This window comes from Amblyomma maculatum, chromosome 2 (assembly GCF_055883805.1).
Source record: "Amblyomma maculatum isolate TAMU_Amacu chromosome 2, ASM5588380v1, whole genome shotgun sequence".
NCBI lineage: Eukaryota > Metazoa > Arthropoda > Arachnida > Ixodida > Ixodidae > Amblyomma > Amblyomma maculatum.
In genome coordinates this window covers 129,283,933-129,424,739 of record NC_139345.1, presented here as the reverse complement: position 1 = coordinate 129,424,739, position 140,807 = coordinate 129,283,933, and the positions used below count along the sequence as shown (strand labels likewise).

Here is a 140,807-nt window from a genome sequence, read left to right as displayed (position 1 = left end):
AAAACAATCAATTCGGCCGCGTTTCCACCTGTTGATGACGAAGAGTTGTGGAACCTTATTCAGACGCTACCAGATAGCAAACCACCAGGATACGATAGGATTAGGTTGCGTGATTTGCGGAGCAATTACTCCATACTTAAAGAAGTACTTTTACATATACTCAATGGTTGTTTTAATACAGGAGACATACCGCCAGGTCTTAAGATCTCAGTTTTAAGACCAATTTACAAGTCGGGAAAAAAGTCGGATCCAACCAACTACAGACCGATTGCCATACTGCCGGTCATTAGCATCCTGATGGAAAAAATTGTCCACCAATATATGACATCTTTTTGTGAAAAGTATTCATGTTTGAGTACTACACAGTATGGTTTTCGTCGTAATATTGGTACGGTTGAGCTTCTCGAAGATTGCTGCGATTTTATCAATGGTAATTTGGATGAGAATTTATGTGTTTTTGGGTTATTTATGGATTTATCGAAAGCATTCGATACCGTAGAACACTCTGTTTTGTTAAAAAAATTGGAAAGTGTTGGATTCCGTGGTCCATATCAAAAATATTTTGCAAGCTATCTGTCTAATCGTAAACAAGTAGTAAAAATTAATGAATCATTTAGTACCTTTTCTGATATTCAGTACGGCGTACCACAAGGTTCTGTTTTGGGGCCCTTCTTGTTTAATATTTATGTAAACGATATGGTTGACTTAAAATTAAATGCAAGGTTATTTCAGTATGCTGATGATACGGCATTAGTAATATCCCATGAATCAAGCCCACAGGCACTGAAACTACTTCAGTACGATGTCAAAAAAATAGTAGATTGGTTTTCTGGAAATCAAATATACATAAACAAAAAGAAAACTGCGTTGATATGTTTCCGAAATCCGCACAAGAATGTTGATCTTTCCGCGTCGATTCTTTTGCATGGTAGTGACTGTGCCAATTGTGACTGTTCGCTGCTGCCCTACTCGAACAGTGTTAAATATCTCGGCCTGTATCTTGATTCTAATATGTGTTGGTCGTCTCAAATTGACCACTTATTAAAGCGAATGCGTTCCCTTTCTGTGCAGCTGTATCGTATAAAATACACTGCACCTGTAAAGTTGCGTCAGACTGTGTATATATCTTTGGGAGAATCTATGCTTAGATACGGCATTTCTGTCTATGGATCATGTGCGCCCTGTAAGATTAGGAAGGTTGATAAGTTGTTGTGCAGAATCTCCACTAATTTGCTGTATGGAACTGCTTATGAGAAGGCTGACTACAACACCAGGATGGTTGAAGCAGGTGTTAGTCCCCTGCATGACTTGTACGTGCAAGTGGTAATTCTAAGAAATTACTTTTCAAACCAGTTCAAACAACCAGATAAAAAACCAGAGTCCCTTAGGCACATAGCGCGTTACAAGGTACCAAGGGTTTATACCAATTATGGCAAAAAGACACGACAGTTTTATATTCCTTACTATTTCAACAAACTACCAGCACATGTGTTGGGTTGCGATTCTATGAAGGCTACTAAATCTGCACTGAAAGCGTGGATTGCAGGTCGCGAAGAAAGCTATCAAGCTTCTCTGTAATTTATGTTCGTTTTTTTTTCCTTCTTTTTTTTGCCGATTTCATTACGTTTATTGACTACAGGTTTCAGTGTCTTTTAGCTATTGATTGTACTGAGAAAACTATATATGCATTGTACCAGTTTTTGTTTGTTTCTCTTTTTTGACTGACTGTGTACTATCAGCGTTTTTATATTGAATGCATACCGCTGTGACTGCCGTTGCCCGCCCACAAGCGCTTGCGTTTCTGCGGGCACCCGCTATTTTTTTGCATGTATATTTCTCGCAATAAAGTTCATGTATGTATGTATGTATGTATGTATGTATGTATGTATGTATGTATGTATGTATGTATGTATGTATGTATGTATGTATGTATGTATGTATGTATGTATGTATGTATGTATGTATGTATGTATGTATGTATGTATGTATGTATGTATGTATGTATGTATGTATGTATGTATGTATGTATGTATGTATGTATGTATGTATGTATGTATGTATGTATGTATGTATGTATGTATGTATGTATGTATGTATGTATGTATGTATGTATGTATGTATGTATGTATGTATGTATGTATGTATGTATGTATGTATGTATGTATGTATGTATGTATGTATGTATGTATGTATGTATGTATGTATGTATGTATGTATGTATGTATGTATGTATGTATGTATTTACTCATGGGCGACGCATACTTCTTGCTTCCTTCAGACTGGATTCAGGCGGCAGCAGCTCAGAAGGAGGAATTCCTACTGGGAAGGCGACGCATGCCCCTTTAATGGTGGGGTCTTCCTGGTTTTCATAGCGACGGGCTTTCAGACTTCTCAAACTGCTGTCATCCATCACCGGCCGTGCGGAGTAGCTCCGCTTTTATAGCTGCCGTTGTCTCGCACTGACCAGGATTTTACTGTGCTTTCCCTATAAACGCTTTCCTGAGCCGGGACGCTCACACGCACCGTTTGACCTTGTAGCCTAACGATAGAGGGCTTGGCGAGCGGTTAGCTGCGCTTACAATGCCTTGTTTTCTTATGGTTTCTTGACGGTTCTCCACTTTGACTGGGAGGAAGCACGGGAGCCCAAGGTCGCTCTTTATTCCCTGCATTGACAGGGAGGGCGAAGTTTTCGACATAGGCGCGCCTTTCTGCTTTAGCTGGTTTGCTGCAAGTGAAGGGCACGACCTATAATTATTCAATGAATTCAAAACGCAGCATTATACACGAAATAAATATTTTGCCGACCGCAGTGCCCTCCTTCGTAATAGCTGAGCGTTTCTCATAAACGCGGCTCTATTGAGTTTAATGCATATTGTGTTTTATGTTCCTCATTTTTTATTATGAAATGAAAAAGAAGTGCAATATTTCAACCTATCTTGTGCCATATCTCCACAAAAAAAAAATATATTGACATTCCAGGGAGTTTTCAAATGTGGATAACTACCAGTTTTGCACCTTAGGAAGTGGGTCCAAATTTAGTTTCTACACGAATACAAATGGTTGGCCTAGTTAATTTTACACTTTCGCCTGTTCCTTTTTAATTCCATCGTCCTTGATTGTTTTAAAGTTTTTATGTACCCGTTGCTGTGGAAGACGGTGTTCGTTGTGGTACTACCAGGCCAGCCAACTTAGATAAAAGCTGATGAGGTGGCAGAAAAAGTGACCGAGAGCACATTAAGTATGCATATTGCAGCTACGTATTCTACGTCTTGCCTGCAGGTTTACTCAGTGGGGTTACGTTTAGGCTGTCTGCGTGGTGTGCACGGAGAGTTAATGCGACATTTCAATAGAAGCTCATAAGGTTCAGGCTTGTTGCTTGCAGTGGGAGCCTGAGCAAAAGCGCTGCGAGGGTACGCGCGTACACATTGAGCGTTTTTTGAGAGGAGCCCGTCGCCACATGCGGCGCCAATTCACGGCCACTTCAAATTGTGGTGCACCAACATCGCGTGTAGCCACTGAAATAAAACAGAGATGTTCATACAGCTCTCAGCCGCTGGTTGTTCGTAACAAGTAGAGAGCACCGTTGCGGGAAAGCGCGGACTAACCGTTTCCGTTCTCGATTACGACACACAGCAGGAGCGACGAGCGGTTTGCACCGTTCACATCGACGAAGTTTTGCAAAATGGCGCGGGATTAGCAATGGAAGCGCGTAAGCCTTTGACGGAGTTGCTACATGGTTGACAATCGCTCGAAACTATAGCGTGAGCATGGCAACCACTGCTCGGAACGCACTCGTTCCCAACCACATGCAACAACTTGTCACCAGAAGGGATGAGAAGAAAGTTTCCGTAACAGGATGGGCGTCAATGACGAAAGCGTCATTATTATCCAGAGTAATACGGTCGTCACCGGTATAGCAGCCATCGGCGGAACTGATTTTCTGAAAGTAAAGGTGTTCTTCATCTAAGCTCAATAATCAACTGCCGCAAATTCGTTTTCGCAATCCCCGCCTTCACCCGTGGATGAATTAAGAATCCCACGCACAAGTTTATACAAGTAGGCTCTGAAAGGAATATAGAAGTAAAAAGCCATGTCCTCAAAATCAAAAGCATCAATAAATCCAATATTTTAGAAAGAATAAGTGCATTGAATTTTTAAAGTTCAGTTAAGCATGGCTTGACAGGGTGAGCGACTAGCTGCACAGCCGGGCTAAGCGATGTCTTCGCTGCGGCGGCTGTTTCCCGCTTGCCTTCGTATATGTTCGTACTCAGCTACGGTCCTCCTAGTATAACCTTCGCTTGAGACGAAAGTTGCACGGCAGAAGTAAAGGCTCAAAACTCAAGCCAGGAAAAACAATTTTCTCTGAAATAAAGGCCAACTGCGTGTTGATGAGGCCTGTTCTATGCAATGTGCGCGACAAAATAATTTTAGCTTGGTCTGGCATGCTGTTTTAAACTATAGGTGAACGTTTCGCGCTCATAATGATGTATACATCTCATGTAATTTGTCCAGTTAAGAGTGGTGCCCTAGCTTGTCGGCTCTTTTAGTGCTTCGTATTTATTTTTGGAGGCTTTAAATTTCATAATGAATCAACATCAACATGCTCTTCAAGTACCCTGAAGTTAATTTTCACAAAAATGGCACCGCAATTGCTCTCTTATTTATCGTTAAATGCTTAAAATCCCAGTGATAATAGGTGATATCTAAATGGGAGGCTGCGCTGTCACATTTCAGGCACCATTTCGTGAAGTTATGAAAAAGTATAGATCATTTGAAGAAAACTTCTCTATGACAGAAAAAAAGGCGTTCGCCTAAGTGATCTATCATACCGCGCAGAGTATTATAATTTAACATCGGCTTTATGTTACGGGTTGTATTTAAACCTTTGCGGACAGTAATGCGATGGCTTGCCACTTCAGCTTGAGAAAACTGGATACAATGCTTCCCTGTTTTGTGATTGCGCTCTTTCTCCTTTACTTTTTATTCTGATGTTATTCTTTTTCATTTAGAATGCTGTCTTGTTGTAAGTTTCTTTTTTTTAAGGATCAAAATCATTTTTTTTTCAATGCGCAATGATTGAATACAAATATTTTGGTAAATGCAGGAGGAGGTCTCTAAGCCAATGGCTGTACAGGGGACCTCCTGTTATAAGCATGCAAAACAAATATAATGACATACAAATTGCAGTGGGCGAAAGCTGGAACTGTTATGTAATATAAATGTAGAATACGCAGGAATACAGGATAGCCTAAATATAAACAGAACATAATTTGGGAATGTGTTATACAAATGCAAAACAGAGGAAAACCATTGAATGTGTGATAAGTAATTCTTATCAATGAAAAAAATTATTTAGCGCAATAGCAGAAAAGTACGAAAACTACGCTTGAAAGCATATATGTTAGATGTTTGCTTTATACTGAATGGTAATGAATTCCATAAAAATGAGGCAGGGAAACTAACTGCGAATTTAGCGTAGTTAGTTCTTGGTTATGGTAGAAAAATTGTTTTGGCATCAAAACCGAGTGAAACCACGTTGCGGGACCTGGGTACGGCTTTTTTTTTTATTGAAATGGGAAGTGATCTATTCAGGAATTTAAATATGAGGATGCCAATAGAATAATAAAGCTTGAATGAAACTCTAAGGTTGTTACGAGCTTGCAGTAAGGGAGCAGCACATCACAAATGGCTATTAGATGTAATTATGCGTATGGCTTGATTTTTTATGGTTTGTAGCGGTGCTATGTGTGTTCTGTATGTGTTTCCCCAAGAAGAAATACAATAGTTAATACGAGTATGAATGAAAGCAAAGTGGAGTGAAAAGAGCGTTTGTAAATTGTTTCGCATCTTGACGACCACCCTTATGCCGTATGCTGTTTTTCTTAGAAGAAAATATATATGCCTGTTAAATTTTAAGTGACAATGAAGATATGCAAAGAAACCTCGTATGATCAGTCACAAGGAGTATGTTAGAGTAGAGGGAAATATGTAGAGATGGAGATGCAGGAATAGTCTTATGAGGAGATGAGATGACAAAGCCAGATTTAATTTGTAAGCATGTTATTTCGACACTAGATTGCTAAGGTTGCTGCATGGGTATTCAATTTATGTGTTAAATAATTATACAGTGTGAGATGGTAGTATAGTAGTATCATCGGCGTATAATATAAATTCTGAAGATTTAAGGCACGATGGCAGATCACTAAGGTATAATGAAAAAGAAGTGGTGTAAGGATGGAAGCTTGGGGAACGCCAACATTGGTGGTCTTCAATGTAGAGTGAGCATAAGGGTTGCAAACGTCTTGAATTCGCCTAAATTTGGCGAGCGCAGCTTTGTCAAGCGCTGTTTTCAGTATCTCTCTTTTTGACGACAGCGGCCACTACCATAACTTGTTGACAACCGACTTTTACCATAGCAGCTGGTGCCACAAAGCTTTGAAAGTACAAAATATTGGAAGATGTCGTTTGGCATTACAGACTTGAAGGAACGCAACGGCACATGACCTAAGTGAACAGATATATTGACAGAAATGGACACAACACTGCACTGAAAACGTTATCACCTAAAAAGAGAGAAAATGAAAAAGTAGAAATGTATACAATTTAGCGATGGTGGAAGAAATGTTTCCCGAACGCAGTAGCCAGAATTTTAAGCTTGCAGGAAGTCAATGAAAACAATGACAAAGAAAGGGACCCCCTTGTACATAACGAAGTTTTAAAGCAAGAACTAACGGTTGGGGGTCAGTTTGTTTTGCGTGGTGAACGTGAAGCGCCATGCTGTGTCCGTTTCTACTCTTCCTTCTGCTCTGTGTTTAGGCCGTGTGCCGTCGTACTGCATCACGTCCATGGCGTAAAAAATGCACGGCCTTGATCTGAGATCATACACCTTTGAACTGCATCCAAGTGGTAATGTAGAACCTGTTCACACATAAAAGTATGCATCAACTGTCTCAGCCGTCACAGCGTACCCTCAAGAAGACTAAGGGCTCGAAATGGTCTCTTGATCAAAGTGGTTTCCTTAATGATGCATATTTGTATTTTGTACGCACCATCACTGGTCGCCTTTACTTCGTTGCCGTTGTCAGATCCATATTGCACACTAGGTCCAACAGCATGATCCCATATTGTCATAGGCACCAGTACAGTGTAGTCTTTGCCGGTATACGGAGAGTACTGGATGTAAGCATGCAGAGCCAGAATCAGACATGCACCAGTTAAAAGCCTAATCCGCAGCCTCGATCCTTTCAGACATCGCACGAACCTGGTAAGGTGCCCTGCGAAAAAGAGAGAGCACATGAGAGCATAACATGGGTAGTGTCGATCGCAAGAACGCGGGGCCTTTGAGGAATAGTGAGTTGAACCACACGAACCAGTCTTAATAATGTTTCTGTGATACCTAGTCAGGTAACCAAAATCTTGCATGGCGAAATTCCTCCGAGCATGCTGATTCTGCAACACATTTTGTAAGCTTAATTATCCAACGGTATCTGCACAGGAATTTCTCTACTCTAAGCTGTTTCGCTATAAAAGTTCTTCTGTTCACAATTATCATTACAATCATTCAGATAATCATTACAATTATCTGACATCAGAGAAAAGTCTGCTAAGGTCCCGGAAACTGCCTGACCGCATTCACCTGCAGAATTTTTTTGCTGATTCACTTACCCCGCATCTAGTGCAGGATGAGGTTATGTTGTCGGCCAATATGCGTGCGTAAACCGCAGGTTTGAGGAAGGAATTGGTCAGTAGTTTCTTCTAGACGATTTCATGTCGTCTTGTTAGTTAATTGTCTAGTGATGGCTATACTCTCCTATAGAGTTTGAAGTGTCATGTAATTGCCCTTAGTGGGCTGATGTCCATACGAGCTCTATCTTGTTCTTGTGTATCTGTGTATACGAGTTCGTGTGTATCTGTGTATATCGTAGCGCGAACATTCTTGAAAATGGTAAACCAACTAGCCCCAATTGCTGCTTTGATTGAGTTCTATCTCTCTGCCCAGTGTGATCTGCGAGGATTTTTCTGGCAGTAGTTGACAATGCAACGAGTACAAGGCAGCGAACACTTATCGGATCAGTTCCACGCACTACACACAGCTTCGTCCTCTTTGTCCTCGGTTCAGAGGCTCGCGGCAATAGGCTGCCAAGTGAGAAGTTATGTATCCAGTTTTTGAATCGCTGACAATTATGTTCGCGTCTGTTGTAGCGATGTCAAGCGAGCGCGGCTTCTTCCACTTGGTCAGAGTAGCAGTCTTTGACCGTAACGGCTGATATATATTTGCCACAGTTACTGGACTGCTTAATTACCCAGATGACAAAGGCACCTTAAGCCATATTGTAATCCGAGGCGTGCGTCTGTGTACACCACCACGTCGTGATTGAGGTATTTTCTGCTCAGGGCCCTAGCCCTAGATTTCATCCTGCCTTCACGAAAGGAAGGATGCATGTTTTTTTTTAAAGGTTTGTGGATAATGCTGTCGCTAAATCCTCTTGGTAGTAGGCAGGGCTGGTTGGCTAGTGGTTGGGCATTGATTCTCATGCGGCGGTTGAGAATTTTTCTGCTGCCTTTAGAGTTGTGGCTAGCCTTTGTAACTGTACTGCCTTATATGTTGTGATCAGCTACTCGACAGTGTTGTGTATCCCGAGTGAGAGAAGAGTCTTTGTTGAGCTATTTCTGTGTAGATCAGCGCAGCCTTTAGGTCTTGGGATGAGTCTAATTTCTCTTTGCAGATTAAATGAGTTAGACATAGGGGCTGAGTATGCGAATTTGCTCAGTACAAAGGCGTGAATAAGACAACAGTTGTGAACTTCTTTCATTCCTCTCTTTCTAGCCGTTACACAGTGCATCAGTCTAGTGATATTTGCCACAGTCATTCTCATCCTGTTGATAGTGAAGATGCGCATCCTATTGCTCTGGATGTAGAGCCCGAGTACTCTAATAGTATCGGCTGTAGGTATGGGTAGCCTGTGCAGGACGACTGTTACGTCTCCTTTGTCTTGCACTTTTCTTCTCACTGTTATTATTTCAGATCTAGATTGTATGCATTTAAGACGAATCTGGTTAGCGCATGGTCGGACTATGATCACTACTTTTTGCCGCGTTTTCTCTATGTGAGCATCCACGTTTCTACAGGTACAAAGCGACGAGATAGCGTTGCTCGCGTCGCGTGCATTTCGCTCGCCATACGCATTCTTTCCGTGTGCATTCCGCTCGCTATAGTCTTTGGAGTACAGCGACAGCGGGGTAACAAAGGAGCAGATGCGCCCTGTTTCTCGCGAATAGCAGCTGCTGCTCGATCGGAGCTGAATAATAACTCGATGACGCCGATGTAGTGAGTATTGGCTTTGTGTTGCTGTACGCTGATACCATGCGTGTCATTGCCTCAGAAGGATGCGAAGATTAAACATCCACAACTTACGAGCGCAAGGCCACTCGTGATTACTGTGCTTTGATGCTCTCTCAGCTCAACCGCATTCCTGTGATGACAGGAATCGGAACCACATAAGTGGATTGTTGCAACTCCACCTAAGCTGTCGCTTCGGTGAGTCGCGTTGAATCTTAGCGCATCGACAGTACCGAGAAGACGAACACTTTAAGCGGAATCTCGGCAAGGGAAAGCAATACAGCTTTTAAACGAACAGAAATTTGCCTGAAGCACTAGTAAGACTAACTCCAGACTTACCGCTTCTGCATCTTCCTAATAACCACGGCATCCTGCGCGCGAAACAGGCCGTGTGTGTTTGCTGCTTACCCGACGGCCACCGACACTGCCCAGGGCGGATTTCCGTTACCCGTAAACCGCGGTGAAGGCCGCAGCTCAATCCGCGTGCTACAAATCTGTCAGAAGCGTCTATCGCTAGAAATAATGACCGAGCCATCTGCACAATATATTTATTTGCGATTCGCATGCGCGCCTGCTCTAACTTTGGGACTGGAAGCACAGCAAGGAAGTAGACTGTAGGTGTTCTAGGCATTCGATCGCTTCTTTCTAAATAAAAAAACTACGGGTGCGTATTCGATGCATACACAGCACTTCCAGACAAAGGGAAACATGGCACCAGTGACAGCACGAACGCAGAAACACTATTGCTTCGCTGTAAATCTGCGCGTTTGAACGCACACAGTGCATATTGTACACGGTGGAGTTATAGTCCCATCGAACGAACGATTGTTAAAGAACAAGTTAAACTCAAACGAGATGGCAGGATGGGTGACCCCTGGATGGTGATGATGGTCGGACAGAAGGATCTACAGGCAGTTGGACGAAAAGCGCGAGGCTCTTTCGTCCGCTTGCCCGGCGACACGTTGGTGTTGGAGACAGACTTCGTGATGATCAAGCCAAGTAAAGGGCAGTTAAAAGAAAGGCAGACCAAGAGACGCCCCAGAATTGGCGCTTTCTCATCTTTTTCCCTACAAAACCTCCTCTTAAAGGCCTTTGCAAGGGTTTTTGGCACACCCTACACAACACTCACATCAAGCTTCTTACAGCCAATCAATGGATTTTAGTTTAACATAAATGGGTCACTGGCGCTCCGGTGCCGACAGCATTGTTTTGCTTACAAGCACCGCACGCTTTCTCTGAAGCCGTTGAAGGGCAACTCCGGCGATTTTTCGACCGTAGTGAGTTAGTGGTTGATTTATATTTGCTGTATACTTGGCCAATTCACAGTATATGACATCATTCCTTTATAAAATGCGAGTAATAACTATAAATGAGAAAAGAAACTTCAATCAAAATTGAAACTTTCCTGCGGGTCCCGAAGTGCAATGCTTGGCTTGATGTCACATGATAACGACTATGCGTGCAGGCAAGCCGAACGCGCGTTGCCATGCTGTCGAGGTGTGCGAACGTCATTCACTGTAACTGCAGCATGTGGAACCTCTTATTTGGTTTCGTGAAGTAGTCCTTGATGGCACCGGGCAGTCACAGCCAGGACTCGCCGTTCAGTTGCAGGAAAAAAAAAACAACGACGAGGAGTACCGGGCACGCATAACCAATGAGGGCAGAACAAGCGAGCGATATTGAATGCGACGAAATTACGGCTGCTGAAGCATTCACTAAAATTATTAAGCTATCTTGAATTTAATTGTTGCATTTCTTGTAACCAACCTGTTGATCACGACAATCGATTACGAAGTTGAGCGGCTATGCCGGCGTTTGTTTGTGGAAGAGCACGGTACGGAAGGAAAGGGCGCGTCCGCGGGTGGGAAATGCGAACGAGATGTGCAGTTTAGCTGCATACAGTTGGAAGGCTAAATAAAATTTCAAGATCAACACGTCAAATGGGCAGTCTGCAGTGTACCATCCGATGACGATTTTGTATTTTGTATAACTTTCGATTATCGCCCGACGGGCCAGTATACGTCACGTGGTGGTGACAAGGTCGATGACACAAACGAAGAGTCGGTGATTGGACTGAAAAAACTCTATTGGGCTGACTTGTGCCCGCAAAAGAACTAACAACTCGGCGACGCCGAATGCAACAAACGTGCTCATCAATCGTCGAACAAAGAATGCCCGTCGCACTCGTCAACGCTCAATTTAAGGGCTGCTCAGAACAATCTAGACAACGTCGCAAACTGTTAGTAGCACAACCTGGAATATTGTAGAAACATACGCGAGTGATCGGATTCTTCGAGCCAGATCTCGGCGCATCGTTCGCGACAAAGAAAATAACGCCTCGTATCGCGACAACGAGCATGAACAAACACGGGATACAGAATTGATAAGTGCGCCAGAATAACAATGATAAAGCCGCATGCCAGCGGCTGTCGAACAGGAACAAACATATATTTAAACAGTTCGCGGCAATACTACTTCATTCCCTCGTCTTCGCGTGCATAATGGCTTTGCTCGACGCACTGTTAAGCGGTACGTCGAAAAATGCCCGAGCTTACCGCATCAGGAAACTACACGACTGATTCGCAACGCTTGCTGCCCAGGATGTTGCTAGCGTACCGCAATGGTGCTGCCCGCGAGAGCCCGGACGACGGCGGTCTGGCCGTGCGCTATATACGTTCTAGTCGTCGCTATGGCCAAATGGTTTCACCTTGAAGCTGCGGCGGACGGCGCTTTCGGATTAAGCCTTATAGTAAATGGTCTATTTGTGGAGCAGTTTTACTGCAAATCTATTTATATATAAAAAAATGTCATTTCAGCGACAGCAGAAATGACTTGATTAGATTAGAAATGAATTTATTAGCAGTGGAGCTAGAGTACGAGATTGAATATGAGCTCCACCACGCTGGCAGATGATATGAGGCTGCGATAAAAAATTTGCTTGTGTCGTAATCACTCGTACCAGAAACTCGCTGCAGATCGGCCATACTCAGTATTTAAGGGTTATTTTTTGACATTGCTTCATCTAACCGCGTATTAACCAAGAGAACAACCAATTTTAGTGTGCCTTTCTGACAGTGGCGCAAAAAATCCGACGTGTCGGCATCGACGGACTGCGACAAGCAGGCGGCAAGGCTCTTTAGGTTGCGTCGTGTGCGGGAAGATCGTCGGCACAAGATCCGATTCAAGCTATCTCCTGGTACTTTCAAGGCCTTACTCTTCCATCAGAAGCATCTCGTGTTGCTAACTGTCCCGTTTAAAGTGTGCTGAGTACACATGCGTTCTCACAATCTGGAAAGCTGAATCGCATAATAGAATTTGTCGCGAAGCTCTTTGTTCATGGGAAATCGGCTGTATATAAGTGATTTTTTTTTTAATAACTCCTGCGTCCAACAACACAGCACTAGCTATCATGCACCCATTGCTGCAAAGAATGTATTTAGTGCGAGCTGAAACCACAAGACAGTGATTCCACGATTGATGATGTTTTAAAGCAAGCTGTTGATCGTGTCTGCTTTGTGCCAGGATATTTTCGAGTAGCAGCGCCGTCTCCCTGGCCTTGTACCGCTTAAGATCTTACAGGGGACCCACACCGAACAATCCCGCGAGTCCCGGGGCGTTATCTTTAAAATTACATAGCGAGAAAGCTAATGCGTCCTCAACTGTGGTGTTTGAATACGTAATCGTGACATGCAGTTTCTTTATATATGTGAGCGTCAAAAATTGCCGGAGTTGCCTTTTAGGCATTTCTGCAACGGCTGCAGCTCCTCCGACCGACACAAAAAAACACTTTAATAAACAATATCAGCACGTAGCAGGGACCGCATGTGCAGTGGAAATCGCGGTCCCCACTCCCTCTCTATTTCCGGGTCATTTTGCGCGCGGCGCATCTTTGAACGGCCACCAGGCACGCCTCTTCTCAGCACTCGAAGGGCTCGCTCGGCCGGCTAACAGTCGTCGACTAAGTCGCGCACACCAACACACAACATTCGAGCGATGGTCTTTCTGTCACCGCGGGGTGTTCCATCGGACGCACACAACAGAGTAGGACCGAACAGGGGGAGGGAGGAAGATATTACCCGTGCGGCTTGCGAGCCGTCGGCACCGTGGGTCGCTTACACGCCCCAACCAGAGCACCTGCTACTTCCCGTCTACAACTTCCGTCTACACCGTCTACAACAGGTGTGTTTAAAACTACAATAACTGAGTGAAAAAGACTGGTTCTAAGCGGAGAATAATGCATGACCGACAAATAAAAAACCCCGCACGCCGATAAATCGATGAATTAATAAAAAAAACGGCGACACTTAGCACGCTGTCTACCATAGGAAGCAAATGACAGACAATGCAAACAGCCCAAGTGCTAAGTAAGATTGATGCCGATGGGATGTCTGTAGAGGTGATCTTGCTCGTGCCTCCAGAACGCAGCATCCGCAGCGTTCTGACGCTCCGCAGGCGGCATGTGAATCGACTCAAGAGAGCAGCCTCACTCCGCGTTGTCTGGAAAAAAGCGTTAACGCTCACACACTTTTGCGGTCTTCTGGGAAGCGGCGGGGCCGTCGCCGCAATCCGCTTCCCATGTCTGCCGGTGTTTGTTGCACCCACATGTTTTCGCGACCAAGTTTTCGTTTACGCGAGCTCGTGATCATTGCAGGTGCAGGCCCGTTCACTTCTAGCTATAACAAGGTCCCTGCTTTCAAATCGTCATTGCGTTCGACCCGGCCGCGCAATAAAGCTAAGTGGCAGGCCATGTGAAGCAGCACGTCCAGCTCCCTCTTTGCTGGCATCATTTTGCATCGATATGCGTCTGCGTGCGACACAATGTTGCTTTGAAAGCAGCGACCGTGTTTTAGCTAGAAGTGGATGACCCTGCACATTCCAGGGTCTCATTGCTCATACGTATGGTAAATAAGTTCGTAACTTAAATTACCTTCTGAAAGCTGCTGCTGTTGGCCAGGAATAAAAAAAAAATCCTAGGAATTTAATAGATGTTAGTAAGAGTAGCAAATAAAATGCGAAAAGTAGGGCCCCTTGTCATAGGTGAAGCTAATGCCGCCCGCCTGCCGACGCTCGAGAACGGGTGCTTATATAGTTTGCAGTCAGTTTTGTTTCCGTGTATTCGCGTTCGTTATTTTGTAACTCCAATATATCCCAGCTCCCGCAGCCTGATTATGGTGTCGAAAACCGACGTGACCTGCATAGGTGAAGCGAGTGCTTTTAGAAGCCGGGGCTGGAGCACTTCAGTTCTGCCACCATAATCGCCCCATTATCAGCATCGCATGATCGCACTGCAGTGGCAAAACATGGCAGCAAACACCGAAGAAAGCCAACAAATCTATCGTAAACCAGTTGAGCTTTCTTACGTCTGGCAGAGACAGGCGGACTCTGTAATTTAGACTTTTGCCAAGCACCCACTGTTTCACACGGTGCTGATGTTTTTCTCCGCAACGTAGCGTAGGTCACCAACATTCAAGCTAGTGTGTTATTTACGTGTTTATCAGTACATTATTTTGCAGTTTCTGGCGCACTGAACCTAATGTAGTTTACGTCACGTAGAGCGAGTTATAAGTGTTTTTGCATGTAATTGCTTGGCGAAACAGCTCTTCCAGATCCTAAGAAAACTGACACTATTTTTTGTCTAGGCAACAGCAAGGTAAGCCACAGCTTCGAAAGCGGCCAAATGTCGGAATATAGGCTACAAAGAGTGAAAGAAAACGAATGTTTGCACTATTTTTAACGTCACAGGCAGGACCTGCACAAACACCACGTCGAAGCTCACGAATTCAGTAAGTATCAATGGTTGTCAGTATTCTGTACCTATCCTCTCAGCGTCCTTTTAACCGCGGAGGTTAACGGAAAGATGGAAGATGAAGGCAAACATATACGATGATTCCCATGTCGCCACCCTGGTGTCTACATACGGCACTGCCGCTCAAACAACGTAATCGTCAAGTGCCTTCACTTCCCACTGGTTTCATGGAAAACAGTACTCCGTTTGACCCCCTTAAATACGCCCGACATGTTTGAGGCAGAAATAAGATGCCCTTGAATGAGATGTGTCTTTTCATCAATATTTGTCATTCTATTACACCACTGTCCTCCTCCGAAATTTTTTGCGCATCATGCCTCTTCTAATATTTATTTGATGTGCTTCCGATAAGGCATAGTGAGAAATTGAGATTCCCTGGGAGCAAGAGATAAGAGTGTATTTGTCATGGTCAGAAATTCGGGAACGTTCCCTATAAAATGGTTATCCGTTGTCTGCTTGCGATGGATTGCCTCACTGAAGCCGTCGTTGGACACGTCCACAAAAAGTGTCTCACATTCCACAGTTCTAGAAAAGTAACGAAGTGTGGGCACTTGTTAGTCACTGGAAAACGTTCTTCACGCAACCGATGATGCACAGGAGTCAGTAGCTTAGAGCTGATCTTGCCTTAATCCTGCACACGGATCGGATACCACCTCTTCCCGTACGCGACTACGAAAGAGACGGTACAAACAGGGATGATTTATACCCGTGTCGCACGAGCAAGCAAAACCTCTTTTACCTAAGCGGTCTTTTAGTGAGTTGAAAGACTTTTATTCAAAAGGATTTGCATAGCAGACACACGGCGCTAGCGATTTCTTTTTAGCGTTTCCTTCGGAGGATGCTATCGAAAGCACGCGCCACATCTTGAAACAAAACCACTCAGAATAAACCCAATAAACCGATGTATCAAAACATATAAATCAAATACGTGTGTTATTACAAGTTGTATATAGTAAATGTAGCTACAGTATGTTCACAAGCGGCAAATAAAAAAAAAGAAATGTCGCACATCCGCATCGGCGGTTAGCGTCATCACGTGACATCTTCAAACTGCACACGAGAGTGCTGTACAAAAAGTGCATTATTGCGCCTAGCATAGTTAATCTTCTACGAAGCATAAATATCTTTTTATATGTAAACGTGGCACAAAAATAAACTGCTTCTTTTTTCCTGTACTAGATGATAATCTGGTGTCCACTGGTGTGGAGGCTATGCCTTTCCAGCCGTAAAAGAGTTCGGCGATCTCCGGTTTTGGAAAAGACCGCTTCTGGAAAGCCGATTGAACTTTGTCGTGTGTCTGCGTATGAAACTCCTTTTGAGGAGGTGTCTTTTTATTCAAATGCCTTTAAAGTTCCCGTGTGTCAGGGGTATTAGACCACGTGCTCCCTTGTGCAAGGCTTTTTATCTGAAACATAGAACCGAAACGAATCTGGGGAGCAGTTGCGAATTCTTTTGTGTGTAAAATAATGCAATTACGGCGACGTGAATATTACGCGGATTGTGAACATGGCCAGGGATTCGTTGCATACGCATAGCACAGGGGTAGATTTTGCTGGGCCGTTTAATATATTGCATAATTTACAATGCGCTTGGTTCAACATTATGCTGTTTAATCATTTAAATGCAGACCCAAGTAGAAGGGAAGCAAATGTGCTTTACAGGTTCCCATAGAATAATTCAGAGCGCTAGACAGATGGCTGCTTGGTGGCGGAGCGGAATGAATACGGCCATGGTCTTCGCGATCACAAGCTTCAAATCAAGAAAGGTGCGAGGGTGCGGTAGGGAACAATCGAGATTCATCTATGGAACGATGTAATTACACATCGATTTAACTTACAGGTATCTATCTCTCTGCTTGGGACCATGCCGTTTCGTGCTCGAAAGCTCAGTCTTTTTTTCGCCGAGATGTTTTGTCCGCCGCAACTTTTCTGATCATCATCAACGCACAATTGTTTAGTGCGTCTTTTCGGCCCACCTTAATAGACATTTCGGTTCGCATTTCCTCCCTGCAAGCCATGAGACAACGAAGCGATCAGGATTTAGGTCTCATTCTCGCCGACGGCAGCCAGGTGGGCTGTTTTCTAATGACTAGTCACGAAGGAGAAGAAAAGATATTTGCTCTGGTGCATTACCCGTCTACCCTATGAAGACAAAAACACGTTTCATAGCCGGCAGAATCGAATGGAAATCTATGTTTGCGGGTACCTACTTTTATTCGTTTCCTCTTGCTTTCGCTGCATCTTTCACTGCAGGCATATCTGTGAACTCGGCTTGCACAGTGGAATTGAGAAGAAACAATTTTTCTTATTATATGTATTAGTGATTCTCTCGAAATAATGCTGAAAGTTCGCATATTGACCGATCTTCTGAAGTGCTGTTTTCTGCCTTCCAATATTTCTTCAACTGGCACACATCTAATAGTTTGCAATGCTTTGGTTTTGAGGGCGTTTTCTTCCAGGTATTAAAATGCGACAGAGCGTGTCTAATGCACTCAGGTGTGTGCCATGCCGCTGTGTTGTATTTGAAATAGGAGTCATGTATCAACTGGTCCTCTCCTTAAGCTTATTGATTAAACATCCCTAATATATATAGCTCACGAGCGTAGATCATTGAACAAATTACTTCTTCATAGCGGCACAGAACATGTTGACAGAGAAGTGAGTGGTTACATGCACAAGCAAGGCAATAACTTTCTGTACCATTTTAGTGAAGCCAGTAGTTTGGTATTCTAGAAAGCTAACAACGAAGTAACTTCAGATATTTAAAAATACTGTAAGAATGGGGGGTGAAGCGATGGCGGGGAATCGTCGGAAGGGGAAAGGCTCGCGACCTCAGCTGTAAGGGGGCAGCGGGAAAGTGCATCGGCATCGTGATGTTTGCGGCCAGAGCGGTAAAAAACGCGGACATCATATTCCTGAAGGCGAAGAGCCCATCTTGCCAGTCTGCCGGACGGGTCTTTCAGTGAGGAAAGACAGCAAAGCGCATGGTGGTCCGTCACTACGTCAAAAGGGCGACCATAGAGGTAAGGGCGGAATTTAGTAAGAGCCCAAATAATCGCTAAGCATTCTTTTTCAGTGACAGAGTAATTGGATTCAGCCTTCGTGAGTGTACGGCTAGCATAGGCGACCACGTATTCAGTACAACCTGCTTTGCGCTGAGCGAGCACAGCACCAAGACCAATACCACTGGCGTCTGTGTGGACCTCAGTAGGCGCTGTGGGGTCGAAGTGACGTAAGACAGGCGGTGCCGTGAGGATGTGTCGTAAAGCATTGAAGGCATTGTCACACGCTGGTGACCACGACGAAAGGTCGGAACTGCCGGACAGAAGTTCTGTCAAGGGAGCAGCAATGGAAGCAAAATTCCTGGTAAGGCAGCGTCTGGTAAGGCATCGGGCAGAGTCGAGAACCCCACTTCAGCTCGAGCACAATCGATAATAGCAGCATGACGCGACAGGAAATCCCAGCCAAAAATTACAGCGTGTGAGCAACTTGGCAGCACGACGAACTCAATCGTATAAAGGGAATTCTGGATGACTACACGAGCGGTGCACGCTGCTAAAGGCTTGATATGCTGAGCGCTGGCCGTTCGCAACGAAAGTCCCGCAATTGGCGTCTTCACTTTCTTTAAAGTGCGACATAGTTTTGCGTCCATTACCGAAATCGCAGCACCAGTGTCAATTAGGGCCATGACAGCAACACCCTCGACGAAAACTTCAATTAGGTTTGTCGGCGACAGATGAGGACTTGGGAAGTTCGACTGGGTCGCAGTTCTCGCCTCAGGAACTGCGGCCTCTAGTTTTCCTCATGTGAAGCGTTCTGTCGACGTCGCATCGGAGAGATAGAGCGGCCTCGCGGCGACTGTGAACGGCGGTCGGACATGGCTGAGCGGTCTGGGGAGAACTGAGGGCGGGCTGGAGGCTCAGTAGGCGCGGAATACTGAGGCGTCGGAGACCGGTATGCAGAACCATGAGTAGGTGGTGCCGACACCGGGAGACGGTTGCGGCAATAACGAGAAATGTGTCCAGCAAGCCCGCAAGTGTAACAAATTGGCCGGTTATCCGCCGTGCGCCAGATTACGTGGTCTTGGAGCCGGTCGCATAAACTGCGCAGGTTCTCGCGCAGGCGCAGGAGGCGGCTGAACGTAGGCTGGTGGCGGTGGAGCATATGTGGGTGGCGGTCGGGCCGCAACAGCCGCATATGTTAACGGCGCTGTAACAGGCATGGGTTGCATGGGTTGAGGGGCTGGAGGAAGAGATTCAGCTACCTGTTCTTGAATAATGTGGCGCGAACTGGGAGCTAGGTGTGAGGAAGGTTCTTGATGGCAGGATATAAGGGAGAGCTGTCGAGCAACTTCTTCCCGAATGAAGGTCTTAATTTGTGGCAGGAGCGCAGAATGTTCGCCTGCATCTGTCAGGCCAGCAAGGGACTCAGAGTGCATGGTGTTCGCGCGAGTTATGGCCTTTTGTTTCCGCAGTTCATCATAACTTTGACATAGTGTGACCACTTCCGCGACGGTGCGGATATCACGAGCCGACAGCATCTGCAAGGCATCGTCATCGATGCCTTGCAGAATGTGCTTGATCTTCTCGGCCTCTGACATGTGTGGGTTAACGCGCTTGCACAAGTCGACGACGTCCTCGATATAGCTCGTGAAATTTTCGCCAATTTGCTGAGACCACGTACGCAAGCGCTGTTCAGCGCGGAGTTTCCTCACAGTTGGTCGGCCGAAAACTGCAGAGAAGCTGGCTTTAAACGCGGACCATGATGGAATGTCCGCTTCATGGTTTCGAAACCATAGGTTTGCTACGCCGGTGAGATAGAAAATGACGTTGCTTAGCTTTGTTTCCGCGTCCCATTTGTTGTAAACGCTCACTCGTTCATAGGATGTGAGCCAGTCCTCGACATCGTGGTCGTCAGTGCCGCTGAAGATGGCGGGGTCTCGCTGGCGGAGGGAGCCGGGACAGATGGTGGCCGAGCCAACTTGTACGGCTTGGTGGTTGACGTCCTCAGGCATCGCAGGAGGTGGTAATGTACGGCTGCGAAGTTCCAGGGCGAGAGGATAGATCTTGACCGGCAGCTCCACCAAATGTAAGAATGGGGGGTTTATTCAGCAGATCAACAGGACTTGATCAGCAGGGCTGAGCAGATCAGCGGCGAATACAGCGGCAGCGAACACAGTCAGCTCCAGCACGCGCAGCGATCACGATGCCACTGACTGGCATGATCATTGTGCACTTCTTCCTCTTCACAGTACTCTCTCTTTGTGCCTCTTGTGACGTACTCATTGCTTATATGCCCCGTCGCGGTGTGTCCAAGTATGCGGGTTCGAATTCCGGCCGCGGCGGTTGCTTTTCGCCTCCAGCGAAAAGCAAGGCGTCCGTGCTATGCTCGATGTCAGTGCACGTTAAACTGTAGGTGGTCGAAATTTCTGGAGCCCTCCACTACGGCGTCTATTAAAGCTCGAGTCACTTCGGGACCTCTACGCCCATAAACCAGCCAATCATTGCTTATGTATTTTCTATAGAATGCCCTACAAGTCAATTCCTGATCAAGAATATGCCTTCAACTTATGGTCGCATTGTTGGAAATGCACGATTATCGACTTTATTTCCTTATTGAATTTCGCGGATTTGTTTTTCTATGTATTTATTATTTGAATGGTAAGGGCTGTCGCGTACTTTTGAGCGGTGATTCGAATATGCTTTTGTTTGCAAACCAGCGCCCTATTGCATCCTTATTTGCCTCCTGCTGTGCTGTTTCACCAAAAAGAATATTTGCACTTCGTTGTTGTAAAGGTGATTAGCAATGAACCCAAGAATGCCTAGAAATTTTCCGGTATCGTTGAGTTACTTCACGGTGTTGAGCGTGCGGTGACAAGTGTGTTTCAGGGGACGTCCTTAGAGTCGGCGAGAGTCACAGGCATCGAGTAAGGCAGGGACAGCACTCTTGTTCCGCATCTTACGAAAGAACGAACATGGTTGCATTTTTTATACCCGGGACGAGAAAGACGAGAGCAACTTTATAGCTCCAATAGTATTTAGAGCTATCGCTGTTGTGTCCTCATTTCAGGACTCCCGCGGGCCTTGCAGCCCGGCTTGCGCCCGTTCAACTAGCCAAAACTGGTCTACGGAGTCCCTGCTGGACATCGCATCCTCCCACTGCTCCGGCGTGGCGTTGGGGAGTGTTGGCTCTGCATCAAATTTCTGGCAGGCCCATGTTGTGTGATAAAGTGCGGGCTTAATTCCCTCCGCAGCACGGACATATGTCTCTGTATATGATCGGTTGTATCTTGTCGTATATCGAAAGACCTGGATAAGGTTTTGTTTGTAACGGCCGCCATCAGACCGACTGCTCCCCGTTCAGCATCTTGGGAAGCGGGGGATACCGGCTTCTGGTGCCCCAAAATAGCGACAAGCAATGTGAAAGGAAAGCCATTGAGCATGTACCGTCTGTCAAATATGTAGAAATCAGGGGGTCTGGTTCTGAGCCACTTCATGTGGCTTGTAATGAATTTTCAGTGTTCCGAATCTCTTGACAGATTTTTCGCCCTGCCCTCTTCAATGGGAAGGACCACCACTAATGCCAAATAAGTGCCACTACCCGGCTCGAAAGCAGGCCCTCTGGGCTTTACACTTTTGACAAAGGCTGTACATACTAAAATAGTTGCTAATGTTAACTTCTACGACACGACAACAAACCGCAGGAGTAATTGTTTTCAAGTTCGACTCGCGCTTCAGCCGAAGTTACTGAAACGGAGTCGTTAACAGCATATTTTATGAAAAGGAGGACGTGAGCAGACCTTGTCTGCATAGGCAACGCTGTGCCTAGGTGGTATTAGTAAATGACGCTGCGCGCGTCAGAAGCTAGTCATCATTTCGCTCGGTCAAAAGCTATGCTTCATTGAACGGTGCGCGGATTTCGCAGTCTGCTTTCGCATAGCACTGACAGTTCCTTTACATCACAGTTTTGCAGTTCCACTGCTTCTTTTTTTTACGCTAGTCTAGGTTCACTATATAGGGAAGGAGGCTCGCTGGTTAGGGAGGAAACACATGCGCAGACAATGGTTGTACCCGTTCTTTATAGCGCTCCGCCAGTACGCGGCCTCATCTCCAGCGCTCCGAATTATTCTGCGAGCAACTGCAGCTTCTACAATGGGATGCTGTTGATATACCTGCATTTCTGTTCTTTCTTCTACATTATAGAGCTGCATTTTCAGCAAGAGAGTTACTTTGTGTTTTGGTACTGGTATTCTACTGTTGCAAGCCAGGTGAAGGTTCGCTTCATTTTCCTTTAAATGACGCCGTTGTGCTATTATTAAGCAGGCTACGAGACCACAGTCTATGAAAAAAAAAATAGAAGAGTTCAACGCTGCTGAACCGAATATTGAGCGAAAGCAATAGCTGCGGGTGACCGAGCATTCTTCTAATTCTTCTTCTTCTTCTTCCCCAGCCCACATATAAAGCCCCGCTTTAACCAAGCCGTATTCGATTGGTAAAACGTTTATTTGGGGCCTGCAGAAGAACGCACGCTCGCGCGCGCGCGTTGCGGACGGGGCCTACGTCGTCCTCTGGGCACCGGCCGCGTGGCCTGGGTCCCCGCTCGCCGTGGCCGGCTCGCTGGTTCCCTGCAGGGCCAGCGCCTTGATGACCTGCTGGACGGCCCAGAGTTGTTCCTCTTGATTGTCGCTCCCTGCGGCTGCTTCCAGTCGCGGCGGGATCCTCCCAGACTTAGCTTCTTCCTGGTGCTTGTTGCAATTCCACAGAATGTGTGCGAAGCCGGCCGTCTCCATTCGGCAGACTCTGCATTTGTCTGTCGGGTGCGTCTCGGAATACATTCTTTGCATCAGCGACGGGCTGGTTAGTGAGCCCGTCTGTAGCTGTCTGGATAAAACGGCTTGCTCTCGACTAAGCCCCGAGCAAGGGGGTGGAAGAGGTCTGCGAGCTAGGCGGAACGCCTTGGTTATGTCGCTGTAGTCGGTCATTCGGTCCTTGGTGCTGAACCACAGCGGCCAGTCGACCGAGGCGCGGTCCGTTAGAGCGCACGCCTCGGCGTGTGCCGTCTCGTTGTGGTTGGCGTTGCGGTCTGACGCCTCGCCCGCGTGCGCCGGGAACCGCTTGGTCCTCACTTGTCTGCTGCCATCGTCGTTTTTGGTTGCCTGCAGTATGCGCACCGCTTCCTTCGCTATCCTGCCTTTGGCGTAATTTCTCACCGCCTGCCTCGAGTCGCATAGCACTGTGTGGCAGTCGCGTTCGGCGATGGCCAGGGCGATGGCCACCTCCTCCGCTTGCTCTGCCTTGGTGCATCTCGTGCTGGCGGTCGTGCGAACGTTGCCGGTCGCGTCGACGACGACCGTCGTGAACCCGTGTATCTTGGCATACTCAGCCGCGTCAACGTAGCGTGCGTGTGTGTCGGCCGCGTGCTGGTCTATCAGCGCCTTGGCTCTCGCTGCTCTCCTCCCTTTGTTATACTCCGGGTGCATGTTCTTCGGTACCGAGTCCATTCTGATGTTGCACCTGATCTCATCGGGGACGGGGAGCTGCGTCTACTCCCTGCCTTGATATCCAATTGCCAAGTTGTCCAGGATTTTCCGGCCGGCCTTGGTCGTAGACAGTCTTTCGAGTTGTGCTCCAAGCTGTATGAATGTACCTTAGTGGCCTAGAGGGGTAACGAAATGCCAAGGTCCTGGAAGGTTGATTCTAGCATAAGCGTTCTATGTGAAACGAGAGACCCTAGTTGGCAGCTCCTGCCAGCTTGGGGTCGCCTTCGGGGGTCGTCTAAAGGTCAAAGGTCAATGATGGGTACTGCCGTTCCACGCTGAAGGCTCAAACTGCGAGGAGTATTGCTTTCGCATTAAAAGATAGTGAAGCTGAAGACCGTGATTGTGCATTTGTCGCGTTATCGCGTCAGCGGCGGTGGAAGTGGTGGCGCTGGAATCAAGTATTCTCGAACTAGTTGCTGAGTGCAACCTCGAACAGAATTGATAACTCTTTGCAATAAATAAGGAAATGTTTTCGGGGCTGCAAAGCTCCCACGCACAGTAATGTAGACGTATAAATACAAACACTAAAACACTTGGTGTACAGTAGGCTCGCCCGTTTCTGGCAACGCTGCGATATAGCCTCTTGAAGTCTACTAGGGTTGCCGTGTCACGCGGAGTCTCCTACCGACTATGTTGTCTGTAATAGTTCACAGTAATAAGAACACGCCGTACATTTGCCGCCACCTCCAGCTCTATGCCAAATAGGTCTTGCGAAGGTTCGCATTCGTCCGGTCAAAGGTCGTCGGCCCAGCAAGTCGTCGGCTCGAACGAGGTAGAGAAGAATCCGTGGTGATCGTTGCAGAAGTTGACATGCGATTTACACCAAGGTAATGGTAGCATTTTACATTTTCTAATGGGATGTTATTAAGCATATACAGGACACTTGCTACATTAGGGCGAGATACGCTTATTTATTTGCATTTTTAATGTTTAATTGCATGAACCGTTTACTGCACCATTCGCTAGTAATAAGGTCATTATAAATTTGAAGAACATCGGAATTATCAGTAAATATACGGTTCGAGGTGCAGTCATCAGCAAATAGGGAAATTTGTAAACAGACACAGAAAGCAAGTTACTCATGTAAATCAAGAATAAGAGGGGTCCCAGAACCGAGCCTTGCGGAACGCCGGACTGGACTGGGACCGAAGGTGAGTTTGTCTGTTACTGTTTTGTCTTCTTCGTCTACTGCTTAAGAATGAACTGAGCTTGGAAACGCTCTAACATCTGCTCAGAACAGGAGGTTTTGTACAAGAAATGTTAGTGAATAGAAGCGAGGAACAAATGCTCCGCGCTCGCGTGCCATTTTGTTTCGAAAACCGGAATATAATATCTTTCAGGAGGGTTTGATTCGAGTGTGAGATTCTTGTAGAAAAGCATAAAATTTCTTTTGTTTCCATTCTGGTACATTCTTTTCCCTCGCATGCCGTCGCATGCACTTTATTCCATTGAGTCTCACAAGGTTCTCAACATTAATGCCGTTGCTATTACGCAAACAGTCATTTGTAATCACTATGTCGGCATTAGTATCGGTGAATGCTTCCAGTATGTAAACATGTCTTGATGTTGTGCTGATGCCTCTGCTGCCCGCCTCCTTCCTCGTGTAGAAAATGAAATAATGCAGTACCAACATTTTAACGCGGTAGCGTTAAGGAGCTCGTGTCGCAGAAAAGCCGGTGTCGTCGGCGTCGTTGGCAGTGAGCGATAAATTCCGGCATGCACTTCATAAATAAAAAGCAACTCCCAAGATGGGCTGGGTGGGAATTGAACCAGGGTCTCCGGAGTGTGAGACGGAGACGCTACCACTCAGCCACGATTTCAATGCTTGAAAGCGGTACAAAAGCGCTTCTAGTGAATGCGGTGTTGCCTTAGAAACGTGCCGTAGAACGTTATACTGCGGTGTATATCGGTAATTATGAGCATGTTACTTGCAGAAGTCGCAGTTACACGAGTAGCGAAGTACGTTTCCGCTACATTTCTTCTGCGCTCTGCGCACATGCAGAGCCATCTTGCGGCAAACACAGAAGAACCCCTCTTCGCAATGTGCGGCGCTGCCCCGACCCGTGGCGCGCCACTCGCCCCTGACGTTTCGCCGTGCTCCCTCACGGGTTGTAGAATCAAGCGTCTTTCCTTTCTTTAGATCACTATCTTCGCTCACCCGCTTCTCTCCTTCGGGACTCAAGAGCATACCGAGCGAATGAGTGGGCGGTGCGAACGAGGTGCAATAACGCTATCGCGTTCCACTCTTGAAGGCGAAGCTTAAGCGTCCTCCAAATTTTGACTGCGTGGATGCTACTGGCGAGCCCGGCAGCGATAATGCTTGTACTCATTACTTGTACTTTTCCTGCTTCCTCTCTTTCAAGCGATGACCTGAAATACGGCTGGAATTATTGGACATGTTTTAAACTCTCGATCATCATGGCTGAGAACCTAGAAGTTCGGAGAATCATTCTAATATTCATTTCACTGGTCCTAAAGTGGTTTAGCACTACGCCAGTTAATTACGCATCAGGTTTTAGAGCACAGCTCTTAAGCGCCCCTTCGATGGTTGAGGAGCGGCGCTGTCGACACCGGTGTAGCTGAGCAAAAGAGCGCCACAAGAAAGTGTCTCCTTGCCTAACACCTTTCTTTATGGGAATTTTGTTACTTTCTTTATGCAAAACTATGGTTGCTGTGCACCCTCCATATATATCTTCCAGCACTTTCATGTACGGCTCGTCTACTCTACACCCTGATGTCGCAATGCGTGTATGGCCGCCGAGGTTTCTACTGAGTCAAATGCTTTTTCGTAATCAATGGATGCTATGTATAAGAACTGGTTATATTCCGAGCATTTTTCTATCACCTGGTTGATGGTATGGATATGATCGATAGTAGAGTATCCGATCTGAAAGCCTGCTTGATATTGTGCTTGTTTTCAGACTAAAGGTGCCCCGATTCTATTAGCGATTACTTTGGTAAATACCTTATACGTCCCAGACAGTAAGCTAATTCGTCTGTAATTTTTCAAGTACTTAGCGTCCCCTTTCTTATGAGTTAGGATAATGTTTGCGTTCTTCCATGGTTCCGGTATCATCGATGACACCAGGCACTGCGTAAACAGGGTGGCCAGTTTTTCCAGCACGACATCGCCGCCGTACTTCAACAAAGCTATAGTTACCTGATCCCCTCCAGCTGCTTTTCCACTTTTTATAGTTTTTATAATGCTTTCTTAACTTCGTCCTTCGTCACTGGTGGAACGTCTGACTGTTTTTCTCTACCGCCAATCTCGTTACAGTCCTGACTTCGTTGGCTGCTGTAGAGATATGTATAGAACTCCTCGGCTACTTTTACTATCTTGTCCATATCCGTGATGACATTCCCTGCCTTGTCTCTTAGCGCATACATCTGATTTTGCCTATTCCCCATTTCTTCTTCATCGCTATAAGGTTTCCCCAGTTCTTTACAGCATGGCAATTTTCTCCATGTTATACTTCCTAATATCGGCCACTTTGCGCTTATTGATTAGCTTCGATATCTCTGACAATTCTTTCTATCTGGTCTGCTGGATTGGAAACTTTCATGCTTTGGCGTTTCTTAATCAAATCCTTCGTGTCCTTAGACAGCTTACCGGTACCCTCTCTAACTATCCTACCGCCTACTTCTACAGCGCACTCAGTAATGATATCCGTGAAATTATTGTTCATTGCTTCTAGGCTAATGTCGTCATCCTCGGTTAGAGCTAAATATCCCTTCTGTAGCGAGATCTTGAACTCTTCTGCCCCACCCCTCACCGGAAATTCGTTGATGAACTTCTTTGTTACGAATCTGTTTTGTTCCCTTTTAAGATTTAGACTAATTCGAGACCTGACCACTCTGGGGTCACTGCATCGCACCTTCCCGATTACCTCTACGTCCTGCACAACGGCGGGTTTAGAACACATTATGAAGTCAATTTCATTCTTAATCTCCGTTAGTGCGTTTCCACTTCCGGTTCTTCCGTTTGCTGAAGAAGGTGTTCATGATTCTTAAGTTTTTTCGCCCTGCACACTCAACTAGTAACTCCCCCCTGCTATTCCTAGAAGAAATGCCATAATCACCCACTGTCTGATCTCCTGCCTACGTTTTCCCTACCTTGGCATTGAAGTCGGCCATTAGTACAGTATACTGCGTCTTTCCTTTCCGCATTGCCAATTTTACATCTTTATAGAAGTTTTCGACTGCCAGGTTATCATAACTACATGTAGGAGCGTAGGCCTGTACAACCTTCAGTTTATACCTCTTATTAAGCTTAATTACGAGGCCTGCCACCCTCTCAATAATGCAATAGGTTTCATCTATATTACCAGCTATATACTTATTGGCAAGGAAACCTACCCCTCGTTCTCGCTTCTCCGGTAAACCTCGATACCACAGTAATGCCCATCCTTCAGTACAGTATATGCCTCATTTGGCCTCCTAACCTCACTAAGCCCCATGACTTCCTATTTCAAACCCTCTAGTTCTTCTAACAGCACTGCTAAACTAGCTTCACTAGCTAGTGTTCTAGCGTTAAAAGTTGCCAGGGTCAGTTTCCAACAGCGGCCTTTCCAGCGGAGCCAGAGATTCTTAGCACCCCCAGCTGCGTCACAAGTCTGACCGCCGTTGGTGAATGAGGGCCGGTGTTCTGTAGGACTAATCATAGCAGGTTGTGGCCAATTGCAGTACCAGGGTGGCTGATTCCTGTTCTGGTGAGCGAGAGCGTTGCCGGAGGTGTTCACCGGTATCATAGGCCTAGGCAAGGCCTAGGCCTCGATAGGCCTAGGCAAGGCCGCCGCTCCCCACGGCTCCAAAATTCTGGAGCTCCCAAATCCGGCGAAAACCCGGCAGCAGGCGGCAGGAACCCGCCCGGAAGTCCGCAGGAGTAACGCTTATCTGCGTTTGATAGGTCGGATCCGAGAGCGCGGCCCGGTGGTGACGGGCGCAGGCAATGGCCGCCGGTGTTGGCCATGAACTAAGATCGGCCGTCGAAAAAACCCGGTTAAAACCGGATCCGGACCCCGCAGGTCGCCCGCGGTGGTCGCGAGGATAACCCTGAGCGAAGGACGTAGCTCAGGAGGTGCCCAGAACCTAAAAAAAAGGCCTGGAATAGGCCCTGGAAGCCCGGCGAAAGAAGAAATTCTTGTCACTTATCAATTAACTGATGAATGAGAGAAATGAAACAATTGAAAAAGAAAAATTGAAAAGATCCACATAACATACAAGCAGATGCTATGACGCATATAAACACATCAGACGATCCACCCCCTTCCCCTCTTCCCCCAGATCCGTTCCTGTCCCACGTTTCCGATTCGCAAGTTCTGCGCCACCGAACACGCGCTCTCATTCCTCCGTGTTCGCACCCTCTCCCCCGTAGTCTTACTCGGCAGGAGGAGGTGACAGTGCGCCGGATCCGGGCAGGGGCGGCTCTGACCCCATCTGTTCGACATCGATGGCGGGAAAAAGACCTACCAGTGACTGACAGGTGCCCTCATTGTGACACTCCACCTGACGTCTGCGATGTGCGCCACTTGTTGTGGACGTGTCCATCAACAACGCACATCAGGCAACGGATACTCATGAAGGTGGGCCTGCGGTGGAATCGAGATAGTGATTATGAGAAATGGACAATGGACAATCGCTATACTGCCAACCTTCTCGAATTCATAAGCACAACTGGACTGCACTCCTTCTTTTAACTTTCTATCTCCTGCATCCCATTCCCCCTTTCTCAACTTATGCCTTGTGGCAAACTCTTCGAAAAAAAAAAAAGAAGGGGTTTAAAGGTGTCAGAATGCTCAGAATGAAATGAAAATTAAATCCGCGATGATGCCAATTATGATAATATAAAGGGCGTAATTGATCGATTACCTATTTGAAATAATTGAAAAAAGGACAACTGCGTACAAAGGTGTGAGACTGCTTCGAATGGAAAACCAATGTTTGCTGACGCTATACCGGTCCACAAAAAAAGTAAAAGAATTAAATAGATAAAATAGAAAGATGTGAAAAGAAAAAAAAATCAAATCACACATTAAAAAATAAAAAAAGAAAAACGTCGTTTATCTGGTTTGAAAGCTGTTGCGTATTGCATCATATCCTTACGACGGAGCTTAGGTGTCTTCATAAATAAAAAAAGACAAAAATGCAACTTTGAGAAAATATATTAAGAAATACTATTTTACAGCTGCAAAGTATTGTACAAATGATGATTTAACTTTTAAATAAACTATCAACTTGCCACAATTGAAACAGTTGAAAGGCCTTTCTTGCAATCATTGGTACGTATATATTGTTACGGGATAGGACGACACTCAGGAGATCGACGCATACAGGGTAAGATCACACTCAGGAGAGAGTCACTATTTCTCTTTCATCTTCCAACCACGTGCTCGCGCCGTGCGCTACACCACGCTTCCTTCTCTTCCGTGCCGTTACAATATAAACAATATGAATAAAATATACACAAAATGTCGTTCTTGAGCTAATTAGATTCATCGTAAACAATGCTAATGACGCCACAAAGACGCAACTGCGAGGGATATTTTTTTTTTACTATAAATGCAGGTATGTAAACTAGTGCAGCTGCCTCCAGTGATCAGGAGGTAGCTGCATTCAATCGTTTATCTATACGTGGCAGGTGAAAAAAAAAAAAAAATCTCGGACAGTTGTGTCTTTGTGACATAATTACTGATTTTAATAGCGAATCTAATTAGCTAAATAAAGGCTTTGGATTTATCAGTGATTCGTCTGCCTTTTTACATACAGAAGAGGGAGGGTAGTTTAGCTTGTTACCTCCCAATTTAAGGTGAAATACGCGTCGAAAAGTAGCACTTTGTCTTCTTACATTTTCCCCCTTATCTTTACTCTGTTTAGACGCGTATATTACTTCTCTCTCTGTCTGCTAATAAAGCACCGCTGTTAATATTCAGCTTTTTGTCTCGCATCTATATGGCTGCTTGCGTCGCCTGTGTGGTGGAAGAACCGATATAGAGAGCGCCCACATAGAGGTAGATGTCATCGTATCAAAAGGTTGATCCTCTATATAGCTCACGACATCCTTAGCTTTAGTATCACCTAGGATGCTTTTTAATTCGCAGTCATTATGCGTGTCCTTAAGTGTTAAGCCTCCCTGCGAACTGTGGCTGGTGGCAGGTTGCAGGCGGAGAGGTCGGAATACCCCTCGCCAATTCTAGAGGAGAGAATGTAGAGGCTGTATTTAGAATGACTTAGCGAAAATGAATAAAAGAAACGATTGTGAATAGAATCGGAGTAAAAACTGAAATAAAATAGTTTGGTGTGTGAAATATAATGAACTTGAAATTGAATAGAAGCAAAAGTGGAACTCAGTGGCGAGGGAAAAAGGCGAGGGGACACTTAAGCTACGCCTCTGAGGATATGATGCGAAGGAGTTAGTGTCTCAAAGAGCGGCTACCATTGAAAAATTCTCGTCTGCGTACATGTACTTTGGTGCCCTTCGATACTTCATTTGTGGCTATATACCCCATAATACAGGCGTAACCTGCCGCATTATGTGAAGTACAGTCGACATGGATATCAATCGCTGCTTTAAACAAAGAAAATACCCGGGTTGACATATCCAGTAGATACAGTCACGTCTTATGGTTTGGTGGCGCAACTCAATCCACCCATCAAATAGTGTCCGGCATGCCACCTGCCAACACGTAGGGCTTGACGTTTCTTCCAGTGCGTCGACACTGATATGGCCGACAACGCCAACACGGAATTTGTGGGGAACGAGGCCTCCAAAGCTATTGTGTTAATAAATGCTAGCGAATTTCCTCCATACGTATTCAGTTCAAATCCCTTAAATTTTCTCAAATTATTTTTTCTTGAGTACATATCAGCGCTCTGTATTTGCACATCGTGAATACCTCTGGCCTCGATGTCACTGGGACTTCAAGACAGAGGTTGCATCGCGGATGCAAAGGCGGGCGCTGCTCCCAATCTCACAGTGCCGCTGTGAGCCCTGCCAACCGTCAGTGCCCGCACGTATGGTGCGCCGTCGACGCCAAAAATAGTTCGTTGCCCATAAAAGTCGGTGTTATGTGACGTTTAAATGTCACCCGCGAAGAAATGGCACAAGCGACCACGAAACATCGATGTCCCCCTTCCATTGAAGTGGTTGCCCATTGAGTTGCACTAAAGCAGGAAGATGGCTTTGAAAGTGTTTGCGTTAAATAGTTGCGTTCGCCAGCGTTGGAATATTTTTTCAGGCTGAAGGTGCACAAAGGAGATCGGTTTCGAGATTCCGAGTAGATGCGGCGGTTGGGTGCTTGACGTTGGAAAAGTGACAGTGCAGGATGGTGGCCATAAACTTCTGACAATAAGCGGGAGTGGAACGTTGATTTATTTCTTGCTCGTCATACATAAAAAAAAATGGTGCGATGGACTATTCCATTCAAAGGAATATATCCATATTGATGATTATGAATATTTTTGTTTTATGGCGGCAAGAGAGAGATAGAGAAAACTTTATTTCAGAAAGAAAAAGAAAAGAGAAAGGAAAAAAGAAAAAAAAGAAAAAAAGAGAGAAAGGGGGGGGCAGTGAGTGGAGTCTTCATTTCAAGACCCCAGTGGCCTGGGCTGCCGCTCTTGCCTGAGCTACCAGCCTACGCTGGGTCTCTAGATCACAGCATTGCAGAGTGGCCTCCCACTGCGCCTCCAAATGGTGCATGTTTATGTGTGGAGGTTTGGGGCCTGTGCACCCCCATGTGACGTGGTAGGCGGTGGGCTGGTCGTTGCACCAAGGGCATATGTCTGTGTAGTGTTCTGGGAACATTATGTTGTATTGATGTAGGTTGGGATAAGTGTTGGTTTGGAGCTGTCTCCATTCCCGCGTTTCTTGTGCATTTAGACCCTTGTGTGGAGGGGGATAAATCCTACGTTGTTCCCGTAGGTACTTAAGTCGCGCGCCGTAAGTCGCTGGGACAGGAATGCTGGTTGTGAGATCGGGATTGGTGGCCGCTCGGTTTGTGTGACCTCGAGCTAGCCTATCAGCAACCTCATTACCTTCAAATCCAGAGTGCCCCGGAACCCAAGTGATCTGATGTTTGAGCTGTGAGGTTGTAGCCAATGGGTTAGTTGTGAAGCGAGCTAATTTTTTATGTATTCTGCCTGCAAGAAGGAGCCGGCACGCCGCTTGTGAGTCGGTGATTACGTGCAGCTCTCGATTGGTCGCGTCTCCTTAGGTAATGGCCAGCACGATCGCCGCCACTTCCGCTTCTGTGATAGTACAGTGCGGGATGGACATGCTGGAGACTTCTGTGTATGAAGAGCCCACCACCACGGCTGCTGCTGCGTTCGATGTATGCTCGTATAGAGCGGCATCCACATAGACAGTTTTCGGACTGCGTTCCACTGCACGTTTAAGATAATTCACTCGGGCGTGTCTTCTGCCTTCGTTGTGGACTGGAGACATGTTCTTTGGGAGCGGGGACACATATATACTCTTGCCCGGTACGGAACAGGAGTGTTAGTCGTTGACTGTATAGCTTGTACGTCCGAAGGATAGCCAACGCGCTCGAGAATGAGCCGGCCAGTTTCAGTCGACAGAAGGCGTTCCCTTTAGGACAGGAGGACAGCCTCTTGAATTTCTTCCAATGTGTTGTGCAGTCCAAGAGCTTCCAATTTGACGTTGGAGGTGTATGGTGGGAGGCCTAACGCGTTCCTGTAAGCTGCACGTATCATTGCGTTTACTTTGTTGAGATCTCTTCGGAGCAGGGTGAGGTAAGGTAGTCCATAGGAGAGGCGACTGATGACCAGCGCCTGCACCAGACGGATCGCGTCTTCTTCCCGCATGCCTTTTTTGTTTCTGGCCACCCGGCGGATCATTTTAGAGATCTGCTGTGTTGTATTCTTGAGGAGGTGGAGCACGTGGTCTACTTTTCTATCGCTTTGGAGCCAGAGACCCAGGATTCGTATGAGTGACACTTCCCGGATTGGAACCCCATGCAGGAGGATGCTAAGATTGCCTGGTGATGTATAGTGGTACCCACGTATACGGATGACTTCAGATTTATCTGGGGAGCATTGGAGCCCGCATCGAAAGGCCTCTGTTTCCATGCAGGTTGCGGCTGCTTGAAGTGTTTCTTCTTTCTGGCCTAGAGAGCCGGTGGTTGTCCAGATCGTAATGTCATCAGCATACAGGGTGTATCCAATGTTCGGAACCTGTTGCAGAGCCCTTGCGATTCTAATCATGGCGATGTTGAAGAACGTGCACGTATTCTGCTCTCTGAGCAAATAATCTTGTGGTGAATGTCTCCTGACTGCGCAATCACCTCTCCGAATATCTGCCTCATTCGAGCCATTTCGATATTTTGCGATTTGACTTAAACGCCCCAGTATCGTCAAAATATAAACTGTAAAGCGACAACTGGGGGAGAGCGGCAAGCGCCATTGCTGATTTTATTCTTTGTTTTTCGCCAGCCCGTAGCTGTAATTTATGTCACGCTTTCGCTCCGTTTGGGAGCAACTGCGCACATTGCTTCGCGTCGAATACGCAGGACGCGGGCGCATTGATTGTAAAGGGTGAACCGTGCGGCCGCTTTTGCACCAGGTGCTCTCTCGGCAGTTGACGCACCATCTGGAATGTAGATGTCGGCAGCTGTTAGCTTGACTTTGAACGCGTTTCGGGCGGCTGACTGCCTGCCAAGTCACATGATCAGAAAAACAACTGCACGAAATTCAGGTGGAATTCAGATGCACGGAACTGGAATGAGGTCAGCGAGAACGACTACTTCCAGTGCAAGGCGCTCAACGGTGGGTACAGCTCTCAACGTGGTTAGGTTCATTAAGCGAAGAAGAGCCAGCACTGGGGATGCTTCTTGGCTATACGGTTTCAGTGCAGTATATTTTATGTGTTAATACTAGCCTGCTTCAGAAAGATGAGCAGTGGTACGTAATTCCAAGTCTTGGGCCTAATCCAGAAAGTTTTGGCGATTCTCGCTCTTCATTCACTTTCATTTCAATTTTGCATTCCTTCGTAACTAATTTTAAGTAATTATTAATTATGTATTTAGGAAACTATAAAAGTGCTTTCTCAGGATAGCGCGACAATGTATTTTCACATATTATTGCCGCTTTGTGTTCAATATCAATAATTGCATACATGATGAGTTGTCCCTCTGCCATTTTGTATTATGTTTTATGTGTCATACATTTGTAGTGCCATATTTTTGCAATTTGTTTCGATTTGTGTCTTGTAAATGCGTAAGTCTTCAATCAAGCTAATTTTTACATCGCCAAAGCTAAGGGCACACTTTGGGGGTCATTGTCAGTTCATTGTTTTGCATAAGTTAGTGCGAATTTTTTTTTTTAATTCTCCTACTCACAGTTTCAGGTGGTCTGGTTTCTGTATCGGGTTTCAGGACTGCCCCTTTATAATCTTTGCCTAGCAAAAGCGACATTACAAATGAGCAGATTGGCGCCTGTAATGGGCTTTTCGGGAATAGGGCCTGGTTAAATGAGGAGACCTCGTGCAGTGCTCTACGATTTCCAGTTTGCATAAGATTTGCGGGACCTATCCCTTGCCAAGGTGATAGAGAATTTGGAGGCTCTAAAGCACTTCCTCGATGAGGAGCATGTTCACCTCGCCCATGATGCTGTTGAACATGGGCTGATAAAATTAGATGAATCCAGAATGGCTGCAGGTAGGCGCCACATGACAAGGAAAAGGAAATGCGAGGGAACAAGCCAAACATGCGGGATTTTGTATGCAGGAAGCAAATAACAGGGCGATGCTGAATTGAAGTGATAAATAGGTTGTCCAATCTTGCATTATATAAAAAGATATTCTGGAAGTCGCGAACGCGAAAATCATTCTTTATTATAGAGCAGAGGAGCTCAAAGTATCTATTTCAAAACTGACATCGTTACAATCTTCTGTGATGAGTTGTCAGGCTGGCACCTTTCGTGGAAATGTCTAGGCAGGGGAGAGAGATCTTATAAAAGCCTATTTGAGACCTGTGATCGGCCTGTCTAGGCTTTCAGGTCTTGTATTGTTATTGATTGTTGTATTGTTATTATTGAGGTAGCAAAATGTATCGATTTTGATCTAGCACCCTGCTGCTTTGGAGCCCTAAAGACCAGAAGGAATATTTTAATAACATTGGGGATGTTACTTCGTCTATGGTTTGCGCTTTTTGCATCCATATCCGCTTTTAAAGGCGCGTGATACTTCATGTTATAAATTACACGAAGCAAGGTGGCGTCAGTGTTTTCCCACTTTTTGTGCATCAGCCGTTCCTTGATCGTTTATTGGATACATCGAGGGGCATGTATATTTCTTACGTGCGAAAAGCTCAATTATCCGATTGTTCCTTTTGTAAGGTTCACCTTTTGAGGTGTGGCCCTTGAAAATCTGGAATGATGCTTGCTTTTGTGACGACTTGTGAAGTATTTTCTACGTGCTCGAGTTGTTCCGTGGAAATTAGCCAGCTTAGTTTTCAATTCCCATTTTGTACGCATGTTCCTGTAAGCGTGATCGTCTTCGCTTTGATTCACTATTCATTTATTGTTTGTCACTCCTGTTGTTGCATGTGCTGTTTTGTGCGGGCTCATAACATTAGATAGGCCTTATGCTGATATGGCCGAACCAGCAAAAAAGATCTAGACTACGACGGCATATCTGCCAGATTTTGCACATTTCACTGGTTCCTCTATGCCAGAGGTGCAGGAAATAGCCCACATTGCCACCATTTTGTAATTCTGGCTGCATCTGCCATTTTGCCTGCATTTTGTCATCTTTGCGCTCACCTATCAGCGTTTCTACGCTCTCAAAGTTTGCATTTAACGTGGCTTTTATGTGTCTTTAATTTTATACTTGCGACCCGGAAAATATGTCTGAAAGCCACTTTGTCCACTTTTTACAATTGCACTTTTCTTGAAAAAAAAAAAAAAAACAAACAAACAAACAAACAAACAAGGCATATTTCTTATCTTTCTGATTAGTAAATAAATATGGAATTTATTTTCTTTTCATGTGGCATTTTGCTTATATATGAGTTGTGTGCAGGTGCGCTGTGCGGAGGACTTAAAAAGAAAACGAAAATATCCTCCGCTTTCTCAGGCCGTGGGGTACGCAGATTGAACTACCCCCATCGAAGAAAGCCATGCCGAAAAATGAAGCGGGTGTTTAATGAGCAGTCGGGGAACGAGGGATGAGGCTGTCGTACCATCAAAGCACATCGGGTGCTTTGGACCCCGGGGCCGTCACTCCTCCTTATGTATTAGAATGTTAAAATGTCAAGAAATCAGAGCGTATTCGTTGTTTTGACGCTTCTTGAGTATAATTATAGTTTGGAGGTATCTTGAGGAATATAATCGACCACCGTTTTCCACTTGTAGTTGCTGCGGCGTATGTGCTCCTGGAATTAGACTGTCCGTTAAACTAATGTCGTTGTTGTTTCGAAGCCTCGAGAACTGTTGCTCTGCCTTTGAAAAAACTGGAGCCGCACCCGACCTTACCGCGCGCTTATTTTCATCGTCTTCAGTTGGGGCATAAAAATGGAGTATCTCAAGCACTTGTGTTACCAACTGGGCAAGTGACAAAAACAGCGATGATTTTGGACTCGAGGTTTGGAGAGAGGCGTATGACCAAGTGAATTTATCTGAAGCTATTCCCTCAAAGACAACTGATTTTAGTTTGTGCAAATGTTAATCGATTGATAAACTTTATTATTAGGGAAAATAAGGGTTAGGGATAGTGGGTTAGAAAAAGAAGTAGTCGGCAGTCCTTTGTCCAGGAGTCCGTTGGCCTAAGAAGCGGCTCTGGCTCACTGGTGCAAAAGAAATGAAATTCAAAGGCAATGATTACAACTAATGCGAGGAATTAAGCGCAAGAAATGTACTTACGGTGTAAAGCGGTGCAACTGGGATTGGAGAGACATTTAGGACCACCTCTGCACTCAACTTGAGTGCAGAGGTGGTCAATTTGATTTATGTGCAGGAAGGCCAAAGCATACATCGTTTTGTCTTCGCTGATGTAGTAATGATGGCAAGATTTAAGTGCTTCTGGGAACTCATATTTTGCATTGTGAGCTATGCATTTTTGCAGCTTTTGAACTTTTTCGTCCTCCTATTTCTTTCTCTTGTTCTCTTAGGGCACATCATATCAGATGCCCTGTTCCTGTCTGTCTTCGGAGTAGGATGCTGCGCTTTCCGCTGCCAGCAAGTTTTTAACGCAACAGTCTTAAAGGCCCCCTTCGCAAGAAAATAAGGCGTCGGCGTTTTGAGAAAGAAATCACGAGATGGCACTGGCAAGCGATAGGTGGCGTGACTGGACACTGATGGTTTGATCACATGATACCAGAAGCTCTGGCAGAGTTGCCAACTCGGGCTCTAATTTGAGATGGAAAGGAAGGATGAGGATGAATTCCTTACATTGTTCTTGAATACCGAATCAGGCGCTCTGCACCTAAGCTACGCAGAGAGGTTCAGAAGGCTTGATTAAAGCGGAGATTTATATGTCGAGTTGTCGTCTACGCTATCGTGTCATACCGTTAAAAGCGGAAAGCAAGTGTCCCCGATAATTTCTTTGTCACAGCATTTTCTCTACTGCGTTCATTGATGAGTTTCGCTTTATTCTTGGATCGACCCTTGATCTCGGATGTAACGAACATGTTACACCAGATATAACGAAAATGCACGCATACCACGTGATCTTGGATACAACGACCCACTAACCTAGGTATAACGAGTATGCAATGATTGTGCCATTGGCGTGAAAGTACCCTGAGGTAACGTTCATTAGGGAGTTTTAGAATAGGGGGCCCTAAGGAGCTTGGGGCGTCGAAATGCGCATGCGCAGAATGTAAGGCACGCTTGGGGTCTTGGGTTAACGCTAGGAGCGGCCGCTATTTTTCGGAAATAGCGTTCGCCCCAAGCCGCCGTCGGGTCATTTGCGTTACAGCAACACGGCGGCGTTCGGCCAAGCGGCGGCCGCTCGCCTCGGCACACATTCGCAGTCACCGCTCCATGGTGTCACGCGTTCATGGAAAACGAAAGGCCAACGAAGCTTATGCTATGTTTCATGATGCCCGCACAACTAAATTTTAGCGATAAAACGCGCTATATTTTCAGATTACTTCCGGATTTACCAAGCTGATAGGCTTAGCGAGTTCGCCACCTTTTGTTGCCACGGGGACCAGACGGCGGAAAGCGCGGAAAGTTCAAATGAGGTTTCCTGGTATCGGCCTGGATTGACAATTGGCCGATTTCGTCTTGTCTGACAAAAACGGTTTACAGAACCGGTGGTCTTAAGATAGTTTTTGCACAATAATAGTACTTTTTGATGAATAAGATGGTGTTGTTGGCGTTTGTATATTAAAATCTTTTCCTTGGCTGCCGTCGTGGCGCAAGCCCGGCTCCGCTGCGTCAGAAAAACCCCTATTCTAAAACTCGCCACTCGGCTAGCACGTTGCGCTGCCGCACTTTTTCTTTGGGAGCCCCAAGCCTTGGGTCCCCCTGTTCTAAAACTCCCTATTGTCCACGTTCGAAAACGTCGAAGTGTTCAATTTTTTTGTTAATCGCAGGCCTTCCTGTATCCAAGCTTTTGTTATAAGGGAGTGTTTCGTAATGGCTCATGTCATTTGTGATATCTAAGTATCTTGGTGCATTTTAAACAAGGGCAGATTCTTTAATCTCCATTTTGACACCTGTCAGTTGTGACAGTCGGCTATTTGCGTGCACCAATCATGGTAGGTGGCATGGGTTCGTAACTGCAGGGCTTATTGATAAGGTGGGTACCTGGGTCCCATTCAGACTACAGCTTGCGGCGTTTCAATGAAGGTGAAAATGTAGCGTCCCGTGTACTGCGCGATGCAAGGAGATGTTAAAGAACTGCATCTAGTCAAAGTTCCCAGCAGCGCTACTCTGCGAATTACCTCATAGCCTGAGTTGCTTTTGGAGGTTAAACACTGTTCGTTCAGCCTGTGGCGACGGCTGGAAATAGGAATTAAAATTACCGCGCGGGGAACTCTTGTGACGCGTATGCTCGTGAGCTGTACGGTGAAGCCACCAAACATGGGTGGGAAGGCGCCGCTGAGCGCCTTCTTTTACAAGGGTAATTATCGGCGTAAGCATAAAGAAAGCAGATAAACCAAAAACCATTGTTACATAGTGTTACATATAATACCGAACGACGTGGAGGATGGTGATGAGACGATGTAACGGCTGTCGGCGTAGCCCGAGGACTTCATCCCACACGCACCACTGCTCACTGTTTCCTTCTAGTCCGTGGCACGACCAGCGGTATTCGAACGATTGTCGCAGCCGCTACCTTAAGGGTACTGAAGGGGAGAAGAGAGCAGGCCATGATGATGCATGTGACGGAGTTTTTTGCTCTGAGGTAAAGATCTGGTCACCAAGAGGGATAAGGCGATTAGAAGATGGTCACGAAAGCGCTGTCCCACCAAGCTTCTCTTGCCAGAGGTCGCCAGGAGCCGATACACAGCGGAGGTCTGTGAACGCACCGAACGACATGAGCAAGGGACCTATGCGCTCCCCTGTTGACCGACGTTTTCTTGGCTCAGTGCGGTCATAAGATGCGGTCGTTGCGTCGCCATCAGTTCGTCGTGTCTACGGGTCGGTCTGAGAGTGCGAAATGAGGCCGGGTCTTGTAAGTTAGTCACATGCAGGCGGCGCGGGCCAGGAACACATAGCCGTCGACCAATGGAACGCAAGGGGTACTGAAGTTTCCGGAGGATGATGATGAGGGACATACTGAAGGTCAATTAAAACACCTCACGGGGCCAGATTCTTAAAAACTCTCTCCCTATGCGGCTGTAACACTATTGCTGAAATATCCCCTCCTTAGACTTTGCTGGGTGTTGAACGAGAGCGTGTTGGTAGGGCTGAGAGCTTTAGAATTCAATTCGCGGAAAAAAAAAAACAAAAAACATTCAAGCGTCAGAAATAAAATTCGTTGTTTGCTCGATATACAGTAACACAGGGTCACCAGAGAGCACCGAGCGCAGATTGGTGGATATATGGTGTGCATGACACCCTGGTGCCACAATACGGGTTTAGATTTGAAGGTGCACTCGCAGCCAGGGGTCACGGCCACGACCGAACGTGCATGGTGGCTGGCTCGTGGGAAGTTAGCACCTGCGCTTGATTGCGAGTGCGAACGGGTCTAGATAGCTCTGCGTATACTGACACAGATAAAGGATCAAAGCTGTGAAGATTTACCATGTTTTAAAATAACAGCAAGGGGATAGAGCAACCACAGAAGTATCTCACTGAAGCTGGAGTGTCAGCAACTTCCTAGGCACACTGTACGCGGCGAGCAGCAGTAACGAACAAAGGAAAGCATGCCTAAAGGACGTCTGATTTTAATCGTATTATATTCACAATGCGTAATGGAATTAAATTTTCCTTACATTTTGTTTATCGCACTGATATATAGGTTCTGTAAAAAGGTTAAAGCCCCAGAAGGCATACGTATAGTATGACCGCAGTAAATCATACATTTGAATGGAAAGTCCTGGATTGCTTACTAAGTGGCATGGTGAGACCAAGAACAAAACCGCTGTGGGCTTTAAACTTCTCAGGAGGGCTTATCGAAATTATGTGACCGATCTTGGGTGCACCTGTCATCTGTTTTCGGCTCCTGCGACTCTAATCTGTGAAAAACTGAACGCCGGCTGGCAAAAGCCCCGCTGCAGCAAGCGACAGTTGCACTTAAGCTTGTATAACGCAGAAACGAAGCAATCGCTTAATAGAAAACCACTGAGGCCGCTTTGTATATGCTATAGCACGGTTGTGCTGTAATATCTTTGTCATATACCGCTATATTATAGATGCCTTTACTAAGAACTAATCGCCGCTTAATTTTTGTTGCTCGCGTCACAGGTTTAGGCAGACAAATTTTGTACCCAGTATAATTCCTGGTCTAGTTTTGGCATATTTTGACGCTGGTTCTAGCTTTAGAAATTGTGAATATCCCGCTTATGTTATGTAATATAACGAGCAGTGAACAATGCCATACACAGTGTTAACAACCTTCAGGCGTGACAACCGCACAGAAATTTGTAGGGGAGAAAAAACAAATGACAGGAATTTCATTCAGCCCAAGAAGGCGTTTGTGTACTAAAACTCATATTTGCTTGAAGAGCTGGATGCGACTACTGTACCAGTCCGCGATTTCTCTTATGCTCCTCTCTCTCCTTCCGAATCAGAAATTCAGCACATGGTCCTAGCGTATACCAGGGCATGCTAACGATCACCAGGTAACCGATATTAACTTACAAGCTCTTTACCAGGCCATCTTTTTTCTTCATTTACACACTCCTTCAGACCCTGCCCCCCAAAGTGGACCTGAGTAAGCTGATAAGCAAGGTGTTTAGAGGAAAAATTCTGAAAGCCATTTTCCTCACATAAGTCTATACGGTCCCACTTGTGGATCAGGCTCACGCAGATAGCAATGCGCCCAGACAACAGGTAAACGGGAACATTTTTAGTCATGCTGTAGTGCACTAACTAAAGCAACACCATTTACTCCGGAGATGATGCCTGGAACAGCTAACGCTGCCCTTGACACATATTTTGCCAATCGCAGTTCTGTGACGTTGTTATGGTTGAGGGAGACCATGAAGATTTTTGCCTGAGAGATTTGGGTAGCCTCATGGGCAATAGAGGTAATACCATACATATACCGAAATCAAGTGAAGCCGTGTGACCGTAACAATAGTGGAGGAGCTCATGTGATTAGTTCTGTTTTTTTTTTCAGCAAGTGTGATCGTATGCAGCCAATGATTCGGAGGAGCGATGCTGTGGCCAAGAATTTCGGCTGCCGCATTTATGGCACTGGCACTGGTAGCTTGTGTCATGCTCTTGATTTACGACGCGAGAAACTATACAGAGCTAGCGCCAGTGGTGATATCATATTTCACCAGAGGCCACACAAAGCACAATGACACGGACAGCGCTGACATGCTCAAGACGTCCACCACAGGTGTGTACGTGCTAGGCGATCCGGATTTTCTTTTTTTCTTTGGTTGAGAAACCAAATCTATTAAACGACAAGATAAATGTTTTGGTCTGAGAGGTTATGTAGACGGCGTGCTCTAAAGAATGGAGAATATCTTGTTACGTTCCAGCCTATATGAGGTATCTACGCATTGCAGCTATTGAGCCCGCTTTTAAATAAAATAAAGTTTTAGGGACGCTTATTCACACAATAGATTTCGACCAATTAGTTGAATACAAAAATAACGGATAAGAGAATACCTGGCCGCAATAGAGTAAGGCTGAATGGTGCAGTATTTACCAGAATTCAAGACATTTCTTACTGCTATTTTTAGGAGATGCTGTTAATGAAAGAGCATTTATGGTATTAATAAATTATTTTTTTCTTTATTCATTATTAGTAGACGACATACCATGGGGAATGCACAAAATTGTTCAGTATGTTAGTCTACTTTCCGATTGCTGCGACAGGTTACAGTTGGCGTGCATGTGTCAATGAAGCTTCAGCTACCAAAAATTATAAATTTTCTTATTTTTTTGGCTTAGCAAGTACGGTGAATCAGTAACTTTATCTCCTCAGGCAATGCAGTCGGCCGCAGTTCATGGATCCCATTCTTCCACCGGACAAGGCGTGATGGGCAGCCTGATCTGCCGAGGATCCTCTTCTGGACTAAACATTACGGCCACTGGTTTTCTGATTTAGAGAAGGGAGATCCAGACCTGGAGAACAAAGGTTGCCCTGATCGTTGTTACATCACGAACGATCGTAGTACGTTGAATATCGCCGACGCAGTGGTTTTCTATGGTCACGACCTCGACCCGAGCCTCATGCCAAAACAACGGGCTTCGTTCCAGAAATGGGTATTCTGGTCCTTCGAGCCTCCTTGGCACACTCCTGTCGACAATTTCAAAGGTCTGAAGCAAACAATGAATTGGACCTTCACCTACAGGTGAGTTGGTAGCTTGAAGACGAGAACGACACTTCCCGATCCAGACACCCAAAACGCGTTTGCCCATCTACATAAATTCCTTCAAGGTAACCCACCGAAAAAATCTACAGAAATTTTTCTTTCGTCACAAAAACGTTTCTCAGGGGTTTTGAGAATGAACCGGTTTTGAAAGTCGCATTTTTTTGCAGTTAGAACAAGAAGGTATTACATAACTTCAGGCTAGAAAAAAGAGTTGAGAACTACAAGTATTTTATACAGTAATATTAATAATTTTGGTGTTTCAGAACTGCAGAATATTTTGTCGTAGTTTTGACACAGGTCGATAATTGTTTTTACTGCAAGCGCAGTTATAAAAGAACAAGATAAAGAAATTAGCTGAAGGGAAGGAGGAGAGGTTAGTTGGTGGTAAGGATAGTTTTAGGATTGCAACTTTCAGCTGGTCTGCCGCGCATGTCTCGGTCGTAATAGAAAATAATCCTACTCACTCTTGTCACACCCTCGTATTGAGGATTATGAGTACTGAAGGTTTTTTCTGCTATACCATGGGCATTACACAGAACGGTAAGGAGCTCAGTAAGGAATGCAGTAAGGAATGCAGACACACGGAAGAAAGGCCATTTGAACGTAAACAAGTGCGGTGAAGATGTAATCTGAAGCGCTATTGGGAGAAAGCAAAGATGCTCTAGATTCGCCTTTTAGGACACCTTCGTGCCATATATTACCGGAAGCTAAGCAGTGACAACAGGCAAGCCAGTAATTCCAACATACTTTGGAGCGGAAGCTCCACTACGCCATGTTCGGAAAGGTCGTCGGGTATGATCATTGCTTTTTAATAACGTTATTTATTGCCCCAGGGCATAATGGAATATGTAAAAAAAATTAAGGGGGTATGATCATTTGACTTTAGTCGCTGTGCGAGAAGCCAGCATTGCCCGCTTCTTTTTCTGCTATCTTCGCTTTTTCTTCAAGAACTCGCAGCTGCTGCTGGTGCTGCTCCTTCACACGCCTGACAAACGTTATTCCTACCAGTATATATCTTCACATATATACAACATTGCCTGATGCAATACCAGACAACCTTTCAGTTCCTTGCCTATAGATTTTTCTTCGTCGTCACCACTGGCCGTCTTGCTCATCTCCTTAGACCTCCCCGTTCAAAACGCTCTCCACACATTTGTTTCGTCTGGAACCGGCTGTGCTGTCGTTGAGGTTCGTAGAACCTCATGGAGGAGTCGCGAGCGTAAGCGAGCACTTCGGATGCGTTTTCGTGACGTTCGCAGAACGTCATGAAGAAGTGAAACCGCTGCAAATCGTGCTTGACAATGCTTAATAGAGCTTCCAATCTGTAAACTAGGTTCAGGTTGGTTGAATTCAAGCCAGTGTCTACGTAATGGGACATATATACGTGCTCTTTTATTGACTTTGATTGTAGTACCTCTGCACGGACATCGGTGTAGATGAAGTATGACCTATTGTAATGCTGCGTTTCACGTGAATGATGTACACTCGGCCACTCTTTGCTGTCGCTCACACCGAAGACCATCACGCAGACATAATAAGCGGCGATACGATCATGAAGGTAGGAATGGTGCATATACCTTCAATTGTCCTAAGTGAATAGTAACACAGGAAAGCAGACGCGACCAAACGAACTTTAAGATAAAAATGTTTCACTAGTCGCCGCGATAGATCAGCGGTTAGGGAGCTTGGTAGCCTAGCAACTGCTTTTAAATTGAGGTGAAATGCAGGGCCCCTGTGACCGGTGTGATGTAATTTCAGATGTTAATAAACCCAAGGTGGTCTGAAGTTCTAGAGCCCTCCACCAGGGCGTCCCTCAGAGCCTCATTGAACGGAACCTTAAACGCAATAAACAAATGAGCAGAAAGGTTTCAGAGAGGAGTTTTTTGTGTCGTTGTAAGAAATAGTTTGTTAATACACCAAGAGACATTTCCTACTTACAGAGACGAGCAAATCTTTCACCGAACTCTCAATCGCAATGTTTGTGGCGCAGAAGCGCCATAAGGTTTTTCAATTGTCACTTCTGTTTGTCAGATAATTTCACAGCGGCGCCATGATTTTGACCACGCCGTCTAGAGGTAGCACGGCGTCGACAAAATTGATAAGTTCATGAAAAATAAAGCCCGCACAATTTCAAAATTTGAAATGCTGCGCTATAAAGCTGTTTTGTGACAGCTTATTTTACGTAAGCGGACCTAGAAGATCGTTTGCTAACATTTCGTTAAAAAGTAAAGGCGAAGACTGTCGTACTCGTAAGGGCAGATAAAACAAACTTACTATGCAGAATTGTTTAGTTGTTGATAGCAACGTGTGTGATGGGACGGTGTACAGTTAGGTGACCAGGAGAGCAAAACCCTTTTCATGACGGCCCCCGGCCGGGATTGGTTTCTCTGGCTCCCGTTTTCTCTTGTTATATTTATTGGCAGATGCCACTGAGTAGCCTTCGTAGTGCAGCTCATGCAATGAGCAGTCCAGCGGCGAACAAATGCACTGGTTTATAAACGAAGGGAGTCAACAATTTGGGCTTAGTGGACGTTGACATCGACCATAAAAACTAGATCTCTCTCCGCGCCCCCCCCCCTCCCCCCTCTTTATATTCCTTTCACCTATAGCTATGCTACTCTACAAAATTGCACAAGCAGTCACTCACCTTTTTGGCGTGGGTCGTGAAAATGAAGTCACTACACAGCTCTCGAGATGTTTTCAATAAATGGTAGCGATGTCGCTACACTACGTGCTGAATAATGTTCCTAGCGTGCTGGAGAATCAGTTAGCTTACACGAAATCGGATAATGAAGAAAATCATAAAGAAATCGATAATAAATCTACGGTACAGGTTGGTTGAAAAATGACCTAGGGGTCACGTTGAAGCAATGATGGAAATGTACAAACACTAGTTGAGGAGCACAAAGAGGCTGTACTTGCAAATAACACATCACCTCTTATTCGAGAACAGCTATGTACGGATTTGAAGAACGATCACCAATTTAAATATATGTGTCTAGATCGAATTTCTTAATACCCGTCAAAAGGAGGGCTTGTCTGTTCTCCTCTGAATATTTTCGCTGCAAGCTGCGCGAACCTGCGCGAACCTGCGCGAACCTGCGCATTCACAATGAAATCACGCACCTTTTCACTGTTTGTCTTTATGAATAACGTAGCTGCATGCTATATGTAAACAAAGATGTGAAGAGCTATATAGGTATTCTTAGCGCACAGTTTCGAATGTTATTCGTGCTGAGCTGTACGCCCTGTGGGAAAAAATTGGAGTTCGGGAAGTTTACTTCCCAGCCACACTGCGTTGATTGTAATTCATACCTAGTGAGTGCTTAATCTCGGCAAGGTAAAGGGATTTTCGGCCCTGTAACCTGCAACGGGTAGGACTTACATGAATGAAGCAGAAGCAAACTACTGGGCTCGGACCTGCTTTACAAAAGGTGTGCGACTTCATATTAGGCTTTTTTTTCGTGGCGTGTGATATGTAACTTTGTAAAAACTACATAGGTGCTAGGGATTGACTATGCGACTGAAGGTAGTAATAAGTACAAACAATCTATATTCATTTTATTGATATGCTTTCCTGTTTGGTCAACTCATCCACAGGCTTGATTCTGACGTCGTGGACACCTACGGAGAGGTCATAATAAAGCAAACGGACTTTCAGGACACCTATAAGCGAGCCATAAAGCGAATCTGGAAAAGGAAGTCAAAGATTGGTGTCTGGGCAGTCAGCAAATGTGAATCATCGGGAAAGCGCGAGCACTTCGTACACGAGCTGCGCAAACACATTTATGTTGACGTGTACGGCAAATGTGGCGCCAAGCAGTGCTCTCGCGAAAGGAAGGCCGCCTGCTATCGTTATTTTGCCCAAAACTACTACTTCTACTTGTCCTTCGAGAACTGCATCTGCAAAGATTACGTCACAGAGAAGCTGTTCAGGGTACTCACCTACGACATCATCCCCGTGGTGTTTGGTGGGGCCAACTACAGCCGTATGGCGCCGCCTGGTTCCTTCATCGATGCTTTGAGCTTCAGGTCTCCGAAGGACTTAGCGCTATACCTTGAGAAAGTGGCCATTAACTTCAGCCTCTACAGCAGCTATTTGGAATGGAAAGACAAATACCGAGTGAAGCCACGGACTTACTATACCTACTGTGAACTCTGCCGGAAGCTGTACAGCGACTCCTTTAAAGAGACGTCGGTGGTCGCAGACCTACTTCACTGGTGGAACACTTCGTCGCGTTGCCAGATCTGGAGCAGAGATAGTAACACCTTGCAAGAGTAATTGCAAGTCAGTTTATTGATGCGCTACCGCGATAGGTATACGATCGCTTCAAATATGGCCTGCACGAGTCAGCGGGGAGCAATGAAAAAAACGAAAAACATGCGGTGACGATGTAAGCTACCACATTTTAGGAAGCCGAAAAATGGATCACTTCTCGGAGAGTATGCACTTCTTTGAAGTAGATGTATACCTTCCGTGTAAGCGCAAGTGCTGTACGTGCAAGGGAACGCTAGTGTACAGGGCTTCTCAGCACTGCGTAAAATATTTAATCGCACGTTGCTAAGGACACGAGAAAACGACTGCTGTTTGGTTAATTCAGAAGTGCTGCTGGCAAGTACACCTGCCTCAAATGTCGGAGTCCTAGAATCGGTTTCGTGACGTCAGATGCACATGCGAGAAATAGGGCCAGGTGCGGCGCGCTCACTTGCATTACAATGACAGCACACGGAAGCGCCTCACTGCTTTGAAAAACCTTTGGGGTGCCATGAAGCACAGAAAACGATGATACTGTCTGTATCGAGCGAGGAGGGCGTTTACTTCCACTTCGTGTGTTAGCACAAGCCCGTTCATAAAACAACCCGCTAAGGGAATGCATGCATTCTGCATACACCATGTTCCAGTTTAGGCTTGCAACGAGTGCATTGGCAGCACGCTCTCTGCCTTCCTCCTCTCTGGCATGTGGAATGAGCAGTGGCGTCCTCGACACATTAGTAGTGTGGATGTTTCTCGTTCTGCGCATTTTGTCACGTTGGTGCTTTTTCGTGGATTTGGCGACATAACAGCGAACTCCAGATCTGCTGGGAAAACATTGCGTTGACTTTGGATCCAACAGCTAGCGTAAGCTAAAAAATGGAAACGAAAATGTGTGAAGCTTATGACCAGTCGTGCCGGCATTCTGGATGCAAGCTCTTTCAGCTGCATATATTTCCTGCGGTCAAAGAGGTACGGTGGCTTTGGTAAGCAAGCTTTATCAGAAAAAACTTTTCGCCTTCGTTACCATCGCGCGTTTGCTCAGAACACTTCTTCGCTGGAAAACGGACAGATGTAAACACAACGCCATCGCTTCGTCTCAGCAGCGTGCTCCAACATCATTTAGTAATCCTGCGACCAGAAGTAGCTCGTAGAAGGTAGCATATGGCGGCAGGTGGTATCTGGAGGACAAATGCTGAACTTTAGTATAGGACGCGTGAAGCAGGCGTGAGGGCCCGCACCTTCCTACTTCGGCCGTGATGATTTCGACTCTTACCTTGGCCTCAGTGCACAGTCATCCCCGAGCCCCATGTCGGGCTTAAATAGAAGGAACTATTTAGATATACCCTGGGCAGATAAATATAAAAGTTACTTTTTAAACTGTTATGAATATTTAAACAATTGGATTTGCAGTTTTTGACTACCGCTGGCACAAGTGGAGTACAAGGTAGTGGACGCAAATATGGCTGCATGTGGTCGGCTGTTCGTTTAGCGTTTTATTACTAATAAACACGTTTATTCGCCAGTCTCCCTGACCGCAATTAACGTATATTAATCTTATGAATTCTGTGTTTGTTCTACGTTGTTCTCCTAATAGCCTCATTTCTGCTGACTGAAACTAGGGCTTCGTAATGCTGCAATTCCATGTCTTAATAGTTGCAAGAAAGTTCAGTGAAATAACTAAGGATCAGTTATTGTCATACTATACATATGATGAACATCATTATTCATCATGGGAAAGTTTCTCGATGGGCTTTGCTGAGGGAGTTAAATGTGATTAAAATACTGACTGTTTAATACAATTAATCACCGAATATCGTGCAACAGCGGGACGTTTTGACGAAATTGTGTTTGCTATGTCTGAATTTTAAACGTTATTTTGCTGTGTTAATTAGGGAGTTATGATTCCAAACCCCCCATTGCCTTTGCTACACAGATAATTGTTTTAAATTAATGCCATTATTGGTGATGGTGTAGGATACTAATAACACTTTGTATCGCAGTTCACAAACACAATTTCGTGATCAGTGAATCAGTTTGGCGTCATCCACACGAACAGCCTTTTCAAATACAAGATCTCTAGAACTATTGCCCTTGTCATCGGGTTCTTGCGAACCTATTTTTTTATACATAGCGCCCTTCGGCGTCCACATGTTTCTGTATATTAGAAATGACATCAACCTCCGTTGACTCCTACAGCCGCTGTCGTCTTGTCCGCTGTTGTTCCCGCCATTGGCAATATTATTCCTCAGACACCGGGATGGCCCTGCACTACCCTCCACAGTAACCCAAGAAGCATAGCATCGACAGAAAGTAGTCAAGTGCGCCTAAAAGTGAATTCGAACCGGGGCGACCTCTCCTCTTCCTCCAGCGCCGCAGCTTTGAAGCAGCAGCCTTTTCGCTTCGCTTCTGAACAGGTTTCGCATATGTCTAGCCTACCCTGATCGCCTTCCTTCTCCCCTGCAACGCCACAGAGAAGGAATGAATAAGAGATGACACTCCCACAGAATTCAGCAGCCCAATAGACTCTAGCGTGCCAGCTATGGATGAGAACAATTGGCCAACACTTTCGAATGCTTCCGGTTTCAGTTTCATTGGCGCGAATTTTAAATGGCTTATACGCCCCCCAGTGAATTCTGCCCACCAAAGGTGCGTGAAAAGGACTGGCACACACTTCTTGTTCCGGTTCCAATGGCGAAAATTTCGAATTGCTTGCGTATTACCCACGTTTGTCTGCGGCCTGAGGTGGATAAATTGTCTAATTTTTTACGTTCTCATAATTTTGACGTCTAGAAATTATTCTTATTGTAAATTGTACAGAAACATGCTCTTGTAATTGCAGGCATAGATTCATATATTAACAAAGATTCATATAGTATGCCATATTCAATATGCAATATGCAGTATGCAGTTGAAACCTCGGCGGTGATGCAGGCATTGCGAAATCAGGGGGTAGACGAGCCGTACGTGAAAGTGCTGGAAGATATATATAGTGGCTGCACAGCAACCATAGTTCTACATAAAGAAAGCAACAAAATTCCCATAAAGAAAGGTGTTAGGCAAGGAGACACAATCTCCCCAGTACTATTCACAGCTTGTTTAGAGGAAGTATTCAGAGACTTGGAATGGGAGCGGTTGGGGATAAGGGTAGATGGAGAATACCTCAGTAATCTGCGACTTGCTGATGACATTGCCTTGCTAAGCAACTCGGGGGATGAACTGCAAATAATGATTGATGACCTAGACAGAAAAAGTAGAAAGATAGGCTTGAAAATCAATATGCAGAAGACTAAGGTAATGTTCAACAGCCTCGGGAAGGAACAGCAGTTTACATTAGGTAGCGAAGTACTGGAAGTAGTAGGCGAATATGTCTACTTAGGACAGGTAGTAACCGCAGATCCGGACCATGAAAGGGAAATAACAAGAAGAATAAGATTGGGATGGAGCGCATTTGGCAAGCACTCGCAGATTATGACTAGCAGCTTACCGGTATCGCTCAAGAGGAAAGTATACAACAGTTGCATCTTGCCTGTACTCACCTATGGGGCTGAAACGTGGAGGCTAACCAAGAGAGTTCTACTTAAGTTGAGGACAACCCAGAGGGCTATGGAACGAAAAATGGTAGGGGTAACATTAAGAGATAGAAAGCGTGCAGAGTGGGTCAGAGAAATAACTCAAGTTAATGACATTCTAGTGGAAATTAAGAAGAAGAAATGGACATGGGCAGGACATGTAGTGCGAAGAGAGGATAACCGATGGTCGCTGAGGGTAACAAACTGGATTCCAAGGGAAGGAAAGCGTAGCAGGGGGCGGCAGAAAGTTAGGTGGGCGGATGAGATTAAGAAGTTCGCAGGGGTCATGTGGATGCAGCTAGCACAGAACCGGGTTAAGTGGAGAAATATGGGAGAGGCCTTCGCCCTGCAGTGGGTATAATCAGGCTGATGATGATGATGATGCAATATTCAATAAAGAGGCGGAGTGTCGAGGAACTTTTTTTTTCAGGGCAAGATAAAAATGAGCACACAATCGGGGCGCAAATCTAGACCAGTATGGCGGAAAAAGGCTCGATAGAAAGGCAACTGCGTTCCTTAACATAAGCAGATCGGAATAGACATAATAACAGTGAGAACACAACACAAAAAAGTCAACACATTGCTAGTGCTTGCAGAAAACGGTAAGACAAGATGGACATGATCAAAATACAGGTAAACCCGCTTCCCTCTTTTATGCACCACTTAGTCGCAATTTTTGAGTATTCCTTAAACTGTCAATCATCGGCAGCACACCAAATATCATATAGGTAATGCTACAAGAGCGCTACTTTACAGTTGAGAAACAAGCTATTTGGGTTCTTTACTTCTGAAAATGGCTGTGCATAGTGTGTTCGTTTCCATTAGAAATGAGTAATAACAAGAGACGACAAACAGTTCCCCATCATTCGATGCAAGCTTAATGATTATTATGAAAAAGTTTGACGGCGGGAGTGACGGGAAGTACGAAGTCGACACAAAGCTCGACTATGCAAAGAGTGACAAGTTTAACCTTGCCCGCTTAAAAATTATGATGCTTACCACTTTATGTATAATTCATTTTAAAACATTCCCACATCACATGTGTTTTTGCTATCAATATGTGATTTGCGCTAAAACGCACGTAGCGATCTACCGACATGCATCAAATACCCAAAGTTGGCCCGTAAGTGGTTCAGATTACAAAAAATGCAGACACGACCGTCATTGTTATTATATTTCAAGGACATGCAGATCATTTCAAGAAATTGCACAGCAATTGACTGTCTCTTCGAAAAATGTACATACGTTTGTGCAAATTATTTTATAACCTTTAAACTTGTCAAGTTGCATATCAAAACCGAAGACGTAACCCTAACCTTATCTAATTTTCGGTTCATGAATCGCACATGTCAATTGAAACCAACTAGGCAAAACATTCTTACAAACCTCTTGTGACACTCAGAAGAGTACAACTGAAAATCGCCCACACGCGAAAAATCGTGTTAAAAACATCATAGACATTTGGGAGATGTACAGTGGCCTTAATTATTACAAGAAAGTGCAATTCATGCAACTGTACATGAGAAAAACGTTTTTTGATGGCACAGTCAGATCAACAAACAGATTGTTAGGCATGCGGTGCGTTTTGAGAACAGTGAAATATTGGTGATGACTGTGCGCTGTATGACTATCGCTCTCAGCAACTGTGGACAACTGGAGGTGTTATCTGACTTCCCAACAAGCAGTTTGATCAGAAAGCCAGCAACATAATAAGCTGCCGAGTCATCAATGATGCGTAGAAACATCGCCAGCAAGTTCAGAAAGATCCTCCAAGGAGGGAAAGTCATCATGTTGTGGAAAGCCTTCGTTGCCAACAACCGGTTCACCAGTGAGGGAGAATTGCGAGGGCTTATGAAGATGGTCACATCCATCGTCCTCCACATTTTCATGTTCGGATAGTTTGAACATTCTGATACAGATATCGTTCAGACCAGAAATAAATTGCGACATATTACGGTTGGTGTTACGTCCTTGCTTCTGTCTGATGTGACCAAATATGCTCTGAAGAGGATCGTGCTAGGGTGTACGCGTGAGCAGGTATTAAAAGCTGTAGATCTTTTAGTATCGTCCCATGGTTCGCAAACAGCCTCAATTGTTATTCGCCAACCAACAAATGTTTACGGCTGACGCCTGCCATCAAACTAGCATGCCTCAATCTAAAGAAGGTGATCTCGAAGGAAGTCAATCAGCTCGGGATCTCCTTTGTTGATTGCAGATGACGCTCGCGCCACCTGCCCTGCGGCAGCACCGCATGCTGATATTCGTGCTAAAACAGCCAAGAACAAAAACGCCGACAGCATACTTTCTGCGGCATGGGGCCCTCACGCTACATGCGCTACATCGTAAGAGGGACCACAGCCTCCTTTAGTGCCCCATCAAAGTTCTTGCGTCATTCAGGTCGTAGCTTAGGAGTCTCCCAATTGTTATGCTCCATCTGCATAACTGCGTACAGAAGGCGGCGACGATCGGCGTGGTGTTCCTCCCGGCGTGATTCACTGTTCCATTTGGCGACGGCGTAGAGGCAATAGTGAAGTTGATGCTTTTTTGTTTTACGGCCATCCAAATAGGCGAAAGGCCCAATTCAACAAATTTTTTCCAACAGGGGAAGTTTTGCGTCGACTTCCAAATTCTGACATGCGTAATTGCACATCAGAAAAAACAGTGGAAGGGAATAACTCGGATCGCGCCTGCTCTAGACGAACTTCATCTAATGAAGTAGTCAGCAAATAGGTCCACTTTTATGTAACGAATAAAGACATTGACGCTGGCCTGATCGGTTAAGGAGTTCATCAATATTTATAAGTCAATTACTTGCCTGACTGACTTTTACCATGCCATGTCCCCTCATCGAATAACATATTTGCGGAGGTACACTTACTTACCTACTAGAGCCCAATTTAAAGAATATCTTCATCACCGATAATATACCTTTAAAGGGCCCGGCGTGGTATCACATATAGAGCGGGGTAGGTAACCGACAAAAATAAATAGGTAGCTGGCCAAAACAAAAGTATACCTTCCTTGGTTGAGTTCGTGCAACTCTCGTCCTAAGAGTGTGTCAAAGTGTTGCCGAGTAACGACATATGTTGAATGTGTCACAGTAACGTGAGAGATGATCAACGTACCCAATAGCCCACTGATTGCCTTTGGACGAGCGGGGAAATGGGCCGATGAGGTCAATACCCATTTGCTCATATGGTGTTGTTGGTGGTGTCACCATAGGTGAGCGGTCCGGTGGAGAAGTGGGGAACTTGAACCACTGGCTCGGCGCACAGGTCACATAACACTGAGTCTTTCGACGCATATTGACCAGTAGAAGGGTTACTTAATGCGGATAAGGGTCCTTGCAAAAACCAAGTGCTAAGCTGCATCGTCATCGTTCACTGCGTGTAGAATATAAGAGTAAAGGCTAGCTGGGATGACGAGCAGAAAGCGCACCGCCACACGAGTACCTTTTCCAGCAGAATAAATAATCGCGAATGCAGAAAGTGTTTTCAGATGCCGGATCACGAGCTTTTTCAAAACGTGGTACCAAGTCTTGGTCGTTGCGTTGTTATCGCTGGAAAGAGGCAAGATCCAGAAATTGCACGGAAATGGCGGCAAGCTAGTCGTCAAAATTGTCATCGTCGCAGTGAGTAGTCGCGAGAGGCAGTCAGCGTCGGCATGCTGGCGACCAGGTTTGTACGACACTTAACGTTGAACGTCTGAAGGCGTAATGCCTAGTGAGCGAAACGACCACAGGGTTGCGCAGAGTCACCAGCCAGCAAAGCGAATGACGATCAGTGATGTCTGTAAGGGCACGTTCATGAAGGTACAAGTGAAATCGCTGTACGCCGGAAACAATGGCAAGGCACTATTCTTCCGTCACGGTATAACTGCGCTCAGACTTGCTGAGCGTGTGACTTGCGTAAGCGACAAAGTGTTGTTTCCCGATGTGCCATTATATGAACACAGCACCTACGCCGATTGCACTGGTGTTAGTGTAGAGTGCAGCAGGAGCTGTCGGGCCGAAATGACGCAGTATGGGCTGCGAGGTAAGAATAAACTTGAGCTGGGGAAAACGCAGAATCACATTCGGAAGTCAATTTGAATGGAATACCTTTTTGAAAGAGGCATGTAAGCGATTAGGCTATGTCAGCAAACTTGGGGAAGAAGTGCCAAAATTAAGAGCAGAGTCCCAAGAACCTCCTGTAGTTTTTTCATAGACTTGGGCACTGACAGCTTCGATATTCTGTAGGCCGGGCCTAACACCGTCTTTGTAAACCAGATGCCCAAGCACAACGATCTGGCGTTCCCCGAAAGTGGCGCGTTTTAGAGTCCAGCAAGAATCCGCTAGGACATGGTTCGAGAACCGCGAGAGCAATCTTTCTACCTGGGAGACATTTCGCCAAAATCTCCTATCTACATTCCCCAACGCAGACCGCCGGGAGAAAGCGGAAGCTGCGATGCACTCCCACAACCAGCGGAGTAACGAAACCGTCCGCATGTATGTGGAGGACATGACGCGCGTCTTCAAGCGTGCCGACCCCTTCATGGCGGAGGAGAAGCTTCGCCACCTCATGCGTGGGGTCAAGCAGGAGCTTTTTGCGCGGTCTTGTGCGCAGCACACCGCGTACTGTAGCCGAATTACTCACTGAGGCGACCACCACTGGACACAACGCTCTGCCAACGAGCCCGGCAATGCAATCAGCATGAGAGCACGCTCGGTCCCGCTGTTTCTTCGATGTCGCTAGGAAGCGATGTGGTCGCCTTACGTGACCTAATCAGGTCGATCGTCAGCGAGGAACTACAAGCGCTTCAGCTGCCTTTCAGCGCGCCTTCTAATACATCGCTGTCGGAAATCGTCCGGGACGACGCGCGCCTAGCAGTGCAGCAACAACTCCCTGAGGGTCCTAGCCAGACTGAGGTCAGACCTATATATATGAATCTGTCCTCTGCCGGTCGCCAGCACCTGGCTACGACGTCAATACAGTCAATATCTGCACTCAAGCAGTACAGAAGTCTGGTTTTTCCCGTGTGCCTTCTCGACCAGCCTATCAGCGGCAACGGAAATGGGACGTGTGGCGTGCACCAAACCGGCGGCCCCTCTGCTACCACTGTAGTGAGGCGGGTCATATTTACAGGGCCTGCTGATATCACCGAGTGGGCTTGCGTGGTTTTGCGCCCTACGACCCTTGCCGACGGAATGGCGAATGACCATTCGAAATCGAAGCGCACCTGACGGCCCGTCAGAGGCCTGGGATATACGGCCGATATGACTCTAGATCGTCCTCTCCTCGGCGTTACCGTTCCCCAAGTCCTAGTCGAGACGCCGGCTATTTTGAGCGGCTTTCTCCCAGTCCAGGTCGGGAAAATTAATTCCAGCGGTTTCCGGAGGCAAGGCCTCTGCTGTCGGGAAAGCTGAAGATCCTCCGCAGCCGATACGCCGAAACGCTGCTTTCTCACAGGGGCAGGGTAGCAACAGTATCCGACGCGCTACCTCTGATTTGTGTGTGACAATTAATGGTACTGACTCTATCGCTTTACCTGATACTTGTGCAGATTATTCGGTGATAAGCCACGCCCTCGCCCAGGACTTGAGCAAAGTTTTGACGCCATGGTTGGGATTTAGCATTCGCATGGCTGGGGGTCTCCTCGTTAGCCCGGCCGGAAGGTGCACAGCCCGAAGCGGAGTCCGCGGTTTCGTCTACGTCGGTGAATTCGTCGTCCTGCGCGAGTGTTCGAGAGATTTGATCCTGGGCCTCGACTTTCTACAGGCAAACGGTACTGTGATCGACCTACATGAGGCGCGAGTTACATTTTCGACAAAGCAAGCCGTGGCGCATAGTGACACAGAAGAACCAGGAGTCAACGCTCTGCGTATTGTCGGAAACGATGTAAGGCTGCCACCACGGTCCAGTGGGCTGGCGTTAAGGAAGAACGACTGGTTTCAGGACTACGAAGGTATTGTGGACAGTACCCCTTCGCTGTTGCTCGAGAAGGGATTGGCTATTGAGCGCGGTCTTGTCCACCTGAATGACGCCTGTGCGATAGTTTACCTGACGAATTTCACCTATGAAATTGAGCACCTCGTCAAGGGAACGGCTGTCGCAATCCTCCACGATGTGGATGGGCTGCCGAATCTGTTCCCCGTGTAGAAGTTGTTTTGGCTGTAGGAAGAAGGAAAAACAATGCACGGGCCTGCTACTGGCTCAGTAGCTCAGCCACCTCCGCTGCCTCGTACAGACAAGAGAGAAAGGAGAGAAGAAAGAAAAAATACAGGGAGAGAGAGACGCGCGCAGCAACAGCCGTCGTCCACCACCTAAGCGGTGGCGGGTGCAATGACGGCCTACATTAGATAGATATACAGTGGCAGGCTAGCCCCCACAGCAAGCGGCGTTGACCTACTAATCCCAGCCCCATCAGGGCCAGGACCAGCCCCCCTTCACCTCCCTCCACCATGGAGATCAATTTTCACGATGATGCCACACTACGTAACGCTCTTCAGAAGTTTAAAATCAGCCCGGGTTTGTCACCTCATCAAAAGAACCTTCTGTCGTTCTTTGCGACTTGATTTTAAAGATTGCTTCGCAACGAGCTCTAAGGTCGGACGTACGCCGATAGCCAAGCATCGCATCATCATCGATTAGGCCACGCCACCAGTTTGTCAGCGTCCATACCGTGTTTCACCTAAAGAGCGGGAGGCTATTAGAACGCAAGTCGATGAAATGCTTGCAGACGATGTTATACAGCTTTAAACAAGTCCGTGGGCATAGCCAGTGGTCCTTGTGAAAAAGAAAGACAGCACATTACGATTTTGCGTTGATTAGAGGGAACTGAATATTGTTACTAAAAAGGAGGTGTACCCACTCCTCAGGATCGATGATGCGCTTGACCGACTCCTAGACGCCAGGTTCTTTTCTTCCTTAGATCTGAAAAGCGGATATTGGCACATCGAGGTGGACGAGCGAGACCGCGAGAAAAGGGATTTCGTGACACCCGACGGTCTGTACTAATTTAAGGAGCTGCCGTTCGGACTTTGCTCCGCTCCGGCCACGTTTCAACGCACGATGGACACTGTTGTAGCTGGTCTGAAGTGGAAGCCGTGCCTTGTGTACCTGGATGACGTGGTCATCTTTTCTTCTAGCTTCGAACAACACTTGCAGCGATTGCGCATTGTCCTAGAAGCTTTCTAGTCTGCACAACTATCAAGCCAGAGAAATGTCATTTCGCACCCGAGGAGATCCATTTCTTGGGACATTTGGTCAGCGCACAAGGTGTTCTGCCAGACCCCGACAAGACTTCCGCCTTTTTCCAGTTTCCCACGCTCAACCGACAAGAAGGCCCGTCGACGTTTTGTGGGCCTCTGTTTCTATTACCACCACTTTGTTAAAGATTTTGCTTGCCTTACTGAGCCATTGACAGCCCTGACGCGAGGTAACACACCCTTTTTATGGGGGGGTGCTCAAGGTGAAGCCTTCAAGTAACTCCGCCGCCGCCTGCAATGTCCACCAATATTAGCTCATTTTGACGAGAATGCAGACACAGATATCCACACTGACGCCACCAATGTCGGCCTCGGAGCGATCCTCATACAGTGGCAGGACGGTGCAGATAGAGTAATCGCCTACGCGAGCCGTAAACGTTCTTGTTCGGAAAGGAACTATTCGGTTACAGAAAAAGAGTGTCTTGCCGTCATCTGGGTTCTGAGTAAGTTTCGACCGTACATCTATGGGCTGTAGAAGGACGGCTGATTGGGCGAGTTGGTGAACCATGATGAACAGTAATATAAGTGCGCAACAAAGGCGAGACAAAGAGGAGCCGTCGTCGTTGTCCATTTCTCCGGTTTGTCTCGTCTTTGTTGCGCACTTATATTTAAGGAGCTGCCGTTTGGACTTTGCTCTGCTCCGGCCACGTTTCAACGCATGATGGACACTGTTTTAGCTGGTCTGAAGTGGAAGCCATGCCTTGCGTACCTGGACGACATGGTCACCTTTTCTTCTAGCTTCGAACAACACTTGCAGCGATTGCGCATTGTCCTACAAGCTTTCTAGTCTGCGCAACTATCAAGCCAGAGAAATGTCATTTCGCCTGTCCATCATATATGGGCGACCGTTTCGAGTCTTCAGTGATCATCACTCGCTATGCTAGTTAGCCAGCATTAAAGATCCTTCTGGGCGGTTGGCCAGGTGGAGCCTCCGGTTACAGAAGTACGACGTGACATTCTTCTATAAGTCGTGCTGGCAGCACCAGGACGCATACTGTTTATCACGAGCGCCCGTGGAACCGGCTACGCAGGACATCACCGATGAGTGCCCCATTCTTTGTGCCGTTAGCTGCGGTCGTCGTGGGCTGCGGTCCTTCATTATGCGGCATGGAGTACTCTACAAGCGCAACTTTGACAGCACCAGGGAGACGTTTCTGCTTGTTGTGCCATCCCTGTTACGTGCCCGAAATCTTGAGCACTTGTCTTGATGAACCATCCGCCGGCCACTTGGGGGTCAGTCGCACACTGGCAAAGATTCGGCTGAAGTACTACTGGCCCAATTTAATACCATCAGGGCGTAAATACGTTGCGACATGCCGCGATTGCCAACGGCGCAAATCTCCTCCTCTGAGACTAGCTGGCTTTTTACAGCCCATAGCACCCCCAAAAGACCCCTTTTAAGCAAATTTGCATAGACCTCCTCGGCCCATTTTCGAAGTCGTCAGTGAAAAACGGTGGATGGTGGTCGCAACGGATTACCTGACACGGTACGCTGAAACCGCGTCCCTTGCAAGCGGTACTGCTGCTGATGTCGCTGAATTCTTTGTCCACGACATCGTACTGCGTCCTGGTGTTCCTGCAGCTATCGTTACCGACCGGGGAGCTGCATTTATGGCCCGCTTCACTCAGGCTGTACTGAAGCTCCCCACACCAGCCATAGACATACAACAGGCTACCACCCAAAAACAAATGGCTTGATGGAACGCCTCAACAGGACCTTGACCGACATGCTTTCCATATATGTTGATGTCAAGCACAAAATATGGGACCAAATTCTTTCATAAGCAACATTCGCATATAATAACTGCGCAACAAGAAACGACGTGGTTCACTCCGTTTGAATTAGTTTTTGGTCGCCAGGTCACCACCCCCCTGGATGCTAAGCTACCCGTGGACCCCCTGACAGTGAAAATGAACTTGACGTCGAGGTCGCCACTCATGTTCAGTGCGCGGAAGATGCGCGGCAACTGGCCAGACACCGTGTTCACCGTCAGCAACAGGCCGATGCTGACCGCTACAACCTTGGACGCCGCTACGTTACCTACAACCGGGGCGACTATGTGTGGATCTGGACTCCCGTTCGTCGCCGCGGGCTGTTAAAAAAGTTACTGCGCCGCTACTTCGGCCCTTATCTTGTTGTTCGTCGCCTCAGTGACGTAAAGTATGGAGTTGAACCAGCTTCACCAGCTCATTCATCGCGCAGCAGAAAGCGCAGTGACGTTGTGCATGTTGTACGAATGAAGCCATACTACAAGCGAACTTCCGACTGACTTTCAGGCTGCATGTAGTCTATTCCGTGATGCCAGACTCATGGTGTAACTCTTCCACGCTTTTTCTCCCAGCTCTTCTGTCTGACGGTAACACCGCATCGAGGCGATGCTCCATAAGAGGGGGTAGTGACACGTGCATTAGAGGTAGAGGAAGAAGATGCGCAATCGGACGGAGTACACAACGTTGAAGTGTGGGCCGTTCCTGGTGCCCTCGTTCGCTGGTTCAGCTGTCTCGGCGTCCTCGCTCAGCGGCCACAGTAGTCTTTCTGTGTAAGAACTGTTACGATATCCCCATAATAACTTCACACTTATTTACTTTTGCTAAAGCCTCACGTAAAGTGTCGAGAGCTTCACAAAAGGCCGGAATATTAGCGCTTCGGGTGCTGGATATGCAGGCCCATTACAACATTCTTATTGCCTATACAAACACAGAATGACCCAGTTAAATTCAAAAGGACTCACAGTTGGTCAAAGTTAAGCACAAATTTATCATTCGTCTACATTTTATGCCAAAAGAAATAAAAATAGGAGAAGCGCCATGGCAAGAAAAAAACATAATGACAGTACTCACGATTGTACAACGGAAAGCAGTATAAGTCCAAGCAGTATATATCCAGTATATAAGCAGTACCCAGTCGGAAAAAACTACAGCACATTTTCTGATGTTACGACTGAATTTCTGTGCGGTTTTGACGGAAAGCCTGTTGTGACAACAGAACATTCTGTAGTAACATCAGAAATTTCTGTAGTTACAACAGAAAAGTGCTACAGAACTACAGACAACAGAAATATACAACAGAAAAACTACAGTACTACAGAAAAGTACTACAGAACTACAGGAAAACCTGATGGTTACGACAAAACTACAGGATATTTTGTCGTATTTTTGACACAGTTCTGTAGTTTTTTTCGACTGGGTATATATCCAAGAAAAGCTTTCACAGGGGACTAATTTTGTCACGGAGGAGTTGGCCGAGGAGGTTACTACAGACGAGAGTTGTATTCAGTCGTAGGAATAGTGGGATTCACGTTTCAGCATGCAAAAACTGATCAGCCCAAATACCATACTAAGAGACGAAAATAACGTTGATCTATGCCGAACAGCTGCCTCGCTTTGCCACTACTGAGGGCAAACTTTTGCCTTGAACCTAATATACGCTTCTTAGAGTTAGTACAAGAAGGAACGGTGATTAAACAAGAGGGATTCTTAAATTTCGCATTCAAGGTACGTAGGTAATGTCACAACTGTTAATGGACCCGTCTGCGGCTCCCTATACGGGTACACGTTTGTGTACATGCAAGGTTTTGAACGTTCATTCCCTAATCTCTTAATTTCTTTCATTGTTATCTCTCATACAGTCATTAGCATGTAGTCATATACGTTAACACATCATGTGAAGCACAACCTGGAACAGATAAAAGGTCCCGCTTTAACCAGCTTTAACTAGGGGCTGCTTGTATGATCGGGGTCTAGGGGTCCCCTGTTGGATAACAATCTCTTGCCTAGTTCAGCGCTCCAACCGAAAATAGTGCGTAGTGAAATCATGTTCCTTTGAAAAGTTACTGTTTTTCTAGTTGTGTACGTCTTCGAATCAAAGTACCAGCTATTGCTTCAATAGTTTCATCGCGGGGTCTTGCTTTTCTGTGTGGCTGTGATTCCGCGGGAAAATCTAAACACAAGATTTTGAATTTTGACTGAATTAGTTAATAAAATCCATGGACAGTGTCTGCCGTAGGTGAAGTGGATGGTTTTAGTATTCAGATTCATGATCCTTGCCGTTTATTATCAAAACAAAGAAAGTGACATTCCTTTGCGAAAATAATTTAGAGTTCAATCCAGGTGCCTTCATACCGTCCATCCATTATATCAGGGAGACTGCATAACATGGCGTTATCCTTTCTCAGGATATCAGATGTTGCATTTGAAATCGCAACGGTGTTGTTGCGTCAAGGGCGCAATAAAAATATGATTGTCATTAAATTAATGTCATGAAATTATAACTCTTTGACGATCTGTCAGCGTTCCACGCAAAGAGCTATGCAATACGTATTTGGAAATAAGAAAGTCTTGCATGAATTTTAATGTTTATTTCGCGCAAATTATATGACCGAATCTATCCTCAGTCTTGTTACCGTTCGGCGCCCCTCTTCATCTGCAATTGTGGTTCAGTGGTGTAAGGTGCTGGATATTTTATAGAATCCGTGACAAGTTCTCGTTTCACAGGAACTGTTGCATTTTTGCTAAAAGAAGAGCCAAAAGCAAGGAATGCTACGCTGGATACTTTGCTGCGAGTTTTATTTAATGTTCCCCTTTATCTCGTGTAATGGCTGCAAAAATGGTAAGCTCTAAAAAAAAAAAAAGAAAATGAAATGAAATGAAGGCGTATAGTTAATGTAGTAAAGTCTTTTTTTAGGAGTCTTGCCATGTGACATAAGATGGAACAATCGCGGCACTATAGAAGGTAGTGGAGGCAAATTTTCACCTAGTAACACATGCAAGCTCCGTCTCTAAATGATGAACATGTCTTTATCTCTTTTTGCCCGTTCGGATTACTGTAATTGTTTCTTCTTTGGGGTCACTGTTTTTTAATAGTTAGCATAGGTTTTTGTGAAGATATGCAATTAATATGAACAAAAAAAGCGACCGATAAAAACCAATGCTTGCATCAATTCTGTCCTTTGGAGTTCTTATTTTTGGCGAGTCTTGACATTAAGGTAAAATAATTAATCTCTTCTTCTGGAAAACAATGTCTGAACTTAAAACGTATGAACGCAGGTGGATCCAATCATGATGTAGAAAATTATACAGAAATACAAAACAAAATGATTCACCGTCACCAACAAGTTTACAGTATAGAGCTAGCCTTTTTTTTTTTCTGTGATGGAACAAGCAGAGTCCTCCGGGCTGGTATCGACTACCTCTTATTTAATATTATTTAATACCTTCTGTTGTCATCGTAAATCATACGACTGTTTTTGCATTGGGATTCCATCGAGCCCACCCAGCCCTCGGTCGGCAGCCGAGCCCGCGTCTTTTAACTGAGGAGTTGAATCCCATGCGTAAGGGCCGGTATCCAAGAAGTCAAAAATATTTACCAGAATAATCCTGCCGTAGCCACTACGACAAGGAACTGTGGCAGGTCTAGGCATAGCGTTTTGCCTAAACCTAGCACAGCTGCCATTTACATAAGTTGCCTGTTCCTTAAAAAAAAGCCCTCCAACGCGTGGACTCATGCGCTAAACTGAGGTCGGTCTAGGCATAGTGCTTTCATGGCAATCTGCCCCTTTATACTGGCTGCTTCTTTATTAAGAAATCTGCCATCTTCTTACTGTTCTATCCCTTCCTCATACGCAGGGGCAGAGGAATACGGGGTTTTGCAGGTAAAATTGACTACGTCCATGGCGAATATGATTTTGAAATTCTTCTACACAACTGTCGTAGGCAACGGATTCATTATTTTTTTTTTCCGTGCATTTGTTGTATGTTACTTTTGTGTTCCGTACATTCTTGTGCATGGCGCACAGAACCCTGGCCTGTCAACAATGGCCTAGAACATACAGCTGCAGGGAAGACCAACATATTATTTACTGTATTTCTTTTAATATCTACAATTTTTTTTCTAAACCACCATGAAAGATATAACAGAATCTCCACGCTAGTTGGTAGTAAACAATTTAATGGTTTGCCCTCATTGACTGACTCCCTTTAAGTAACTAGATTACAGAAAAATAATGCATGGAGGAATACGATCAATGTTTATGATAATTAGCCCAGTTTTTAACATTTTGAAATCGCCATTGCGTTTCTTAATATCGGGCGCTGAATTATAGTCTCCCAAAACTGCCCCGACGAAAAAGAACACACACGATACGCTACTTTAACGGTACAGCCCACTAAACACGGGCCGGAGGAGCTCCTCTACCAAAAAAAGAACATCGATCAAACTGAGATTATAAATCTTTGTTTATACTCATCAGATGTTGGCGTCCGACCGGTAATTCTTTTGTGAGATTGCGAAACCGACACGAGAAATGCTTATGCAGGCACTCGCTTGTGAAAAACCCAAGCTGGAATTTGAGATTATACGTTGGACGTAGCCGGTGATGCACTCGGCGCAGCACTACACACGACTGATGGCTCGCTTGCGGACCCCATAAAATCAAGATAAGCGTGTCTATAATGCATTCGCTTAAAATAAAAATAATTTTCAGAATAACCTTTCTGCCCGGACAATTTGTTTAGCAACTTTAAACTAAAGTGAAATGATTAAAATGTTCTCTTGTCTCCATATTTACTAACCAAAATATGAGTACGCTGAAGAATATAGAACTAGCAAAATCTGCTCGCAGCCGCATTATCCTACATAATCGTGAAATTAAGATTGTTGGCAGTAGCTTCAACTTGCTAATAATGAAGCTACACAGTCTGATAATCTCTGCACAAAGAAGGGACGTTTGGATCTGTGCTGTTTCTATTTTTATTTCAACTGCGTTATAAGAATTCATGTGATATATAGTCGAAAGGCAACGAGCCCGTCACTGATATTATATCTTAGTGGTAAAACTGACGTCAGACCTTAACTTCAGCATAGTTTCGTACATCACTAAACTAGCCGTTAGGGCTCGCATCTATCCAATTTGATTGGACCATGGATAGATAACCCCCACTTGCAGAATAAGGTGATGTTTTCTTTTAACACGTATGCTCCAGTTAACATAGCTACTAATTAACGATGAAGTTATGAAACTGTTTAAACTTCGGAATTTAAATTAGCTATATTATTACCTCGATGGCGTTAAGAGTACAGTTGCTCAAAGAGCCCGCTGCCGACGTCGCTGTCGGCATTGTGTTCTAATATGCTCCTGTCTGTAGGTTCAGATTACACACCATTTCGAAAACGGAACTTACAAAGGTAACATTACCAACTGAAATCGGCCTTTAGTGATAAAAACATGCTGATTTTTGTTTTGCAAATAATTGAAAGCGTTTAAAGAAAGTCACCACACAGACGTATTTTCAAAGCTAGAAGGCGTTGGTTCATGTGCTCTAGCTCTACACTTGATAAAAATTTTATCCGTCACAGGTCTGAAGTCGACAGCATCCATTGCTCCTTCCGGCATCCAAACTATTTAAGACATCTACCCTCAGGTTGTTTTTTTGGTATAATTCTATTACTACTCTGATTCACCGATATTCGGGCGTCGCTTTTCTCATTACAATGTTTCCTCTATGCTGACGGCATGGCAGTGTATAAGTTCTACTAATGTATTTACTGTATTGTTTTGAACGCCGACTTTCTAACTATCTCTGGTTCGGTTTGTACGCGACAGAGGCTGTAAGGCACCGGTGTATTAGTGTAACTATAATTTGCTCAAAAATAAACATTGTTGAAGCTAATTCTGCTGTGTGCAGTTAACAGGAGAGATTGAGGTTATTCAACTCATAACACGCGTTCATCATTTCATGTTGCAAAGTGACTTTAGATGTCATGTGCAACAGTGGGTTCGAACCGGAACTTTCAAGCTAACATTTTCGAACAAGAAGCGTGAGCGTCCTCAATATTGTTATATTGGAAATAAGTTCTCGCTTAATTTCGTACCATTGCATTAACAGTTTTGGCAGTTATATAAACATAAATTTAGTACTTGTTAGGATGTTTTGGGCAGATCACGTAATATCATCCGGAGAGCTGCAAAATGTAATAAGAATATTCGAGTTGGCAGTCGTAGCTAGCTCATTTTGTTTAGTTTCTAAACAATTACACTTTTTTACTACGAAAAAAAAAAAATGTGCGAAACCAATCCAACAGAAAATGAACAGAAACACAGGCCACAAGCGATACCACCACCACAAAGCGAAACGAACACCACCATTAGCGCTTGTGATTGAGTTCTTACCCTTTGTCCGTTTTCGTCGTTTCGCTCTCTTTTACACCATGGACCAATACCGATATGCCCAAACTTCCACACTGTTCTACATCATGCGCCAGGGCGCTAAAGCAGCTTTCTTGTTAAAGCGCGAAGTCTATGGCTTCCTGGATATATGACAGTGACTGAACTTTTAATGATGAAAGAAATAAAGGCAGCTGGGTATTAATATGGGAAATGAATAAAATATCCAGCCACAAGTCTCCTGCTGAAATTAAAAGTAGCGTTGTAAAGCACAGTTCTTTCATAAAATATTGATAACTTAAAATTGCATGCATGGTCATTGACGTACTAAATTAATGTTTTTTGTATTATCTTAGTACTTTTATTTATTTAAACATGACGTTCATCTCAGAACCAGTTTTAAATTAAGTCACAGAACGGACGGAATACTCTGAGAATAATGGACAAATAAACAACGGTTAGGCTCATGCGCAGGACAGCAATTGTTTTGCATTTGGTGTTGATATATTGCTGCACATGATGTCTGAACTGGAGTTATCATCACATGATGTGCCATTCACCCACGTTCCCTGTCGAAACAGCAGCTATGGACGAAAGTAGCAGTTCGTCGAGAAATGATTGAGTCCAGTTCCGAATTGGAGAAGCTTGCCTGCAATTTTGCCGGCGGTAAGAACGAACAGTGAAACAACGGTGGTCTAAAGTTTTGCACATTTTGAACTTATTAGAGTAAGGTCAATACGGCGGCCCTAACTGTCTATATCATTTAATTGGTATGGTCTAATTTTGTGTCGTATGTTTCAGGATTACGTCAATAATTCACGATTGTGCTGCGTTGAAATTCTTTCCATTAGATTACAAGACCTAATGGGCTGGCCTCCTATACAAAATACATCTCATTAAGCCGCAAACTAGTCACCTGCATTAGGGATAGCACGTCCTGTCGATGGTTTCAGCTTACTTTTGGCCCCCTAGACATAATAAATACTTGCAGAAAATGAGAAGAATATGCAAAATTTCTATATTGTCTTCACGCACAGTGGTACATCGCAACTCGTTAAAGGTTGAAAAAAATGCATAATTAAACAATGTGCTATTTATGCTACACATAAATTAGCTAATATTACTTCCAGTCTAATATGTTACAACAGTTCTTGACACAGTCAGATGATAGTGTGTAAATACCATATAATTTTCCCTCAAGCATTTGAACGACGCGCGTGTACATCTGTGAGTCAGATTACGGGTGCAATTTTTTCCTTATTGTTGCCTTCATTTCCTTTGCTTTGAATCATATTTCACTGTACTTTTTGTAGTTTATTCCCCTCCCCAATACATTCCCTTTTGGAAGCAATGCGCGCAAAACAAATAGAGCCACATAAACGTCTGCATTTAGTTAGAACCGGGTAATGGCGGATTATACTTGACTTGCGCCTCAGCGCACTTCTCACTTGCTTTAGAGAAGCTGGTTGGTTGGCTTATAAGGTTTAACGTCCCACAGCGACTCAGGCCATAAGGGACGCCGTAGGGCAGATCTTCGGAAATTTGGACTATCTGGGGTTTCCTAACATGCAATGACATCGCGCAGCACGCGGGCACCTTGGTTTTTGTCACCACCGAGGCTGCCGCCACGTCCGGGATTCGATCCCGCATCCTTGAGCAGAATAGTCGAGCGCTATAAGCCCTGCATCACCAAGGCGGGGCTTAGAGAAGCGTCAAGGGTAATAAAGAGATATTGTGTATGGAATAAAGCTCCGAGTACTTGCAACTGGGCATGTTTATTCATATGATCAAATTTCGTGAAAATATAAGTAGAAAGTGAACAGAAAGGACACCTTTATAAGCCCGTGCACTTGCTCCCACTCTTGTATATTCTTGAGCAAGGCTGCAATTTGGAACCAGTGGCTTCGGGACTATGTAGTGTGGTCGATTTGCCAGCATTTTGAAGGTATTGCTGCTTTTCCTCGTCGCGTTGTTCGAAATGTTTAGTGTCGAGTTCAGCTCATGAGGCACAGTTATAGAACTGACCACGGTAATTCGTCGAAAGTGTTAGTATACCGGTTAAAGGCCCGGCAGTTCGAAGAAGTGTTCCACCAGTGAAGTAGGTCTGGGACAATAGATTTCTCCCTGAAAGAATTGCTGTGCAGCTTCCGGCAGAGGGCGCAGAAAGAGAAGAAGGTCCAGTGCCACACTTCATACTTGCCTTTCCATTCGAAGTACCTACTGTATAGGCTGAAATTACTGGCCACTTCTTTAAGGTAGACCGCAAGGTCCCTGGGTGAGTTGAAACTCAGGGCATCGATAAACGACCCCGGTGGCGCCACGCGCCTGTAGTTGGCCCCGCCAAATACCACGGGGACAATATCGTACTTGAGTACCTTGAAGAGTTTCTCTGTGTCGTAATCCTTACAGATACAGTTCTCGAAGGAGAAGTAGAAGTAGTAGTTTTTGGCAAAAGAGCGGTAGCAATAGTCCTCCTTGCTGCGAGGGCACTCCTTGTCACCACATTCTCCGTACACATCTATGTGTATGTACTTCTTCAGCTCGATCACATAGTCTTCACGTCTCCCGGGTGTGTCGCAGTTGCTCACGGCCCAAGCGGCCATCTTAGATTTGCTTTGCCAGATACGCCTCAGGGTGTCATTGGGGTACATATCACGACCGGAATTCTGAAGGGTGAAGTTGCCATAGGGTTCTAGGATGTCGGAATCGAGCCTGCGAATGAGCAGAAAAAGGCGGAATGAAACGTGAGCTCATTTTCTACGTTTATTGCATAACAATTCCATATACTTATTAGAGTAATTATTAAACAACGCATCACAACTCACCAGTACAATAACACCACGTAAACATGCACAAAGGTAGACATGTCATGACCATGTATGCTGTGGGCAATTCTGTTCAAAGGACACCTTAAACGTACCAAAATGAAACGTTGTTGCTCAAAACTTACTCTGTTTTCATCTGTCTATGCACCCATGAATAGATGAAATATAAAAAAAAATCAGATACCATTCTTATCGTTGCGAAAGAGAAAAATTATGCGCGCCGTTTACTGGACAAAAACTGGCTTCCGGGGAAAACATAAAGGATAATCCACATAAAAAATATGCCCACAGTATTACGTAATACAATTGAGTCATGAAGCCAGTAATTGGCTCAAATCTGCGTGGGAGCATTTACTTCTTTTATTAGAACTAGTGAGCTGAGGTCACTGTTTCAGACTTGACCGCCGCGTTCCTGTGTAGAGCAGTCGTCTTCCTCAAACCTTTAGCCGTGAAAGAAGACGCCTAATGCTGCGCGGAAGGCATGCTTGCTCCACTAGTAGTTGACACTAATCCAACCTCAAGTGTACTGCTGGACAACATAGCCCTCAGGCCCATCATATCACCATTTACTCAAAATTTTTCATGCGTGAAACAAACATGAATCTGCGCAAAAAGCACTATTGCTTCACTACTTGGCGCTGAGCTGAAGACATCGCTATTTGACCTCCTGATTCTCACTCTCGTCATATAGCAGAGGTATTTTCTCCAGATATGAAGCCGAGAGCAAAGACCCTTAAACATTCAATAAAGGCATTGTATCTCTAATATTTGGCATTGTATTCGGCGCTTACTGCATTGCTGCTTGGTGACCCGGCCCTAGCAGCACATAGCATAGGTCACAGCACAGTCGCTTTCTAGGAACCTCCAGCCCAGAACGAAGATGCCTAAATCTGCGTGGAAGGCATTGTATATTTAATACTTGACATCAATCGTTGCTTGATGATTTTGCCCTCGTACCTGATATATAGCAGAGTAGCTTCCTGCAACCTTGGAGCTGAGAGCACCAAAGATGAATTAATAAAATACAGCTAGACAAGTGTGGTGAGTACAGGGCGTCATGCCTCTAGAGGAACGTCATACAAACAGGCGAGGTCCTAACGGCGGGTTACGCAACGGTCAATTTAGTCACTCAACTGCGGCAATAAGCAGGATCGACTCATAGACGACCAACCTGCAGATGACCTCAATGATGGTTATCTGCAAAAATATTTTTTTAAGAGCGCGACCGTATTAAAAGAAAATAACATTTAAGCTCCACCTTTGGAGTGAGAAAGGCTTCCGCGTTCTACTTACCTTGCGAAATCTGGCTTTCGTACACGGGTATTGCGAATCGCTGCAATATTTCCTTATCTTTCGCCCCTTATATTCTACATATACTGCCTAGCATACAGTTTCAATCTGCCACATCTTGTAAAAGACAACCCAAAATAGATATAACGTCCCCCTTTAACAAAATTACCATCATCTTAGGGGGAAGTTCATTGCCCAACCTGAAGCAATACATTTGCCCTGCAGGGTCACAGGCCTCCCGGGCCACTAATAGTTTTGGTAGGCGAATAGTTTTATTTGAGTTGGTAATAGCTCCAGAAATCCAAATTGGAGAGATCTGCACGTGTGATGCGGGCTCGCGCACTCCAACTCTCGCTCTGCAGTGGCTTCATTGAATGCGGGTCATGGCTTCATCTAATTACTTCTTGCCTCACTGGTAATGCTGTGAGCCCCTTTAAAACGGTAACAAATGTGGCTCACACTGCAAAATGGCCCGAATGGGGTGACAGGAACGGGATTTGAAGCCAGCTTAATTACTTTTTGTATGTGGCATGTAATGTCTGAAAGCGAATCAGACTATGAGAGGTGCCACAGTGGAGGGCTCCGAAAAATTCAACCACCTCTGTTTTTTTCTTTTGTAGGGTTTAACGCCCTAGAGCGACTCAGGCGATGTGGTACTCCGTAATGGGGAATTTCGATAATTTCAACCACCTGAAGATCTTTAACATGCACTGACATCGTGCAGCACACGGCGCCTAGCCTTTCGCCTCGATCGATATGCGGCCGCCGCGGCTGAGATTCGATCTCGTGTGCTTAGGTTCTGCAGGGGAGCACCCTGACCGTTGTGCCTCCGCGGCGGTGCTGAAATGCCATTGTCTCTGCGCACACAGTCGGAAGTGTGAAATTGTTCCTTCTCTACGCCGGACTTCACTATGCATGGGCCCTTGGCGCAATTCCAGTGGTGGCAGTGTGTTACGATGGAGGAGAAACACTGAACGCATCTGTGTGCTGTGTATGTCGATGCAGTACGTTAAAGAAACACCGGTGACCGAATGTAATCAGGAGCCACCTACTATGGAGTCCGTAATAGCACATTCTCGCTTCGGACTGTTAAGCTTCACGATCAAGTCCAGTTCTCTCTTTAAAAACTATAGATGCGTCCGAGTTTTCCAAAAAAGTTTATTTTCAAGGAAGCCTTGACGTATTTCAGGTCTAGGTTAAGCCATTTTGAAGTTGCAAGAGAGATGTGACTTACGGAATCTGCAGGCAATTGCTGTACCATAATGCCATTGTAATTTTATGATCATTACCCAATTTAAGGCTGATCTACAACGCTGTAAAGATAAGCAAATATAATAGTCATAGTTAACTGCTGTCGTAAGTTGGAGTCGATGGTTGGTTTGTGGGGTTTACGTCCCAAAGTGTTGGAGTCGATGTCCTGGAAAAACTTGAAGTGAAGTAGCCTTCCTTCTACATAACTGGTTTTCGCATGGACAGATAATGTCTTACAGGGAACTGTGGGGCACTCGTGTCTTCTTGAGGAAAGCGAGCAATGTAACAACACAAACCATTCCGTATTGTGCCTGTACCACGAGATAACTACCTATATCCTCTTACACACCACATTCGGGACATTGTGAAAACGATGCCCGATCCATTTTACACGTCCACGCAGGTAAGAGGAAAAAGAGAGTAAAAGAGAGGTTGAGGGCGAATAGAGAATAATGATGCCATACTTCAAGGAAATTATTTGTGGGGGTCTACGTCACTCGGGAAACACCGCTCGCACTGCGCCAGAATGGCAGAAAAAGCTCTACGCACATATCTACCGCAGATACCAGTCATCAATACATATGCACGTATACCGGTAAGGTTGCAGACAGGAGCTGTGTATATTAACATGCAGGCACAAACGCTAAAAGCGCACATCGCTGCAACAGAACAAATTCAAAATTCGCATTCGCCTATTTGCAGCAGAAACGTCTTCACATGTTGGAGGAGAAATAAATATGCACGTTAGGTGCGCACTATAAACGTTTCTTCGCCAACAGCACACCGCACGCGAACTTCAAAGGCGGGAATCTAGAGTCACCTATTTCTCATAAAAACTTGGAGGGGCTTCATCGTACGCCAGTTATCAGACAGTTTTGCCGTGACATCTAGAGCAGCTTTCTCAGAAAAAAAGCGGCTGTTTAACAACCTGAGTGCAGTGTCCATAGCCCTTCTATCGTCAGTATATGGTGAGGCCACAGGCAAATAACGGGACATATTTTCTTTCGAACATTACACTTTAAACATTTCGGGCTGGCTTCAAGTTCGATCTTATAAAGGTAGCTTTTTTGTATACGCTAGACCAAGCCGTAACTGATGGAGCAGAGTTCTTTGTCTGTTAACTTTAGATGGTAGGCGAAGTAGTATACCTTCATCAAGGCCATAGACGAAGTCTTGCTGGTGGCTCACACTGATCCCACTGTTCCAGTGTAATTGCATAGCGCTGTGCACTGAATAAGTGACTACAGCCTCATGCCTAGAGAAATAGATTTGTATGGAAGCCTGGTCAGCATGGACGAGTTTATCTTCTGTGTCAACGCTTTCATTTATGATATACCGGAATGGCTGGGTAGCCACTGAAACATGATGGAATGTCAATGCTAGAATGCCTAACTAGCTGAAGCTCAATTTGTCCGATCAGCTGCTCGAATGAACTTGGTTTTATGTAAGGATTAAAAATCTACAAGGCAGTCTTCAGTAGCACAATATTTTCCAGTGATTGTACAGTCGAAGATCGCAAACGAGCAGGGTGGTTTCAATCGCTTGTTTTCATTCGAACTAATTGTATTAAATTCAAAGTAGGCTCTGCATACAGAATCCTTTATGAACCGCGGCAGAAATGCTCGGCTAGCTATCTCTAAATGGCGGCCAGGTTTCATTAGTAAACATTATGAAACATTATGAAGGGGTATATATAGCTCCAAGAGCTATATATACCCCTCTACAAACTTCGAAATGGTCAAGGTGTGAAATCGAGGGCCAAAGTAAAGGTTGTTGGTACATTATACGACAGATGCTTTGTTTGTTTAGTGATTTTAGGAATAGCGGTTTCCTCGTTGCTCAGTTGGGATTCATCGGATCAAATTAGAAGGCGAAGATAGAGATCTGACATTCGAGTCTACAGTTCATCGCCGCTGAAGACAGATATTAACGACGTACATAAAGTGCATATCAATGATCGAGAGCTTGGCAGAGTAATCAAGGTCTAGAATTATTAAACTGAACATAACGTCTTCGAATACCTGGTAACTGGACGAGGTCGACGTTTTTAACGCACTGTAACAATTGTCACACAGAGTGACGGTAATATTTTACCGAAAGTGGGCCTATCGAGTGGTCATGACCAATCGTTTGCATTGGTTGCCGGAGATAAAAAAGAAATGTTGCCAGCAGGCATTCACATATGCCCAAGCCTGCAATTTTCCTGCGCTGAATCGGGAAGGCCAGCCATTACCGTGTTAAAGAGCGTAAGACGAAAAACACATGCTAGGGAGACGCGTATCCCGAAGCAATTAACAGAGTGAGATGGAAAGCCGAGCTATATCTTCACAATTGCTACATAAATGTATTACGCGAAAAGGCATATGATGTTAACTGAGACGCGTATAATTGTCCTGTAAGTGTAAAACCATGCTACTGTCTGCAGGAAAAATATTTTTGCTGCAGTTTTATGGCCGACATTTGCAGTACAATTTCTCCCGCCTGGCAGGCCAGTTGCTCAGAGTGACAGCACTTGAACACTAGCTCCTTTCAAGAATAGTTGCACTTGCGCTTATCAATCTACAATCCCCGCTCAATTCTATTCCAACATAAGCGGCCCTTTTGGCAGTTTAAGCTCTGTGAGCCGGAACAGCAGATATCAAGATCAAAGGCAGCAATCATGAACTAAAAAAAAACCCCAGGCTGAAGAAATTTTTTCGGGTCATCAGGCTCAATCTCTGGAACATGTGAACGCAGGGTCTCAATCAAAAAGTAGGAGCCCAACACAACGTGATTTTTTAACACCTTAAGTCGTTCGACACACTTGGTCAGGTGCACAAAAATGTGTACTGGACAAGCTCTTGTCCAGGATAGCTGATTATCTTGTCACTTATGAGTCCTTCTTGCCGTTTTCTGGCCGTGATCTGAGTGCTGAGAACCATGGGACATTTTATGAAGCAGCTCGAGCAACTCAATTACACGACGAGGCCCTTTGTGTTTTCGTGGAATCAGTTGTCTGTGGGGCACTTCTCGCTGAGTACACGAAAACATCCAATTTCCACGCAGAGAACGTGCCACTTCCAGGCCTAGGCTAGTTGGTCGGTTAGGGTTAGGGACCATTATGAAAGGTGTTCGTTGATGTATGATGCTCACACGGAAGGGGCTGGCAATAGAAGTCGCTGCATGGTCTCTGTCGCAGCTGTCACAAGCATAGCCTATTTTGCAGGAATAATCTTTTGCACCACCACACTGTTTACCGCGCATATCCTAATTGCAATATTTGATCACATGCACAAATATGTAGCACCTAAAAGACCAAGAACACGTTTAAGTGAACAAAGTGAAAGGAGGTTTCGCGATCCTGAGGTCATGTTTTCGGAGCCTTCTCACAAGCGGCATATTGTGAGTCTCCATTGCATAGGCTGCGACCACGCGCATCTATCCGGACAATGATCGGAAACGGAGTAACCCCTCACAAGAGGAGAAGCAGAGAGCATTCTGGGTTGAAAATGAAAAAAGATTGACATGGGACGACACATATTGCCTCGTGGCATGAGGCTCGCTCATTACGAGGAAGGTGTGTCGAATTACGTGGCAGCACTAAGTAACCATGTTCCTGAAGAGAAAACAACTCATTTTGCAGAGTCTCGAATCCAGGCAATGATAAACACAGCGTTGGGAGCACAGGAGCGCCGAATTTTGACAGACCTGCTCTCCAAGCATGTTGCGGTTTTCGACTTCGCCAGAGATCATCAGCCACCGATTCCAAATTCTCGCATCCATCATTCGATTGATGCTGGAATTTCTCGCCCGATTGAGGACCGCTTTTACTGGCCGAAAATGCGTCAAGTCATTCAGCGCTATGTAGCCAGTTGCGTCAAGTGCCAGCAGTGGAAGCTCCCTACTTCCCGTCCACCTGGACCGCTGCACCCTATTGCGTCTCCGACCACACCCTTTGAGCAGGTGGGCATCGACCTTTTGAGTCCTTTTCCGCGATCTTCTAACGGTAACCGGTGGATAGTGGTATGTGTTGACCATCTCACTCGATATTCAGAAACAGCCGCAATACCCTCAGCCACTGCTTACGAAGTATCCCTATTTCTTCTGCTATTTCTCGTCCTGTGCCATGGCCCTCCTCGAGTTTTGATCAGTGACCGTGGGCGCCAATTTACTGCTGAAGTTATCGAAGAACTCCTTCGTCTATGCACCTGCGAATACCGTCATACAACGCCGTATACCCCGCAATCGAATGGACTTGTTGAACGGACCAACCGCACTCTGACCACTATGTTGGCGATGTACGTGGACTCTGATCACAAGAACTGCGATGAAATCCCCCCTTTTATTACATTCGAGTATAACACTGCACAGCATGAGACGACTGGCTACAGTCCGTTTTACCTCCTGTATGCTCGAGTTCCCCGCAGTTGTCTTGATACCATCCTTCCTTTCTTCCTTCACAACGAGCCTTCTATCGCCACTACTTTATGTCGAGTCGAAGAAGCCCACCGCGTTGCCCGCCTCCGCATCCTAGACTCACAGGAACGTTCGAAGGAGCGTTATGGCAACCGACGCCCACATGTCTCTTATGTGCCCGGTGATTTAGTGTTGCTGTGGACGCCGCTGCGCAAGTGTGGTTTAGTCCAGAAGCTGCTGTTTCGTTATAGCGGCCCTTTTGTCGTTTTGGAGCGCCTGAGTGACGTGAACTATGTAATTTCACGCCGCACCGAAAGTGGCCGATGCTCACGCCGGACCCAGGTGGTGCATGTGGCTCGGCTGAAAAGGTTCCATCCCCGGCACCTTCCTTAAACTGCTTGTCATGGGGCTTCGTCTGCGAGGGGCGAAGTGTCACGTGCTTCGGGGCGTCAGGAAAGGAAGAAGAGGCTAGAGAGAAGAAGAAACGGAAGACACAGTGGTGTGTGCTGGTGTTCCTTGCGTGACTCGCAGCGCTTTAAACTACCAATAAACACCCCCGTTACGTACTGAGTACGTAACAATATATAAGTGCTTAGCCCTGAAAAAAAAAAAAAAACGATCGCGGGAAAACGGAGAGATAATAGCAAAGAATCGCTTCTGTCCTATCCTGTTTACAATTTTCTGCGGTAAATATTTCAGCGCTTAACACTCAATGAGTTCATGTACCAACTAGCTGGTCGAAACGTTTTGCTTAAGCACCAAAAAGGAGCTACCTAAAAGGACCACCAGATAGCTGATCGATTCTCGTCTCAGCGGCCATCATAATGGTTGGAATTGATGCATGCGGATCCGTAGCAATGCATCAAATATGGCAGTGCCTGCTTCTGCATGCAATTAGAAGTGCGCTGGTAACCTTGGACCGTGAAACGGAGGCCTAAATACAGACATATGGACAACTGCTTGATGTAGAAGCCATAGAGAGCTACAGATTAACACCCCTCCCCTTCCCTTATTCGGTCAGTATTAACCAGGTTGAGCTTAGCTGCTTCAAAGGTGTCAACCTCCATGTCAACTACATTAACTTGCGTTCGCGATTTATACGGCTGCTCCTTTAGCAAGGCTTATCAGGATTCCCCAAGCAAGTAAAGAAGCTTGAATTACTAAGATTTTATGCTATATAAGTTTGCTTTGTTTTCTTCCAAAAGATGGCACTGAAGCACAGAGGAACTTACCGGTAGGTAAAGGTCCAGTTGAAGGTTTCGGTGAGACCCTTGAATGTGTCCAGAGGGGTTAGCCAAGGAGGCTCGAGGGACCAGAAGACCCACTTTTGAAATGGGCTCCTTTGCTCTGGCATGAAGCTTGTGTTAATGTCGTAGCCATGGAAGACTACGGCGTCGCTAATATTTAAAGTACGACGGTCGTTACTCATATGGCAGCGATCAGGGCAACGTGTGATCCGGCTCTCAGGATTCTCTTCCTCTAAAGGCCAAAACCAGACGCCATAAGCTTTAGTCCAGAAGAGGATCCTCGGCAGATCGGGCGGCGTCAAACGGTGGTGGAACGATTTCCAAGCCAACGTTTCCATCATACCGCCTGTGAAAGGATTAAAAAAATACATGGTGGTTTTTACCAGGGACATTGAATAACATATTTCTCGTTAGCTGAAGCTTCGTTAAATTAATCGTAGTTTCCATCTTTAAAATGGAATGCGGTATTCGTCATCCTTTTTCGTAGGATGTATTCCTTGGGCACCGTCCTCCAAAGGACAACCGCGCAAAAATTTATTTGAGTGGACTGTATGTTTCCCATATACAGGGCATACCCTTGAAATTGTATGTCACATAGAGTGGAGCAATTTTGAGTTACTTCCTTAGCAGATAATCTTTTCGAGTGTTTCCAGCCTGTCGACAAAGTGGAATTAAATTGAGCAAACGTGTGTCCATAAACTGTGTCCTACTTAAATTTCCCGTTTAGTTTAGTCATAGCCCTCTGAATATGAGCTGAAATTATTGGCATAGTGTAATATTTTACAGTACGCGCCCCCGCACGCCACAGTATCGCCAAACGATCTGTCTAGTAGGCTTGTCGAAGTTCTTGAGGGTTAAACTTTGGCGTTGTAATTAGAATTGTATTTTCATTGCAGCATCGCGTACAGGCTTCTATATCTAATTTGTAGCCGCTGAACGTTTCCCCATCCTGCTATCTTAGGTAAAAAGCTCCTGTGCTTACTATTTTTGTGTTTTCATTACTTTTTATTCATAGCTTTCCATGAGAACTGCTTTGCTGGATCGCAAATTGGTTCATGTATATTTGAGCGCTCTCTCCTGAGACGAGACAAGAAGATTGCAGTATTCACAAACAGGAAAAGAGAAAACAAAAAACATCTTTTGCGACAATGGCAAGTGCCTTGGGCAGTCGCCGGATAATATAACGGCCTAATGCTATATTTTGAGGCTAATGTTGACTTTCAAAAAACGCGCTGCGCACATCCTAAGTGCTTCCGAACTTTGAAGAGGTATCAACGCTTGCAACAGTGAAAGCTAAAGTGCTTTGAAGTTCAGCAATAAATTATCTTCTTCATTCTGCAGCCAATGCAACAGCATCTCCATAATCTGGACCTTAGTTGAAACCTACCTGACGTTAGCGCGGATGGTGCTCATTTGATCTGAACTTCATATTGAATGAGTTTGCTCTATTACAGCCAAAACGTACAAATTCTCGAATCCACTGTTCATTTCTGTTAATTGAAAAGCAGGGAGCATCAAGCCAGGTTTTGTTGCGGAAGCAACACTGCGGTAGTTGGTGGGCAATTTCGTGAAGCCCCCGATGAGCCAAGCTGCACATGCGCGAGGAGCGAGTGACGTCTCACGGAGCATAGCTGTAGAGCCGCGTCGGAGCCACCGCTGTCTCCTCCGCTGCGCGGGCGACTCAGAGGTGCCGCCGCCACCGCCGCGCCAGCTGTGCCTACGCCAGGCGGAAGTGACGTCACACGGTGCACAGCTGGCGCGCCGGAGCCACAGCTGACTGCTCCGTGGCGCCGTGACTCAGGGGTGCCGCCTCCACCGCGCCACGCATGCGAAGTGACGTCGTTGCTCTTCTGATACGCCGGAGCCACTGCGCATGCGCGGGGTGTATATATGTGGCATCGCGCCGGTACCGATGCAGTCAGTTATGGAGAGGTTGAGCCGAGCAGAGGCTGATCGCCTTAGGCGAGCAAACCTTCGTAATTCGTTGCCTCCGCAATTCTGCTCGGGAAGGCAATTTCAAACCGCAGTGATTTTTTGATCTAGTCTTTTTAATCTAGTCAGAGCAGTAATATGCTCCAGAAGTAGCCCCTAGCAGACGATCATCACCTGTCGGTGCGCGATAATACCGAAGGGCACGCAAATGTTCATGGCACTATTGGTAGGTTGTCATTCTTGTTTTCAATCTTCGATGAGTGCGAAGGTATATGTAATTGCAAATCTATGGGTAAAACATGCATCCCATACACCAGGATGAAGCGCTTAGATATGCAAATGAATCCTTGCTACAATTCCAAAGCTCTGGAGCAACATATTCCAGGAAGTATTGCCTATAACCTTGCAAGCTAAGCCAAAAGGGGCACTTTAGCCGAGCACCCTCTTTTAATGTCCCATTTGAGTTTTCATTGATTTGTGCGCTCTGCTGAATCCTCTACACAAGGGTGAGACAGCGTACTTGCTTTCTACGGACTACTGCCAGCGGCAGGAGCGCAGAAGGCGGAAGTCCTACTTGGCGGGGGACGCAAGCCACTTGACTAGCATGGTCAAGAAGACAAAGTTAGTGACAGGTGTTCAGACTGCTAAAACCACCGTCATGCACCGTTGGCCATGCGTAGTAGTTCCGCTTTTAAAGCCGTCAGTGCCTCGCACTGACCAGGATTCCACTGTACATCTCCTAGAAACTCTTTCCTGAGGCGGCACCCACACAGGCACCATTTGATCTTCCAGCCTGTTGGTGGACGCTTGAATGATGGCAGCTGCACTTGTAATGCCTTGTTTTTATAGCGTCTAGAGAGCTCGGCACTTTGACTGGGAGGAAGTAGGAGATCTTAGACGCGCTGTTCCGTCTCTGCACTGACTGGGTGAGCACATTTTTCGATGAAAGGCCATTTTTGGCATCGCCTCATTTGTTATAATTGATTGGCGCGACCACGGTCGTTCACCTATTCAAAATACCGTGTCATACGCCTTAATGCGTATCCTGCTGACTGCACCGTCCTCGTTCGTAATAAGCGAACATTCGTTATAAATGCGGTCATTGTAGTGCCTTTGATTGACTGGTTTGCATGTAACCTATGACTCATTTTCATTGTATTTTTTTCTGAAAGACAACAAAAGAAGTGAAATAATTCAGACGGCTATATCTCCACAAAGGAATATCTTCACATTTAAGGGCGTTTTGTTATGTGCATAACTCCCAGCATTGCACCTTCATAAATAGATCCAAGCTTGCAGTTGTTCAAGTACTGCCTGTTTTGGAAGACAGTGTTCGTTTTTGTGGTGCTAGGTTTTTTTAAGAAAAGATGTAGATTTAAGAGAAAAGCGACCGCAAGCACATTAAGCATGCAGCTGCCTCTTTCATGCTTACATGCACTTTTATGCAGTGAGGTCCCGTTTACGTTGTCTGCACAGTGAGCACTGAGGGATAGCGCGTCATTTAAGTACAACCTGACAAATTTTGATGCTTGTTGAGTACAACGCGAACATCAGCTTAGGCGTAATGATTTACACGCGGGCACTATGCGCGCCTAATCCTTACGTCTTTTTGCACTGTTTTCTTTTACAGCGTGTGTTTTGTGAGAGGCGGACGTCGACACACGCAGCGCCCATCTGCATTTGCTTCTGTTCGTCGTGCCCCAACGATGAGGGTAGCCATTGAATCCTAATGAACATGGTGGCGTAGCTGTCTGCCGCTGTTTCCTTGTCACAGTTAGGGATCGCCGTTACGTGAAAGCACCGACTAATTCGCGATCGCAAGCACCGCGCACACAAGGAGCGTTGAGTGGGTTGGAACCCTCTGCGTTGAGTTACGTCTCCAAAATAGGGCCGGCCTAAACAAATGGGAAAATGCGCGCCTGTGACGAAGTCTTCACCAAATTTACGTTCGCTCGACATTATATCTCGTCCATGGCAACCCCAGCTAGCAACTCACTCCGTACCAACCACAGCACCTACTCGTCTACAGAAGGGATCGCAAGACACGCTTCGGGAACAGGGCCTGCTTGCACTCCAACATGAATTATCGGCCCAGTAAGTGGCGCAAAAATGGAAGCGTGATATTTATTTATAGCACTACGGTCGTCACCGATATAGGAGCCATCGATGCAATTAATGTTTTGGAGGTATAAGGATGTCCTTCATCTAAACTCGATAACCAGAAGCCGATCATTTTGTGCCACAATGATCCCCGCCTTCAACCGTAGTGGAAAAAATTCGAGTAATACTTTTATACAATATAGCCTCCGCAAGAAACAAAAAATAATTTGTCTTGAACTTCAGAATAAAAAAAAAAAGCATTAGGTTTGGTTTGTGGAGTTTAATGTCCCAAACCGACTCAGGCTATGTGAGACGCCGTAGTGAAGGACTCCGGACATTTAGACCACCTGGGGTTCTTTAATGTGCACTGACATCGCACAGCACAAGGGCGCCTTGCTTTTCGCCTCCACCGAAAAGCGGCCGCCGAGGCCGGGATTCGATCCCGCGTCCTTGGGAACAGTAGTCGAGCGCCGTAACCACTGCGCCACCCCAGCGGGGCGAAACAAAAAGCATTAATACATTGAATAATGTACACAAGTTCGTATGCATGCATGATATTTTCGAAAGTTATTTCAGTCATGACAAGACCAGCCAATTGACCAGCTGTACATACGGGCTAAACATTGCAGGGCCGCTGGTTCCCGCTTGTCTTCGTGTATGTTCTCACTGCAGTGCCTCTTATCCTAGCATTAACTTCGTTTGCCAAATCAGTTCTGAAGGTTTAGGATACGCTTTTTAAGTGTTGAGGCCGGCGCTGCTGGGCCCTTGTTGATCGCCGCACATAGGTCTTGCTAGAGAGGCGATTTCTTTCTACAAGCTCGTTCCATTGAATAGCTGTTGCTGTCCGCACCTCCGTAGGTGCGGATAGCGGCAGGTAGAACATTTTGAAAGCTCGACAGGATCATGGTGTCAAAGCCACATCATCGTCGCGCAAGAGTTTCAAACACCCCACGTTGAAAACAAAGTGAATTTTAAATATTACAAGCATGAAAATGAAAATTGTGCAGTGAAAAGGCAGCGTTTAAGACCCTGTTGCGTCAACTCATAAGGTGAACCTTAAGCACCCTTCTAATGTCTCGTTTACTGCCCTCGTGCAGAAGGAGCCCTGACAAAGCTCTCTTGCCTTTACGCTCCCGAGCACTTACGCTTCCTTGCTGTAATCGCGGATGAAAAGGCTCAGGCAGAAAACTAAGAATGAGATGTTGAGAGCAAAAGGCGTTTGTCATCGCTCGTGTCGGTGATAACATTATTTGAGAGCTCAACGCTGTGTTCTACCGAGGATTCAAGCAATAAGAAAGACGCCGCGCCCTTGTTTTCTCTTCTTTTTTCTTACTATATCAATGTCCGCGGCAACGTCGCTGCGTATCCTCTCCGTCATATTTTCCCTTACTTGTTTTATCACGGCCATTTTGTTTTCGTATCATTCGTTCGTTGCTCCTTTAATCGGTGATCTTGGACCTGAAGCACGTGAAGGCTTCGGGTGCACGTGCGCCGTATAACGGCTTACGCCGCAAAAATGTGGCGGCATATTTTCGCCGCTTCTTTGCGCACTTATTTCGCCGAGGCTGGAACACACAAAAACTTAATCGAGCAGTGACCTAATATGCTAAATTATTTCGCACAACTTGAACCAAGGATGAGACAAAAAAGAGGGAAACCGGAACAGCGTAAAATCAAGGAAACATTGCCGCCATGAGAGTTTCTAAAGGCATTTTTGTTTATCCAGCTTAAGTAAGACAACAAAATTTCTGTCAGCGAACCTTCTGCGGTGATTCCCCCCCCCCCCCCCCCCCCCCCCCGTCCTCCACGCCTGTTTTTGCTATTTATATCCTGCAATTCATTATATAGGCACGATATAAAATGTAAAAACGTAAATATAGAAAAACGTAATTTAATGATGCACTCATGCGCTGCCATATATCAAGCCCTTCCCTCTAATGCTATTTTTTGTGCAGAAAAAAGGCTATACAACGTAGTAGCTCGTAACCATTTTCAAACAGTTGGCTACTTAGCGCACATCAGCTACCACCACAGTTTTCTTGACTTCTTATGCGCCTAGCTCTACCTAGCCCGCTCATTAATGACTATGCTTAAAGCTCTCAATGCTTTTTGGGGGTTCCTATAGGTCTATAAGGTTTTCTATAGAGGTTTTTTATAGGGGATTCTATAGTCATCGCTACTAAGAGCGAACGAAGGAACCCGGCTACTACAGCCTATTCAATTGGTTAGTGAAGCTAGAAGGCTTTTTCTGGGGAAATAGTTGTTTGAACCTTGCAACAGATGTTTGGTTTGGGCTAGTCGGTAGCATTTCCTTGAAGACAGCGCAAAAAAGACGGGGACAACTAACACAGACGTAGACAGGACAGGCGCCTGTCTAGCGCCTGTCCTGTCTACGTCTGTGTTAGTTGTCCCCGTCTTTTTTGAACCTTGATTCGAGGAAAAGAGAAGTGATCGCCTTTTTACGAATTTCGAAAGTGAGGAGGCAAATGACCGGAGCCCCATCTGTGCACGTGGACCAAAAGTTGGTTTATGGTTTTTGTACAAGGCATTCATTGTCTAAAGCGGCAATAACCATGCCTATGAGGGACTACGGAGTAGCCGGCTGCGGATAATTTCGACTACCCGGGTTTTTTCAAGGGCTCTGAAATCGAACAATACAGTACAGCTCTGACACACCCGATCAGCGCAGAGCTGTACCTTCAGGTGAATAAAAGCAACGAACTTTATGAGTCATATGCGAGTATTAACGCTTTATATGCTGTTTAAAAAATGTAGACGACTGTGAATTGTATCTTTAGGAAACCTTCATTGGTTAAACAGTAATAAAATTACCCGGTATTAAAACTTTAAAGCTTGCTAGTCAGTTACCTAGAAGCCGTATTCCATGAGTTCAGCATGTGGTCTGAAGAAAACGGCCTCATCTCACTAGGAAACTGTGCACGTGTTTATACTGAATATATGGTAGTATCATTGCTTTTTTTACCTGGAGTCCCTTTTCTTCGCATCGTAGCAGCATTTTTTTTTTTTTTTTTTGCAGGGAGGATGTGCTGGAATTGGGTTCGTTGTAACACTGGTATTTATTCACATTTCGCAATCACCAATGTGGGTTTTGCCCGCTAAAAAGGTTTACAATGTTTGCTGATATGCACCGCTAGTTTTTTCGGCACCCAGGAAGTTCTGAGGCCTTTATTCACTCTTTTCAATGAATCCAGAAGGCAGGGAAGTGGTGCCAAGGCTTGTCGCCTCTTTTCGTGCTAAGTATTATTTTGGCTAATTAGATATCGATATTACATCAGCACGAAAAAGTCCAAGTTCCCTATAGCTGATTTTCACAGAAGGCAGCGTAATCGCAATTTTATTATCATTGATCGATTATAATCGCATTGACTGTGCTATACATGTACTAGTCCCGCCACTTAAGGAGATTTAAATGGGAGGTTGAGCTGTCGCTCTTACACACGCAGTTCATGAAGTTCTGATAAATATAGGTCATCTGAGGCAAACCCCATGTGGCAGTGAGGAGGCGCTTACTTAAGTACTAGCTGTCATACCATTTAATCTGAATTAACAAAGCCTATGCCACGCGGGTTGTATTTTACTCTTTGCGGTTAGAATTAAAATAATTCACCCCTCCGGCACCGCTACACTGCATAGCATGGGACATTTTTTGTTTTCACACTGGTTTTCCCTTTACTTTTTGGTCTAGTGCATTTTTGCGAGCGCTGCTCCTTCATGGGCTGCTTTTCGTGTCCCTCTTTTCGAGGACGACTACCACTACGTGTTGACAACGAACCTTCGCCTTAGCAGCTAGCGCCGTAAAAAACTGAAAGCACAAATTATTGGGAGAGTTGGTCTTGCACGATGCAATGAGGCAGCGCAGTGGCATATGCCCTAAGCGAGCACAGAGGGAAGAGTAGAAACGGACATAGCAGAGCGATGATGGGAGAAGTTTTTCCGAATGCAGAAGCCTAGCATTCTGCATTTCTGGGAAGCCAGTGCGATGGATATCACAAGGCGGCGTGGTTTCGAAAACCATGGCAAAGAAACAGCGCCCCTTGCACAAGAATCGAGGCTTGAAAACATGTACTGTTATGTGATCGGGATTAGCATGATGGACATGAAGCGCCGTATTATGTGTCCGTTTCTACGCGACCCTCAGCTCTTTTCTTAGGTAGTGTTAAGTCGCGCTGTTTGACGTCCATGCTGCAAATGTTGTGTGGCCTCCGTCTAAACTCAGGCACACTCGCACTGTATCTAAGGGGTAGTGTTGAGACCGCACAACCTTAAAGTTTTCATTAAAGGCTTGAACTGGCACAGAGAACCTTTCAAGAAAACCAAATGGCTCGAAATGATTGTTTGAGCACAATGATGTCGTAATGGCGTATGTTTATATTAAGTACTCACCGTTAGCGGTAGCCTTCAGTTCGTCGCCGTTGCAAGTTCCAGTTTGCCCACGGCACCCACTAGCGTGATCGCATATCGCCATGGGCGCTGGCACTGTGTAGCTCTTGCCGGCATACGGAAAGAATTGGACGTAAACAATCAGCAACAGTATCAGGCATGCACCAGACAAAAGCATCGCCCACTGCCTCGGTCCCTTCAGAGATCGTAAGAATTCTGCAAGGAAGATAAAGCACATTAGAGGAAAATATGAGTAGAGATGATCATAAGTGCGCGGGGCCTTTCAGAAAATGTGAGTTAGGCTAGTCCGCCAACTTTTTCTGTGACACGTAGGTAGGCAACCGAAATTTTAAATTTTAAGTCTTCGGTGCATGCTGGTTCGGCAACAAAATTTTAAACCTAATAACCCAAACTTATCTGCACAGTGATTTATCTACTCTGAAGTGTTTTGCCACGCAGGTTCTTTCCTTCATGATTATCACTGTAACCAGCATCACAGGAAGATCGCTCAGAATAACATCCAATATAACATTTCTGTCCTTAGCTGCACCACTCTGTTCAACGAAACTGCCTGATTGCTTTCATCAACATCAGGTTTTGCCGCCTCCTGATTCACTTTCCGTTTAGTGGTATGCGCTCTGTTACCTTGGCAACATTTCTCTATGATACATAGCATAAATGACCGCCACCTATCAATATTCCACAAGGTTATGTAAAATGGTATCAAATTCTGGTATCAGCAAGGTTGTAGGATTTCAACTGAACAAAGCATAGTGGATGGATATTTCTGCTAAACATAAAAGCTGTGCATGTCTTGGAAGGTGACGTCCGCATCCTCTGGAATGACACCGAATTATTTGTTGTCACGTCACAATAGACAACATATTGTAACAGTTGTTACACAGAAACAACTACTGTGGCCGCTGAGCGATAGCACCGAGACAGCTGAGCCAGCGAACGAGGGCACCAGGAACGGGGCCCACACTTCAACTTCGTCCCATTCCGCTCCTTCTTCTAGCTCTAATGCACGTGTCACTGCCCCCTCCTCTAGAGCATCGGTGTTACCGGGATGCGGTGTTACCGTCAGACAGAAGAGCGGGGAGAAAAAGCGTTCAAGAGTTACACCACGTGTCTGGCATCACGGAATAGACTACATGCAGCCTGAAAGTCAGTCGGGGGTTCGCTCGCAGTGTGGCTTCATTCGCACCACATGCACAACTTCACTGCGCTTGCCGTTGTGCGATGAATGAGCCGGCGAGGCTGGTGCAACTTCATACGTTACGTCGCTGAGGCGGTGGACAACAAGGTAAGGGCCGATGTAGCGGCGCAGTAACTTTTCGGACAGCCCGCGGCGACGAACGGTTTTCCAGATCCACACATAGTCGCCCGGGTGGTAGGTAACGTAGTGGCGTCCAAGGTTGTAGCGGTCAGCATCGACCTGCTGCTGGCGGTGAATACGCTGTCTGGCCAGTTGCCGCGCTTCTTCACGCTGAACATAAGTGTCGACATCGACGTCAAGTTCAGTCTCAGTGTCAGGGAGGTCCACGGGTAGCATAGCATCCAGGGGGGTGGTTAGGTGCCGACCGAAGACTAATTCAAACGGAGTGAACCGCGTCGTTTCTTGTTGCGCGGTATTGTACGCGAATGTTGCGTATGGAAGAATTTGGTCCCATGTTTTGTGCTCGACTTCAACATACATGGAAAGCACGTCGGTCAATGTCCTGTTGAGGCGTTCCACCAAGCCATTTGTCTGTGGGTGGTAGGCTGTTGTACGTCTATGGCTGGTGTGCGTGAGCTTTTGTACAGCCTGAGCGAAGCGAGCCGTAAATGCAGCTTCACAGTCGGTAACGATAGCTGCAGGAGCGCCATGACGCAGGACTATGTCGTGGAAAAAGAATTCGGCGACTTCAGCAGCAGTGAGGCAATAACCTCACATTTTCTCACAATGTCTCACGCAATTCACATAAGAAATCACATACAAGTCGCATATAATTGCGTAAGATCTCATGGTTTCTTGTACATTAACTTAAATTATGGAAGATATTTTATGATAATGATGGGCACTGTATGAGAGTTCACGTGATTTGGTGAGATTGCGTGAGGGTATTGCCCCGTAGAACTTTTCGTTTTCCAGTAGGGTACCGCTTGAAAGTGACGCAGTTTCAGCGTACCGTGCCAAGCAATTTGTCGCGGCTACAATCCACCGTATTCCAGTGGACGACTTCGGAAAAGGGCCGAGGAGGTCTGTGCCAATTTGCTGAAGAGGGGCCTTTGGGGGTGCTGTAGGCTGCAGAAAGCCAGCTGGTCTCAAAGGAGGAGATTTGCGCCGTTGGCAATCACGGCATGTTGCTACGTATTTACGCATTGATGGTATTAAATTGGGCCAGTAAAACTTCAGCCGAATCTTTGCCACTGTGCGGCTGACCCCCAAGTGGCCAGCGGATGGTTCATCATGACATGCGCTCAAGATTTTGGGCTATGACTGGGATGGCACAACAAGCAGAAACGTCTCCCTGGTGCTGTCAAAGTTGCGCTTGTAGAGCACTCCACGCCGCAGAGTGAAGGACCGTAGCCCACGACGAAACAAACGGGGTACACTAGCATTAACACCCTCCAGATACTCAATGAGTGGCGACAACTCAGCGTCGGTCCGTTGAAACTGCGCCATACGGGAGATGCTACCGGCACAAAGGATAGGGCAATCTTCGGTGATGTCTTGCGTAGCCGGTTCCACGGGTGCTCGTGATAAGGGTGCTGTTGGCCCGACTTATAGACGACTGTCATGTCATACTCCTGTATAACCGGAGGCTTCACCTGGCCAACTGCCCAGAAGGATCTTTAAGGCTTGCCAGCATAGCGAGTGATGATCACTGACAACACGAAACGGTCGCCCGTATATGTACGGTCGGAACTTACTCAGAGCCCAGATGATGGTAAGACACTCTTTCTGTCGTGGAATAGTTTCTTTCCGGACGGGAAAGTGTACGGCTCGCGTAGGCGACGACTCGTTCTGCACCATCTTGCCACTGTATGAGGATCGCTTCGAGGCCGACATTGCTGGTGTCGGTGTGGATATCAATGTCTGCATTGTCTTCAAAATGAACTAGTATCGGTGGACTTTGAAGGCGGCGATGGAGTTCCTTGAAGGCTTCGTCTTGGGCACTCCCCCATAAAAAGGGTGTGTCACCTTGAGTCAAGGCTGTCAATGGCTCTGTTAGGCAAGAAAAATTTTAGCAAAGCGGTGGTAACAGGAGCAGAGGCCCAGAAAATAACGGAGGGCCTTCTTGTCTGTTGGGCGGGGGAAACTGGAGACGGCGGAAGTGTTGTCGGGATCTGGGAGAACACCTTGTGCGCTGACCACATGTCCCAAGAAACGGAGCTCCTCGAAGGCGAAAGGACGTTTCTCTGGCTTGATAGTTAATTGTGCAGACTGGAGAGCTTGAAGGACAATGTGCAATCGCTGCAAGTGTTGTTCGAAACTAAGCGAAAAGACGACCACGTCGTCCAGGTACACAAGGCATGACTGCCACTTCAGACCAGCTAAAACAGTGTCCATCATGCGTTGAAACGTGGCCGGCGCAGAGAAGAGCACGAACAGAAGCACTTTAAATTCGTACAGACCGTCGGGCGTCACGAAAGCTGTTTTCTCGTGGTCTCGCTCGTCCACCTCGACTGCCAATATCCGCTTTTCAGATCTAAGGAAGAAAAGAACCTGGCATCTAGGAGTCGGTCAAGCGCATCATCGATCCTGGGTAGTGGGTACACGTCCTTTTTAGTAACATGATTCAGTTTCCTGTAATCAACGCAGAATCGGAACGTGTTGTCTTTCTTTTTCACCAGGACAACCGGCGACGCCCACGGACTTGTTGACGGCTGTATAACATCGTCTGCAAGCATTTCATCGACTTGCGTTCTAATAGCCTCCCACTCGTTAGGCGAAACAAGGTGTGGACGCTGACAAACTGGTGGCGTGGCTGAATCGACGGCGATGCGATGCTTGGCTACCGGCGTACGTCCGACCTTGGAGCTCGTCGCGAAGCAATCTTTAAAATCAAGTAGCAGGGACGACAGAAGGTTCTTCTGATGAGGTGACAAACCCGGGTTGATTTTAACCTTCTGAAGGGCGTTGCGTGTTGCGACATCGTCGTGAAGATTTATCTCCACGGGACACAGATTCAGCAACCTATCTACATCGTGGAGGAAGGCGACAGCCGTTCTCTTCGCGAGGTTTGAATTTCATTGGTGAAATTGTGAATTATATTTGTGGCACATTAGCCCAATTTGGATGGGTGCACAGCCTATTTAACGGCACGGGCATTCGAGCAACCAGTGAAAACGTGGGACCGGCGATAGCAAGCATGACAGCGATATGTTGGGACCCATTGGCTGATAATATCGGTGATGTACACAGGATCAAAACAAACCGTATTCAGGATTATCTGATCTGCCTCGAGAGCTCGGTGCAATTAATGAAACAACGTTTACATGTGGCAATGTGTAGACTACAACTTCTGACGCTTCTGAGAGGCTGCAATAAGAACACAATATGGCAACATTTTAATGACCGTGTGAAAGCTCGGGAATTATATATGTGGGGTCCTTGGTTTTAGAATCGATAGGAGAGATACGAGCAAGGCGCTGCGAAGTTGCTTCACGGGCGGATCGATATCATGTGCCGGCATCAGTGACACGTGGATTCCATACGACAGGAATGAGATGGACATGAGGTCTCAACTTCTTTGGTAGATGCAAGTTGATGTATTTCAAGTGTAGCAGAATTACATTCTTCACAGAATACTTCAGAGGCGTTTGCGCCTTGCAAAAGGACGGACTGATTAGGGCGCTCCATGACATCGTAAAGACATAGATGTTCGTTGGCTAGTAAAGTTCCCAACGTGGAGTAACAGGTGCAACAGCCGATAAACGAGGAGTTTCTGAGCAAGCATAGGTTGTTTCCAGCCCGTCGGCTGTTACTGATCTTTCTACGCACATGTCCACTCCGTAAAGGATTTTGATAATATCTACGTGTTCTACTGCAAGGGTCATTGCTTGGCGTTATCGCCCACAATATCTAGGCAGCAGTGCAAACCCATTCATGGGTGTTACCATGTTGATAAGGGCGTGATTGCGAAACACGTGAAAAGCGAAGCAAGCTATTCCAGTTGCCGAATTCAATGCCTTAGTCAGTGAAACAGTGGCGGTCGTTGTTCTTCCGGCATGTCTCACTGAGAATAAGAACGAGCGCGTTTCGAGGCCGCTAGAAGGGTGTGGTACGTAATAAGGATGTTACGAGTCAGATCGTACCCTGGGGCATTACTAGAAGAAAGCCTTATAATATCGGGTTTTGTCGTACACCACAGCGCCTTAGATGAGCTTGATAATAGCTGCTGCGCATGTGGGCGTAAGAGAAATGGTCCAGTTGGTCCCACGATATTTTTTTAGAAAAATGCATGGTCAGGTGACGCTTCTGCTTTTTTCGGTTCCCTACCAAACTTGTTGAAGGATCGTTCGAGGAAGTTTCTCTCTTGGCGCTTTTCAACACCAGTTTTGTGGTTAGAGTTTTACAAGTGCGTTTCCGATAGTACACCTAACTTGGTCCTCAGCTACGTCCGATCGCCTCGTCTGTCAGAGTCGAAAGAGACCTCCTCATCGTTGTCTCGTACATCTGCTGTCATGCCATTGCCCATCCCGCAAATTTGCCCAAGGTAGCATATATTGAAACGACCTACGTGTGTACACTGCTAAGCGCAACGCCTGGGCTATCGTTGCGTTTGATCATCTGAGGAGGTCGCAGAAAGCGCCAGCAACAACTACAGACGTCGCCTAGTTTGTTTTGCAGTGACTCATCCTTTGTTGCACCGCAACATGCGATCTGTCCACTTGCACAGGTCAAGCCTTATTGATAGACATTGTAAACGTCTTGATTACGTTTAATGCCAAGTCAATGCATGCTCGAAACGCTATATGCAATGTGTTTGCATTCGCACACAAATACCACTAGGATTCCCAATCAGCGATTTTCCCAATCTTTGCTTGAAGTTTGCCGTTGCATGCCTAGCCTCGTTACGAAAGCGAAATGAAACGCGACTTGTTAGCGGACATATTTTCCACTTGTAGAATTTAGCTAAATCGACTGCAATGCATAATACGCCAGGAACAAGCTGTTATCAATTCAGGTCACTTAGTTTTGCAGAGATGTCTTTGAGCGTCGCCTTTCTATTTATTTAGTTAATATTGTAGACCTTGACCAAGCATGATGGGCGTATTAAAATATGAATGAAAAATAACTTTTAATTGCCAAAAGGCAAACATAACGCGTGTAAAGAACTCGCAAGTATTAGAACAGATCACGACAACATTAGTGACGTTAATATAGCAACGTTCCTGCATCGTTGAAAAGAAAGTCCAGATAGCGAACTTAGTCCCTCAACATCTATTATTTTAGAGGAAAGATTTGTTACCTTAAAAGGGAAAAAGCGAAAATATAGGGAAAAATGGGCGGCCTGGCGGAACGCTTGCTCATCTCGTCGAGACTGCGGAGCTTTTGGAATGCGGCAGTGAGGGGTAAGGGGGGAGCTGTCGCACGTAGTCGCTGGTGAGTAGCAGCTATAGTTGGAGCTAATTAATAACTCATTAACGCTGCCATAGCGAGTTTATTAGATGTGCTTTATTGCATGCTGATGTCATGGGTGGCATTGCCTCGGAACGATATGAATATCATGCTTCGGCGACCGAGGAGGGCAAGCTAGCACGTGAATATTGTTTTCGGGAGTGTAGCTCCACCAAAGAGATGCTGCTAACTCAAACAAGGCGGCGAAGCACAAACGCGATGCGACTCGCCCTAAATTGAGGTGCCACTTGAAAGAAGAAAAAAACTGCATTGTGCTCGGAGGTTCGATTTGTAAGCGATATGGAGTTTATGTGTTTGGCTGACTCATTGCGTGCGAAAAATGTAAAGATTACACTTGTCCCATCAGTACCTTCTTTGTTGCCTAATCCTGCGTTATTGTCTACCGTCAACGACTCCTCTCACGCGTACTCATTCGCGTATACAAACCCTTCACCCACATTCACCAGCGTCGCACTTCCAAATATACGAGAGATAACTTAAGCCTTAGTTCAAATTTTCGTCCTGTTCTTATTTTGGTGGCTGCGAAATAGCGTCTTCATGCATACCAATCATAGCTCAAGTTGCTGGTTCACACATTCTTAAGCTTAGCGATATGACACTCACTGAAGTATTTTTTTGCCATTATATTCTTACAAGCGCTCACTAAGTGCAGTCGTAAGCTATCATATGAGAAAAACCAGGCATCATAGACGAAAGGCCTACCTGCAACCAAGCCATGCGAACATTCCTGCGTGGCCTAAGTGCAGTATGGCTAACACTGGATCGAAGCGTGTGGCTCGCTTTAGATCTCCATCTCACTATCCATCGATTTTATTTTCAGGGCAATTCACTTACGTTTCTGGTTCGCTTCTCCATGTTTGACTTGAAATGCTTTTGACCAATGCTGCCTTTTAACGAATGTCCTCGCCGAAAGGTTTTTCGCTAAACGGGAGCCTAACGCAATCGTATGGATATATGTTTGCGGGAATGGGGGCCATCAAGGTCGAAAGCAAATCCTTTTTTTAAGTTAGGATCATGCTTAATCACCGCCTTAAGAGTAGACGCGGTAGGCCGTTTAATGGGGCCCTTCCATTCTGTAAATTAAAAAACGACATTTAAAGTAATATTGTAAGATTAGTACATAAAAATAATACACATTTAACGGAGTCCTTGCACTCTTTGAATGAAAAAAAAAAAGGATATTTAAATGACTATTACAAGATCAGTAAACATAAAAAACACAGTCGCACGCACACCAAGGCGTTTACTCCCTCTAGCACGCTTACTACCAAAGATCCTTCCTGGCTTATGCGTTGAATGCCCGCCTGGCAGCCATATAGCCCTTTTTTGAACTGCAGTGTGAGAAATCTATTCAAAAATTGCTTCCTGGTTTCATAAGATAATCTAGTTAGAGGAAAATATTTGCCAATAAAGCGAGGAAACTTCTTGCTTCAGATCCTTCCTTATTCGTTGGCGCTAATTACATTTGGAGTGCTTGAAATTCCCTCGCGAGGTAAATTGATTCTGACGTCATGACCGTGTCACCGAACAAATGTCTTGTTTATTATCTTACCCGACGGTGGCGGCGACTCTTTGCTGGAAGGCACATTTGAAGGTCATAAAGCACAGCAGCGCTCTTTAGAGGTCCGGCCAATTGGCACTGTCTTTTTGGTTTGGGCCGCCCATAGATTTAGCGAAGCCGAGGAGCTGGAGCTTCTAAGATGCAGAGCCCAGTAAGAGGCGTGGACCCGTTCTCGCGTATATAGCTCGGTGCTCGGGACGTGGAAACTTGACATGGTCCGGCAAACGGTGTTTTGTGAAGTCAACGAGCCGGTCGCGTCTCGCATGCGCTAAAACTTGTCCCACCTCCAGGGTTTTGTGCGAGAATGATAATTACACGAACTTCCCCTAAACTACACTAAAATCCCGGATTAAGTTACCATTTTCGTGATAAGTTCTATCCTAATAACTCTAGACAAGCCAAGCCGCCATTAGGCTTAGCGCGGGACAATGCAGGGGCAGCGATACAATCCCAGCGGGCTGCCGCAAAGGCAGCACTTCAGCCGCATGTACATACACTACCGGAATCGGAATCGCGTAAGCGGTCTTTTTGGTGAACCTCACTGGACCTTTCCGCGTCGTCAGTACCGTAGCAAGCGAGTACTGTAAGCTGAATATCGACAAGCGAACGCAACGTTGCCTTGACGCCAAGCTTAACTATTTCTGAACGACTGTAATGGCAAACCGTGGACTTACCGCTTCTGGAACATCCACACAGCCATGCCATCTTCCACGAAAAACAGGCCACGTGCGTAACACGGCTTACCAGACGGCCGTGGCCGCTGCCCAAAGCTGATTTCTGTTACCCCGTAGCGCAGCGGGGGCTACAGCTCATTACGTACAGTACCCATCTGTCAAAAGCATCTGTCACTTGAAATAATGACCCTGCCATCTGTGTAATACATTTATTTGCGATACGCATACAAGCCGGCTCCGACAATAGTAACGCGAGCACAGCGAAGGGAGTAGACCGCAAGTGTTCAACAAATCGAATCGCTTATTTTCGTCTAAAAAATTGGTTATATATATATATATATATATATATATATATATATATATATATATATATATATATATATATATATATATGCTGAAATTCCAGAGCAGGATAAGCGTGGTTGCACTCACGGCGTGTACGTTGAGACCACCGCTTCCTGACCAGCTTGCCTGACCTCACGCACATAGTGCGCATCGTACACTGCGAAATGTTTAGGAGAACCTGCCGGTTCATGTCTACAAGATCATTAAAAAGAGAGAGCTGTATTTCATCAAAAACGTCGATTACTAAAGCAATCAACAACTGATTGAAAACGATTGACCTTGCGCGAAAAATAATGCATGATGGACATCGAAAACCCACCATGCTGTGATGAAAGCCAAATGGTGCTACTTGATGTGTTTTACGTCCATACAATGGGAGCGAAAGAGAATGTAAATACTCTAATAAGCAAGACTGATGCCGATATTACGCGTCTAGAGGGAATTTTGCGCGCGCCTCCAGAGCACAGCATCGCGATGGTGCGCAGAAAGCCATGTGCATCGTCCAAGGAGGGCAGCCTCGCTCCGTCGTCTTAAAGGATGGCTGAGGTTTACAAATACAATACAAATAATCTTATTTAGCATCAACACTGATTACACAGTACTCGTGATGCTGGAGGGTGCTAGCAAAAAGCCTGCGATGGCTTGACAAAGGCTAGCACTCCGCTTACAGTGCAATACAGCAGCGGACAAAACGCAACAAAACAAGAAAAAGCCATAAACATAACGACGGCTTCATATATTACAAAGTACATTTAGATGATAGGACTAATATCGGGTGGTACAGAACTGCATGTGTTAACAATATTTTGATTTGAGCACATATGCTGTTGTATAGATAAGCTGGACTTGTTAACAGAGGAATTAAGAGCTTGTGGTAGCATGTACATTAACATTTGGCGGCCATAGTTGGTACGGGTATGAGGGATCTTCCAAACCTCACTGCTTCGTGTGCCATACGGTTTTTCAACTGGAGCCAGCGTCGCAAGTGTTTCAAGGAAATGGTCACTATTTATGCGATAAGTATGATAACGTTTTAACCGAATTGCGTTGAACAGGTTTGGTAATGGTTTTAATCTAAGGTCATAAAATATAGGTTCTATGTGTGCGTCAATGGGTTCATTAGAAATATTTCTTACAGCTTTTTTCTGTAGTCGATAGATTTTGGACAGGTTTGTGTAGGTCGTTGTTCCCCATACCAAACAACCATACGATAGCGTGGACATGAAAAGGGAGTTGTATAAGAGCAATTTAATGTGCTTTGGCAAAAAAATAACGAGAGCGTACAAGAATACCTACTATTTGCGAAAGTTTGGAGTGAATAAGGTCAGCATGCGCACTCCACTGCACATTCTCTTGAAAAAGAACACCTAACGTTTTTATAACTGGTACCGAATCTATTACCGAAAGACCTAGTCGGAGGACAATATTGGAATTAACTGGCTTATTTTTAGGGCGAAAATGAACTGATTTTGTCTTCGAGACGTTTATAGTTAAAGAATTATTTGACTCCAAATGTGTAGCACACCAAGCACCTCATTCGCTTTCTTAACAAGCAGGGGTAAACTGTGATGTGATGAAAATAAGGTTGTATCGTCGGCATAAATAACAAATGAAGTGTTTAAATCTATGTTAACAAGGTCGTTAATATATAAGTTGAAAAGCAGCGGCCCGAGAATACTTCCCTGCGGAATGCCGTGTAGTAATGGCTTGAAACTGGAGCAAGAGGTATTTTTGTGTACCCTTTGTTGGCGGTGTTGTAGGTAGGACTTAAAGGGAAGCTGCACCGGTTTTAGAATTTGATGCGCTTCAGAGGGTCGAATCTGCAGGGTTTGTATGTTAAGCATACGAAATAGTTTGGCTTTAGCTTTTGAAACAGTGCCGTAATCATCGATTAAAGTTGCTACCCCGTTCAGGCTTCTCCGCAGTGCAGAGCGCTGGAGGGGGGATGTCAGTAGCAGACGACAGGCGGTAGTGACGTCAAGGACGGCGTCTACCTCTTCCGCTTCTATTGCCCGAGCAGGTCGTGCACCACCTGTCGCTTGCAGGCTACGCAGTGCAACCTTTTTATTTTGTCTCGCGCTTGTTTTCTTCTTGCGAACGTTACCGCAAGCTATTTCAGTCCATCTTGCACCGTTCGTCACGAAAAGAACGACCATGCCGTGGTTCTGCGCAGCCTATGGCTGCACGAACACTGGCGGCCGAGAGGATGTCGCGTTTCATAAATTCCCAAAGGAACGCAAGCTATCGGCGCTTTGGGTTGCCGCGGTCAAGAGGAAGAATTTCAAGCCTACAAAATCGTCGGTGATCTGCTCAGATCATTTTCGCGACAGTGACTATCACCAAAGCTTGTCGTTGATGCGATCTTTTGGGATACCGATCAAATCTGCGCGATTGAAAACCGGTGCTGTGCCTTCTGTCTCTGCACACAAGAGCACCTCTTCGCCGCCAAGAGCTGCTTTCGCAAAAAGAAGAAAACTCGAGGTAAGAGGCCCAACACATCATATTGCTCTTCTGTTCTGTTTACGTTTTTGTTTTGTGGGGCAGATGGGTGGCCGGGCAGATGAAGGCACAGGTGAAAGTAAAACTATTCAGCATTGGCTGGAAAACTGTGAGAAGTAATGTCAGAGAGTAGGACTTTTTTTTTTTTTAAAGAGGAGGGAGTGGGTAATTAGTGGGATGTGAGGAGCGCCATACCTTCTCTACGCGCTCATGCATAGCCAGGAACCCCAACGCCGCACCCAGTGCACGAAGTGCGCGCCGTGCTTCGTAACTTGAACCGGGAGAACGCGAACGACCGCGCTAGCCGCGCGCGTCGGACTGGGGCGCGTTATATATATCTCTCAAGATGATCCTGCATTCTTTTTATCTCTCTACTCGTCCACGGCACTTAGGGCGTTAGCTGCGTTAGCTCCTTATTGTTTGTGCGATCGGGGCTTGTAGTGACTCGTATCTGTGCAAGGTCCGCTCCACTGGCTTGCTCGGCCGTCAATTGAGTGCCACCAGGCTCGCCGGATTTCAGTGCACTAATGTTTTACTTTTTTTTTTGAAATTGAGTTGGCTGTCACAGGGCTAACTACATGCATCATTTTTTTTTTGCCTGCGCCTTCACCTGGCCGACACTCCTTCGCCTCACGGTGCATTTGGTGACATGTTCGGCGTACAGACGGCAGCGCGCCTATCTATATGCGCTGGAGAGGAATTGACGGTGTGCTCCGGGATGATTAGAATGAAGGCTAGTGCATGTACTATATGGGAGACTCGGCGTTCGTGGCTTTTTTGTTTCATATGCACGCTGCAGTGCTTGAGCGCAAGAATTTGTTGCGAAAACCATTATGTGCTTCAAATTTCAGTCGCGCGACAGCCAGCCAGCCTGCCTAATTCATGAAAGTTCAGTGCCGGCTGGCACGCTTATGTTCTAATTTATTTATTTATTTATTTATTTATTTATTTATTTATTTATTTATTTATTTATTTATTATACTGCATTCTTGTTTCAAAAATCTTGGCAGGGTGGATAGAGAAGTAAAAAAAAAAAAAAAGCAGCGGTATATAACTGTAGGTGCATGAGGTCACTCGCTATGTGCAAATGCAAGCATCAGATGAAATGTGACAACACAAAAGGACAACCATGAGAGAATACAGAAATACAGTAAGGTGTCGCAGTAAAAATATCGGGCAAGAGCTGTTGAAATTTAGCACAGTAAACTTAATTTCTAAACGATTGCAGCAGGTGGGCTCAGCCAATGGCCACAACGCTGCAGTGTGTGAGCATACTGGCTAATCATGATTAGGCTATCGGTGCGATGCGGAAAGAGTCATCACATTGCTGAATAGACGAATGGAAAGGCAGCCCTTATTTGCTCATGAAAAGTTTTGTTCAGGAAAACGAGCAGTTTTGGACCTCTATACGTTTTGCACTTGGCGATCCGATTCTGCTTGCACATGCCAAGCATGAACTTTTTTTAAATGGAAGTCGGAAACCTATGTCATAAAGGAGAACGCACATCCTAAACTCGCCTCTGCTTTGTTAAATTAAGTTTCTTATGTCATGTTTATATCTTATGGCCATTTTCTTATTTTCAGGTTCTTGGAGAGCTCCTGGGAAATTCAACTATCCCAATTAAGAAAATAAATCGGGTGATGTCTGTGGTCGAAGTCGCGATGTTAAGCGCAGCTAAATGAAGTGAGCTAAACTCGCGACATGGCAGCGCGTGACTGCCCATAGCTGTCCTAGCGTTTCGGTATTTTTACCGGTGTTCTAAATGGGATTACGCGCACGCAGCAAGGCAGCGGCCTGGCTTCTCATCGATACCGCGCTCCCGCGTTAATTTGCTAAATCCCGCCAGAAATGTATACGTACTCGAGGTTGCGGGAGCTGAGAGCAAGACTTTTGCTGCTCTTGTTGACATATAAATGACTAAATTCACGCAACAAAACTGGGGCGACGGCTCGTCTGGATGAGTTCATTTGTTTACAATCGTCACATCAAGCGCATTGACGTGACACTGCTTCGTTCGAGTCTGGCAGGAGATTTAGGGCACGAGTAACGCAGACATGTTCAATTGAGAGCGAATCACAGGCGCATACAGCAGTGCAGCGCAGCGGTACGTACCAGTGTGAATTTCCCATGCGGGAAAAGGTTAGCGCTGTCTCCTCGCTCGTCATGTCGCCGCTGCCGCCAGTGTCACCTTGTTCCGAAGCCGCCGCTGGTTCGAACAAGTACGGCTCAATATCATATTCCCCTGAGCAGCGTGATCGTTGCATGTTCAGCAGCATACATCCACAGAAAAGCACGTGCGTGCATGTACAATCGCTTGGACCGCCGCTACCACTCAATGGCCCGCCGTCATTGACGTCACGGCGCGCTTGACCAATCGGAGACAAGAGCGCCACTTTCAAAACGCCCCACGGCGTTGGTGCACGTTTTTCTGATTAAAAAGTAGTTTGCGGTCACTTATTACTAAATTTAACGTCGTATTCGTGTTCAGGGGGTCGTAAGCTATATATTTGTATTCCGAACTCTTTTTATTGAAAAAGTGATGCAGCTGCCCTTTAATGACAGATAGAAAACAGCCTCTGAAACCATAATATTCCAATTTTTTTATAGTGTTGCGATTTATTTTGTCAAATGCTTTTGAATAGCCTACAAATATTCCAAGTGCATAACGTTCACGCTCAAAAGCATTCAGAATGATTTCTTTTTGTGCAAGCAAGGCGCTTTCTGCGGATCGTTTTTTTGTAAACCCAAACTGAGATTGTGTCATGATGTGATGCTTGGTTAGGAATGAGCTCATTTGAACGTGTATTAGTTTTTCAACGACTTTGGAGAAAACAGGGAGTATTGAAATAGGCCTGTAGTTATACATGTTCCATTTCTCACCACCTTTAAAAATGGTAGTAACTTTAGCCACTTGGAGCCGGCGAGTAAATTGACCGCATGAAAATATTTGATTAAAGATGTACTCTAAAGCTGGAGCTATAATAATAGCAACATACTTAAGTTGCCGAATCTGTAAGCCATCTATATTAGTAAAAGTAGAATTGTTTAGAAACATGATTGTAGACACGACCTCATCTGATATTACTGGAGATAAAAATTCACTCTCTTCTGTTCGTTGGTGCATAAAATTTGTACAGCTGGGGTCATGATGGCTACGATGTGAAAAAATCATTAAAAGCTACAGTTAAATTTTCTCCAGCAAGAGTTGTACCATTTACAGTTATCTCGTTGGGGTTATCATTTGCACCAGGTGGCGGTTTAAGAGCGTATTTAATTTTTCGCAAATGAATTCTGGAGTTTGCTTCGTGTCCTGGACGAAAAGGTTTCCAAAGTACTGTTTTTTAGTTTTCCGTAAAAGGCTATTTGTTCTGTTTCTGTGTTTTTTGAATTCATCTAAATCGGTTTTGTTTCTGTATCTCAAAAACGTTTGATAAAGAACAGTTTTCAGCTTTATAGCTTTGATACATTCTGCGGTAGTCCAAGGATGCGTGCTTTGAGTGGCCGTTTGTGGGTTCTGAAGCGAAAGCAATCATTATAGACATTTATAAATTTGTATATGAAGGTGTTGTAAGCCCCCTCCGTATCAGTGCTCGAAAGAACGCTCTCTCAGGATATCTTAGAAAGTAAATTATAAAAAACCTCCAGGGTGCTTTCATTTATCTACCGATATGTATTAACACTCCGCTTCGCGTCCTTTAATTGAAACTTTTTATGACTAAGCACTAAATATATAGGTAAGTGGTCACTAATATGTGTTTGAAGAACTCCTGAAGTGATAGGCACATTTATAGTGTTTGTGATAAAAATGTCTGAGTGTGGATGTACCGTGCTGTATACGAGTGGGTTGCTCTATGATGTTAGTGAACGCATTAGTTTCTAAAGTGCAGCACAATTCTTCACTGTGTGGGGACGAATGCAGAAGGTCAATATTCAAGTCTACGCCGAGAATTAGTTTGCAGTCGTTTTCGTTAACCCAACCTAGAAATGCGTCAAGAAACGAAAAAAAGCACTATTTCTACCTTTAGGTGGACGGTATGTCACAGAAAACATAGTCATATTACATCTCAAAGTTAGCATTTCGTAATCATCAGCAATGTCGCATTGAAATGCATCTTTCACTAACAGCATTACACCAGCCCTAATTCTCCCATTGCGATTCAAGTGGAAGGTTTGATAGCCGTGCACAGGAAGTGCTTCAGAATCATCCTGGTACCAAGTTTCAGTTATCATCACTACATCAAACTTAAAACTAAAACAGCCAAAAAGTGTAATTATTTCGTCTTCTTTGTTTCTTGCTGACTGAGCATTTATATGCAAGAAAGAAATGTTCTTTTCTCAAACAAGGGGCAAGGGCGATGCTTGTGGTGCCATCTGGTATCCGACTATATATCATAAAACGATGAGGGCGTCACCCAAACCTGTTAAACAATCTTTTAAAGATCACTGCTGCTCGTAATCTGAAGCAGCCCGGATTTTTCAGTTTTGCGGGCAAATATTTTTCCGTCTTTCGTCCAGGCATACCGCCAGCTCATCTCTTTCTTTCTTGCCACTGTCATTTCTAGCAGCTTTTTCAGCTGTGTACAAAGATGCTCGTTAGCGTATATGGGCGTTTTCCCCGACAGGCCGACATCGGTAGCAGATATATGCATTTTCCGCGCCTTTTCCAACACTGCATCGCGTTTAGACTGGTTGTGAAATTGTACAACTATGTGCTGGAAAGGGGCATCTTTGGCTTGAACACGGTGAAAAATATCAATATCGCTTTCCTCTATCGGTTCGCCTACAGCTTCGCCATGTTTTCCAAGGACTTCTTTTAGCCTTTCATCGTAAGTGTTGGGGACATTTTTCAGCTCAATGTTTCTGTTACGAGAGTACTGCTCGAGGGCGGTAGTTCGCTTGTCTGTTTGAGCAGCAAGTGTTTTAAGCTTCTCTTGTTCAGTAACTAGGGCTTCATTCTGAGTCTTAAGCTCATTGTTTTCTTCCTCGAGTTGAGTGCATTTTGTTACCATTTCCTCATACTATTTATTGAGGAATTCAAGGCTCTGCTTAAGGTCACGATGCTCTTTTCGAAGTTCTTTTTCAAGCGAGGTACGCAAGTCGGTAAATTGTTGCTGCTAGTCACTTTTAAGTAAGTCGCGAACTTGGTGCTTGAAATTTTGGAGAACTTTTAGTATTTCTGCATTTGGCATGTCACAAACACTTCGGCAGCAGCAGCAGAGACACTGAAAAAAGGAAACTACAAATGTAGCCAAGACTAACCTGAAAAATGGTAGATAGCCGCTTCAGTTGGTTGTACGCGTGTCCGCTGCTGCTGCCAAAGTGTCAGGAATAGCGTTGCGCGTAGCCACAGGAAAACAGCGGGACAGATGTCGCTCACGGTGCAAAGATGATAGCCACGCCCGTAGCGAGTATCTCTTCACGATGGCACGTGCCGATGCGTCGAAGAAAGTGCTGCAGAAAGTCGCAAAATTGGTGTAACGATGAAGGCTTGGTGAATGGAAACAGGAGGGCAGGCGCTAAGGCAGCCAGCGGTACAGGAGAAGACGTTCACCGGCAAGGCACCAAGTATAGGTAGAGGCCAACGTACAGTACCTGAAAAATGGTAGATAGCCGCTTCAGTTGGTTGTACGCGTGTCCGCTGCTGTTGCCAAAGTGTCAGGAATAGGGGACCCAAGCATCGCAGGGTGGCGCTGCGGGCGCCAATGAACATCAGGTTTTGGTAGGGCTTTTCAACGAGATGGCATTCATTTTAACAGAAGGGTCGGAGCAGAGATCGGCTGGCGCTTGGCAGGCAGGGCTGTAGCTTTTTTAGGGGGTCCGCGAGGACTCCGTGCACAGAGGTAGTTACAAGTGAAGCAGAAGAAAGTGTAATAATGGAGGCTGAGCCCCCAAAAATGGCAAAGAGTAGGTCGAGAAAGAAAAATACAAAAAAGAAATTTAACACTAGGATCAGCTACATAAACATGCAACGAGGTAGAAAAAGAGCGAAATGGCTAGAGATAGAACAGCAGTTGAAGGATGACAAAATAGGGGTGTACGCTCTTTGCGAGACTCATCTCAGGGATTTAGAAGATCCGCCGTTTATAGAAGGCTACGTCTGGGAAGGGTGCAACAGAACGAGAACGGAAAGAAAGGGTGGAGGGGTAGGTATGTTGATACACCAGGGAACAAATTGGCAAAGAATTAAATCATCTTGTAAAGAACATATTTGGGTTTCAGGAACCATTGCCGGCATAAAGAAATGGCTAGGGGTAGTTTATTTAGGAACAGGACATCAATGCAGGCAAGAAAACAGGGATCTTGTTGAATGTCTCAGTGACGATATAAGCCAGTTTGGAAACGGGGCCAATATTATTCTGCTGGGGGACATGAGCGGCCACATCGACGATCTGGATGGATACACGGATTGTAACGGGAAGCTAATGCTAGATTTCTGCGAGCGACACGATCTAGTTATATTAAATAGAGAAACAAAATGTGAAGGCCAAATCACGTGGGAATTCCGCAACAGGCAGACGACTATTGTCTAATGTCGCAGGAAATTTATAGCAAGGTCACAAAAATGGAAATAGACGAAGAAGGGGAGTGTAGTCCGGGAAGGGATCATAAACGTATTAGTCTGCAGATGGGGCCCTTGATGAAAAGAGAAATGAAACTTAGACAAAACGTAAACGCAAAATTAAACGACGATCAAATAGCGCAGATAGCAGCAGACATAGAGGAAGCAATAGAGAAAAGCCCCATGGAAGACTGGGATTATGAACAGGTAGAACTACTCATAAGGAGTAAAATTCGGGAGGTTAAAGTAGCAAACCGCTGGAATGGAAAGAGGAAACCACGGAGCTGGTGGATAAGGAAATCAGGGAAGCTATTGAACAACGACGGGCTGCTTCAAGGGAACACCGAATGGCAAAGAAAGCACAGGCTTCTCAGGAGAAAATCGACCAAAAATGGGAATCATATCGACAAAAGAAATGATGTACAGGCCCTCGTCCAAAGTAAAATAAGACAGTCCACCGATCGCTGGATGGCTGATATACACGATGCCTCTGAGGCGGAGCAAGAAAATTCTGGAACCATATAAGCTGGCTAGGGAAGAAGAATCAAAGAAAGCAAGATCGGATTCAAGATAACGAGGGAAATTGTTTAAAGGGAGACAACGCAGTGAACTACATTACATCAGTTATAGCCGAGTCATTTAAGAGAGACGATAGGGTAATCTCCGCAAATCAGGAAGCAACACAAGGTAGCAGAATACAAAGCACGTTAGAACTGACTAATCTAAACTGGAAAAAGGCAGAAAAAAATATTCCTAAAAACACATCTACAGGAATAGATGGAATTCCGATCAAGCTGATTAATGAACTCGGTCCAAAAAGTAAGGAAACGTTGTTAAAAGCTTCGGAAACAGTCATAGCGAATAAGCAAATTCCGGACAGCTGGCGGCAGAGTAAAATGAATTTGATTTATAAAGGGAAAGGAGAAAGGATGCACATAAAATCCTACAGGCCGATTACCATAACATCTGTAATGTACAGGTTAGCCATGCAGGCGGTGAAATTAAAGGTGCAAGCATGGATTGAAAGTAACAAGATACTCGGAGAGCTTCAGAACGGCTTTAGAAATGGTAGGCGCTTAGATGATAGCCTGTTCGTGCTTACCCAATGCATCGAAATATCAAGAGTGGAAAATAGACCTTTGTATTTGGCCTTCCTGGACATAAACGGGGCGTACGACAACGTAAGCAGGGAACTCCTGTGGAACAAATTAAAAGAAGAAGGTAGCGGTTATGAGATAATAGAGTTCCTACAGGAAATATACCGGGATAACAAAGTAGAAATTACGTGGGAAGGGAAAAGAAGTACGGAGGATGTCAAAGTATGCAAAGGATTAAGACAAGGCTGTCCTCTATCACCGGTGCTGTTCATGCTTTATATGATAAACCTGGAACGGAGGATACAAGACAGTAACCTAGGTTTTAACCTGTCATATAGATTAGGTGGAAAGGCTGTATAGCAGCGCCTCCCCGGTTTGATGTATGCAGACGATATTGTGCTGCTAGCTGAGAGTCTGGAAGAACTGCAAACTCTAGTTAAGTATTGCAGAGATGAAGGGGACGCTCTAGGCTTCAGTTTCAGCGCAGTTAAGTCGGGTCTGATGATTTTCAACGGCTCAACTGATCAGGGTCTTAAAATACAAGGCCTTGAAATACCTAGAGTAGCAGAATATAAATATTTGGGGGTATGGGGAAACGAAGGATTGGCATACATTGGAAAGCATGAGCAATCACTTAAGGCCAAAGGGCGAAGGAATGCCGGGATAATGAAGCATAAGGCATTGTGGGGATACAATAGGTATGAGGTATTGAGGGGTATTTGGAAAGGAATTATGGTGCCCGGACTTACTTTCGGAAATGCGGTTTTGTGCCTAAAATCCGAGGTACAGTCAACATTAGAAACAAATCAGAGATCCGTTGGACGATTAGCACTAGGTGCCCACGGCAAAACTACAAATGAGGCGGTACAGGGAGATATGGGCTGGGCATCTTTCGAAGGACGGGAAGCTCAGAGTAAAATATTATATGAGGAACGCCTGAGGAAATTGGACAGTAACAGATGGGCAGCTAAGGTATTTAAATACCTGTACCTAAAAAGCGTTGACTCACAATGGAGGAAAAGAACTAGGAAACTAACTAGTAAGTATGCTAGTAACAAGGACGGAGAAATAAAGAGCATTAAGCAACAGGTGAAAAACACAGAAAGTAAAAATTGGATAAATTCGATGAAAAAAAAACAGAGTGTGGAATTATACCGAAAGTGGAAAATGCAGATCAGGAAGGAAGATTTCTTTGATAACTCAAGAGGCAGTGCCCTACTTTTTGAAGCTAGATCAGGGTGCCTTAGAACACGTAGCTACAAAAATAAGTTTAACAATGGAGATGACGCATGTGCTGTATGTGGAAACTCCAGTGAAACAATTGACCATATTATACTCGAATACAATGGTATCCATCCGGAAGTTGATGCAGGCGCAATCACTGTTCCTGAAGCTTTGGGGTTTAGAGATAACAGTGGCCGGGTGAATAAACCGGCGGTGGAAACTAGCAAAAAACGGCTGGAAGATTGGTGGCTTAAAAGCAGAGAAGTGACATAATGTTAGTAATGTAGGAGCAAAATTTAATAAATAGAATGATGGTTTAGTTAATCATTCTAAATCAATAATTAAGTTATAGGTAGAAAAATGAGCATGATAGCTACTGCTACCACCCCGTTTCAAAGGGGACGCTCCTATATTCCATCCATCCATACAACAGCGCCCTCTCCGACCAACGCCATGTAATTAGTCTGGCAGAGTGAATAACTCGCCTGTAGACTTTCGTGTCTTTGCAGCTTCTGCACGCGGGAGCAACACGCTTTGCGCGCGCTCGCCTTCTTTGTCGCTCGCGTTGTTGAAAGCTGCTTGCGCGCGACCTAACCGCAGTCTACTCGCTTTGCGCGCGCGCGCTTCTGCTTCTGCTTTTCAAACACACGCTTGGACGAAGTGGTGTTTGAAGCGAGTGTGCACCAATATACATGCTTCGATGTGGTTTTAAGAAAATAGCCGACAGCGATGGCTATTTTCGCAGCACAAATATCAAAAACGGAGAGCTGTTAGTCAGCCGTGTGCATTCTGTTGAGCAGATTATAGAAGATAAGCTGTTATCTTGAAAGCTAAGTGTGCGTCGCAGGTCAGCGACCACATAACATACGACGTGGGAATAGGATCAAGTATTTAATTTTTATTATACCCGTTTCATTAAGGCCCAGATTTGTAAGGCGCATGCAACCATTCGATGCGCTGTTTGCTTGAATTTCTGAAGAGCTTGCAGATGTAATCCAGTTGGTGCCTATGAACTTGATAAGAGATTCGTGGGTTCGTTCGCATCTTAGGCGCGCTTTTGCGGTATATGCCGATATGTTATTTTGATGCCGATTGCCGTGCAATTGCATACGCAGAAAATTTTATACATAACTTCCACCTGAATAGAATGTGCATTCATATGTATACAAACAAACATCAACCTTTCTGCTGCAAACGAGATATTTTCACGTTGTAATTTTCGTGAATCGCATTCAGCTCCTAATAACTGGTCCCGCAATTGATAGAGTAATTTCAATTCCACGGAGTAAATGAGACAGTTCTGGAGAATATCTAGAAAAACAAATTTTGGCTGCGTCGTTATTACTTCATTGTTCCTATAGCTTTTATATTGGTTTATAACTGTTTTATTCAATCACTCGCCCCGCTGCGGTGGCTCACGCGTTAGGGACTGCTGGTCATGGCGACGCGGGTTTGATCCCGGCCGCCGCTCGCTGGAGGCGAACCGCAAGGAGGTCTTCAGAATATACGTGCCAGTTGAATAACCACGGAAGGGAGGGGGGGGGGGGGGTATTTTTAGAGGTCTCCAATACAGCGCCCCTCGTAAGCTTGTCGCGCTGAGGTGTACGTTGAACACTACAAAACTAAACGTACATGTTCACTCAATTGTATCCTTGCTTACAGGTCATTTTATATATCCTGCCTTGGAGTTTCAATGTCTGCTTTCTAAAGAAGAAACAATCTGCGTCTGAGCTTGAGTTGCGAGGCCGCATATCCTTGATCTTTTGTTAGGTTTGTTCTTTATGTCGTGGGTTCGAAATGATCCAAACGGCCCGTCTCTGTTAAGTGACATGTTTCTTTGCAGCTAGCATGGAGATGCCCTGAAAAGGGCCAGCTTGCGATTTCCCGGGCCAAGTGTACCTGCAAGGCAGAAATTCAGGCGCGCTGCAAGCATGTTGCTGCTGTATGCTGTTTCATAAACTCCCACGAAGATGAGTCCTGCACAAGCCAGGCACAACAATGGAGCAAACCTAGCGGAAAAAATCCGAAGCCCTCTTTAGAGAGCATCTGGGCCTTAACGAAATGGGTATAATAAAAATGAAATACTTGCCTCAAATTACATGTCGTACTACAAAATGTGGTCGCTGACCTGCGACACACTTAGCCTTCACGATAACAGCGCTGTCTTCTACAATCTGCTCAACAGAGTGCACATGGCTGACTAACAGCTCTCCCTTTTTGACATTTGCGCTGCGAAAATAGCCACCGCTATCGGCTATTTTCTTAAAACCACTTCGCAGCGTGTACATTGCTGCACACTCGCTTCAAACATCACATGGTCCAAGCGCGAGTTTGAAAAGTAGAAGCAGAAGCGCGCGCGCGCGCGCGACAGCTTTCTTTCAGCACGGAAATCCAAGCGCGCGCAAAGCGAGTAGACTGCGGTCAGGGCGCGTGCGCGCGCGCAAGCAGCTTTCAACAACGCAAGCGAGCGCAAAGCGAGCTGCTTCCGAGTGCAGAAGCCGCAAAGACACGAAAGTCTACAGGCGAGCTGTTGCGACAGCCAACAACACAACAATACACTTCCCCACATTTCGAGCATCACGGAACCACTCCAGCCATGTTTTAAACTCAGCTGGGACACCTGTTTGCATGCCTGCGAAGCCACGGCGGCGGGCCAGCGCGAGCACTCACAAAGAGAGGTAACGTGGGCGACGCGAGCAGCACACGAAGCCGCCAGAACACGTTCGGTCAAGCGCCGCATCAGCGCCGCACCCAACCAATGCTTCAAAATTTTGCCGCTTGTGGAGGAGCGCGCGCTGCAGTCACGCAGCCAAACTTCAGCCTGGGTTCCCTATAGTGTTGCACGTAGCCGCAAGAAAACAGCGGGACAGATGTTGCTCACGGTGCAAAGATGATAGCCACGTCCGTAGCGAGTATCTCTTCACGATGGCACGTGCCGATGCGTCGATGAAAGTGCTGAAAAATGGTAGATAGCCGCTTCAGTTAGTTGTACGCGTGTCCGCTGCTGCTGCCAAACCCTGCTAAACCTAGTTACGCGAAGCAAAATAGTTGTTTTATATGGTTATGCTTTGGTTAGGTTGCATGGTTCAGACATGATTTTGCAGCGATTAATTTGCTGTGACTATGGAGTCGTGGACGCCGTAAATTACAAGAAGGAACACGTGATGCTCTATCTGCTCTCAAATGACAAGGGGATAGGTGGTACCATGGTTAAGCTACATAGTCATACTGTGACCACTGGCTCGCTGAAGGTCAATAGGCGGATGGCGTAGTGAAGCTTTTGGTTCAAAACAGCGTCAACACTCGAGCGCCTTTCATGCCCTCGGGGAAGCCGCACGGAGCAGGCCCCGCCGCATGCCGTTTTCCGTGTCTCCCGGGGTTATATCATTTTGTGGCCAAGTTAGTTATTTCACGTGACCTCGCGGTCGTCACAGCTGCAAGTCCGATGCTTGATTGTGCATCTGTACAAAATGGCAAACTACTTCAATACTCATATTACCTCCTCAATACCGCTGTTGCTGGGCAGGGATAAAGAAAAGCCTACTATTAGAAGCAAATAAAATGCGAAACGTAGAGCCCTGGTTGACAGGTGTGACTAACGTCCGCCTGTATTTGTCCGAGATTGTCACGCTCTTCCGGTTTACAGTCGTTTTATTCCTGTGTTTTTGCGTTCGTTTCCAAATTTGCCGTTCAATTGTCTTCCAATTCAAAGAGCCCGAATTTGCAGCCAGCAGCCGACGTGGACCGCATGGCTGACGCGAGCACTTTTAGCAACCTGGGCGGGAGCACTTTCGTTTTGCCTTCATCCTCGCCATGCTATCAGCATCTGTATGATTGCACTGCAGTGGCATAACGTGACAGCAAATATTGCAAACGAGATGAGCTTTCCTACATCTGGCAGCGACAGGCAGATGCTGCAATTTAGACCTTTGACCAAGCATCCCTCTTATTCATATGCTGATGGTAATACATTTTTTTCTCTGCAACATAACATCGCTAGACTAAGCGGAGTCGCGAACACTCAAGCCATTGTGTTATTTACGCGTTGCCCAGTACGTTCACTTGCAGCTCGTGGTGCACTGAACCTAACCTAGCTTGATCACAAAGAATGAGTTATAAGTATTTGCCCTACTGGTTTAGTGACACAGCCCTTTGTGATCTCAACAAGACGCATATTTTATTGTCCAAGCAGCAGCAAAGTAAGCCATCGTCTCGAAAGATGTGTCAAATTTTGCTGCGAAAGAATGCAACAAAAATGTAGCATTTTGTGGGTCACTGGCAGCGCCTACACAAACACTTTATCAAAGAACGAGGAATTCAGTCAGTATCCATGGTTTTCAGTACTGCGCACACACCTTAGCGCCGTTTTGAACGGGCCGGTGAACATAAAGTGGAACGGAAAAGAAAAACTAAACAATTTTTCCCGGATCGCCTCCCTGGTTTTTACAAGGGGCACTGCCGATGAAACAACGTGGACGTTATGTGCCTTCACTCACGTTTCAGAATATCCCTTTTGGTCGCTCATACTCCGGAGACGTTTGAAGCAGAAATTAGATGCACATGAGTGTGGTGTGCCTTCTCTCCAATTTCTGCCACTATGTATTCATTATCGTCGGCCTTCGCGCTAGAGATTTTCTGCTCGTCTAGGATCTTGTACTTTTATTTGTAATGTTTGAGATTACGCATAGCGAGAAAAGGGATTTTCACGGGAGAAAGAAACAAGCGTGCACTTGTCTTGGTTAGAAATGAAGAGAAGTTTTGGATGAAGCGATTATACGTTGTCCGCTTGCGATAGTCGCATTCGATGCCCCACCGCAGGCCTACCTTCCTGAGTATGCATTGTCTCACAGAAGCCGTCGCTGGACACGCCCACAAAAAGTGTCTCACATCTCACAGTTCCGGCAAGCTAGGGAGGGCACTTGTTAGTTACAGGAAAACTTTCACCGGGCCATCGATGACGCATAGGGGTCACTGGCTCTTAGCTAATTTTGCATCATTCCAGCACACAGATATCTCCATTTCTAGTATGAGACTACGGGGGAGACAGTAAAAACGGCTAGAGATGATTTAGGCCGCATGTTCGCTGGCGCGAACTTTTTATCGGAAACATGGAACTGGAACAGATCTGGGGGGGGGGGGGGGGAGGTGATAGCAAAGTTGCAGGTTCACTTATGTGTAACTGTGTACAATTGTGTACCAAATGTGTACGACGCTCTCGATACAACACACTAAAGTGCTTGCTACGCAGTACAGCCAGCACCCAACGCGAATCAATGTACTCAGAGAGAGTTCACCATCAGCAGGTTCATGGCAAGGCTGTAACGCGCGATATTTTCTATAGACAAATGTTCTAACAGAGCAATAGTATAGAAGTGTATAAGCGCTCCCGAATGCTGCCTGTCCTTAGAGAAGTTTGTAGTGTGCATGTGTTTGCGCTTTCTGCTTTTCTCGGTGAAGTCGATGCATCCTTTATTAGAATATGCTTCGCATCGCTTCACTAAAGTAAAAACAAGATTCAGTAAAATATCTATCATTCAATTCTGAGCAAGAGTGTCACGTATTACTTTATACCTCAGCACAGGTCCACAGTTCTTTGACGCAGTCAGGGGCGTGCGTGCACAGTTGCCAGATATATTTGAACACCGCGCTGCATGCATTTGTGCACCAAGGGCATTCGAGCCGAGTAGTGACTAATTGCACACGGGGTTTCGCCGAACCACCTTGCTCAGTCGCGTTTGGACATGTTTCAACGGCACAAAAAAAAAAAACAGCGCCACCCATGACGTGGAACCCCGCGGTCTAGCCACGATTAGGCGACAGCGGCCAAACAGCGAAGACAGTTCGTCGTTTTGCATATTGAAGAGACTGCTGGTGGTCCTTGTTGCGTTGCCGTTAATGTATACCAATGGTGCAGATACAGCAGAAGTGCGCTGTTGAAATGACCGTTAATCACTCGTAGAATGTATTAGTATTCCTGTTAAAGGCCCGGCAATGTGACGAAGCGTTCCACCAGTGTAGTAGATCCGGAACCACTGACTTCTCATTGAAGGAATTGCTGTGCAGCTTGCGGCAGAGTGCGCAGAAGGTGTAGTAAGTCCAATCCCACACATTATACTTGCCTTTCCACTCGAAGTACTTGCTGTATAGGCTGAAGTTATCGGCCACTTTTTGAAGGTATAGCGCCAGGTCTTTAGGTGAGTTGAAGCTCAGGGCGTCGATAAACGACCCTGGTGGCGCTATGCGGCTATAGTTGGCTCCACCAAATACCACGGGGACGATGTCATAGTGGAGCACCTTAAAGAGCTTTTCTGTGACGTAATCCTTGCAGATAATGTTCTCGAAGGACAAGTAGAAATGGTAGTTCGCAGAAAACGAACGGTAGCATTCTGCTTCCTTGCTGCGAGGGCACTTCATTTCGCCGCATTTGCCGTACACGTCGACAGCCATGTGCTTCTTCAGCTCGCGAACGTAGTCCTCTCTCTTGCCGGTTGTATTGCAGTGGCTGGCGGCCCAGACGGCAATCTTGGTCTTGTTTCTCCAGATACGCTTCAGGGAGCCATTGGGGTACATCTCGCGGCCAGGTTTCTGGACGGTCACGTTGCCGTAGACGTCTAGGATATCGGAATCCAGCCTGCATTATGGGTTCACCAAGAGGGATGGTGAAAGAGAGAAAGAGAAATGGGTTTCTTTCTGCCTTTGTTATCTAATGACTTTACATCGGTATGAGTAGTAATGGCTAGATCCACATTTTACGCATGTCTCGAGTACAAAAAGTACATTTATCACACGGTCTAGAAGGTAGCACGCCGTTTTCCAGCCCTTTACAAAGCCCTACCAGCGTGCTTTCGGCTGGAGAAATGAATGGCTCATGGGCTCCGGCGAAAGAAGTGCCTGGGGGCCTCCTAGTTGGTGTAACCTGCTCACGGCCAGCTTTTCCCAAGCGACTAGAAATTTTGGCGCTCATCTGGCGCGGGCATTTTTAGTGCAGCATGGGGTCCTTAGCCACTGAGGATCAAAAGTAAGGTGAAAGCGCATCTCGAGTGGTCGAGAAAACTGTGATGTCACACGCAGTATAGGAGCAAATGGATGGCTGTACGACATAAAACCTTAGCATTCTTATGAAACGAAGCCCTAGCTAGTTTGTACTTTTGTCACCGACCCATTCTTTCCGTCAGGTTAAAAATAGAGCTGTGTATTGTACCTTGCTTGCTGACATGCAAACTCGCCTCCTGAGTAGCAGGCATAACTTCGGAGTAGACATACAGCTTATTTTGGGAATTATCAGCTATAGCTCTTTTGCTTCCATGTTAGTTCTTTTTCACTTGAATACGTTGCGTAGAGCGAAAGTGCTTTGCCACCTGAACCCGAGTTATTGGCCTGTGCATCTATAACAATGACTTGAGTGTTGCTACACTATGTCCGCCTAGAAATTGTCGAAAGATCCACAGTGCGGCGGTTATGTTAGGGTAGGACTTTGAGAGGGAAGGAACAAGACAGTGAATATTTATATAGCAGTAATCTGAGGTCACGCGATCTGATATCAGTGTGAGTCCGGGCGGAAATAACGCAGGCTTTTAATATTTTATGGAAATGGTCATAACATAATTGTCGCACATATATATATTTGCTTGGCACGAACGTCACAGAGTCGTATCGGCGTCCACGTGAGGCGCGCTGTTTCCTGCAGGCGCGGTAAGTAATGGATGTGGAACCTTTGCTCCGGGATCCCTTTCGTTCATTCCTTCAGCAGCAGAGCAGCAAAATGCGACATTAGAAGTTTATCAAGCGTGAAAAGCATGATCGTGAAGACAGCAACGAAGTTTATGGTGACCCGGGGCACACTCTGCGAAAGCGTGCGGCGCCACCTCGCAACTACTCCTGCCGGCGGCGTCATAACCAACTTATTTTCCATCCGATAATACAATAAGAAGAAGCGGTATCGCTCTAAGCGTACCGTGTCTTTCACCCTCTGACAATATTGAAACTTGAGGGACGAAGACAATGTAAATATTTGTTTTGAGTGCAGAACAAGCAAAACTTTGTACATTTTGTTTTAAAAATATTGATGTCAGAGTTGAGAACAGGGGCCTGGGAAAAAGGAGTGCATTCCGATGGCAGAGAAAGCGAAGACTTCAACTAATTCATCAAAAGAGGCTGAGCGCGTAGATGCGTATGCAAAGGTAGATCACATCCATACAGGGCCCCATACAGAGATAGAGAGCCCCACGGGCCCCAATTGCTTGAATTTCCTCCGCAAAGTGCTGCCTAGCTAGGTGGCAGTTCCAGCCCACTTGCATTTTACAGACCAAAGCTTCTCCTAACCAACAAAAATGTATACGCTAAAATAAACAGAGCAGAACGCAACGCCAGCATGTGCCTATTTTAAAGCAGTTTGGCGGCATTTGAATCAATTTTAAAATGGCGTAGAATACTCCTCCGCATGTACGTACTGGTGCTCATTTTGCTCTTCCCATTGGATGCTGCTCTTTAGTAATGAAATGAAAAAAAAAAGGAATTAAGTTCGTGATCGATTTACTACCTTACCGCGTGGGACGTGCCCTGTCACCATAACTAGAATGCTAAAATGAGAGAGGACAAATTAACAAGATGTTAGCGTAAAATGGAGGCTATGTTCTCGTCCTAATGTTGGTCCTAATAGAACGACAGGAAGATGGGTGGCTTACGCGGTATGAAAGCTTGATCAACAAGGGTAGAGAGGGGGGGGGGGTCAGTTCGCAGGTCCAGCCAACCTTTCGACAAGTGGACAAGCCCAGGCGAAGACAATTCACTTGTCGAAGCGTTGGCTCGACTACGTACTGAGGCTTCCTCCCCTCTACCCTTGTTCAGTGCTCCTTCATATAATGTTGCCCTGAAGCACAAAGGAACTCACCGGTAGGTAAATGTCCAGTTGAAGATTCCCGTGAGGCCCCTGAACTTTTCCACAGTGGCCATGTTGGGAGGCTCGAGGGACCAGAAGACCCATTTCTGGAACGGACTTCTTTGCTTTGGCATAAGGCTCGGGACCAGGTCAGGGCCGTAGAAGACAACGGCGTCGCTGATATTTAATGTACGACGGTCGTTGCTCAAATAGCAGCGATCGGGGCAACCACTGTTCTGCAGTTCAGGATCCCCCTTCTGTAAATCCGAATGCCAAGCGCCAAAAATTTTAGTCCAGAAGAGGATCCTTGGCAGATCGGGCTTCGAGCGGTGATGGAACGACCTCCAAGGCCATTGTTTTATTAAAGCGCCTGCGAGAGGAACGAAATAAAGTGTCATACTTTTAGCCGAAGTCAACAAACTAGGCTAATAATTTCGGGCAACTGAAGCTTCGCTCAGGGCAAGTTTATTTAGAATCAGTTACTCTGCATTTGAAATTCAGTTCGGTGCTCTTCAAGCCTTCTGAATGCCCGTGGTTCTTCTCCATCCAATACGTATGATCACTCTATAAAAGAAAGACGTAGGTGGGTCATACGCTTTACATACACAAGACAATGCCTTTGGTAAACGTGACCTTCTGTACTGATGAAAATTCGGCTCGATTTTCACCAGAGTGAATACGAACAAAATATTATTCTTTTCTTTGAGAGAGAAAGAGAGAGAGAACTCATACACTTAAAGGGTTCGTAAATAATGTTTCTTCTATAGGTGTCCAACATATTTTAAAAATAAATATTTCAAATGACCCAAACATTCACTAAGAGAACAGTACACATTAAATACCTTTCGCCATTTATGTCGCGGTCTATCACTTTCAGGTAATTTCTCTTCTTGACCGCTTAATCGCGGAATTGTTCACTCAAGGTTATCTCTAAGCTCTGCGTGTTGAAATCATACATATGAAGTAATATATGATGATTTTAAATAATATTTCGATTCCAGGAAAAATTAACGCTGTTAGATTGGTGTTCGGCTAAGCAGTACTATACAGGGAACTGACAACTTCATTATTATCTAATTCCTGCAAGCAGCATTTTTCGTTATCTTACCGAGTTCCTTATCTGATTACGCATTGTTTCTTTGTTACTGAGTTTTTTCTCGGTAGTGTTTTGCATGAGAATTTTTCTCTTGGGTACTATATTGATTCAGGCATTTTCTCAGCGTCCGCGTCTGTGTAAGCGTGACGGAAATGCGGAATTATTGAGAAATGCAAAACAAAAGACAAATCGATGACGACGGAATGAACTCGTCCGACTCTCGATATTATGATGGCCATCGCTGCATTCTGACGCGAGGCAATGAACTTTTATAGCGCAGCTTAAACGAGCGCTCACGATTACGAGCATTATAGGAGTTTCAGCGCGTTCTTGTCTCACGTGACAAAAACGCGCTAAGGCACGTGTGCCGACTGCCATGAACAGAAACAGAGTTGCGGCCGTGTACTGTGCAATGTCTGTGCACGTTGTAAAGAACCCCAGGTGGTCGAAATTTCCGCAATCCTCCACCACGGCCTCTCTCATATCCAGAGTCCCTTTGCAAAGTTGAATCCTACAAAAGAAACCGAACAAAAAACAACAACAAAGAAAAAGAACAACATTTCAATGCGATAATTTTGGAGTTAATGCGAGTGATCGAAGTCGATCGCTGCAATAATAAAAAAAAAGCTCAGATCTTTTTGTATGCTTACGTGCGCAAAGGTCACCGTGCAAATTTCAGCCCTATAATTATAGTTCAGGATAATTCTTTCCCTACACATCGCACTTCTTCAGTGATTAGGTGCTCGACTATATTGAGTGGATTCGTACACCACTGCTGCCGGGCGCATTTGTTGAAGTAGAAACGCAAAAGGCGCCCGTGCGCTGCGCGAACAATTAATTAGTAAAGTTCTAAAAGCGGTCGAAATTAACTCCAAGCTCTCCACTATGGTGTGTGTCATTGCCAGAGTGGCGTCGGGTTGTTAAAGCCATACCCATTTCCCGCTTCAGTGGAGGAAGCGTCGTTGGTATCTGTTTTTTCGTTGTTTCTGAAAGGCAAGAGAAGGAGTAAAATTTTTAGAAGAACCTTGCACCCCTTCAGAGTTAATAAATATTTGTACCCTTAAAAACGTTTCTCGTAGGCAGAAGTAGCAGCCTTGCACCTTTAGAAATGCTTTTCACGTGGTTAGCTGATACTTTAAAACGGTCATGTGTTACAGTAAGAGTATTTCATTCAATTGGCCGTCCTATTTTACATGTGTCATCCGTGGTCATCAATTCTACCGTTCTGACACTGTTAGATGAATGATACAGTAAACAGGAAAAACAATCTGCAGGAAAGTATGCTCATTACGTTTGTGGAATCCATTTCTGTTATGGAATAGAGACACCTTTTTCGCTGTGATGCATATTTGTCTTCGTCCGTGATGTAAATTGTGCTTTTTCAGTATATTTCGAAAATATGCACCTGCTGCATATTGCGGGAAATTGGGTAGTTGCTGCAACGAAAGCCGGATTACCGGTGATGAGGGTCCGGTTCAAAAGATTAAGATGGCCCTTATAACCCCTTTTACACTATCCCGCTCTCTGTTGTCACGTTTCGGACTTGATGCGTTTTAGAATTTTCTACAGAGAACACACACCATATTTATTTGTCTGGGGACTTTTTATGAACATCGCCTGAGCCTTCTTGCGCAGAGCACACGGACAGACTGGCATCTAGAGTGAGCTAGTCTAGAAAATAACAGGACACCACAACATCCTCTTTCAAAATCAGAACGCGCCACATCCGAAAAAGATATTTCTCGCGTGGATATTTCCTTGGCTAAATCCACAGCGTGCGAGGACAGACGAAGTAGAGGTGAGTCTTGTTCATAAACTGGCTTGCAAAATCTTGCCGTATATACGCGATTAATCACCGGAAAGTTCTCTGAAATATTGCAGCAAGACAAACTGTAGCTCGGCTAAGAGAGTGTTTCTACAGAAACTGCGACATTATGTTCTGTATGTTGACCTAAAGTACAGCAAATAGGCTTTAATACTTCAAACGTTGTCATGATGCTGAGAGGTAAAGCTTTTCGAAAAGGGGGCACATGTAGAAAATTACATCTCTACTGAAATGCCACAAAATTAAAGTTTTAATTACGACGCCCAATTACTCAATAATATATATTTACAATTTTACGGATTGTCCAAATTAACAAAGACCGTATATTTCTTTTTTTTTTTTGCACATATTTTCCACTTTTAAAACAGAATCAAGCACTTTTGCGTGTATTGCACTCATTTTCAGCGACACCTTTTACAATCTAGCGTATACAGCTCGTTCTACCGAGAAGCCGCCACCGCCGTAGACAGCACTCGGAAAAAACATGAGGTGAACACTTAAGCTCCGCCTTTAAGTGCATTCATCATCATCATCATCATCATCTGCCTGATTATACCCACTGCAGGGCGAAGGCCTCTCCCATATTTCTCCACTTAACCCGGTTCTGTGCTTTAAGTGCATTATGAGAGCATTAATACGGCAAGCTCTTATTTGCCGGCTACACATGCGGATCTTCGTTCGCGTACATGTCCTTTTCATTCGAATAGGGTGAACACTTCAGCCACATTATTGCGTCTGCAAGGCGAAGCTTAAGCGTCCTTCTAAATTTTTCTATAAATATTGCACGTTTACATATATTTCGCAGGAAGCTAACTTCAACATGAAGTGCGTATTTTTAAAAATCTCTTTTTTTTCACTCCCCTTATAAGAAAGTGAAGAAAGGCATTTGCGTTTATATAAGCGCTCTCGAGCACTTTGCAGGGAGAGCTTCTTGATGAGATCTGCATTATTAACCCGCCTGAGAATCTCTGCCTCCTCACTGAGCGGGGGCAAACTGCTGAGATGCCTGTCAGCTATCAGCCTTCATAACTTCCAACGAATAATTTATTGCTTTTGTTACAGTTTTCACTACTTATATTTGAAACAATAAAATACACAACTGTCCTCAATAGCAGCAATGACTGATGTCATTTGGTTTACCAGCTGGTACGAGTTGACTCCCAAATAAAAAACAGCTAAACCCTATTCATTTAACTCGATCACTAACTAGGACCAGCTAATTTCCAGCGAGTAGGCATCTGGAACCATTTAATTATAGTTGAGTAGTAGTTGGGACCAGCTGAAATGAAATAAATCAAGAGAAAACCAGATAAAACCTTATGAATTTTTACCCATTTGGCCAAGCACAAAATTTTGTACTTTGAATGGCGAGCTTTGAGGTTGACTTTGGTATTAAGCGTAAGACGCAATGAAGAGCTTTTGAAACATTCGACATTGCAATATATAACCTCTACTTTGATCATGGGAAATAAGGAAAATATGATTCGATAATTATTTGGACCAAACCTCAAACTCTGCCGATTTTTTCCACCTCTCGGGGGGCTCCTGGGAATAGAGGGCCCGGGTCATTTGAACCCTTTGGATCCTGGATGATCCGGCCCTGGCTGCAACGCGGCTTCTGCGCCAGTAGTGTCGGTTTTGCGAGACGCGAACTTGTAACAGGTGGCGTCGCTTTGCTTCGGCTCATCGTGCGTCCATTCTAACGCGCAACTAGATTTTGGATTAGTTGGCCAGCGAGAAGAACCGGGATACAATGCGTTGCGCTTCGGAATTGCGAACACGACTGCATCTTATACATTTTAAAAGCTGAGTGCATGCATATTCCAATAAATGAATTCGTCAAATGTGGTATACTTTTTATGCTTTCTGTTGACACATACTTCTCGCGTCCAATAACCGACGCAGACACAAGCAAGAATCTAAAATGGCGTAGCGAATATACAAAACGCAGTCCAAAAATCAAGTCAAACCTTAAATTAGAATGAGAACAGATACCAGAATGAGATTATTCTGCCTAGGCGCAAATGTGAATTGTGATTATGTGATTACATTGCCTGCGACAATAAGCTTGTAAGCTCACTCAGCTGCTTTGCGCTCCTCATCTTTAGATCGAGCCTCTGCTCGGGTATCGTCATCAAATCTAATTACGCCTAGCCTCATTCAAGGGCGCTGAGCAAGGACTGAATCCCCACTTCTGGCATCCCGGGTGGGGCGCCGGGCTTCACAAAGCCGCCTCTCATCCCCTGTTTCCACTTTCCGACTCCCGCTACATAATTTTGCTTATCATCCTGTTACTCTCTCGCCCTTACATGGCACTGCGCTGCCTTTCATTTTGCCTTCTCTACGCTTCTATCGTTGACAGCGCTATGTACTGATGCTATTATTGTTCTTGGGCAAAGAGCGTGTACTTGTAGGACAGTAGATATTTAATGTGCTCGAGAATGTGTATATCTTTATTAACAGACTAGTGTTAATATCGCAACAGCTGACTTTGCAGCGACTATCGGTGTTGTGTCGGAGAAACTAGGACTAGCCGTGAGAGTCATCAAGTCACGCTAATCATGACGCCCCACTATACGTGACATCACATAGTCAAATTCCCACGGTCGTCAGGTGAGCAACCAAAGTAAAAAGTGAACAAATATATCTATAAATCTTGATGATAAAGTCAGAACATGGCTGAAACGCATTTGCGAAGTGTAAGAATGTAAAATTTGGCGCTGAAAAAACAAAAACTAGGTAAATAAAAGGCAATAAAAACTGTGGACATTGGCTCGGGAGTCACACATGCTGACCTTTGGACATGAATTAATCTTCCTCCAGCTTGGCTGAAGTGAGGTCTTGTGTACCTTGTGATGACCACGAAACAAATACAAAACAGCGCTGATTTCTAAAAACAAATATCCAAACATGACTCCAGGCCGCTATATAAGAGATCCCGACAATGCTTCCGCTCATATGTTTCAAGGCCGACCTAAAGTGTTCCAAGAATTCATTTTTGATTGGGTAGTATACCCAGAAAACGTAATGCACCGGCCCAATATGGAGTGGACTTGATCCTATGTAGACTCGGACATTGGCAACCCATTTCTAATATTGGGCCAGTGTTTTGTGCTGCCTAGGAAAGGCCCTAATCTGGCACTGGCGCTGTCTGCATTGCGCACGAACAATTACGGTAAGGTTCTGACAGCCGGTAGGTGACATAGAAAGGCAGTGCCTACCCGTCGGTTTGTATGACGTCTAGCCCAGGAACAATAACTATCGGCCGGGATACTGAAAATGTGTTCGCGATGTACAGCCCTATATAGAGCAAATCAACTGCCAACACCCTTCTATATTGGGCCAAACGTTTGTGTTGCATGGTAACCGCATTGCATTGCCTAGTTTGCAGGAGCTGCATGCTCAGGCCAATGCACACTGCTGTACGCTAATTTGCATGTTCGAGATAACAGTCCAAATTAAGAATTTAGGGATTAAGGGGGCATGGTAGGATAAATGGGTTTTCGTGGTTTCAGCTTCATAGCTCATCAGCTGTTACATATTTTATCCTCAAATTTTGGTTGTTGAATAAGCATACCTTTGGCTTTATTTTGTGTAATTTTGTTACAGCAGGCTTTAAGTTTTTATTTCAGAAGCAAATTTTAGGCTGATGTGTAGAATTAGATGTACACACCTTTTCTCAGAAACAAAACAGTTTGACTGCAGTGAAACTTAACAATCTAAAAGGAACCCGCCGGGGTGGCGCAGTGGTTACGGCTCTCGACTACTGTTCCCAAGGACGCGGAATCGAATCCCGGCCTCGGCGGCAGCTTTTCGATGGAGGCGAAAAGCAAGGCGCCCGTGTGCTGTGCGATGTCAGTGTGCGTTAAAGAACCCCAGGTGGTCGAAATTTCTGGAGTCCTCCACTACGGCGTCTCTCATAGCCTGAGTTGCTTTGGGACGTTAAATCCCACAAACCAAACTAAACCTAATTCAAAAAGGATAGGGGCTTTAAACAAAACCTAATAAAAATGGGTTTCTATGTGCACCTAAAAGAAGTATATTACCCTCCCCTGACATCAACCATGGGAGAGCTTTCGAATAAAATGTTTTCCGAATAATAACTCCAATGATGTTAGAAGTTTTATGTTCAGACTATTTGCAAAAGGTTTTAGAAGTTGAGAAACGTTTAGCGTAATCGGCCTGATAGGTTTCGAGAAAAGGTACATAGAAGTTCAAAAAATTTCAAAAAAGTGATTTTGAAAAAAACAAATTTTTATGTTTGCCACAGAACACAAGGAATCAAAATGCAGAGGAAGAATACGCGCACTTTCTGGCCCTTTAGTATCATCCCTGAAGCCTTTTTTTATGTTTCTTTTTTTTCTACGATGTTCCTTGCTCTCCGGTGAACATCGAAACTCTTCCCTTGCAACGCGCTCCTTGTAAATCCGGTTCAGACAGACTGCACGGAATACACCTCGCGTGATGCCAAGTGTTTGCACGACGTCAATTTGTGCACGATTCCGTCATTATAGTACGCTACAGCATCACATGTGGCCAGTTTTTAATGCGTCATTCTTAACAAACATTGTTTTCGGACAGCGGTACCAGATACTTCTTTTAGGTGCACATAGAAACCCATTTTTATTAGGTTTTGTTTAAAGCCCCTATCCTTTTTGAATTAGGTTTGGTTTGGTTTGTGGGGTTTAATGTTCCAAAGCAAATCAGGCTATGAGAGACGTCGTAGTGGAGGACTCCGGAAATTTCGACCACCTGGGGTTTTTTAACGTACACTGACATCGCACAGCACACGGGCGCCTTGCTTTTCGCCTCCATCGAAAAGCTGCCGAATCAAGATTTCCTTACTGTTCTGTATCCTGCCGCGCAAACACTTGCTTAGAAAGCCTGGCGATGACATAGCTTGGAACACTGGCTTGACGTCTTTCAGAACAGCGGTTGACAAGCTGCTTTTATGGCGTTATCACTCAGGGTATCCTTCACTGAGGGCCCGGTGTTATCCACACCATAACGACGCTTCTTTGGGGCACAGTCCATGATTTGGCTTTCCATTAGTAGTAAGCTTATGAAAATAAATTGGCCACACCGCCTCTCGCATATTCTCTAAGCTGCCGGTTTCCTCACGTATGGCCTTGCCATGATAAAATTGCAGGGAGTCAATGTCCTTTTCTGTGAGACGACCACTTTCAAACAGTGGTAGTCCATCTGACAGCTTCTTACCTCTCAGGGTAGTCTTGAGGGTTTTAAGCCTGGTCCCCATACGCTTTTGCACATGGCCAACGTACTCGTGCGTTTCGATTCTTTGACAGCAAAGCATACCTTGCTGTCTCTGTCACCAATATATTTGGTGTACATAACGCCAACAGCACCCGCAGCCTCCATACCTCCAGGTGATCCAAATGAGTTGCTCTGCACTCTTCGTGGCTGATGTCAGAGTGGAGATTCCGTAATACCAGATGGCAGAACTTAGTCTTCCCTTCCAAATCTAGCACCTTGCCATTGCCCACTGATATAAGTGTGACGACGCCATGCAGGGATGAATGCCCTCTCTTCCTCCAAGCTTCATCCACAGTAACGGCTATTTCCTGCGGTTCATTACTTTCAGGTATGTCAGCCTTCACCTCGTCAACAGCTCGGGTGATGCTTTGCGAAGCACCAGCCTCTGTTGCATGAAGTAAGCTTTAAGTGTATGACGTAAATTTCGTAGGCGGCGGAGGCATGTTCAAACAGCGCATATCACACGGCCAGCCAGCAGCCCTTTCCGACATGTTCGCAGCCCGTAAACAAACCGTTCGCTTACTCCAAACATACAATTTAGGCTCGATTAGATATTTGGAACGAGCTTGTCTCAAAACATACAATAAAACATACATTCATGGTGCACGCGAGTCCAATTGTGCCATCAATGTGTTCCGTTAGGCTCACCTCACATTTCCTGCATTTCTTGCACAACGCAGACGCCCGAAAAAAGTCGCGAAGGATTTTTATATCAGTCAAGCAAATCCTGAAGAGGTAGCTTCTTTCTCGTTGAAAGTGTCACATGGCGCACTTTCGCCTATATTCGAGACACTAGCACTTCGACGAGCGGCTGCTCGTTCGCTTCATTTCTCGTGAAGTAATTCCCGCTGAATTATTTCTCTTTCTCGTCCACATTGAGGCTGCGTCTTGCCATAATCAAGCACAATACGCGGCCAAACCAAGGTAGATGTAGTGGCTAAAATGCCAAAAAACGTTCATAAAGCACATGCGCAGATCTCACAAAAAAAAAAAAAAAACCAATGACTTCGCTTCAACGCGCTACAAGATCGCATTAGAAGGAAAGATTGCAATAACAAATCGTGAAAATGGGAGAGCGTAGATAAATTTGCCGAGTTAGCAATATACCTTGCAAAAATGTGCATACATACTAAAGAAATGATGCAAAAACACCATGTACACAAAGCCTCGAGTCTGCCATTTTTAAATACCAGGAAGAGCGGTTTTCGGCGCCGTTTTTAAATGGCTTCTAGCGTTCCTGCGGCCTTGCCACTGTATGCTTTTGCTTGGCACAGTGCGTAATATTTTTTAGTAATGAAATAAAAAAATCGGTTTTCTTTTTTTGTTGATCTACACTACTGTTCTAAAGCGGGTTAGTGGTTATGCGGATAGCAGCGCGCATGTATGCGAACAAGTATCCGCAGCCGGGAGCAGCTGACGTGGTCGCGTGCCACACGACGTTAAAGTGTAATCGTCAGTGAAATGCATTTTTTATTGCGTAAAATCATTTGCTCTGTAAAGTTAAGCAATTTCAGACATGCACTGATCATTCATTCACATTAGGAATCCTTTTTTGTTTTCGCTCCAGGCATTCACGCATGCCGTCAAGTGTGAAATCAGTCCTCTCAGAGAGCTAGAGGGAGCACCGTCGTGTTTTCACTGACACGAAACCCTTACGATCTCGCGAAAAGTGTAAGGGCGGTGCAGATCCGTAGAAGCGCATAAAGGAGGCCGTAAAATATGCCTCTCCCGCACATGTGAACAATGTTACACTGGCGACATTTTTCTCGGTTGAACTAAGGACGCGGAAGCCAGGGAAGCTCACTGATAAAACCTTTTTGAAATGAAAAGCAGAGGCAGCCAGCGCCTTAACGAAACATCATTTTTGTTTTCTGCGCAGCGTATAAAACTTATTTAGCCAGCCCTGTCCTGTCGTCCTTGAGCCAGGGCTGACACCTGATGTGACTTCTGTAAAACTTTTAAAGTGGCGCTTTGTTCTGCCATCTCCTTTCGAGCTTCATCCTTTTATTTTTCCCCAGTGAAAACAATACTGCACACTAGCAAGCTCAACAGCAAGTTACCTGAATCTGGGTGGCTCAGATCGAGGCGGCAGTGCAATAGCTCTTAATTATTCATAGATAAGCAAAATTGCAGTCAACTCGGATTTTGTTGCATTAGGACTACGTTCCGTGCCGCTATAGACGACACCTAACTTAATACGAGATCAGGCATTATCTGCTCAATAAAGTTTTTCAGTCAGGCATCCGTACTTAGCTTAGACGACTAGTTCATAAAAAGCTTGATGTAAAAATTCTAGAGGGCACTTTGGACCACTAAAGTGCGATGAGGCGAAAGCCATCACAGCGCAGTGGATCGTAGCTCTCTACTATGGCACCTCTCCCTCTCTTCTTTCACTCCCACCTTCCTCCCTTCCTTTACGGCGTGGTACATGTGTCCTCGAAGAATTATGACATACTCCACCTTTTCTATCCTGTAAATTAATTTCAAATGCAGCTGGTAACTGCTGTACTAGCGCCTCCTATAGACATCTGGGTCCACTTCTATTTGCTGTGTGGTGCGGCGTTCTAGGAAGCGGCAAATAAAAGGCGCCGCACGGACGCCTGGATCGGACGCCCGGCGCGGTCAGCTTCGTATATACATGAATCGTCTGGTGACGTCATGACCGGTCGTGATGGTACATTGCACGCCCCTTATCGAACACAATCAGGATTTTATTGAACGCATCTAAGTTCACCGGCATTCTGTAATTGGTTTATAGGAAAAGACAGACGTAATATCTGTCACTCGCTGAATCTTGCTATTATCCTCACGGTAGATAAGGGGATTTATGAAGAGCGATACACCATCTGGAGCGGGGTACAGTTGGTAAAGCGCTGGGCTGGGGATCCAAAGGATAGCGGTTCGATTCCCGATGGAGACAAAGATTATTAATTTATTTTTAACTCTTTCTCTCGAAAGCGTAACACCTCTGCTGGCAACCTTCTGTCGACAACGATGAGGCATTAAAGGCTTTCGCTTTAAAATCATGCAGAAAATTAGGGAGCTATTTCAGTCCCACGTTATGGATATGACGCAAAGCAAATCTTGGAGAAAATTAGGGAGATATTTCAATCCCGCGTTTAAGGGTATCACGCAAAGCATTGATGGCCCCTGCGTTCTGGCTCTCCTGTTGGATGCCCTCTCACGTATATGCTGCTTGCTACTCACTTTTCTGCACTGTTTTGTTCCATGCATCTAACATCCCACAAACTACGTATTAGCATACAGCCGAAAGATACCGTAATATATGAAATATAGCTGACATAGATACATTAGGGCGGTCTGGTGAAAGTGCAGACAAAGCGGAGGAAGCACAATTCATTTGAATAATATTGGTACCGTGTTTGAGACGTCCGGCCCAATATAGAAGTACATTCTCAACACAGTATATCAATACAGGGCTGTTATTTTTCGCCTCCTTAGAAGGGTCCTGGAAGGCTGGACAGCGACCTCGCACTCCTATCTTAAAACAAAACCTCAGTTGGTAACGCCCGTTACCTAAACTACGTCATGTGGTCTGGTGATGTCACTCAACCCGATGAGTAGTCATTCACTTGCCAGCTATTACACTTACATCATCAAAGGTACACGGTTTTTTTTTTTTTTTTTTACTAGAAACTTACCAACTTTGGTGAAATTCGCTTTCCCGTCGCTGCCAGTTCCATTTTGCTCTCTACGTCCGCCGACTTGATTAGATATTGACATGGGCGCTGGCACCCATACCTTACCAGCATGCAGGCAGAACATGACGTAAGCACACGACATTAGTAGAAGAGAGGCACCTGCCAAAAGCCTCAGCCTCGTTTTCCGGTCAGCCATACGTAATTCAAATTTGGAAGGGGTCCTGCAAGGAAAGCAGATCTCATTAGGTTAAAGCCAGAGAGGGTTAATAAAGAAAGTGCGTGATCTTTCAGCAAAGGGTTATTCGGCAGTATTAGGCAGTCTGCCTGCTATTTCTGCTAAATGCAGGAAGGCATTCTAAATTTTGGGCGCCATTGTGCCCTCCGCATGCCTGCTGCGCAGCCCAATTACGGAAACTGGCAAACAAGCGGTAACTACTCGAGAACTTTCTTCCCTCTCAGTTGTTTTTCCTACAGTACTAGTAGCAATCAGCCTAAAAACGTTTGTTGTCAGCCTATAATCGCCCATATTACCCTCCAATTTGTCAATTCCAGGTTCATAGGTTACGTGTTTTTCCTGCTAACTTCCCGATTACTTTTTTTTGCCAGCTAATTTCTTGCCGCATAGGGTTCGTCTAGAAGCGAATGTAATTACCATGGCTAGCATGCGAGACCATCGACTATCTCCCCGTTGCATTAAATATCCTGTCGATTCCCCCCTCTTTCGTTTAAGACGCCCGCCGGTGTGGCGCAGGGGAAACGGCGCTCGACTACTGTTCCCAAGGATGCGGGATCGAATCCCGGCCTCGGCGGCCGCTTGGAGGCGAAAAGCAAGACGCCCAAGTGCTGCGCGTTAAAGAAACCCAGGTGGTCGAAATTTCCGGAGTCCTCCACTACGGCGTCTCCCACAGCATGAGTCGCTTTGGGACGTTAAACCCCACAAACCAACCAAACCAACCATCTTTCGTTTAAAACTAGTATTTGATAAAGTTATCAAGCTGACCCCACCAAGCAAATGACTACAGTCATAAGCGACTCGCAGCAAGCCTGCAACTGTGCCAAGCGGTTGCCCCCATCATGAGGAATCATACTACCGGTACACGCACCCGTAACAGTATTCTGTGGGCCCCAGCCAACGAAGGTTTAGAGTGCATTGAAGCAGCTGACAGGATAGCTCGAGGTCACACATTCTCAGCCCCGTCGCCGTCTACCTTCGAATATTCGTCTGCTGTAACATGCGGCAAAATCATAAATTAACACCGACTTAGTCCATGAAATACGCTGTTCCCCACATAGACTTAAATCGTCAGAAAGCCACTTCATAGCGGAACATGCAAGCCCACACACTGCCAAACCCAGTTCAACACAATAAGATTTGGTCCGCACAATATATACTCCAGAAATGCATGTCAGGCATTCGGAGAGATTTCTGACATCATCCACTGGTTTGGAATTGCTCAGAGCAACCTAAAGCACACAGTTCACAGGAACTCACTCGTGAACAGTGGGAGGCGAAGCTGGCTTACACAGAGCTCCCCCTTCAGCACCAGCTGACTGGTCAGGCCTGGGGAGCTTTGTGAACTGTGTGAGCCAGCCTTGTAATTACTTTATATTAATAAAGTTTATTCCCGCTCTCTTGAAAAACTTGCGCATGCCGATAAATATATAGTGCGCCTTTTCAGTATGTTAATGGGACGCAATGCAAACATATGTTAAATATTTCCAGAGGTCTATCTATGCCTTTGGTTTGTTCCACTGAACATATGTTTGCAGTGAAACGCGGTGAAAAATATTGGGTGCTTTTTCTGAAGGTGAAAAATTGTTTTTGGATAATGATTGCTTTTAGATTTATTCTTTTCTTTGGGGGATATTTAGGCTATGGTCGTTCCTAGTAAGAGGGACACTGCTTTTATTATAGAAAGGAAACCAGCGAAAACAGACTCCTCACCACACAAGTACAGCGGTGTGGTGCGTGTCTGCCTTCTTTGCTTTGGTCCTACGTCTAGTTTCACTGGTTTCCTTTCTATGTAATATGCACCAACTAGCCCAGCAGTTTACTCTCCTGAACTTCTTTTATTAGTTCGCTAAATAACTGAACACGGTAAGTAACGTTTTATGCTTTATAATAGGGGGTATATTGTATATTCAGAACTGGAGCTCGTCCTCCAAGAAGTACAGCCAAGAAACAACTTCCTAAAGAAATTGCAGCGTGTGTTAGAAGACCTGCAAATATAACCACGATAGGCGCAGCGTATCGTAACGCATCCACGCTAACCCGCCTGTAGCAGCCCTTTAGAGCCTGACTAGCGCGCAGCGGTTCATTGCCAATTTGGTACCGACCATGACATCGTAGTACGCAATGCGCACAGTCATTACGCTAGCATTCAGACCTTAAAGTGTAGAAGAGCAGGTTCTACGCCGGGCGACCCCGCTTGCGCTGCGTTATGAAGTGAAGCCGCCTATCGAGCTGATCTATTTGTGACTTGTACCGTGCGCTACAATCTATTTGTGACTTGTACCGTGCGCTTCTTTCTTGGCTACACTGCTTGAAGGCCGAGCTCAATTTCAGCCAATAAAAAACTTAGGAAAGTTATTTAACGTATTTATCTAATATTCGAGGTCATTGAAGCATTGCGCCCGTTACTTGATACCAGAAGTACCCCAAATGTATCTCCAGGACGAAATTAAATTCAAACTGGCTAACGTTAAAAAATTGCGGTTATTCTAAAAACGCGGCGTAATCAAAGCCCGTCCGCGCTGCGTTCCATCAAGTCCAGCAGCGTTACATGGTGCAGGCGCCCAAGGCATTGCTGCGACGGAAGAATGTACATTGCTTTTTCAAGTGTACGACGGTCCTTATAGGATAAATATGTCAGATCTACAACTTATACAACAGTAAACGTGATTCAGTATTCTGCGGTCACCTGACATGAAAAAGATGGGTGCGGGGGAATTACTGCAATAATTTTTCCAGAAATAGTTACGTAGTCCTCAACTCTTTCAAGCACTATATTGGAGCTCTTGGAGCCTTCACTGGATATGAAAGCTGTGGGCTCAAGTGTGTTGCAAACGTCTTTAGGTGGAGTCTAGTGGCCACATAATTACAAATGGATATCCCCGCGCTGCTTGCTGCTCGTGAGGGTACGCGGCGACCAGAAATTTCAACCTGGGTGAATATATAGGGCACTTACGTTGTCGTTCAAGGGAATCGATTTGAATCACATTTATGAGATTTCAGGGCAAGTACAGTTCCATGCATTAGGCCCAGTGTAGTTGCTAGTAAGGGTATTGTACGGGTCTTCATCAAAGGCAATAATAATAATTGAACCCTGAAAACAGATCGGCCCTCCCTTTCGTGCAATTACATTGCTCCTGATTTCATACGCTTCCTCTTTCAAAAAAATAGCTGGGGCTTAGCTTTATATCTCGGTAGTTGCGAAAGCAATATTAGCATGGCTACGTTATAGTTAAGCTGTAGTGTAGCCAGTTGTGGCGTACAATGTTGACCGTACGATTAAACCAGGACACAATGTAATGAATGTAATAGACAGCGTCCATTACATTCTATTCGGAGTCGTCACCGGTTCAGGACGATTCAAGAGAAGCGCGACGCGCTCGTCTAGCTGTATCTTGAGCGCGCCGTCGAGCGAAACACTGTTCCCGTTCTTTCTCTGTCTCTGTAGCCCGCTGTCGTTTCCTGGCTTCATCGAGACGGCGTGACTTTTCTTTCTGTTTATCAGAATGCCTAGCGAGTGCCTCAGCTGAGCATGCGCGAGCATTTATATACCCATCGTTCTCCTCCTCCTCCTCCTCTAAACTGCGACAAAAGAGGTGACAGCAGCGCCTCCACTCGGTAGCATCGCGGCTCCAGCTGCAGCACGTCGTGCCTACCGACCGCCGCCATCCGACGACTCAACTTGGTAGCCAATCTCTCGCAGCTGGTATGACGTCATAGTGACGTCATCATATCATCCGCGTCGCGCCGTGCCTGCCGACCGCCGCCACCCCACGGCTCTACTTGGTAGCCCATCTCTCGCAGCTGGTATGATGTCACAGCTATCTGGGGTCATTAAATGTCAAACGTGCCTACCGACCGTGGCTACTAGAAGGGCTCAAAATAGGAGTAGTATTGCTTTCGCAATAAAATCAGGCTGGCTTAATGCAACAATGCACGCATTTGGTGTCAGAGTCTGTACAATACCCAACATGTCAACGGCCAATGCCTAAAGTCAAAAGCCTTTTTTTTTTATAGCAGTGACGCTGGATTTTCCTAGCTTTGTATCCGATTTTACCACTTATCTTATTTCGGGATTCGGCTATCGCTGACAAAAAGTGTGTTAGCATCGGAATAACGCATCGTGTCTTTATCACCACTTTCAATACCCAGCTCCCCTTCATGGATCACTGCCTTGTCGTGGCGGAGGGGCTTGCGAAACTCGATGAAGTCGTGAGCTCTGCTGTGAAGGGCCACCCAAGATAGACAGGTCACGGCAGAGAGTTCTCACAAAATGTGATTCACTGGAGAAGGTAATGGCAACCCACTCCAGTATTTCCTGCCAAGGCAACCCTATGGCCAGTCACAATACCATTAAAGATATGGCGCCGGAAGATGAGCCCCCCAGGTTGGAAGGCGTCCCACATGTTACTGGGGATGAACAAAGGGCGTTTCCTAGTAGCTCCAGGACGAATGAAGTGGCTGGGCTAAAGCCAAAAAGACGCTCAGTTGTGGATGTGTCGGGAAGCGACCGGAAAGTCCGATGTTGCAAGGAGATATATCACATAGCAACATGGAATGTAAGATCTATGACGCAAGGTAAACTGGATGTCGTCAAGCGAGAAATGGACAGATTGAACATTGATATCTTGGGTATCAGCGAGCTCAAGTGGACCGGAATGGGAGAATTTAACTCCGGCGACCATTATGTCTTTTATTGTGGGCACGAATCCAAGAGAAGGAATGGGGTCGCTCTCATAGTAAGCAGAAGAATGGGCAAAGCAGTGCTAGGGTACAACCCCAAAACGACCGAATGATTTCACTTCGAATCCAAGGTCACCCTTTCAACATATCAGTTGTCCAAGTCTATGCACCGACCACTACTGCTGAAGAAGTCGACGTTGAGAGATTTTATGCGGACCTACAATGCCTTTTAGACCGCACCCCATCATCAGACGTCGTTTTTCTCATAGGAGACTGGAATGCTAAGGTCGGGAGTGAAGAAATATCCGGAATTATAGGCAAGTTCGGTGTTGGCGAGCCAAATGAAGCTGGGCAGAGGCTAGTAGAGTTTTGTCAAGAAAACAACCTGACGATAGCGAATACTCATTTTCAACAGCACAAGAGGCGCCTGTACACATGGACTTCACCGGACGGTCTGTACAGGAATCAGATTGATTATATTTTTACCGGCAGAGATGCAGAAGTGCTATACAAGCAGTAAAAACAAGGCCTGGGGCCGATTGTGGCACCGATCATCAGCTTCTTGTTGCCAAAATTAAGCTTCGATTGAAGAAAACGCAGAAAACCAGAAGGCATTTCAGGTATGATCTGGATCAAATTCCATTAGAATATACTGTGGAAGTGAGGAATCGATTTCAAGAATTAGATCTAGAAGACAGAGAGCCCGAAGAGATGTGGACTGATGTTCGTGATATAATACAAGAAGTTGCTACTACGGTAGTTCCAAAGCAAAAGAAATGCAAGAAAGCAAACTGGTTATCTGAAGAGGCTTTGCAAATAGCTGAGGAAAGGAGGATGGCAAAAGTTATGGGGAAAGAGAAAGATACAAGGTTCTCAATGCGGATTTTCAGAAAGTAGCAAGGAGAGATCAGAATGCCTTCCTGAACATACAGTGCCAAGCAGTTGAGGACAACAGCCAATTAAGGAACACAAGAGCTCTGTATAAGACAATCAAAGATATCAAAGGAAGCTTCTGTGCTAAGCTGGGCGTGATAAAGGACAAACGAGGCAAGGACCTCACTGAGGCCTCAGAGATAAAGAAGAGGTGGCAGGAATACACAGAAGAACTGTACAAGAAGGACCCGAATGTGCAAACCCAACTTAAGACTGTTGTGATTACTGATCTCGAGCCGGGCATCCTGAAGAGTGAAGTTCAATGGGCCTTAGCCAGCCTTGCTAAGAACAAAGCTAGCGGAATTGATGGCATTCCAGCTGAGTTGCTTCAAAACTTCAACCATGACGCTGTTAACATACTGCATACGTTATGTCAGAAGATTTGGACAACCCTGCAGTGGCCACAGGATTGGAGGAGGTCAGTTTACATCCCCATTCCAAAGAAAGGCAGTGCCAAAGATTGTTCCAACTACCGCACTATCGCGCTTATTTCGCATGCTAGCAAGGTGATGTTGAAAATCCTCCAAGGTAGGCTGCAGCAGTACGTAGATCGGGAGCGTCCGGACGTGCAAGCTGGGTTTCGCAAGGGCAGAGGAACTAGAGACCAAATTGCCAACCTTTGCTGGATCATGGAAAAAGCAATAGAGTTCCAGAAACCCATCACCTTCTGCTTTATTGATTATGCGAAAGCGTTTGACTGCGTAGATCACAGCAGATTGTGGCAAGCTCTCCAAGAGATGAGAGTTCCAATTCACCTCATCTATTTCCTCAGGAACCTGTATGAAGGGCAAGAGGCCACAGTCAGAACTGGGCATGGTCTTACTAATGGGTTTCCGATCGAGAAAGGAGTAAGGCAAGGCTGCATACTGTCGCCCTGCCTATTTAACCTATACGCAGAGTGCATCATGAGGAAGGCCGGTCTGGACGGGTCTTCAGCTGGAGTGAAGATTGCTGGAAAACGTATCAGCAACCTTAGATATGCGGATGATACCACTTTAATGGCAGAAAGTGAAGTGGAACTCAAGAGACTTCTGATGCGCGTACTAGAAGAGAGTGAGAAGTTTGGGCTTAAACTGAACGTTAAAAAGACAAAGATCATGGCGTCTTGCCCTATCAAGTCCTGGAGCATCAATGGACAAGAAGTGGAAGCTGTGACAGATTTTCTGTTCTTGGGCTCCAAGATTACCTCGGAAGGAGACTGCAGCCATGAAATTAGGAGACGCCTGCTTCTGGGAAAGAGAGCAATGGTTAGCCTTGACCGCCTAGTAAAGAGCAGAGACATTATTCTGCCAACTAAGATGCGTATAACTCGTGCTATGGTCTTTCCAGTTCTGATGTATGGATGCGAGAGTTGGACTGTGAAAAAGGCTGACCGCCGATGAATTGACGCATTTGAATTGTGGTGCTGGCGAAGACTCTTGAAAGTTCCTTAGACTGCTAGAAGATCAAATCAGTCGATATTGTCGACCATAAACCCTGATTGCTCATTGGAGGGTGAAATTCTAAAGTTAAAGCTCAGCTACTTTGGTCATCTGATGAGAAGAAAGGAGTCGCTGGAGAAAGATTTGATGTTGGGAAAGGTTGAGGGTCGCCGGAGAAGGGGTAGGCAGCGAACGCGATGGTTAGATGGCATCCTCGAGGCACTGCAGCTGAAGTTATGTGATGTTAGGAAGATAGTGAGAGACCGGAAAACGTGGCGTGACATGGTCCATAGGGTCACGAAGAGTCGGACACGACTGAACGACTGAACTGAACTCAATACCCAGCTGCGCATCATGAAGTCTTCTCATCATGCACTTCTAGACGTGCGCTTTGAAGTCTTCAATACAAAAATGCGGTGCAATTTGCTCGGAATGTTACTCAGCAGGGCAATCTCATCTGAAGCGTGTTCGGCCTTTAATTGCCTATTTTATCTTAAACTCTTCTATGTGCAGCCTTCTGAATTCTTCTCATAAATACGCAGTGAGTATCAGCCAATGGATTGGGGCACCTTAATTCTCACTTTTCCTAATAATATATCTTGAGTCTTGGTGCTTTTTGGCCGACTCAGCATATGCGGTCACTGAAGTCCTAGGTCCTAGGCGCACCATTATTCGCCGGCTAGCCTTGGCGTTTCCAAAGTGAGCTTTCTTTATTCACAGAAAGCTCAACGGCAAATTAACGACCAAGCAGGCTCTGCCACTTTACAACAGGTCCGGCTCTGGGCCGCCAAGGTGACCCTGGAGCGCATGCTATTTTTCCCAAGGGATGCTGCAAGTTTAACATTACTTTCTGATAGAGTTTTTCGAAACACGACATCTTAGCGCGGTAGCGATAATAAGACCACCTCAACCACATATCTGATGTCGCGGGCAAAATATTCTGGGCTAGAAGTTTATGCGAAATATGAGGTTTATAACATTGCTATAGTAATTCGTTGCAGCAAAGACGCATTATTTAAAATATGTGACCATTGAGTAACGGCAAAGTAACGTGCGGTACACTTTTATCGTTAATGGTAACGTGTTGTATTTTTTGTAGCTAACGTAAAGCGGTAACGCTTTCCTTTTTTAGCTTAACGAGTGACGTACCTACTTGCGTTTGTTACGGTAATGCCAACAACACTGTTGAAGGTAGAGGGCTATACGTTGCGTAGGAGTTTTGGGTTGGCGGGAAATCCTTACATAAATTTCGAGCTTTGCTATTGGTTATAACAGGTGTTAAAAGTGAATGCGGAGATCCTGCATTTTATTTTTACGTGTACAACGAGGCGGGCTCTCTGGTGGATCTGCCAACTCAGGGTTCTGCGCACGAGCGTTTTTGTCTCTAGCTACTAGATGCTGTAGGGGGCTCGGACTGGCCGAGTGCGGCAGTCAAGAGCTGCTACAAGCACAGCCAGTTCGATTTGTGGGCTTGAGGAATCTTTTCTTGCTGTGCGTATCGGTTAGCTACGCCGATTGCGAAAAGTTCCAGCTTAGTTGAGTCATGTACTCATCTGTTCTTCAGTTTTCTGCAAATTGCTTCAGTTCCAAGTCATTTGATTACCTAGTCCTTCAAGTAGCGCACCAATGTCTGCCACTCTGTGGACCCATTAATGGGCGACTTTACTGATAGACTCCTTGCCTGGATTCACATGCGTTTTCATGCCTAATCCTCCTGAACACCTATCGGTTATGTGCCTTAAATACGTATTGCGGCAAGAGTAAATCCCTTGTGACTGCAAGAAGTAACGTCGTCTCTCCTGTTTTCATACTACCGTGCAAGGCGTAATTTGTAGTCAGAGGCCGAGGGCCTCGGAATTTTAAACTAACACGGCTCGAATGGCGGCGCCCCTTCGTTCATACGCGCTAACAAGTGTGAAGGACCTTGTAGTGCTCTGCGAAAAAACTTACTGCTTCTTCCCGCCCTGCTAGAAGCAAGAGCCCGTGTAATGTGCTATGTCAGTGCATGTTAAAGAACTCCAGGTGGACAAAATTACCGGAGAACTTCATTATGGCGTCTCTTATAACTTAAGTTGTTTTGAGATGTTAAACCCCACAAGCCAAACTAACCAAATGTAGAGTAGCTGTAAGTATGAAATGTTCACGGGCCTACCATGTTGTTGGAAGGTGCGAGCAGTCTACTGTCGTGACGTTTACACAGAGAGCGTTCGCTTTCCGCGAGACGCATCATAACTCTTAATTTGGCTCCATTCCTCAGCTTGTGTCGCTCTGATGGTGGCGGCATTGAAATAGCATACATGGGTACGGATAGACAGTGGCCTGACAAGAATGTGGGAGAAATAGTGGCATCGATCGCTTTTGAGTTTGTATACAAATGTCTGCTAAGAGGCAAACGTCGTGAGCTCTAAATGGAAACTGGTGTTAGGAACAAAAAGGAGCTGTATCTGTCACACATCAGCCGAAACTCCTTAGCCGTGCTGTAAGGGAAATGAGGAAGGTGGGAGTGAAAGAAGAAAGGAAGAAAGAGTCGCCGTAATGGAGAGGTCCAGAAAAATTTCGGCATCCTGGGATATTTCACGAGCACTGATATCGCACAGCACAGGAGTGAATTTTCGTTTCGCTTCTATAGAAGCATGGCCGCCGTGGTCGGGGACGAGGCCGGGTACTCCGGTTCAGTAGCCGAGCGTCCTAACCACCGAGCCACAACGACGTGTTCATGAGCAGACGCAGCAACACAGTTCTTGTTGTTGCTGCGACTCAAGAAAGAAAAGGACACACTGGCCTGTCAGCTGGCTCTAGCTGAGCCATTGCTATTACTCAGTGCCGACAGAGGAGAATTAAAGGAGATAAAGGAATAAAGAAAAAGACGCACGTCGACACAGACATAGTACGCCACCGAAGCAGCGGCGAATGCAATGAAAAGATGTGCAAAAGATACAAATATACCGGTGGTAAGAGCCTCCTAGGCAAAGGGCGAAGGCCCTTAGGTTCGCAGGCACCCGCAGGAATACAGTGACAAACTTGGATCTAAGTTTGCAAAAGCGTTTCGAATGGCTGCAGCCTAGACCGCCGGTATATCTTACGGTGTTGTGCACGGCAGTGTATGAACGTGTACAGCCATCCTTGAAGACAGAGCAGACGCCTTAGAGAGCGATGAGCTCCTTTCGTTAAATCTAGTTCCGAGCCCGGATGTTCAAGTTTTGGTCCCCAGATGAAGCAAAATCAGAGCCCGGATGTTGGCTGTCTTTATTTTGATGTCGCATCAATGTCGATGATAACTGGAGCAAGAAGCGGTACAAGTTTCTATAATGTAAATTTGTTTACAGTACATCAAAAGCTCAGTATATGTCACACTTCTCAGCCGACACGTGTGCTGCACCATAAGAAATAGGAGGATGGTGGGAGTGAAAGAAGGTAGAAGAGATGTCATAGTAGAGGGCTTCGTAATAGTTTCGACCTCCTGAGGATCTTTAACGTGCACTGACCCCGCACAGCGCAATACATTTACATGTCGCCTCCATCAAAAAGTGCGCCGCTTTCAGTTTCGAACCCGGCTGCTTGCATTCAGTACCCATGCATTTTAACCACTGATCCACAGCGCAGGGAATGCTCGCTTTAATAATCAGTTTAGTTATATATCCTAGATTTTGCACAACCCGTGTGCATTACTAAACAGCGATTCGTTTTGTACACCTCGCACCTCTCTACTACCACTGATTCGCCCGCCACGGTCCTCTGAAGCTCGCATCCCATCGCGGTTTCGAGGATCAAACGTCATCTGTTCGAGCCGCTCGCACAAGTTAGGATGCAGCGCAAAAAACAATTCTGTCACATGGTGCCGATTTGTTTGATACGACTCAAAACTTTATCTTAAACGAGTGGACCACAATTTTGCCACCGATGGGGACTGTAAGCGGCAACACGCACGCACGCACGCACGCACGCACGCACGCACGCACGCACACACACACACACACACACACACACACACACACACACACACACACACACACACACACACACACACACACACACACACACACACACACACACACACACACACACACACACACACACACACACACACACACACACACACACACACACACACACACACACACACACACACACACACACACACACACACACACACACACACACACACACACACACACACACACACACACACACACACACACACACACACACACACACGCACGCACACACATTCCAGGTGGAATATAGTTACACAGAAGAAACGAGACTAAGTGATAAGCTTGAAAAAGAGTGAAATTCTAATGATTGAGTGGATTTTCAGTGGTCAGACGGTTAATTAACACTACTACGTTGAATTACTAAAAAGAGTTCGTGAAAAAATTAGGGAAAAAGGTCACAATTGGCGAGTGATGGATGCCTGTTTCACGCAGGATAATGCACCCGCTCACACGGTTCTATCTGTCAAGCAGTTTCTGACCAGCAAAAACATTGCTGCGATGGAGCATCCTCCTTAATCACCTAATTTTGATCCATGCGACGCGTTTTTACTCCCTAAAGTTAAATCTTGCTTAAAGGGAACCCATTTTATCTCAGTTTAAGAGGTTCAGGCAAAAACGGAGAATCTCCTGAAGAGCCTTCCAAAAATATCGTTCTAGAACTGTTACCAGCAGTGGCAGCACCGTATGCAGAAGTGTGTGAATGCTGAAGGCGACTACTTTGACGGTGTTAATGTCACAGAGAACTGATTCTGTAAGTAAAATAATTTATTGAACCTGTCCCGTTTTCTGTGTGTCTCATCGGTCTTGGCATGGTATGTAATGCAGCGGTGGTGGGGGACCTCGGTTAATTGGTACTAGGGAATCACTGGCATTGCGGAAGATGGACCAGGTGATGAACTTTATTGTATGGGTGGTCACATGGTAGCTAAGAAATTATTTGCAGCGTTGTAGCTGCGATCACGTGACTTGCATGGCCGGATTATCTACGGTTCAAAGGGTTCAAGGGAACCGGGCCCACCATTCTCAGGGCCCCCCCGTGAGCTAACAAAAATGGCGTGGGCCTCAAGGTTTGGTTCAAAAATAGTCAAATAATCAATGATCAATTTTCTGATTTTCCATGGTTAAAATTACTAATTGGTCGCATCGTGAGCTCAATTCCAAAGCCAGCCTCACATTTTGCCAGTAAAAATACAAAGCTTTGACTCGTCCAAGTGGATGAAAAAAATAAAAATATTCTTAGCTGGTTCTGACTCATTTAAGTCGGTTTCAGCTGGTGCCAGGTGGTACTCAACTAGAATTAACCCCTTTCAGATGCCTACCAGTTGGAATTCAGTTGGTCCCACTTGGCGGTCGAGTGGAGTGACCTGTTCTAGCTGGCTTTCAGTTGAGAGTCACGTCATACTATCTGGTAAACCAACTAATATCTGTCATTACTGCTGTTGAGATGTTGAGATCAATGCGAGTTTATTCATTTGAGCAGCAGTGAAAGTTGTGACTAAAGCGATGAATTCTTAGTTAGAAATTATTATTGCTCATTGCTGACAGCCGTCTTAGTAATTTGTAGTTGCTGAGAGTATAGAGACGCGAGATTCTCAGGCGGCTCAACGCTGAACATCTCATCAAGAAACTATCCCAGCAAAGGGCTCGAAAACGCGCATAGAAATTTGAATACATCTATTCACTTGCCTAAAAGTGTAATGAAAAAACAAAAACAAAATCAGACAGGTTATGCGAATACACGCCCCATTTAAAGTTGAATTCCTGTGAAGTATTTAAACCTATATTTTCGCCATTGTGCAAGCATGTAATATTTCTGGAAAAAATAGGACGACGACTAAGCGGTCTTGTAGACACGATAGCACGGCTTAAGTCTTTACCTTATTTTAAAGGAACGTGCATGTA

General features: G+C 45.5%; 2 protein-coding genes and 1 pseudogene across 2 annotated transcripts; 1 reads left to right on the top strand and 2 right to left on the bottom strand.

The window, feature by feature from the left end:
* Positions 1–40,018: 40,018 nt before the first annotated feature.
* On the top strand, positions 40,019–47,924 carry LOC146199846 (alpha-(1,3)-fucosyltransferase C-like). The gene is made up of 4 exons (XM_084592206.1): positions 40,019–40,050; positions 42,433–42,518; positions 43,252–43,621; positions 47,243–47,924. Exons 1-4 carry the CDS (start codon positions 40,019–40,021, stop codon positions 47,922–47,924), a joined length of 1,170 nt encoding a protein of 389 aa, XP_084448332.1.
* Positions 47,925–68,647: 20,723 nt separating this feature from the next.
* On the bottom strand, positions 68,648–86,525 carry LOC146199845 (alpha-(1,3)-fucosyltransferase C-like). The gene is made up of 3 exons (XM_084595277.1): positions 86,319–86,525; positions 77,868–78,228; positions 68,648–69,586 (listed from the first exon to the last, which is right to left on the bottom strand). The coding sequence occupies exons 1-3, from the start codon at positions 86,491–86,493 to the stop codon at positions 68,887–68,889; spliced, it is 1,236 nt and encodes a 411-aa protein (XP_084451403.1). The 5' UTR covers positions 86,494–86,525; the 3' UTR covers positions 68,648–68,886.
* A 26,330-nt stretch (positions 86,526–112,855) lies between these two features.
* LOC146199844 (alpha-(1,3)-fucosyltransferase C-like) lies at positions 112,856–131,591 on the bottom strand (annotated as a pseudogene).
* Positions 131,592–140,807: the final 9,216 nt, after the last annotated feature.

Coding starts and splice junctions, on each gene's coding strand:
- LOC146199846 (XM_084592206.1), top strand. CDS start 40,019: ATGATGCATGTGACGGAGTTTTTTGCTCTGAG. Junction 40,051..42,432: donor ACGGAGTTTTTTGCTCTGAG/GTAAAGATCTGG, acceptor TTTTTTTTTCAG/CAAGTGTGATCGTATGCAGC. Junction 42,519..43,251: donor CATTTATGGCACTGGCACTG/GTAGCTTGTGTC, acceptor TTATCTCCTCAG/GCAATGCAGTCGGCCGCAGT.
- LOC146199845 (XM_084595277.1), bottom strand. CDS start 86,493: ATGCTTTTGTCTGGTGCATGCCTGATACTGTTGCTGATTGTTTACGTC. Junction 78,229..86,318: donor ACTGAAGGCTACCGCTAACG/GTGAGTACTTAA, acceptor ATCCTTTCACAG/GCGGTATGATGGAAACGTTG. Junction 69,587..77,867: donor AACTGGACCTTTACCTACCG/GTAAGTTCCTCT, acceptor GCTCATTCGCAG/GCTCGATTCCGACATCCTAG.